Source organism: Falco punctatus (genome assembly GCF_963210335.1).
Source record: "Falco punctatus genome assembly, contig: scaffold_27, whole genome shotgun sequence".
In the NCBI taxonomy this organism is placed as follows: Eukaryota; Metazoa; Chordata; class Aves; order Falconiformes; family Falconidae; genus Falco; species Falco punctatus.
The window spans coordinates 417,192-554,432 of NW_027660117.1; positions in this window are offsets into that span (position 1 = coordinate 417,192).

Genomic DNA, 137,241 nt, shown 5'->3' on the forward strand with positions numbered 1-137,241 from the left:
AAGGTTAACTCTTAGGGTTAAGTTTAGGGTTAAGCCTTAAGGTTACATCTTCAAGTTAAATATTAAGGTTAAGTCTTAGGGTTATTTCTTAAGTTTAAGTCTGAGGGTTATATCTGAGCGTTAATTATTAAGTTGAAGTCTTAGAGTTCATTCTCAGGGTTAAGTCTTCAAGTTACTTCTTAAGGTTGAGGCTTAGGGTTAAGTTTTAAGGTAAAGTCCGAATGTTACATCTTAAAGTTAAGTCTTAGGGTTAAATCTCAGTGTTAAGTCTCAAGGTTAGGTCTCAGGGTAGAAGTCGTAAGGTTGTGTCCTAATGTTCAGTCTTATTGTTAAGTCTTAAAAGTTATATTTTAGGGTTCAGTCTTAGGGTTAAATTTTAAGGTTAAGTCTTCAGGTGAAGTCTTCAGGTGAAGTCTTATGGCTTGAGTCTTAGGGTTAAGTCTAAAGTTTAATTCATAACTTGAAGTCTTAGACTTAAGTCTTGGGGCTAAGTCTTAGGGTTAAGTCTTAAATCTTAGGTTTAAGTCTCAGTGTTGAGTCTTAGGGATAAGTCTTTGAATTAAGTCTTCAGGTTTTGTCTTAAGGTTTAACCTTAAGTTTAAGTCATAGGGTTAAGTCTTAGGGTTAAGTATTGAGTGTAAATCTTAAGGTTACGCTTTAAGGTTAAGTCTTAATGGTACATCTTCAAGTTAAGTCTTAGCATTAAGACTTAGGGTTAAATCCCAGGGTTAAATTTCAAGGTAAAGTCTCAAGGTTAAGTCTCAGGGTTACGTGGTCAAGTTGTGTCTTAGGATTCAGTCTTAGGGTTAAGTTTTGAAGTTAAACTTGAGGTTAAGTCTTAGGGTTAAGTCTCAGGATTATGTCTTAGGGATAAGTCTTAAGTTTAAACCTTAAGCTTAAGTCTTAGGGTTAAGCCTTAAGGTTAAGTGTCAGGGTTAATTCCTAAAGGTTAAGTCTTAAGTTTACATCTCATAGATTGAGTCTTAGGGTTAATTAAGTCTTAAGTTTACATCTCATAGATTGAGTCTTAGGGTTAAGTCTTCATCTTAAGTCTTAGAGTACAATCTTGAGGATAAGTCTTATGGTTAAGTCTCAGGGTTAAGTCTTAATGTTAAGTCTTAAGGTTAAGTCTTAGGGTTAAGCCTTAGAGTTATGTCTTGGGGATAAGTCTTAGGGCTAAGTCTCAGGATTAAGTATCAAGGTTAAAGCTCAAGGATAAGTCTCAGGGCTACGTTTTAGGGTTAAGTCTTCAGGTTAAATCTTAGGTTTAAGTCTCAGTTTTCAGTTTTAGGGATAAGTCTTATGGATAAATTTCACGACTAAGTCTCAGGGCTGAGTCTTAAGGTTAAAACTTAACCTGAAGTCTTAGGGTTAAGTCTTATGGTTAAATCTTAATGTTAAATCGTAATTTTAAGTCTTAGCGTTCAGTCTAAAGTTGAAATCACAAGCTGAAGTCTTAGGGTTAACTCTTTAGAGTTACGTCTTGGGGATAAGTCTTAACGTTTCAGTCCTAAGGTTAACTCTTAGGGTTAAATCTGTAAGGTCAACACTTAAGGTTAACTCTTAGGGTTAAGTTTAGGGTTAAGCCTTAAGGTTACATCTTCAAGTTAAATATTAAGGTTAAGTCTTAGGGTTATTTCTTAAGTTTAAGTCTGAGGGTTATATCTGAGCGTTCATTATTAAGTTGAAGTCTTAGAGTTCATTCTCAGGGTTAAGTCTTCAAGTTACTTCTTAAGGTTGAGGCTTAGGGTTAAGTTTTAAGGTAAAGTCCGAATGTTACATCTTAAAGTTAAGTCTTAGGGTTAAATCTCAGTGTTAAGTCTCAAGGTTAGGTCTCAGGGTAGAAGTCGTAAGGTTGTGTCCTAATGTTCAGTCTTATTGTTAAGTCTTAAAAGTTATATTTTAGGGTTCAGTCTTAGGGTTAAATTTTAAGGTTAAGTCTTCAGGCTAAGTCTTAAGGTGAAGTCTTATGGCTTGAGTCTTAGGGTTAAGTCTAAAGTTTAATTCATAACTTGAAGTCTTAGACTTAAGTCTTGGGGCTAAGTCTTAGGGTTAAGTCTTAAATCTTAGGTTTAAGTCTCAGTGTTGAGTCTTAGGGATAAGTCTTTGAATTAAGTCTTCAGGTTTTGTCTTAAGGTTTAACCTTAAGTTTAAGTCATAGGGTTAAGTCTTAGGGTTAAGTATTGAGTGTAAATCTTAAGGTTACGCTTTAAGGTTAAGTCTTAATGGTACATCTTCAAGTTAAGTCTTAGCATTAAGACTTAGGGTTAAATCCCAGGGTTAAATTTCAAGGTAAAGTCTCAAGGTTAAGTCTCAGGGTTACGTGGTCAAGTTGTGTCTTAGGATTCAGTCTTAGGGTTAAGTTTTGAAGTTAAACTTGAGGTTAAGTCTTAGGGTTAAGTCTCAGGATTATGTCTTAGGGATAAGTCTTAAGTTTAAACCTTAAGCTTAAGTCTTAGGGTTAAGCCTTAAGGTTAAGTGTCAGGGTTAATTCCTAAAGGTTAAGTCTTAAGTTTACATCTCATAGATTGAGTCTTAGGGTTCATTAAGTCTTAAGTTTACATCTCATAGATTGAGTCTTAGGGTTAAGTCTTCATCTTAAGTCTTAGAGTACAATCTTGAGGATAAGTCTTATGGTTAAGTCTCAGGGTTAAGTCTTAATGTTAAGTCTTAAGGTTAAGTCTTAGGGTTAAGCCTTAGAGTTATGTCTTGGGGATAAGTCTTAGGGCTAAGTCTCAGGATTAAGTATCAAGGTTAAAGCTCAAGGATAAGTCTCAGGGCTACGTTTTAGGGTTAAGTCTTCAGGTTAAATCTTAGGTTTAAGTCTCAGTTTTCAGTTTTAGGGATAAGTCTTATGGATAAATTTCACGACTAAGTCTCAGGGCTGAGTCTTAAGGTTAAAACTTAACCTGAAGTCTTAGGGTTAAGTCTTATGGTTAAATCTTAATGTTAAATCGTAATTTTAAGTCTTAGCGTTCAGTCTAAAGTTTAAATCACAAGCTGAAGTCTTAGGGTTAACTCTTTAGAGTTACGTCTTGGGGATAAGTCTTAACGTTTCAGTCCTAAGGTTAACTCTTAGGGTTAAATCTGTAAGGTCAACACTTAAGGTTAACTCTTAGGGTTAAGTTTAGGGTTAAGCCTTAAGGTTACATCTTCAAGTTAAATATTAAGGTTAAGTCTTAGGGTTATTTCTTAAGTTTAAGTCTGAGGGTTATATCTGAGCGTTCATTATTAAGTTGAAGTCTTAGAGTTCATTCTCAGGGTTAAGTCTTCAAGTTACTTCTTAAGGTTGAGGCTTAGGGTTAAGTTTTAAGGTAAAGTCCGAATGTTACATCTTAAAGTTAAGTCTTAGGGTTAAATCTCAGTGTTAAGTCTCAAGGTTAGGTCTCAGGGTAGAAGTCGTAAGGTTGTGTCCTAATGTTCAGTCTTATTGTTAAGTCTTAAAAGTTATATTTTAGGGTTCAGTCTTAGGGTTAAATTTTAAGGTTAAGTCTTCAGGTGAAGTCTTAAGGTGAAGTCTTATGGCTTGAGTCTTAGGGTTAAGTCTAAAGTTTAATTCATAACTTGAAGTCTTAGACTTAAGTCTTGGGGCTAAGTCTTAGGGTTAAGTCTTAAATCTTAGGTTTAAGTCTCAGTGTTGAGTCTTAGGGATAAGTCTTTGAATTAAGTCTTCAGGTTTTGTCTTAAGGTTTAACCTTAAGTTTAAGTCATAGGGTTAAGTCTTAGGGTTAAGTATTGAGTGTAAATCTTAAGGTTACGCTTTAAGGTTAAGTCTTAATGGTACATCTTCAAGTTAAGTCTTAGCATTAAGACTTAGGGTTAAATCCCAGGGTTAAATTTCAAGGTAAAGTCTCAAGGTTAAGTCTCAGGGTTACGTGGTCAAGTTGTGTCTTAGGATTCAGTCTTAGGGTTAAGTTTTGAAGTTAAACTTGAGGTTAAGTCTTAGGGTTAAGTCTCAGGATTATGTCTTAGGGATAAGTCTTAAGTTTAAACCTTAAGCTTAAGTCTTAGGGTTAAGCCTTAAGGTTAAGTGTCAGGGTTAATTCCTAAAGGTTAAGTCTTAAGTTGACATCTCATAGATTGAGTCTTAGGGTTAATTAAGTCTTAAGTTTACATCTCATAGATTGAGTCTTAGGGTTAAGTCTTCATCTTAAGTCTTAGAGTACAATCTTGAGGATAAGTCTTATGGTTAAGTCTCAGGGTTAAGTCTTAATGTTAAGTCTTAAGGTTGAGCCTTAAGGTTAAGTCTTAGGGTTAAGCCTTAGAGTTATGTCTTGGGGATAAGTCTTAGGGCTAAGTCTCAGGATTAAGTATCAAGGTTAAAGCTCAAGGATAAGTCTCAGGGCTACGTTTTAGGGTTAAGTCTTCAGGTTAAATCTTAGGTTTAAGTCTCAGTTTTCAGTTTTAGGGATAAGTCTTATGGATAAATTTCACGACTAAGTCTCAGGGTTGAGTCTTAAGGTTAAAACTTAACCTGAAGTCTTAGGGTTAAGTCTTATGGTTAAATCTTAATGTTAAATCGTAATTTTAAGTCTTAGCGTTCAGTCTAAAGTTTAAATCACAAGCTGAAGTCTTAGGGTTAACTCTTTAGAGTTACGTCTTGGGGATAAGTCTTAACGTTTCAGTCCTAAGGTTAACTCTTAGGGTTAAATCTGTAAGGTCAACACTTAAGGTTAACTCTTAGGGTTAAGTTTAGGGTTAAGCCTTAAGGTTACATCTTCAAGTTAAATATTAAGGTTAAGTCTTAGGGTTATTTCTTAAGTTTAAGTCTGAGGGTTATATCTGAGCGTTCATTATTAAGTTGAAGTCTTAGAGTTCATTCTCAGGGTTAAGTCTTCAAGTTACTTCTTAAGGTTGAGACTCTAGGGTTAAGTTTTAAGGTAAAGTCCGAATGTTACATCTTAAAGTTAAGTCTTAGGGTTAAATCTCAGTGTTAAGTCTCAAGGTTAGGTCTCAGGGTAGAAGTCGTAAGGTTGTGTCTTAATGTTCAGTCTTATTGTTAAGTCTTAAAAGTTATATTTTAGGGTTCAGTCTTAGGGTTAAATTTTAAGGTTAAGTCTTCAGGTTAAGTCTTAAGGTGAAGTCTTATGGCTTGAGTCTTAGGGTTAAGTCTAAAGTTTAATTCATAACTTGAAGTCTTAGACTTAAGTCTTGGGGCTAAGTCTTAGGGTTAAGTCTTAAATCTTAGGTTTAAGTCTCAGTGTTGAGTCCTAGGGATAAGTCTTTGAATTAAGTCTTCAGGTTTTGTCTTAAGGTTTAACCTTAAGTTTAAGTCATAGGGTTAAGTCTTAGGGTTAAGTATTGAGTGTAAATCTTAAGGTTACGCTTTAAGGTTAAGTCTTAATGGTACATCTTCAAGTTAAGTCTTAGCATTAAGACTTAGGGTTAAATCCCAGGGTTAAATTTCAAGGTAAAGTCTCAAGGTTAAGTCTCAGGGTTACGTGGTCAAGTTGTGTCTTAGGATTCAGTCTTAGGGTTAAGTTTTGAAGTTAAACTTGAGGTTAAGTCTTAGGGTTAAGTCTCAGGCTTATGTCTTAGGGATAAGTCTTAAGTTTAAACCTTAAGCTTAAGTCTTAGGGTTAAGCCTTAAGGTTAAGTGTCAGGGTTAATTCCTAAAGGTTAAGTCTTAAGTTTACATCTCATAGATTGAGCCTTAGGGTTCATTAAGTCTTAAGTTTACATCTCATAGATTGAGTCTTAGGGTTAAGTCTTCATCTTAAGTCTTAGGGTTAAGTCTTAGAGTACAATCTTGAGGATAAGTCTTATGGTTAAGTCTCAGGGTTAAGTCTTAATGTTAAGTCTTAAGGTTAAGTCTTAGGGTTAAGCCTTAGAGTTATGTCTTGGGGATAAGTCTTAGGGCTAAGTCTCAGGATTAAGTATCAAGGTTAAAGCTCAAGGATAAGTCTCAGGGCTACGTTTTAGGGTTAAGTCTTCAGGTTAAATCTTAGGTTTAAGTCTCAGTTTTCAGTTTTAGGGATAAGTCTTATGGATAAATTTCACGACTAAGTCTCAGGGCTGAGTCTTAAGGTTAAAACTTAACCTGAAGTCTTAGGGTTAAGTCTTAGGGTTAAATCTTAATGTTAAATCGTAATTTTAAGTCTTAGCGTTCAGTCTAAAGTTTAAATCACAAGCTGAAGTCTTAGGGTTAACTCTTTAGAGTTACGTCTTGGGGATAAGTCTTAGGGTTAAGTCTTAACGTTTCAGTCCTAAGGTTAACTCTTAGGGTTAAATCTGTAAGGTCAACACTTAAGGTTAACTCTTAGGGTTAAGTTTAGGGTTAAGCCTTAAGGTTACATCTTCAAGTTAAATATTAAGGTTAAGTCTTAGGGTTATTTCTTAAGTTTAAGTCTGAGGGTTATATCTGAGCGTTCATTATTAAGTTGAAGTCTTAGAGTTCATTCTCAGGGTTAAGTCTTCAAGTTACTTCTTAAGGTTGAGGCTTAGGGTTAAGTTTTAAGGTAAAGTCCGAATGTTACATCTTAAAGTTAAGTCTTAGGGTTAAATCTCAGTGTTAAGTCTCAAGGTTAGGTCTCAGGGTTAAAGTCGTAAGGTTGTGTCTTAATGTTCAGGCTTATTGTTAAGTCTTAAAAGTTATATTTTAGGGTTCAGTCTTAGGGTTAAATTTTAAGGTTAAGTCTTAAGGTGAAGTCTTATGGCTTGAGTCTTAGGGTTAAGTCTAAAGTTTAATTCATAAGTTTAAGTCTTAGACTTAAGTCTTGGGGCTAAGTCTTAGGGTTAAGTCTTAAATCTTAGGTTTAAGTCTCAGTGTTGAGTCTTAGGGATAAGTCTTTGAATTAAGTCTTCAGGTTTTGTCTTAAGGTTTAACCTTAAATTTAAGTCATAGGGTTAAGTCTTAGGGTTAAGTATTGAGTGTAAATCTTAAGGTTACGCTTTAAGGTTAAGTCTTAATGGTACATCTTCAAGTTAAGTCTTAGCATTAAGACTTAGGGTTAAATCCCAGGGTTAAATTTCAAGGTAAAGTCTCAAGGTTAAGTCTCAGGGTTACGTGGTCAAGTTGTGTCTTAGGATTCAGTCTTAGGGTTAAGTTTTGAAGTTAAACTTGAGGTTAAGTCTTAGGGTTAAGTCTCAGGATTATGTCTTAGGGATAAGTCTTAAGTTTAAACCTTAAGCTTAAGTCTTAGGGTTAAGCCTTAAGGTTAAGTGTCAGGGTTAATTCCTAAAGGTTAAGTCTTAAGTTTACATCTCATAGATTGAGCCTTAGGGTTAATTAAGTCTTAAGTTTACATCTCATAGATTGAGTCTTAGGGTTAAGTCTTCATCTTAAGTCTTAGGGTTAAGTCTTAGAGTACAATCTTGAGGATAAGTCTTATGGTTAAGTCTCAGGGTTAAGTCTTAATGTTAAGTCTTAAGGTTGAGCCTTAGGGTTAAGCCTTAGAGTTATGTCTTGGGGATAAGTCTTAGGGCTAAGTCTCAGGATTAAGTATCAAGGTTAAAGCTCAAGGATAAGTCTCAGGGCTACGTTTTAGGGTTAAGTCTTGAGGTTAAATCTTAGGTTTAAGTCTCAGTTTTCAGTTTTAGGGATAAGTCTTATGGATAAATTTCACGACTAAGTCTCAGGGCTGAGTCTTAAGGTTAAAACTTAACCTGAAGTCTTAGGGTTAAGTCTTAGGGTTAAATCTTAATGTTAAATCGTAATTTTAAGTCTTAGCGTTCAGTCTAAAGTTTAAATCACAAGCTGAAGTCTTAGGGTTAACTCTTTAGAGTTACGTCTTGGGGATAAGTCTTAGGGTTAAGTCTTAACGTTTCAGTCCTAAGGTTAACTCTTAGGGTTAAATCTGTAAGGTCAACACTTAAGGTTAACTCTTAGGGTTAAGTTTAGGGTTAAGCCTTAAGGTTACATCTTCAAGTTAAATATTAAGGTTAAGTCTTAGGGTTATTTCTTAAGTTTAAGTCTGAGGGTTATATCTGAGCGTTCATTATTAAGTTGAAGTCTTAGAGTTCATTCTCAGGGTTAAGTCTTCAAGTTACTTCTTAAGGTTGAGGCTTAGGGTTAAGTTTTAAGGTTAAGTCCGAATGTTACATCTTAAAGTTAAGTCTTAGGGTTAAATCTCAGTGTTAAGTCTCAAGGTTAGGTCTCAGGGTTAAAGTCGTAAGGTTGTGTCTTAATGTTCAGGCTTATTGTTAAGTCTTAAAAGTTATATTTTAGGGTTCAGTCTTAGGGTTAAATTTTAAGGTTAAGTCTTAAGGTGAAGTCTTATGGCTTGAGTCTTAGGGTTAAGTCTAAAGTTTAATTCATAAGTTTAAGTCTTAGACTTAAGTCTTGGGGCTAAGTCTTAGGGTTAAGTCTTAAATCTTAGGTTTAAGTCTCAGTGTTGAGTCTTAGGGATAAGTCTTTGAATTAAGTCTTCAGGTTTTGTCTTAAGGTTTAACCTTAAGTTTAAGTCATAGGGTTAAGTCTTAGGGTTAAGTATTGAGTGTAAATCTTAAGGTTACGCTTTAAGGTTAAGTCTTAATGGTACATCTTCAAGTTAAGTCTTAGCATTAAGACTTAGGGTTAAATCCCAGGGTTAAATTTCAAGGTAAAGTCTCAAGGTTAAGTCTCAGGGTTACGTGGTCAAGTTGTGTCTTAGGATTCAGTCTTAGGGTTAAGTTTTGAAGTTAAACTTGAGGTTAAGTCTTAGGGTTAAGTCTCAGGATTATGTCTTAGGGATAAGTCTTAAGTTTAAACCTTAAGCTTAAGTCTTAGGGTTAAGCCTTAAGGTTAAGTGTCAGGGTTAATTCCTAAAGGTTAAGTCTTAAGTTTACATCTCATAGATTGAGCCTTAGGGTTAATTAAGTCTTAAGTTTACATCTCATAGATTGAGTCTTAGGGTTAAGTCTTCATCTTAAGTCTTAGGGTTAAGTCTTAGAGTACAATCTTGAGGATAAGTCTTATGGTTAAGTCTCAGGGTTAAGTCTTAATGTTAAGTCTTAAGGTTGAGCCTTAGGGTTAAGCCTTAGAGTTATGTCTTGGGGATAAGTCTTAGGGCTAAGTCTCAGGATTAAGTATCAAGGTTAAAGCTCAAGGATAAGTCTCAGGGCTACGTTTTAGGGTTAAGTCTTGAGGTTAAATCTTAGGTTTAAGTCTCAGTTTTCAGTTTTAGGGATAAGTCTTATGGATAAATTTCACGACTAAGTCTCAGGGCTGAGTCTTAAGGTTAAAACTTAACCTGAAGTCTTAGGGTTAAGTCTTATGGTTAAATCTTAATGTTAAATCGTAATTTTAAGTCTTAGCGTTCAGTCTAAAGTTTAAATCACAAGCTGAAGTCTTAGGGTTAACTCTTTAGAGTTACGTCTTGGGGATAAGTCTTAGGGTTAAGTCTTAACGTTTCAGTCCTAAGGTTAACTCTTAGGGTTAAATCTGTAAGGTCAACACTTAAGGTTAACTCTTAGGGTTAAGTTTAGGGTTAAGCCTTAAGGTTACATCTTCAAGTTAAATATTAAGGTTAAGTCTTAGGGTTATTTCTTAAGTTTAAGTCTGAGGGTTATATCTGAGCGTTCATTATTAAGTTGAAGTCTTAGAGTTCATTCTCAGGGTTAAGTCTTCAAGTTACTTCTTAAGGTTGAGGCTTAGGGTTAAGTTTTAAGGTAAAGTCCGAATGTTACATCTTAAAGTTAAGTCTTAGGGTTAAATCTCAGTGTTAAGTCTCAAGGTTAGGTCTCAGGGTAGAAGTCGTAAGGTTGTGTCTTAATGTTCAGTCTTATTGTTAAGTCTTAAAAGTTATATTTTAGGGTTCAGTCTTAGGGTTAAATTTTAAGGTTAAGTCTTCAGGCTAAGTCTTAAGGTGAAGTCTTATGGCTTGAGTCTTAGGGTTAAGTCTAAAGTTTAATTCATAACTTGAAGTCTTAGACTTAAGTCTTGGGGCTAAGTCTTAGGGTTAAGTCTTAAATCTTAGGTTTAAGTCTCAGTGTTGAGTCTTAGGGATAAGTCTTTGAATTAAGTCTTCAGGTTTTGTCTTAAGGTTTAACCTTAAGTTTAAGTCATAGGGTTAAGTCTTAGGGTTAAGTATTGAGTGTAAATCTTAAGGTTACGCTTTAAGGTTAAGTCTTAATGGTACATCTTCAAGTTAAGTCTTAGCATTAAGACTTAGGGTTAAATCCCAGGGTTAAATTTCAAGGTAAAGTCTCAAGGTTAAGTCTCAGGGTTACGTGGTCAAGTTGTGTCTTAGGATTCAGTCTTAGGGTTAAGTTTTGAAGTTAAACTTGAGGTTAAGTCTTAGGGTTAAGTCTCAGGATTATGTCTTAGGGATAAGTCTTAAGTTTAAACCTTAAGCTTAAGTCTTAGGGTTAAGCCTTAAGGTTAAGTGTCAGGGTTAATTCCTAAAGGTTAAGTCTTAAGTTTACATCTCATAGATTGAGCCTTAGGGTTAATTAAGTCTTAAGTTTACATCTCATAGATTGAGTCTTAGGGTTAAGTCTTCATCTTAAGTCTTAGGGTTAAGTCTTAGAGTACAATCTTGAGGATAAGTCTTATGGTTAAGTCTCAGGGTTAAGTCTTAAGGTTGAGCCTTAAGGTTAAGTCTTAGGGTTAAGCCTTAGAGTTATGTCTTGGGGATAAGTCTTAGGGCTAAGTCTCAGGATTAAGTATCAAGGTTAAAGCTCAAGGATAAGTCTCAGGGCTACGTTTTAGGGTTAAGTCTTGAGGTTAAATCTTAGGTTTAAGTCTCAGTTTTCAGTTTTAGGGATAAGTCTTATGGATAAATTTCACGACTAAGTCTCAGGGCTGAGTCTTAAGGTTAAAACTTAACCTGAAGTCTTAGGGTTAAGTCTTAGGGTTAAATCTTAATGTTAAATCGTAATTTTAAGTCTTAGCGTTCAGTCTAAAGTTTAAATCACAAGCTGAAGTCTTAGGGTTAACTCTTTAGAGTTACGTCTTGGGGATAAGTCTTAGGGTTAAGTCTTAACGTTTCAGTCCTAAGGTTAACTCTTAGGGTTAAATCTGTAAGGTCAACACTTAAGGTTAACTCTTAGGGTTAAGTTTAGGGTTAAGCCTTAAGGTTACATCTTCAAGTTAAATATTAAGGTTAAGTCTTAGGGTTATTTCTTAAGTTTAAGTCTGAGGGTTATATCTGAGCGTTCATTATTAAGTTGAAGTCTTAGAGTTCATTCTCAGGGTTAAGTCTTCAAGTTACTTCTTAAGGTTGAGGCTTAGGGTTAAGTTTTAAGGTAAAGTCCGAATGTTACATCTTAAAGTTAAGTCTTAGGGTTAAATCTCAGTGTTAAGTCTCAAGGTTAGGTCTCAGGGTAGAAGTCGTAAGGTTGTGTCCTAATGTTCAGTCTTATTGTTAAGTCTTAAAAGTTATATTTTAGGGTTCAGTCTTAGGGTTAAATTTTAAGGTTAAGTCTTCAGGCTAAGTCTTAAGGTGAAGTCTTATGGCTTGAGTCTTAGGGTTAAGTCTAAAGTTTAATTCATAAGTTTAAGTCTTAGACTTAAGTCTTGGGGCTAAGTCTTAGGGTTAAGTCTTAAATCTTAGGTTTAAGTCTCAGTGTTGAGTCTTAGGGATAAGTCTTTGAATTAAGTCTTCAGGTTTTGTCTTAAGGTTTAACCTTAAGTTTAAGTCATAGGGTTAAGTCTTAGGGTTAAGTATTGAGTGTAAATCTTAAGGTTACGCTTTAAGGTTAAGTCTTAATGGTACATCTTCAAGTTAAGTCTTAGCATTAAGACTTAGGGTTAAATCCCAGGGTTAAATTTCAAGGTAAAGTCTCAAGGTTAAGTCTCAGGGTTACGTGGTCAAGTTGTGTCTTAGGATTCAGTCTTAGGGTTAAGTTTTGAAGTTAAACTTGAGGTTAAGTCTTAGGGTTAAGTCTCAGGATTATGTCTTAGGGATAAGTCTTAAGTTTAAACCTTAAGCTTAAGTCTTAGGGTTAAGCCTTAAGGTTAAGTGTCAGGGTTAATTCCTAAAGGTTAAGTCTTAAGTTTACATCTCATAGATTGAGCCTTAGGGTTAATTAAGTCTTAAGTTTACATCTCATAGATTGAGTCTTAGGGTTAAGTCTTCATCTTAAGTCTTAGGGTTAAGTCTTAGAGTACAATCTTGAGGATAAGTCTTATGGTTAAGTCTCAGGGTTAAGTCTTAATGTTAAGTCTTAAGGTTGAGCCTTAGGGTTAAGCCTTAGAGTTATGTCTTGGGGATAAGTCTTAGGGCTAAGTCTCAGGATTAAGTATCAAGGTTAAAGCTCAAGGATAAGTCTCAGGGCTACGTTTTAGGGTTAAGTCTTGAGGTTAAATCTTAGGTTTAAGTCTCAGTTTTCAGTTTTAGGGATAAGTCTTATGGATAAATTTCACGACTAAGTCTCAGGGCTGAGTCTTAAGGTTAAAACTTAACCTGAAGTCTTAGGGTTAAGTCTTATGGTTAAATCTTAATGTTAAATCGTAATTTTAAGTCTTAGCGTTCAGTCTAAAGTTTAAATCACAAGCTGAAGTCTTAGGGTTAACTCTTTAGAGTTACGTCTTGGGGATAAGTCTTAGGGTTAAGTCTTAACGTTTCAGTCCTAAGGTTAACTCTTAGGGTTAAATCTGTAAGGTCAACACTTAAGGTTAACTCTTAGGGTTAAGTTTAGGGTTAAGCCTTAAGGTTACATCTTCAAGTTAAATATTAAGGTTAAGTCTTAGGGTTATTTCTTAAGTTTAAGTCTGAGGGTTATATCTGAGCGTTCATTATTAAGTTGAAGTCTTAGAGTTCATTCTCAGGGTTAAGTCTTCAAGTTACTTCTTAAGGTTGAGGCTTAGGGTTAAGTTTTAAGGTAAAGTCCGAATGTTACATCTTAAAGTTAAGTCTTAGGGTTAAATCTCAGTGTTAAGTCTCAAGGTTAGGTCTCAGGGTAGAAGTCGTAAGGTTGTGTCTTAATGTTCAGTCTTATTGTTAAGTCTTAAAAGTTATATTTTAGGGTTCAGTCTTAGGGTTAAATTTTAAGGTTAAGTCTTCAGGCTAAGTCTTAAGGTGAAGTCTTATGGCTTGAGTCTTAGGGTTAAGTCTAAAGTTTAATTCATAACTTGAAGTCTTAGACTTAAGTCTTGGGGCTAAGTCTTAGGGTTAAGTCTTAAATCTTAGGTTTAAGTCTCAGTGTTGAGTCTTAGGGATAAGTCTTTGAATTAAGTCTTCAGGTTTTGTCTTAAGGTTTAACCTTAAGTTTAAGTCATAGGGTTAAGTCTTAGGGTTAAGTATTGAGTGTAAATCTTAAGGTTACGCTTTAAGGTTAAGTCTTAATGGTACATCTTCAAGTTAAGTCTTAGCATTAAGACTTAGGGTTAAATCCCAGGGTTAAATTTCAAGGTAAAGTCTCAAGGTTAAGTCTCAGGGTTACGTGGTCAAGTTGTGTCTTAGGATTCAGTCTTAGGGTTAAGTTTTGAAGTTAAACTTGAGGTTAAGTCTTAGGGTTAAGTCTCAGGATTATGTCTTAGGGATAAGTCTTAAGTTTAAACCTTAAGCTTAAGTCTTAGGGTTAAGCCTTAAGGTTAAGTGTCAGGGTTAATTCCTAAAGGTTAAGTCTTAAGTTTACATCTCATAGATTGAGCCTTAGGGTTAATTAAGTCTTAAGTTTACATCTCATAGATTGAGTCTTAGGGTTAAGTCTTCATCTTAAGTCTTAGGGTTAAGTCTTAGAGTACAATCTTGAGGATAAGTCTTATGGTTAAGTCTCAGGGTTAAGTCTTAAGGTTGAGCCTTAAGGTTAAGTCTTAGGGTTAAGCCTTAGAGTTATGTCTTGGGGATAAGTCTTAGGGCTAAGTCTCAGGATTAAGTATCAAGGTTAAAGCTCAAGGATAAGTCTCAGGGCTACGTTTTAGGGTTAAGTCTTCAGGTTAAATCTTAGGTTTAAGTCTCAGTTTTCAGTTTTAGGGATAAGTCTTATGGATAAATTTCACGACTAAGTCTCAGGGCTGAGTCTTAAGGTTAAAACTTAACCTGAAGTCTTAGGGTTAAGTCTTATGGTTAAATCTTAATGTTAAATCGTAATTTTAAGTCTTAGCGTTCAGTCTAAAGTTTAAATCACAAGCTGAAGTCTTAGGGTTAACTCTTTAGAGTTACGTCTTGGGGATAAGTCTTAGGGTTAAGTCTTAACGTTTCAGTCCTAAGGTTAACTCTTAGGGTTAAATCTGTAAGGTCAACACTTAAGGTTAACTCTTAGGGTTAAGTTTAGGGTTAAGCCTTAAGGTTACATCTTCAAGTTAAATATTAAGGTTAAGTCTTAGGGTTATTTCTTAAGTTTAAGTCTGAGGGTTATATCTGAGCGTTCATTATTAAGTTGAAGTCTTAGAGTTCATTCTCAGGGTTAAGTCTTCAAGTTACTTCTTAAGGTTGAGGCTTAGGGTTAAGTTTTAAGGTAAAGTCCGAATGTTACATCTTAAAGTTAAGTCTTAGGGTTAAATCTCAGTGTTAAGTCTCAAGGTTAGGTCTCAGGGTAGAAGTCGTAAGGTTGTGTCTTAATGTTCAGTCTTATTGTTAAGTCTTAAAAGTTATATTTTAGGGTTCAGTCTTAGGGTTAAATTTTAAGGTTAAGTCTTCAGGTGAAGTCTTATGGCTTGAGTCTTAGGGTTAAGTCTAAAGTTTAATTCATAACTTGAAGTCTTAGACTTAAGTCTTGGGGCTAAGTCTTAGGGTTAAGTCTTAAATCTTAGGTTTAAGTCTCAGTGTTGAGTCTTAGGGATAAGTCTTTGAATTAAGTCTTCAGGTTTTGTCTTAAGGTTTAACCTTAAGTTTAAGTCATAGGGTTAAGTCTTAGGGTTAAGTATTGAGTGTAAATCTTAAGGTTACGCTTTAAGGTTAAGTCTTAATGGTACATCTTCAAGTTAAGTCTTAGCATTAAGACTTAGGGTTAAATCCCAGGGTTAAATTTCAAGGTAAAGTCTCAAGGTTAAGTCTCAGGGTTACGTGGTCAAGTTGTGTCTTAGGATTCAGTCTTAGGGTTAAGTTTTGAAGTTAAACTTGAGGTTAAGTCTTAGGGTTAAGTCTCAGGATTATGTCTTAGGGATAAGTCTTAAGTTTAAACCTTAAGCTTAAGTCTTAGGATTAAGCCTTAAGGTTAAGTGTCAGGGTTAATTCCTAAAGGTTAAGTCTTAAGTTTACATCTCATAGATTGAGTCTTAGGGTTCATTAAGTCTTAAGTTTACATCTCATAGATTGAGTCTTAGGGTTAAGTCTTCATCTTAAGTCTTAGGGTTAAGTCTTAGAGTACAATCTTGAGGATAAGTCTTATGGTTAAGTCTCAGGGTTAAGTCTTAAGGTTGAGCCTTAAGGTTAAGTCTTAGGGTTAAGCCTTAGAGTTATGTCTTGGGGATAAGTCTTAGGGCTAAGTCTCAGGATTAAGTATCAAGGTTAAAGCTCAAGGATAAGTCTCAGGGCTACGTTTTAGGGTTAAGTCTTGAGGTTAAATCTTAGGTTTAAGTCTCAGTTTTCAGTTTTAGGGATAAGTCTTATGGATAAATTTCACGACTAAGTCTCAGGGCTGAGTCTTAAGGTTAAAACTTAACCTGAAGTCTTAGGGTTAAGTCTTATGGTTAAATCTTAATGTTAAATCGTAATTTTAAGTCTTAGCGTTCAGTCTAAAGTTGAAATCACAAGCTGAAGTCTTAGGGTTAACTCTTTAGAGTTACGTCTTGGGGATAAGTCTTAGGGTTAAGTCTTAACGTTTCAGTCCTAAGGTTAACTCTTAGGGTTAAATCTGTAAGGTCAACACTTAAGGTTAACTCTTAGGGTTAAGTTTAGGGTTAAGCCTTAAGGTTACATCTTCAAGTTAAATATTAAGGTTAAGTCTTAGGGTTATTTCTTAAGTTTAAGTCTGAGGGTTATATCTGAGCGTTCATTATTAAGTTGAAGTCTTAGAGTTCATTCTCAGGGTTAAGTCTTCAAGTTACTTCTTAAGGTTGAGGCTTAGGGTTAAGTTTTAAGGTAAAGTCCGAATGTTACATCTTAAAGTTAAGTCTTAGGGTTAAATCTCAGTGTTAAGTCTCAAGGTTAGGTCTCAGGGTAGAAGTCGTAAGGTTGTGTCCTAATGTTCAGTCTTATTGTTAAGTCTTAAAAGTTATATTTTAGGGTTCAGTCTTAGGGTTAAATTTTAAGGTTAAGTCTTCAGGCTAAGTCTTAAGGTGAAGTCTTATGGCTTGAGTCTTAGGGTTAAGTCTAAAGTTTAATTCATAACTTGAAGTCTTAGACTTAAGTCTTGGGGCTAAGTCTTAGGGTTAAGTCTTAAATCTTAGGTTTAAGTCTCAGTGTTGAGTCTTAGGGATAAGTCTTTGAATTAAGTCTTCAGGTTTTGTCTTAAGGTTTAACCTTAAGTTTAAGTCATAGGGTTAAGTCTTAGGGTTAAGTATTGAGTGTAAATCTTAAGGTTACGCTTTAAGGTTAAGTCTTAATGGTACATCTTCAAGTTAAGTCTTAGCATTAAGACTTAGGGTTAAATCCCAGGGTTAAATTTCAAGGTAAAGTCTCAAGGTTAAGTCTCAGGGTTACGTGGTCAAGTTGTGTCTTAGGATTCAGTCTTAGGGTTAAGTTTTGAAGTTAAACTTGAGGTTAAGTCTTAGGGTTAAGTCTCAGGATTATGTCTTAGGGATAAGTCTTAAGTTTAAACCTTAAGCTTAAGTCTTAGGGTTAAGCCTTAAGGTTAAGTGTCAGGGTTAATTCCTAAAGGTTAAGTCTTAAGTTTACATCTCATAGATTGAGTCTTAGGGTTCATTAAGTCTTAAGTTTACATCTCATAGATTGAGTCTTAGGGTTAAGTCTTCATCTTAAGTCTTAGAGTACAATCTTGAGGATAAGTCTTATGGTTAAGTCTCAGGGTTAAGTCTTAATGTTAAGTCTTAAGGTTAAGTCTTAGGGTTAAGCCTTAGAGTTATGTCTTGGGGATAAGTCTTAGGGCTAAGTCTCAGGATTAAGTATCAAGGTTAAAGCTCAAGGATAAGTCTCAGGGCTACGTTTTAGGGTTAAGTCTTGAGGTTAAATCTTAGGTTTAAGTCTCAGTTTTCAGTTTTAGGGATAAGTCTTATGGATAAATTTCACGACTAAGTCTCAGGGCTGAGTCTTAAGGTTAAAACTTAACCTGAAGTCTTAGGGTTAAGTCTTATGGTTAAATCTTAATGTTAAATCGTAATTTTAAGTCTTAGCGTTCAGTCTAAAGTTGAAATCACAAGCTGAAGTCTTAGGGTTAACTCTTTAGAGTTACGTCTTGGGGATAAGTCTTAGGGTTAAGTCTTAACGTTTCAGTCCTAAGGTTAACTCTTAGGGTTAAATCTGTAAGGTCAACACTTAAGGTTAACTCTTAGGGTTAAGTTTAGGGTTAAGCCTTAAGGTTACATCTTCAAGTTAAATATTAAGGTTAAGTCTTAGGGTTATTTCTTAAGTTTAAGTCTGAGGGTTATATCTGAGCGTTCATTATTAAGTTGAAGTCTTAGAGTTCATTCTCAGGGTTAAGTCTTCAAGTTACTTCTTAAGGTTGAGGCTTAGGGTTAAGTTTTAAGGTAAAGTCCGAATGTTACATCTTAAAGTTAAGTCTTAGGGTTAAATCTCAGTGTTAAGTCTCAAGGTTAGGTCTCAGGGTAGAAGTCGTAAGGTTGTGTCCTAATGTTCAGTCTTATTGTTAAGTCTTAAAAGTTATATTTTAGGGTTCAGTCTTAGGGTTAAATTTTAAGGTTAAGTCTTCAGGCTAAGTCTTAAGGTGAAGTCTTATGGCTTGAGTCTTAGGGTTAAGTCTAAAGTTTAATTCATAACTTGAAGTCTTAGACTTAAGTCTTGGGGCTAAGTCTTAGGGTTAAGTCTTAAATCTTAGGTTTAAGTCTCAGTGTTGAGTCTTAGGGATAAGTCTTTGAATTAAGTCTTCAGGTTTTGTCTTAAGGTTTAACCTTAAGTTTAAGTCATAGGGTTAAGTCTTAGGGTTAAGTATTGAGTGTAAATCTTAAGGTTACGCTTTAAGGTTAAGTCTTAATGGTACATCTTCAAGTTAAGTCTTAGCATTAAGACTTAGGGTTAAATCCCAGGGTTAAATTTCAAGGTAAAGTCTCAAGGTTAAGTCTCAGGGTTACGTGGTCAAGTTGTGTCTTAGGATTCAGTCTTAGGGTTAAGTTTTGAAGTTAAACTTGAGGTTAAGTCTTAGGGTTAAGTCTCAGGATTATGTCTTAGGGATAAGTCTTAAGTTTAAACCTTAAGCTTAAGTCTTAGGGTTAAGCCTTAAGGTTAAGTGTCAGGGTTAATTCCTAAAGGTTAAGTCTTAAGTTTACATCTCATAGATTGAGTCTTAGGGTTCATTAAGTCTTAAGTTTACATCTCATAGATTGAGTCTTAGGGTTAAGTCTTCATCTTAAGTCTTAGAGTACAATCTTGAGGATAAGTCTTATGGTTAAGTCTCAGGGTTAAGTCTTAAGGTTAAGTCTTAGGGTTAAGCCTTAGAGTTATGTCTTGGGGATAAGTCTTAGGGCTAAGTCTCAGGATTAAGTATCAAGGTTAAAGCTCAAGGATAAGTCTCAGGGCTACGTTTTAGGGTTAAGTCTTCAGGTTAAATCTTAGGTTTAAGTCTCAGTTTTCAGTTTTAGGGATAAGTCTTATGGATAAATTTCACGACTAAGTCTCAGGGCTGAGTCTTAAGGTTAAAACTTAACCTGAAGTCTTAGGGTTAAGTCTTATGGTTAAATCTTAATGTTAAATCGTAATTTTAAGTCTTAGCGTTCAGTCTAAAGTTGAAATCACAAGCTGAAGTCTTAGGGTTAACTCTTTAGAGTTACGTCTTGGGGATAAGTCTTAGGGTTAAGTCTTAACGTTTCAGTCCTAAGGTTAACTCTTAGGGTTAAATCTGTAAGGTCAACACTTAAGGTTAACTCTTAGGGTTAAGTTTAGGGTTAAGCCTTAAGGTTACATCTTCAAGTTAAATATTAAGGTTAAGTCTTAGGGTTATTTCTTAAGTTTAAGTCTGAGGGTTATATCTGAGCGTTCATTATTAAGTTGAAGTCTTAGAGTTCATTCTCAGGGTTAAGTCTTCAAGTTACTTCTTAAGGTTGAGACTTAGGGTTAAGTTTTAAGGTAAAGTCCGAATGTTACATCTTAAAGTTAAGTCTTAGGGTTAAATCTCAGTGTTAAGTCTCAAGGTTAGGTCTCAGGGTAGAAGTCGTAAGGTTGTGTCTTAATGTTCAGTCTTATTGTTAAGTCTTAAAAGTTATATTTTAGGGTTCAGTCTTAGGGTTAAATTTTAAGGTTAAGTCTTAAGGTGAAGTCTTATGGCTTGAGTCTTAGGGTTAAGTCTAAAGTTTAATTCATAAGTTTAAGTCTTAGACTTAAGTCTTGTGGCTAAGTCTTAGGGTTAAGTCTTAAATCTTAGGTTTAAGTCTCAGTGTTGAGTCTTAGGGATAAGTCTTTGAATTAAGTCTTCAGGTTTTGTCTTAAGGTTTAACCTTAAGTTTAAGTCATAGGGTTAAGTCTTAGGGTTATGTATTGAGTGTAAATCTTAAGGTTACGCTTTAAGGTTAAGTCTTAATGGTACATCTTCAAGTTAAGTCTTAGCATTAAGACTTAGGGTTAAATCCCAGGGTTAAATTTCAAGGTAAAGTCTCAAGGTTAAGTCTCAGGGTTACGTGGTCAAGTTGTGTCTTAGGATTCAGTCTTAGGGTTAAGTTTTGAAGTTAAACTTGAGGTTAAGTCTTAGGGTTAAGTCTCAGGATTATGTCTTAGGGATAAGTCTTAAGTTTAAACCTTAAGCTTAAGTCTTAGGGTTAAGTGTCAGGGTTAATTCCTAAAGGTTAAGTCTTAAGTTTACATCTCATAGATTGAGTCTTAGGGTTCATTAAGTCTTAAGTTTACATCTCATAGATTGAGTCTTAGGGTTAAGTCTTCATCTTAAGTCTTAGGGTTAAGTCTTAGAGTACAATCTTGAGGATAAGTCTTATGGTTAAGTCTCAGGGTTAAGTCTTAAGGTTGAGCCTTAAGGTTAAGTCTTAGGGTTAAGCCTTAGAGTTATGTCTTGGGGATAAGTCTTAGGGCTAAGTCTCAGGATTAAGTATCAAGGTTAAAGCTCAAGGATAAGTCTCAGGGCTACGTTTTAGGGTTAAGTCTTGAGGTTAAATCTTAGGTTTAAGTCTCAGTTTTCAGTTTTAGGGATAAGTCTTATGGATAAATTTCACGACTAAGTCTCAGGGCTGAGTCTTAAGGTTAAAACTTAACCTGAAGTCTTAGGGTTAAGTCTTATGGTTAAATCTTAATGTTAAATCGTAATTTTAAGTCTTAGCGTTCAGTCTAAAGTTTAAATCACAAGCTGAAGTCTTAGGGTTAACTCTTTAGAGTTACGTCTTGGGGATAAGTCTTAGGGTTAAGTCTTAACGTTTCAGTCCTAAGGTTAACTCTTAGGGTTAAATCTGTAAGGTCAACACTTAAGGTTAACTCTTAGGGTTAAGTTTAGGGTTAAGCCTTAAGGTTACATCTTCAAGTTAAATATTAAGGTTAAGTCTTAGGGTTATTTCTTAAGTTTAAGTCTGAGGGTTATATCTGAGCGTTCATTATTAAGTTGAAGTCTTAGAGTTCATTCTCAGGGTTAAGTCTTCAAGTTACTTCTTAAGGTTGAGGCTTAGGGTTAAGTTTTAAGGTAAAGTCCGAATGTTACATCTTAAAGTTAAGTCTTAGGGTTAAATCTCAGTGTTAAGTCTCAAGGTTAGGTCTCAGGGTAGAAGTCGTAAGGTTGTGTCCTAATGTTCAGTCTTATTGTTAAGTCTTAAAAGTTATATTTTAGGGTTCAGTCTTAGGGTTAAATTTTAAGGTTAAGTCTTCAGGCTAAGTCTTAAGGTGAAGTCTTATGGCTTGAGTCTTAGGGTTAAGTCTAAAGTTTAATTCATAACTTGAAGTCTTAGACTTAAGTCTTGGGGCTAAGTCTTAGGGTTAAGTCTTAAATCTTAGGTTTAAGTCTCAGTGTTGAGTCTTAGGGATAAGTCTTTGAATTAAGTCTTCAGGTTTTGTCTTAAGGTTTAACCTTAAGTTTAAGTCATAGGGTTAAGTCTTAGGGTTAAGTATTGAGTGTAAATCTTAAGGTTACGCTTTAAGGTTAAGTCTTAATGGTACATCTTCAAGTTAAGTCTTAGCATTAAGACTTAGGGTTAAATCCCAGGGTTAAATTTCAAGGTAAAGTCTCAAGGTTAAGTCTCAGGGTTACGTGGTCAAGTTGTGTCTTAGGATTCAGTCTTAGGGTTAAGTTTTGAAGTTAAACTTGAGGTTAAGTCTTAGGGTTAAGTCTCAGGATTATGTCTTAGGGATAAGTCTTAAGTTTAAACCTTAAGCTTAAGTCTTAGGGTTAAGCCTTAAGGTTAAGTGTCAGGGTTAATTCCTAAAGGTTAAGTCTTAAGTTTACATCTCATAGATTGAGTCTTAGGGTTAAGTCTTCATCTTAAGTCTTAGAGTACAATCTTGAGGATAAGTCTTATGGTTAAGTCTCAGGGTTAAGTCTTAATGTTAAGTCTTAAGGTTAAGTCTTAGGGTTAAGCCTTAGAGTTATGTCTTGGGGATAAGTCTTAGGGCTAAGTCTCAGGATTAAGTATCAAGGTTAAAGCTCAAGGATAAGTCTCAGGGCTACGTTTTAGGGTTAAGTCTTCAGGTTAAATCTTAGGTTTAAGTCTCAGTGTTGAGTCTTAGGGATAAGTCTTTGAATTAAGTCTTCAGGTTTTGTCTTAAGGTTTAACCTTAAGTTTAAGTCATAGGGTTAAGTCTTAGGGTTAAGTATTGAGTGTAAATCTTAAGGTTACGCTTTAAGGTTAAGTCTTAATGGTACATCTTCAAGTTAAGTCTTAGCATTAAGACTTAGGGTTAAATCCCAGGGTTAAATTTCAAGGTAAAGTCTCAAGGTTAAGTCTCAGGGTTACGTGGTCAAGTTGTGTCTTAGGATTCAGTCTTAGGGTTAAGTTTTGAAGTTAAACTTGAGGTTAAGTCTTAGGGTTAAGTCTCAGGATTATGTCTTAGGGATAAGTCTTAAGTTTAAACCTTAAGCTTAAGTCTTAGGGTTAAGTGTCAGGGTTAATTCCTAAAGGTTAAGTCTTAAGTTTACATCTCATAGATTGAGTCTTAGGGTTCATTAAGTCTTAAGTTTACATCTCATAGATTGAGTCTTAGGGTTAAGTCTTCATCTTAAGTCTTAGGGTTAAGTCTTAGAGTACAATCTTGAGGATAAGTCTTATGGTTAAGTCTCAGGGTTAAGTCTTAAGGTTGAGCCTTAAGGTTAAGTCTTAGGGTTAAGCCTTAGAGTTATGTCTTGGGGATAAGTCTTAGGGCTAAGTCTCAGGATTAAGTATCAAGGTTAAAGCTCAAGGATAAGTCTCAGGGCTACGTTTTAGGGTTAAGTCTTGAGGTTAAATCTTAGGTTTAAGTCTCAGTTTTCAGTTTTAGGGATAAGTCTTATGGATAAATTTCACGACTAAGTCTCAGGGCTGAGTCTTAAGGTTAAAACTTAACCTGAAGTCTTAGGGTTAAGTCTTATGGTTAAATCTTAATGTTAAATCGTAATTTTAAGTCTTAGCGTTCAGTCTAAAGTTTAAATCACAAGCTGAAGTCTTAGGGTTAACTCTTTAGAGTTACGTCTTGGGGATAAGTCTTAGGGTTAAGTCTTAACGTTTCAGTCCTAAGGTTAACTCTTAGGGTTAAATCTGTAAGGTCAACACTTAAGGTTAACTCTTAGGGTTAAGTTTAGGGTTAAGCCTTAAGGTTACATCTTCAAGTTAAATATTAAGGTTAAGTCTTAGGGTTATTTCTTAAGTTTAAGTCTGAGGGTTATATCTGAGCGTTCATTATTAAGTTGAAGTCTTAGAGTTCATTCTCAGGGTTAAGTCTTCAAGTTACTTCTTAAGGTTGAGGCTTAGGGTTAAGTTTTAAGGTAAAGTCCGAATGTTACATCTTAAAGTTAAGTCTTAGGGTTAAATCTCAGTGTTAAGTCTCAAGGTTAGGTCTCAGGGTAGAAGTCGTAAGGTTGTGTCCTAATGTTCAGTCTTATTGTTAAGTCTTAAAAGTTATATTTTAGGGTTCAGTCTTAGGGTTAAATTTTAAGGTTAAGTCTTCAGGCTAAGTCTTAAGGTGAAGTCTTATGGCTTGAGTCTTAGGGTTAAGTCTAAAGTTTAATTCATAACTTGAAGTCTTAGACTTAAGTCTTGGGGCTAAGTCTTAGGGTTAAGTCTTAAATCTTAGGTTTAAGTCTCAGTGTTGAGTCTTAGGGATAAGTCTTTGAATTAAGTCTTCAGGTTTTGTCTTAAGGTTTAACCTTAAGTTTAAGTCATAGGGTTAAGTCTTAGGGTTAAGTATTGAGTGTAAATCTTAAGGTTACGCTTTAAGGTTAAGTCTTAATGGTACATCTTCAAGTTAAGTCTTAGCATTAAGACTTAGGGTTAAATCCCAGGGTTAAATTTCAAGGTAAAGTCTCAAGGTTAAGTCTCAGGGTTACGTGGTCAAGTTGTGTCTTAGGATTCAGTCTTAGGGTTAAGTTTTGAAGTTAAACTTGAGGTTAAGTCTTAGGGTTAAGTCTCAGGATTATGTCTTAGGGATAAGTCTTAAGTTTAAACCTTAAGCTTAAGTCTTAGGGTTAAGCCTTAAGGTTAAGTGTCAGGGTTAATTCCTAAAGGTTAAGTCTTAAGTTTACATCTCATAGATTGAGTCTTAGGGTTCATTAAGTCTTAAGTTTACATCTCATAGATTGAGTCTTAGGGTTAAGTCTTCATCTTAAGTCTTAGAGTACAATCTTGAGGATAAGTCTTATGGTTAAGTCTCAGGGTTAAGTCTTAATGTTAAGTCTTAAGGTTGAGCCTTAGGGTTAAGCCTTAGAGTTATGTCTTGGGGATAAGTCTTAGGGCTAAGTCTCAGGATTAAGTATCAAGGTTAAAGCTCAAGGATAAGTCTCAGGGCTACGTTTTAGGGTTAAGTCTTCAGGTTAAATCTTAGGTTTAAGTCTCAGTTTTCAGTTTTAGGGATAAGTCTTATGGATAAATTTCACGACTAAGTCTCAGGGCTGAGTCTTAAGGTTAAAACTTAACCTGAAGTCTTAGGGTTAAGTCTTATGGTTAAATCTTAATGTTAAATCGTAATTTTAAGTCTTAGCGTTCAGTCTAAAGTTGAAATCACAAGCTGAAGTCTTAGGGTTAACTCTTTAGAGTTACGTCTTGGGGATAAGTCTTAGGGTTAAGTCTTAACGTTTCAGTCCTAAGGTTAACTCTTAGGGTTAAATCTGTAAGGTCAACACTTAAGGTTAACTCTTAGGGTTAAGTTTAGGGTTAAGCCTTAAGGTTACATCTTCAAGTTAAATATTAAGGTTAAGTCTTAGGGTTATTTCTTAAGTTTAAGTCTGAGGGTTATATCTGAGCGTTCATTATTAAGTTGAAGTCTTAGAGTTCATTCTCAGGGTTAAGTCTTCAAGTTACTTCTTAAGGTTGAGGCTTAGGGTTAAGTTTTAAGGTAAAGTCCGAATGTTACATCTTAAAGTTAAGTCTTAGGGTTAAATCTCAGTGTTAAGTCTCAAGGTTAGGTCTCAGGGTAGAAGTCGTAAGGTTGTGTCCTAATGTTCAGTCTTATTGTTAAGTCTTAAAAGTTATATTTTAGGGTTCAGTCTTAGGGTTAAATTTTAAGGTTAAGTCTTCAGGCTAAGTCTTAAGGTGAAGTCTTATGGCTTGAGTCTTAGGGTTAAGTCTAAAGTTTAATTCATAACTTGAAGTCTTAGACTTAAGTCTTGGGGCTAAGTCTTAGGGTTAAGTCTTAAATCTTAGGTTTAAGTCTCAGTGTTGAGTCTTAGGGATAAGTCTTTGAATTAAGTCTTCAGGTTTTGTCTTAAGGTTTAACCTTAAGTTTAAGTCATAGGGTTAAGTCTTAGGGTTAAGTATTGAGTGTAAATCTTAAGGTTACGCTTTAAGGTTAAGTCTTAATGGTACATCTTCAAGTTAAGTCTTAGCATTAAGACTTAGGGTTAAATCCCAGGGTTAAATTTCAAGGTAAAGTCTCAAGGTTAAGTCTCAGGGTTACGTGGTCAAGTTGTGTCTTAGGATTCAGTCTTAGGGTTAAGTTTTGAAGTTAAACTTGAGGTTAAGTCTTAGGGTTAAGTCTCAGGATTATGTCTTAGGGATAAGTCTTAAGTTTAAACCTTAAGCTTAAGTCTTAGGGTTAAGCCTTAAGGTTAAGTGTCAGGGTTAATTCCTAAAGGTTAAGTCTTAAGTTTACATCTCATAGATTGAGTCTTAGGGTTCATTAAGTCTTAAGTTTACATCTCATAGATTGAGTCTTAGGGTTAAGTCTTCATCTTAAGTCTTAGGGTTAAGTCTTAGAGTACAATCTTGAGGATAAGTCTTATGGTTAAGTCTCAGGGTTAAGTCTTAAGGTTGAGCCTTAAGGTTAAGTCTTAGGGTTAAGCCTTAGAGTTATGTCTTGGGGATAAGTCTTAGGGCTAAGTCTCAGGATTAAGTATCAAGGTTAAAGCTCAAGGATAAGTCTCAGGGCTACGTTTTAGGGTTAAGTCTTCAGGTTAAATCTTAGGTTTAAGTCTCAGTTTTCAGTTTTAGGGATAAGTCTTATGGATAAATTTCACGACTAAGTCTCAGGGCTGAGTCTTAAGGTTAAAACTTAACCTGAAGTCTTAGGGTTAAGTCTTATGGTTAAATCTTAATGTTAAATCGTAATTTTAAGTCTTAGCGTTCAGTCTAAAGTTTAAATCACAAGCTGAAGTCTTAGGGTTAACTCTTTAGAGTTACGTCTTGGGGATAAGTCTTAGGGTTAAGTCTTAACGTTTCAGTCCTAAGGTTAACTCTTAGGGTTAAATCTGTAAGGTCAACACTTAAGGTTAACTCTTAGGGTTAAGTTTAGGGTTAAGCCTTAAGGTTACATCTTCAAGTTAAATATTAAGGTTAAGTCTTAGGGTTATTTCTTAAGTTTAAGTCTGAGGGTTATATCTGAGCGTTCATTATTAAGTTGAAGTCTTAGAGTTCATTCTCAGGGTTAAGTCTTCAAGTTACTTCTTAAGGTTGAGACTCTAGGGTTAAGTTTTAAGGTTAAGTCCGAATGTTACATCTTAAAGTTAAGTCTTAGGGTTAAATCTCAGTGTTAAGTCTCAAGGTTAGGTCTCGGGGTAGAAGTCGTAAGGTTGTGTCTTAATGTTCAGTCTTATTGTTAAGTCTTAAAAGTTATATTTTAGGGTTCAGTCTTAGGGTTAAATTTTAAGGTTAAGTCTTCAGGTTAAGTCTTAAGGTGAAGTCTTATGGCTTGAGTCTTAGGGTTAAGTCTAAAGTTTAATTCATAACTTGAAGTCTTAGACTTAAGTCTTGGGGCTAAGTCTTAGGGTTAAGTCTTAAATCTTAGGTTTAAGTCTCAGTGTTGAGTCTTAGGGATAAGTCTTTGAATTAAGTCTTCAGGTTTTGTCTTAAGGTTTAACCTTAAGTTTAAGTCATAGGGTTAAGTCTTAGGGTTAAGTATTGAGTGTAAATCTTAAGGTTACGCTTTAAGGTTAAGTCTTAATGGTACATCTTCAAGTTAAGTCTTAGCATTAAGACTTAGGGTTAAATCCCAGGGTTAAATTTCAAGGTAAAGTCTCAAGGTTAAGTCTCAGGGTTACGTGGTCAAGTTGTGTCTTAGGATTCAGTCTTAGGGTTAAGTTTTGAAGTTAAACTTGAGGTTAAGTCTTAGGGTTAAGTCTCAGGATTATGTCTTAGGGATAAGTCTTAAGTTTAAACCTTAAGCTTAAGTCTTAGGGTTAAGCCTTAAGGTTAAGTGTCAGGGTTAATTCCTAAAGGTTAAGTCTTAAGTTTACATCTCATAGATTGAGTCTTAGGGTTCATTAAGTCTTAAGTTTACATCTCATAGATTGAGTCTTAGGGTTAAGTCTTCATCTTAAGTCTTAGGGTTAAGTCTTAGAGTACAATCTTGAGGATAAGTCTTATGGTTAAGTCTCAGGGTTAAGTCTTAAGGTTGAGCCTTAAGGTTAAGTCTTAGGGTTAAGCCTTAGAGTTATGTCTTGGGGATAAGTCTTAGGGCTAAGTCTCAGGATTAAGTATCAAGGTTAAAGCTCAAGGATAAGTCTCAGGGCTACGTTTTAGGGTTAAGTCTTCAGGTTAAATCTTAGGTTTAAGTCTCAGTTTTCAGTTTTAGGGATAAGTCTTATGGATAAATTTCACGACTAAGTCTCAGGGCTGAGTCTTAAGGTTAAAACTTAACCTGAAGTCTTAGGGTTAAGTCTTATGGTTAAATCTTAATGTTAAATCGTAATTTTAAGTCTTAGCGTTCAGTCTAAAGTTTAAATCACAAGCTGAAGTCTTAGGGTTAACTCTTTAGAGTTACGTCTTGGGGATAAGTCTTAGGGTTAAGTCTTAACGTTTCAGTCCTAAGGTTAACTCTTAGGGTTAAATCTGTAAGGTCAACACTTAAGGTTAACTCTTAGGGTTAAGTTTAGGGTTAAGCCTTAAGGTTACATCTTCAAGTTAAATATTAAGGTTAAGTCTTAGGGTTATTTCTTAAGTTTAAGTCTGAGGGTTATATCTGAGCGTTCATTATTAAGTTGAAGTCTTAGAGTTCATTCTCAGGGTTAAGTCTTCAAGTTACTTCTTAAGGTTGAGGCTTAGGGTTAAGTTTTAAGGTAAAGTCCGAATGTTACATCTTAAAGTTAAGTCTTAGGGTTAAATCTCAGTGTTAAGTCTCAAGGTTAGGTCTCAGGGTAGAAGTCGTAAGGTTGTGTCCTAATGTTCAGTCTTATTGTTAAGTCTTAAAAGTTATATTTTAGGGTTCAGTCTTAGGGTTAAATTTTAAGGTTAAGTCTTCAGGCTAAGTCTTAAGGTGAAGTCTTATGGCTTGAGTCTTAGGGTTAAGTCTAAAGTTTAATTCATAACTTGAAGTCTTAGACTTAAGTCTTGGGGCTAAGTCTTAGGGTTAAGTCTTAAATCTTAGGTTTAAGTCTCAGTGTTGAGTCTTAGGGATAAGTCTTTGAATTAAGTCTTCAGGTTTTGTCTTAAGGTTTAACCTTAAGTTTAAGTCATAGGGTTAAGTCTTAGGGTTAAGTATTGAGTGTAAATCTTAAGGTTACGCTTTAAGGTTAAGTCTTAATGGTACATCTTCAAGTTAAGTCTTAGCATTAAGACTTAGGGTTAAATCCCAGGGTTAAATTTCAAGGTAAAGTCTCAAGGTTAAGTCTCAGGGTTACGTGGTCAAGTTGTGTCTTAGGATTCAGTCTTAGGGTTAAGTTTTGAAGTTAAACTTGAGGTTAAGTCTTAGGGTTAAGTCTCAGGATTATGTCTTAGGGATAAGTCTTAAGTTTAAACCTTAAGCTTAAGTCTTAGGGTTAAGCCTTAAGGTTAAGTGTCAGGGTTAATTCCTAAAGGTTAAGTCTTAAGTTTACATCTCATAGATTGAGTCTTAGGGTTCATTAAGTCTTAAGTTTACATCTCATAGATTGAGTCTTAGGGTTAAGTCTTCATCTTAAGTCTTAGGGTTAAGTCTTAGAGTACAATCTTGAGGATAAGTCTTATGGTTAAGTCTCAGGGTTAAGTCTTAATGTTAAGTCTTAAGGTTGAGCCTTAGGGTTAAGCCTTAGAGTTATGTCTTGGGGATAAGTCTTAGGGCTAAGTCTCAGGATTAAGTATCAAGGTTAAAGCTCAAGGATAAGTCTCAGGGCTACGTTTTAGGGTTAAGTCTTCAGGTTAAATCTTAGGTTTAAGTCTCAGTTTTCAGTTTTAGGGATAAGTCTTATGGATAAATTTCACGACTAAGTCTCAGGGCTGAGTCTTAAGGTTAAAACTTAACCTGAAGTCTTAGGGTTAAGTCTTATGGTTAAATCTTAATGTTAAATCGTAATTTTAAGTCTTAGCGTTCAGTCTAAAGTTGAAATCACAAGCTGAAGTCTTAGGGTTAACTCTTTAGAGTTACGTCTTGGGGATAAGTCTTAGGGTTAAGTCTTAACGTTTCAGTCCTAAGGTTAACTCTTAGGGTTAAATCTGTAAGGTCAACACTTAAGGTTAACTCTTAGGGTTAAGTTTAGGGTTAAGCCTTAAGGTTACATCTTCAAGTTAAATATTAAGGTTAAGTCTTAGGGTTATTTCTTAAGTTTAAGTCTGAGGGTTATATCTGAGCGTTCATTATTAAGTTGAAGTCTTAGAGTTCATTCTCAGGGTTAAGTCTTCAAGTTACTTCTTAAGGTTGAGACTCTAGGGTTAAGTTTTAAGGTTAAGTCCGAATGTTACATCTTAAAGTTAAGTCTTAGGGTTAAATCTCAGTGTTAAGTCTCAAGGTTAGGTCTCAGGGTAGAAGTCGTAAGGTTGTGTCTTAATGTTCAGTCTTATTGTTAAGTCTTAAAAGTTATATTTTAGGGTTCAGTCTTAGGGTTAAATTTTAAGGTTAAGTCTTCAGGTTAAGTCTTAAGGTGAAGTCTTATGGCTTGAGTCTTAGGGTTAAGTCTAAAGTTTAATTCATAACTTGAAGTCTTAGACTTAAGTCTTGGGGCTAAGTCTTAGGGTTAAGTCTTAAATCTTAGGTTTAAGTCTCAGTGTTGAGTCTTAGGGATAAGTCTTTGAATTAAGTCTTCAGGTTTTGTCTTAAGGTTTAACCTTAAGTTTAAGTCATAGGGTTAAGTCTTAGGGTTAAGTATTGAGTGTAAATCTTAAGGTTACGCTTTAAGGTTAAGTCTTAATGGTACATCTTCAAGTTAAGTCTTAGCATTAAGACTTAGGGTTAAATCCCAGGGTTAAATTTCAAGGTAAAGTCTCAAGGTTAAGTCTCAGGGTTACGTGGTCAAGTTGTGTCTTAGGATTCAGTCTTAGGGTTAAGTTTTGAAGTTAAACTTGAGGTTAAGTCTTAGGGTTAAGTCTCAGGATTATGTCTTAGGGATAAGTCTTAAGTTTAAACCTTAAGCTTAAGTCTTAGGGTTAAGCCTTAAGGTTAAGTGTCAGGGTTAATTCCTAAAGGTTAAGTCTTAAGTTTACATCTCATAGATTGAGTCTTAGGGTTCATTAAGTCTTAAGTTTACATCTCATAGATTGAGTCTTAGGGTTAAGTCTTCATCTTAAGTCTTAGGGTTAAGTCTTAGAGTACAATCTTGAGGATAAGTCTTATGGTTAAGTCTCAGGGTTAAGTCTTAAGGTTGAGCCTTAAGGTTAAGTCTTAGGGTTAAGCCTTAGAGTTATGTCTTGGGGATAAGTCTTAGGGCTAAGTCTCAGGATTAAGTATCAAGGTTAAAGCTCAAGGATAAGTCTCAGGGCTACGTTTTAGGGTTAAGTCTTCAGGTTAAATCTTAGGTTTAAGTCTCAGTTTTCAGTTTTAGGGATAAGTCTTATGGATAAATTTCACGACTAAGTCTCAGGGCTGAGTCTTAAGGTTAAAACTTAACCTGAAGTCTTAGGGTTAAGTCTTATGGTTAAATCTTAATGTTAAATCGTAATTTTAAGTCTTAGCGTTCAGTCTAAAGTTTAAATCACAAGCTGAAGTCTTAGGGTTAACTCTTTAGAGTTACGTCTTGGGGATAAGTCTTAGGGTTAAGTCTTAACGTTTCAGTCCTAAGGTTAACTCTTAGGGTTAAATCTGTAAGGTCAACACTTAAGGTTAACTCTTAGGGTTAAGTTTAGGGTTAAGCCTTAAGGTTACATCTTCAAGTTAAATATTAAGGTTAAGTCTTAGGGTTATTTCTTAAGTTTAAGTCTGAGGGTTATATCTGAGCGTTCATTATTAAGTTGAAGTCTTAGAGTTCATTCTCAGGGTTAAGTCTTCAAGTTACTTCTTAAGGTTGAGGCTTAGGGTTAAGTTTTAAGGTAAAGTCCGAATGTTACATCTTAAAGTTAAGTCTTAGGGTTAAATCTCAGTGTTAAGTCTCAAGGTTAGGTCTCAGGGTAGAAGTCGTAAGGTTGTGTCCTAATGTTCAGTCTTATTGTTAAGTCTTAAAAGTTATATTTTAGGGTTCAGTCTTAGGGTTAAATTTTAAGGTTAAGTCTTCAGGCTAAGTCTTAAGGTGAAGTCTTATGGCTTGAGTCTTAGGGTTAAGTCTAAAGTTTAATTCATAACTTGAAGTCTTAGACTTAAGTCTTGGGGCTAAGTCTTAGGGTTAAGTCTTAAATCTTAGGTTTAAGTCTCAGTGTTGAGTCTTAGGGATAAGTCTTTGAATTAAGTCTTCAGGTTTTGTCTTAAGGTTTAACCTTAAGTTTAAGTCATAGGGTTAAGTCTTAGGGTTAAGTATTGAGTGTAAATCTTAAGGTTACGCTTTAAGGTTAAGTCTTAATGGTACATCTTCAAGTTAAGTCTTAGCATTAAGACTTAGGGTTAAATCCCAGGGTTAAATTTCAAGGTAAAGTCTCAAGGTTAAGTCTCAGGGTTACGTGGTCAAGTTGTGTCTTAGGATTCAGTCTTAGGGTTAAGTTTTGAAGTTAAACTTGAGGTTAAGTCTTAGGGTTAAGTCTCAGGATTATGTCTTAGGGATAAGTCTTAAGTTTAAACCTTAAGCTTAAGTCTTAGGGTTAAGCCTTAAGGTTAAGTGTCAGGGTTAATTCCTAAAGGTTAAGTCTTAAGTTTACATCTCATAGATTGAGTCTTAGGGTTCATTAAGTCTTAAGTTTACATCTCATAGATTGAGTCTTAGGGTTAAGTCTTCATCTTAAGTCTTAGGGTTAAGTCTTAGAGTACAATCTTGAGGATAAGTCTTATGGTTAAGTCTCAGGGTTAAGTCTTAATGTTAAGTCTTAAGGTTAAGTCTTAGGGTTAAGCCTTAGAGTTATGTCTTGGGGATAAGTCTTAGGGCTAAGTCTCAGGATTAAGTATCAAGGTTAAAGCTCAAGGATAAGTCTCAGGGCTACGTTTTAGGGTTAAGTCTTCAGGTTAAATCTTAGGTTTAAGTCTCAGTTTTCAGTTTTAGGGATAAGTCTTATGGATAAATTTCACGACTAAGTCTCAGGGCTGAGTCTTAAGGTTAAAACTTAACCTGAAGTCTTAGGGTTAAGTCTTATGGTTAAATCTTAATGTTAAATCGTAATTTTAAGTCTTAGCGTTCAGTCTAAAGTTTAAATCACAAGCTGAAGTCTTAGGGTTAACTCTTTAGAGTTACGTCTTGGGGATAAGTCTTAGGGTTAAGTCTTAACGTTTCAGTCCTAAGGTTAACTCTTAGGGTTAAATCTGTAAGGTCAACACTTAAGGTTAACTCTTAGGGTTAAGTTTAGGGTTAAGCCTTAAGGTTACATCTTCAAGTTAAATATTAAGGTTAAGTCTTAGGGTTATTTCTTAAGTTTAAGTCTGAGGGTTATATCTGAGCGTTCATTATTAAGTTGAAGTCTTAGAGTTCATTCTCAGGGTTAAGTCTTCAAGTTACTTCTTAAGGTTGAGGCTTAGGGTTAAGTTTTAAGGTAAAGTCCGAATGTTACATCTTAAAGTTAAGTCTTAGGGTTAAATCTCAGTGTTAAGTCTCAAGGTTAGGTCTCAGGGTAGAAGTCGTAAGGTTGTGTCTTAATGTTCAGTCTTATTGTTAAGTCTTAAAAGTTATATTTTAGGGTTCAGTCTTAGGGTTAAATTTTAAGGTTAAGTCTTCGGGTGAAGTCTTATGGCTTGAGTCTTAGGGTTAAGTCTAAAGTTTAATTCATAAGTTTAAGTCTTAGACTTAAGTCTTGGGGCTAAGTCTTAGGGTTAAGTCTTAAATCTTAGGTTTAAGTCTCAGTGTTGAGTCTTAGGGATAAGTCTTTGAATTAAGTCTTCAGGTTTTGTCTTAAGGTTTAACCTTAAGTTTAAGTCATAGGGTTAAGTCTTAGGGTTATGTATTGAGTGTAAATCTTAAGGTTACGCTTTAAGGTTAAGTCTTAATGGTACATCTTCAAGTTAAGTCTTAGCATTAAGACTTAGGGTTAAATCCCAGGGTTAAATTTCAAGGTAAAGTCTCAAGGTTAAGTCTCAGGGTTACGTGGTCAAGTTGTGTCTTAGGATTCAGTCTTAGGGTTAAGTTTTGAAGTTAAACTTGAGGTTAAGTCTTAGGGTTAAGTCTCAGGATTATGTCTTAGGGATAAGTCTTAAGTTTAAACCTTAAGCTTAAGTCTTAGGGTTAAGTGTCAGGGTTAATTCCTAAAGGTTAAGTCTTAAGTTTACATCTCATAGATTGAGTCTTAGGGTTCATTAAGTCTTAAGTTTACATCTCATAGATTGAGTCTTAGGGTTAAGTCTTCATCTTAAGTCTTAGGGTTAAGTCTTAGAGTACAATCTTGAGGATAAGTCTTATGGTTAAGTCTCAGGGTTAAGTCTTAAGGTTGAGCCTTAAGGTTAAGTCTTAGGGTTAAGCCTTAGAGTTATGTCTTGGGGATAAGTCTTAGGGCTAAGTCTCAGGATTAAGTATCAAGGTTAAAGCTCAAGGATAAGTCTCAGGGCTACGTTTTAGGGTTAAGTCTTGAGGTTAAATCTTAGGTTTAAGTCTCAGTTTTCAGTTTTAGGGATAAGTCTTATGGATAAATTTCACGACTAAGTCTCAGGGCTGAGTCTTAAGGTTAAAACTTAACCTGAAGTCTTAGGGTTAAGTCTTATGGTTAAATCTTAATGTTAAATCGTAATTTTAAGTCTTAGCGTTCAGTCTAAAGTTTAAATCACAAGCTGAAGTCTTAGGGTTAACTCTTTAGAGTTACGTCTTGGGGATAAGTCTTAGGGTTAAGTCTTAACGTTTCAGTCCTAAGGTTAACTCTTAGGGTTAAATCTGTAAGGTCAACACTTAAGGTTAACTCTTAGGGTTAAGTTTAGGGTTAAGCCTTAAGGTTACATCTTCAAGTTAAATATTAAGGTTAAGTCTTAGGGTTATTTCTTAAGTTTAAGTCTGAGGGTTATATCTGAGCGTTCATTATTAAGTTGAAGTCTTAGAGTTCATTCTCAGGGTTAAGTCTTCAAGTTACTTCTTAAGGTTGAGGCTTAGGGTTAAGTTTTAAGGTAAAGTCCGAATGTTACATCTTAAAGTTAAGTCTTAGGGTTAAATCTCAGTGTTAAGTCTCAAGGTTAGGTCTCAGGGTAGAAGTCGTAAGGTTGTGTCCTAATGTTCAGTCTTATTGTTAAGTCTTAAAAGTTATATTTTAGGGTTCAGTCTTAGGGTTAAATTTTAAGGTTAAGTCTTCAGGCTAAGTCTTAAGGTGAAGTCTTATGGCTTGAGTCTTAGGGTTAAGTCTAAAGTTTAATTCATAACTTGAAGTCTTAGACTTAAGTCTTGGGGCTAAGTCTTAGGGTTAAGTCTTAAATCTTAGGTTTAAGTCTCAGTGTTGAGTCTTAGGGATAAGTCTTTGAATTAAGTCTTCAGGTTTTGTCTTAAGGTTTAACCTTAAGTTTAAGTCATAGGGTTAAGTCTTAGGGTTAAGTATTGAGTGTAAATCTTAAGGTTACGCTTTAAGGTTAAGTCTTAATGGTACATCTTCAAGTTAAGTCTTAGCATTAAGACTTAGGGTTAAATCCCAGGGTTAAATTTCAAGGTAAAGTCTCAAGGTTAAGTCTCAGGGTTACGTGGTCAAGTTGTGTCTTAGGATTCAGTCTTAGGGTTAAGTTTTGAAGTTAAACTTGAGGTTAAGTCTTAGGGTTAAGTCTCAGGATTATGTCTTAGGGATAAGTCTTAAGTTTAAACCTTAAGCTTAAGTCTTAGGGTTAAGCCTTAAGGTTAAGTGTCAGGGTTAATTCCTAAAGGTTAAGTCTTAAGTTTACATCTCATAGATTGAGTCTTAGGGTTCATTAAGTCTTAAGTTTACATCTCATAGATTGAGTCTTAGGGTTAAGTCTTCATCTTAAGTCTTAGAGTACAATCTTGAGGATAAGTCTTATGGTTAAGTCTCAGGGTTAAGTCTTAATGTTAAGTCTTAAGGTTAAGTCTTAGGGTTAAGCCTTAGAGTTATGTCTTGGGGATAAGTCTTAGGGCTAAGTCTCAGGATTAAGTATCAAGGTTAAAGCTCAAGGATAAGTCTCAGGGCTACGTTTTAGGGTTAAGTCTTCAGGTTAAATCTTAGGTTTAAGTCTCAGTTTTCAGTTTTAGGGATAAGTCTTATGGATAAATTTCACGACTAAGTCTCAGGGCTGAGTCTTAAGGTTAAAACTTAACCTGAAGTCTTAGGGTTAAGTCTTATGGTTAAATCTTAATGTTAAATCGTAATTTTAAGTCTTAGCGTTCAGTCTAAAGTTTAAATCACAAGCTGAAGTCTTAGGGTTAACTCTTTAGAGTTACGTCTTGGGGATAAGTCTTAGGGTTAAGTCTTAACGTTTCAGTCCTAAGGTTAACTCTTAGGGTTAAATCTGTAAGGTCAACACTTAAGGTTAACTCTTAGGGTTAAGTTTAGGGTTAAGCCTTAAGGTTACATCTTCAAGTTAAATATTAAGGTTAAGTCTTAGGGTTATTTCTTAAGTTTAAGTCTGAGGGTTATATCTGAGCGTTCATTATTAAGTTGAAGTCTTAGAGTTCATTCTCAGGGTTAAGTCTTCAAGTTACTTCTTAAGGTTGAGGCTTAGGGTTAAGTTTTAAGGTAAAGTCCGAATGTTACATCTTAAAGTTAAGTCTTAGGGTTAAATCTCAGTGTTAAGTCTCAAGGTTAGGTCTCAGGGTAGAAGTCGTAAGGTTGTGTCCTAATGTTCAGTCTTATTGTTAAGTCTTAAAAGTTATATTTTAGGGTTCAGTCTTAGGGTTAAATTTTAAGGTTAAGTCTTCAGGTTAAGTCTTAAGGTGAAGTCTTATGGCTTGAGTCTTAGGGTTAAGTCTAAAGTTTAATTCATAACTTGAAGTCTTAGACTTAAGTCTTGGGGCTAAGTCTTAGGGTTAAGTCTTAAATCTTAGGTTTAAGTCTCAGTGTTGAGTCTTAGGGATAAGTCTTTGAATTAAGTCTTCAGGTTTTGTCTTAAGGTTTAACCTTAAGTTTAAGTCATAGGGTTAAGTCTTAGGGTTAAGTATTGAGTGTAAATCTTAAGGTTACGCTTTAAGGTTAAGTCTTAATGGTACATCTTCAAGTTAAGTCTTAGCATTAAGACTTAGGGTTAAATCCCAGGGTTAAATTTCAAGGTAAAGTCTCAAGGTTAAGTCTCAGGGTTACGTGGTCAAGTTGTGTCTTAGGATTCAGTCTTAGGGTTAAGTTTTGAAGTTAAACTTGAGGTTAAGTCTTAGGGTTAAGTCTCAGGATTATGTCTTAGGGATAAGTCTTAAGTTTAAACCTTAAGCTTAAGTCTTAGGGTTAAGCCTTAAGGTTAAGTGTCAGGGTTAATTCCTAAAGGTTAAGTCTTAAGTTTACATCTCATAGATTGAGTCTTAGGGTTCATTAAGTCTTAAGTTTACATCTCATAGATTGAGTCTTAGGGTTAAGTCTTCATCTTAAGTCTTAGGGTTAAGTCTTAGAGTACAATCTTGAGGATAAGTCTTATGGTTAAGTCTCAGGGTTAAGTCTTAATGTTAAGTCTTAAGGTTGAGCCTTAGGGTTAAGCCTTAGAGTTATGTCTTGGGGATAAGTCTTAGGGCTAAGTCTCAGGATTAAGTATCAAGGTTAAAGCTCAAGGATAAGTCTCAGGGCTACGTTTTAGGGTTAAGTCTTCAGGTTAAATCTTAGGTTTAAGTCTCAGTTTTCAGTTTTAGGGATAAGTCTTATGGATAAATTTCACGACTAAGTCTCAGGGCTGAGTCTTAAGGTTAAAACTTAACCTGAAGTCTTAGGGTTAAGTCTTATGGTTAAATCTTAATGTTAAATCGTAATTTTAAGTCTTAGCGTTCAGTCTAAAGTTTAAATCACAAGCTGAAGTCTTAGGGTTAACTCTTTAGAGTTACGTCTTGGGGATAAGTCTTAGGGTTAAGTCTTAACGTTTCAGTCCTAAGGTTAACTCTTAGGGTTAAATCTGTAAGGTCAACACTTAAGGTTAACTCTTAGGGTTAAGTTTAGGGTTAAGCCTTAAGGTTACATCTTCAAGTTAAATATTAAGGTTAAGTCTTAGGGTTATTTCTTAAGTTTAAGTCTGAGGGTTATATCTGAGCGTTCATTATTAAGTTGAAGTCTTAGAGTTCATTCTCAGGGTTAAGTCTTCAAGTTACTTCTTAAGGTTGAGACTCTAGGGTTAAATTTTAAGGTAAAGTCCGAATGTTACATCTTAAAGTTAAGTCTTAGGGTTAAATCTCAGTGTTAAGTCTCAAGGTTAGGTCTCAGGGTAGAAGTCGTAAGGTTGTGTCTTAATGTTCAGTCTTATTGTTAAGTCTTAAAAGTTATATTTTAGGGTTCAGTCTTAGGGTTAAATTTTAAGGTTAAGTCTTCAGGTTAAGTCTTAAGGTGAAGTCTTATGGCTTGAGTCTTAGGGTTAAGTCTAAAGTTTAATTCATAACTTGAAGTCTTAGACTTAAGTCTTGGGGCTAAGTCTTAGGGTTAAGTCTTAAATCTTAGGTTTAAGTCTCAGTGTTGAGTCTTAGGGATAAGTCTTTGAATTAAGTCTTCAGGTTTTGTCTTAAGGTTTAACCTTAAGTTTAAGTCATAGGGTTAAGTCTTAGGGTTAAGTATTGAGTGTAAATCTTAAGGTTACGCTTTAAGGTTAAGTCTTAATGGTACATCTTCAAGTTAAGTCTTAGCATTAAGACTTAGGGTTAAATCCCAGGGTTAAATTTCAAGGTAAAGTCTCAAGGTTAAGTCTCAGGGTTACGTGGTCAAGTTGTGTCTTAGGATTCAGTCTTAGGGTTAAGTTTTGAAGTTAAACTTGAGGTTAAGTCTTAGGGTTAAGTCTCAGGATTATGTCTTAGGGATAAGTCTTAAGTTTAAACCTTAAGCTTAAGTCTTAGGGTTAAGCCTTAAGGTTAAGTGTCAGGGTTAATTCCTAAAGGTTAAGTCTTAAGTTTACATCTCATAGATTGAGTCTTAGGGTTCATTAAGTCTTAAGTTTACATCTCATAGATTGAGTCTTAGGGTTAAGTCTTCATCTTAAGTCTTAGGGTTAAGTCTTAGAGTACAATCTTGAGGATAAGTCTTATGGTTAAGTCTCAGGGTTAAGTCTTAAGGTTGAGCCTTAAGGTTAAGTCTTAGGGTTAAGCCTTAGAGTTATGTCTTGGGGATAAGTCTTAGGGCTAAGTCTCAGGATTAAGTATCAAGGTTAAAGCTCAAGGATAAGTCTCAGGGCTACGTTTTAGGGTTAAGTCTTCAGGTTAAATCTTAGGTTTAAGTCTCAGTTTTCAGTTTTAGGGATAAGTCTTATGGATAAATTTCACGACTAAGTCTCAGGGCTGAGTCTTAAGGTTAAAACTTAACCTGAAGTCTTAGGGTTAAGTCTTATGGTTAAATCTTAATGTTAAATCGTAATTTTAAGTCTTAGCGTTCAGTCTAAAGTTGAAATCACAAGCTGAAGTCTTAGGGTTAACTCTTTAGAGTTACGTCTTGGGGATAAGTCTTAGGGTTAAGTCTTAACGTTTCAGTCCTAAGGTTAACTCTTAGGGTTAAATCTGTAAGGTCAACACTTAAGGTTAACTCTTAGGGTTAAGTTTAGGGTTAAGCCTTAAGGTTACATCTTCAAGTTAAATATTAAGGTTAAGTCTTAGGGTTATTTCTTAAGTTTAAGTCTGAGGGTTATATCTGAGCGTTCATTATTAAGTTGAAGTCTTAGAGTTCATTCTCAGGGTTAAGTCTTCAAGTTACTTCTTAAGGTTGAGGCTTAGGGTTAAGTTTTAAGGTAAAGTCCGAATGTTACATCTTAAAGTTAAGTCTTAGGGTTAAATCTCAGTGTTAAGTCTCAAGGTTAGGTCTCAGGGTAGAAGTCGTAAGGTTGTGTCCTAATGTTCAGTCTTATTGTTAAGTCTTAAAAGTTATATTTTAGGGTTCAGTCTTAGGGTTAAATTTTAAGGTTAAGTCTTCAGGCTAAGTCTTAAGGTGAAGTCTTATGGCTTGAGTCTTAGGGTTAAGTCTAAAGTTTAATTCATAACTTGAAGTCTTAGACTTAAGTCTTGGGGCTAAGTCTTAGGGTTAAGTCTTAAATCTTAGGTTTAAGTCTCAGTGTTGAGTCTTAGGGATAAGTCTTTGAATTAAGTCTTCAGGTTTTGTCTTAAGGTTTAACCTTAAGTTTAAGTCATAGGGTTAAGTCTTAGGGTTAAGTATTGAGTGTAAATCTTAAGGTTACGCTTTAAGGTTAAGTCTTAATGGTACATCTTCAAGTTAAGTCTTAGCATTAAGACTTAGGGTTAAATCCCAGGGTTAAATTTCAAGGTAAAGTCTCAAGGTTAAGTCTCAGGGTTACGTGGTCAAGTTGTGTCTTAGGATTCAGTCTTAGGGTTAAGTTTTGAAGTTAAACTTGAGGTTAAGTCTTAGGGTTAAGTCTCAGGATTATGTCTTAGGGATAAGTCTTAAGTTTAAACCTTAAGCTTAAGTCTTAGGATTAAGCCTTAAGGTTAAGTGTCAGGGTTAATTCCTAAAGGTTAAGTCTTAAGTTTACATCTCATAGATTGAGTCTTAGGGTTAATTAAGTCTTAAGTTTACATCTCATAGATTGAGTCTTAGGGTTAAGTCTTCATCTTAAGTCTTAGGGTTAAGTCTTAGAGTACAATCTTGAGGATAAGTCTTATGGTTAAGTCTCAGGGTTAAGTCTTAATGTTAAGTCTTAAGGTTGAGCCTTAGGGTTAAGCCTTAGAGTTATGTCTTGGGGATAAGTCTTAGGGCTAAGTCTCAGGATTAAGTATCAAGGTTAAAGCTCAAGGATAAGTCTCAGGGCTACGTTTTAGGGTTAAGTCTTCAGGTTAAATCTTAGGTTTAAGTCTCAGTTTTCAGTTTTAGGGATAAGTCTTATGGATAAATTTCACGACTAAGTCTCAGGGCTGAGTCTTAAGGTTAAAACTTAACCTGAAGTCTTAGGGTTAAGTCTTATGGTTAAATCTTAATGTTAAATCGTAATTTTAAGTCTTAGCGTTCAGTCTAAAGTTGAAATCACAAGCTGAAGTCTTAGGGTTAACTCTTTAGAGTTACGTCTTGGGGATAAGTCTTAGGGTTAAGTCTTAACGTTTCAGTCCTAAGGTTAACTCTTAGGGTTAAATCTGTAAGGTCAACACTTAAGGTTAACTCTTAGGGTTAAGTTTAGGGTTAAGCCTTAAGGTTACATCTTCAAGTTAAATATTAAGGTTAAGTCTTAGGGTTATTTCTTAAGTTTAAGTCTGAGGGTTATATCTGAGCGTTCATTATTAAGTTGAAGTCTTAGAGTTCATTCTCAGGGTTAAGTCTTCAAGTTACTTCTTAAGGTTGAGACTCTAGGGTTAAGTTTTAAGGTAAAGTCCGAATGTTACATCTTAAAGTTAAGTCTTAGGGTTAAATCTCAGTGTTAAGTCTCAAGGTTAGGTCTCAGGGTAGAAGTCGTAAGGTTGTGTCTTAATGTTCAGTCTTATTGTTAAGTCTTAAAAGTTATATTTTAGGGTTCAGTCTTAGGGTTAAATTTTAAGGTTAAGTCTTAAGGTGAAGTCTTATGGCTTGAGTCTTAGGGTTAAGTCTAAAGTTTAATTCATAAGTTTAAGTCTTAGACTTAAGTCTTGGGGCTAAGTCTTAGGGTTAAGTCTTAAATCTTAGGTTTAAGTCTCAGTGTTGAGTCTTAGGGATAAGTCTTTGAATTAAGTCTTCAGGTTTTGTCTTAAGGTTTAACCTTAAGTTTAAGTCATAGGGTTAAGTCTTAGGGTTAAGTATTGAGTGTAAATCTTAAGGTTACGCTTTAAGGTTAAGTCTTAATGGTACATCTTCAAGTTAAGTCTTAGCATTAAGACTTAGGGTTAAATCCCAGGGTTAAATTTCAAGGTAAAGTCTCAAGGTTAAGTCTCAGGGTTACGTGGTCAAGTTGTGTCTTAGGATTCAGTCTTAGGGTTAAGTTTTGAAGTTAAACTTGAGGTTAAGTCTTAGGGTTAAGTCTCAGGATTATGTCTTAGGGATAAGTCTTAAGTTTAAACCTTAAGCTTAAGTCTTAGGGTTAAGCCTTAAGGTTAAGTGTCAGGGTTAATTCCTAAAGGTTAAGTCTTAAGTTTACATCTCATAGATTGAGTCTTAGGGTTCATTAAGTCTTAAGTTTACATCTCATAGATTGAGTCTTAGGGTTAAGTCTTCATCTTAAGTCTTAGGGTTAAGTCTTAGAGTACAATCTTGAGGATAAGTCTTATGGTTAAGTCTCAGGGTTAAGTCTTAAGGTTGAGCCTTAAGGTTAAGTCTTAGGGTTAAGCCTTAGAGTTATGTCTTGGGGATAAGTCTTAGGGCTAAGTCTCAGGATTAAGTATCAAGGTTAAAGCTCAAGGATAAGTCTCAGGGCTACGTTTTAGGGTTAAGTCTTCAGGTTAAATCTTAGGTTTAAGTCTCAGTTTTCAGTTTTAGGGATAAGTCTTATGGATAAATTTCACGACTAAGTCTCAGGGCTGAGTCTTAAGGTTAAAACTTAACCTGAAGTCTTAGGGTTAAGTCTTATGGTTAAATCTTAATGTTAAATCGTAATTTTAAGTCTTAGCGTTCAGTCTAAAGTTTAAATCACAAGCTGAAGTCTTAGGGTTAACTCTTTAGAGTTACGTCTTGGGGATAAGTCTTAGGGTTAAGTCTTAACGTTTCAGTCCTAAGGTTAACTCTTAGGGTTAAATCTGTAAGGTCAACACTTAAGGTTAACTCTTAGGGTTAAGTTTAGGGTTAAGCCTTAAGGTTACATCTTCAAGTTAAATATTAAGGTTAAGTCTTAGGGTTATTTCTTAAGTTTAAGTCTGAGGGTTATATCTGAGCGTTCATTATTAAGTTGAAGTCTTAGAGTTCATTCTCAGGGTTAAGTCTTCAAGTTACTTCTTAAGGTTGAGGCTTAGGGTTAAGTTTTAAGGTAAAGTCCGAATGTTACATCTTAAAGTTAAGTCTTAGGGTTAAATCTCAGTGTTAAGTCTCAAGGTTAGGTCTCAGGGTAGAAGTCGTAAGGTTGTGTCCTAATGTTCAGTCTTATTGTTAAGTCTTAAAAGTTATATTTTAGGGTTCAGTCTTAGGGTTAAATTTTAAGGTTAAGTCTTCAGGCTAAGTCTTAAGGTGAAGTCTTATGGCTTGAGTCTTAGGGTTAAGTCTAAAGTTTAATTCATAACTTGAAGTCTTAGACTTAAGTCTTGGGGCTAAGTCTTAGGGTTAAGTCTTAAATCTTAGGTTTAAGTCTCAGTGTTGAGTCTTAGGGATAAGTCTTTGAATTAAGTCTTCAGGTTTTGTCTTAAGGTTTAACCTTAAGTTTAAGTCATAGGGTTAAGTCTTAGGGTTAAGTATTGAGTGTAAATCTTAAGGTTACGCTTTAAGGTTAAGTCTTAATGGTACATCTTCAAGTTAAGTCTTAGCATTAAGACTTAGGGTTAAATCCCAGGGTTAAATTTCAAGGTAAAGTCTCAAGGTTAAGTCTCAGGGTTACGTGGTCAAGTTGTGTCTTAGGATTCAGTCTTAGGGTTAAGTTTTGAAGTTAAACTTGAGGTTAAGTCTTAGGGTTAAGTCTCAGGATTATGTCTTAGGGATAAGTCTTAAGTTTAAACCTTAAGCTTAAGTCTTAGGGTTAAGCCTTAAGGTTAAGTGTCAGGGTTAATTCCTAAAGGTTAAGTCTTAAGTTTACATCTCATAGATTGAGTCTTAGGGTTCATTAAGTCTTAAGTTTACATCTCATAGATTGAGTCTTAGGGTTAAGTCTTCATCTTAAGTCTTAGAGTACAATCTTGAGGATAAGTCTTATGGTTAAGTCTCAGGGTTAAGTCTTAATGTTAAGTCTTAAGGTTGAGCCTTAAGGTTAAGTCTTAGGGTTAAGCCTTAGAGTTATGTCTTGGGGATAAGTCTTAGGGCGAAGTCTCAGGATTAAGTATCAAGGTTAAAGCTCAAGGATAAGTCTCAGGGCTACGTTTTAGGGTTAAGTCTTCAGGTTAAATCTTAGGTTTAAGTCTCAGTTTTCAGTTTTAGGGATAAGTCTTATGGATAAATTTCACGACTAAGTCTCAGGGCTGAGTCTTAAGGTTAAAACTTAACCTGAAGTCTTAGGGTTAAGTCTTATGGTTAAATCTTAATGTTAAATCGTAATTTTAAGTCTTAGCGTTCAGTCTAAAGTTGAAATCACAAGCTGAAGTCTTAGGGTTAACTCTTTAGAGTTACGTCTTGGGGATAAGTCTTAGGGTTAAGTCTTAACGTTTCAGTCCTAAGGTTAACTCTTAGGGTTAAATCTGTAAGGTCAACACTTAAGGTTAACTCTTAGGGTTAAGTTTAGGGTTAAGCCTTAAGGTTACATCTTCAAGTTAAATATTAAGGTTAAGTCTTAGGGTTATTTCTTAAGTTTAAGTCTGAGGGTTATATCTGAGCGTTCATTATTAAGTTGAAGTCTTAGAGTTCATTCTCAGGGTTAAGTCTTCAAGTTACTTCTTAAGGTTGAGGCTTAGGGTTAAGTTTTAAGGTAAAGTCCGAATGTTACATCTTAAAGTTAAGTCTTAGGGTTAAATCTCAGTGTTAAGTCTCAAGGTTAGGTCTCAGGGTAGAAGTCGTAAGGTTGTGTCCTAATGTTCAGTCTTATTGTTAAGTCTTAAAAGTTATATTTTAGGGTTCAGTCTTAGGGTTAAATTTTAAGGTTAAGTCTTCAGGTGAAGTCTTAAGGTGAAGTCTTATGGCTTGAGTCTTAGGGTTAAGTCTAAAGTTTAATTCATAACTTGAAGTCTTAGACTTAAGTCTTGGGGCTAAGTCTTAGGGTTAAGTCTTAAATCTTAGGTTTAAGTCTCAGTGTTGAGTCTTAGGGATAAGTCTTTGAATTAAGTCTTCAGGTTTTGTCTTAAGGTTTAACCTTAAGTTTAAGTCATAGGGTTAAGTCTTAGGGTTAAGTATTGAGTGTAAATCTTAAGGTTACGCTTTAAGGTTAAGTCTTAATGGTACATCTTCAAGTTAAGTCTTAGCATTAAGACTTAGGGTTAAATCCCAGGGTTAAATTTCAAGGTAAAGTCTCAAGGTTAAGTCTCAGGGTTACGTGGTCAAGTTGTGTCTTAGGATTCAGTCTTCGGGTTAAGTTTTGAAGTTAAACTTGAGGTTAAGTCTTAGGGTTAAGTCTCAGGATTATGTCTTAGGGATAAGTCTTAAGTTTAAACCTTAAGCTTAAGTCTTAGGGTTAAGCCTTAAGGTTAAGTGTCAGGGTTAATTCCTAAAGGTTAAGTCTTAAGTTTACATCTCATAGATTGAGTCTTAGGGTTCATTAAGTCTTAAGTTTACATCTCATAGATTGAGTCTTAGGGTTAAGTCTTCATCTTAAGTCTTAGAGTACAATCTTGAGGATAAGTCTTATGGTTAAGTCTCAGGGTTAAGTCTTAATGTTAAGTCTTAAGGTTAAGTCTTAGGGTTAAGCCTTAGAGTTATGTCTTGGGGATAAGTCTTAGGGCTAAGTCTCAGGATTAAGTATCAAGGTTAAAGCTCAAGGATAAGTCTCAGGGCTACGTTTTAGGGTTAAGTCTTCAGGTTAAATCTTAGGTTTAAGTCTCAGTTTTCAGTTTTAGGGATAAGTCTTATGGATAAATTTCACGACTAAGTCTCAGGGCTGAGTCTTAAGGTTAAAACTTAACCTGAAGTCTTAGGGTTAAGTCTTATGGTTAAATCTTAATGTTAAATCGTAATTTTAAGTCTTAGCGTTCAGTCTAAAGTTGAAATCACAAGCTGAAGTCTTAGGGTTAACTCTTTAGAGTTACGTCTTGGGGATAAGTCTTAGGGTTAAGTCTTAACGTTTCAGTCCTAAGGTTAACTCTTAGGGTTAAATCTGTAAGGTCAACACTTAAGGTTAACTCTTAGGGTTAAGTTTAGGGTTAAGCCTTAAGGTTACATCTTCAAGTTAAATATTAAGGTTAAGTCTTAGGGTTATTTCTTAAGTTTAAGTCTGAGGGTTATATCTGAGCGTTCATTATTAAGTTGAAGTCTTAGAGTTCATTCTCAGGGTTAAGTCTTCAAGTTACTTCTTAAGGTTGAGGCTTAGGGTTAAGTTTTAAGGTAAAGTCCGAATGTTACATCTTAAAGTTAAGTCTTAGGGTTAAATCTCAGTGTTAAGTCTCAAGGTTAGGTCTCAGGGTAGAAGTCGTAAGGTTGTGTCCTAATGTTCAGTCTTATTGTTAAGTCTTAAAAGTTATATTTTAGGGTTCAGTCTTAGGGTTAAATTTTAAGGTTAAGTCTTCAGGTTAAGTCTTAAGGTGAAGTCTTATGGCTTGAGTCTTAGGGTTAAGTCTAAAGTTTAATTCATAACTTGAAGTCTTAGACTTAAGTCTTGGGGCTAAGTCTTAGGGTTAAGTCTTAAATCTTAGGTTTAAGTCTCAGTGTTGAGTCTTAGGGATAAGTCTTTGAATTAAGTCTTCAGGTTTTGTCTTAAGGTTTAACCTTAAGTTTAAGTCATAGGGTTAAGTCTTAGGGTTAAGTATTGAGTGTAAATCTTAAGGTTACGCTTTAAGGTTAAGTCTTAATGGTACATCTTCAAGTTAAGTCTTAGCATTAAGACTTAGGGTTAAATCCCAGGGTTAAATTTCAAGGTAAAGTCTCAAGGTTAAGTCTCAGGGTTACGTGGTCAAGTTGTGTCTTAGGATTCAGTCTTAGGGTTAAGTTTTGAAGTTAAACTTGAGGTTAAGTCTTAGGGTTAAGTCTCAGGATTATGTCTTAGGGATAAGTCTTAAGTTTAAACCTTAAGCTTAAGTCTTAGGGTTAAGCCTTAAGGTTAAGTGTCAGGGTTAATTCCTAAAGGTTAAGTCTTAAGTTTACATCTCATAGATTGAGTCTTAGGGTTCATTAAGTCTTAAGTTTACATCTCATAGATTGAGTCTTAGGGTTAAGTCTTCATCTTAAGTCTTAGGGTTAAGTCTTAGAGTACAATCTTGAGGATAAGTCTTATGGTTAAGTCTCAGGGTTAAGTCTTAATGTTAAGTCTTAAGGTTGAGCCTTAGGGTTAAGCCTTAGAGTTATGTCTTGGGGATAAGTCTTAGGGCTAAGTCTCAGGATTAAGTATCAAGGTTAAAGCTCAAGGATAAGTCTCAGGGCTACGTTTTAGGGTTAAGTCTTCAGGTTAAATCTTAGGTTTAAGTCTCAGTTTTCAGTTTTAGGGATAAGTCTTATGGATAAATTTCACGACTAAGTCTCAGGGCTGAGTCTTAAGGTTAAAACTTAACCTGAAGTCTTAGGGTTAAGTCTTATGGTTAAATCTTAATGTTAAATCGTAATTTTAAGTCTTAGCGTTCAGTCTAAAGTTTAAATCACAAGCTGAAGTCTTAGGGTTAACTCTTTAGAGTTACGTCTTGGGGATAAGTCTTAGGGTTAAGTCTTAACGTTTCAGTCCTAAGGTTAACTCTTAGGGTTAAATCTGTAAGGTCAACACTTAAGGTTAACTCTTAGGGTTAAGTTTAGGGTTAAGCCTTAAGGTTACATCTTCAAGTTAAATATTAAGGTTAAGTCTTAGGGTTATTTCTTAAGTTTAAGTCTGAGGGTTATATCTGAGCGTTCATTATTAAGTTGAAGTCTTAGAGTTCATTCTCAGGGTTAAGTCTTCAAGTTACTTCTTAAGGTTGAGACTCTAGGGTTAAATTTTAAGGTAAAGTCCGAATGTTACATCTTAAAGTTAAGTCTTAGGGTTAAATCTCAGTGTTAAGTCTCAAGGTTAGGTCTCAGGGTAGAAGTCGTAAGGTTGTGTCTTAATGTTCAGTCTTATTGTTAAGTCTTAAAAGTTATATTTTAGGGTTCAGTCTTAGGGTTAAATTTTAAGGTTAAGTCTTCAGGTTAAGTCTTAAGGTGAAGTCTTATGGCTTGAGTCTTAGGGTTAAGTCTAAAGTTTAATTCATAACTTGAAGTCTTAGACTTAAGTCTTGGGGCTAAGTCTTAGGGTTAAGTCTTAAATCTTAGGTTTAAGTCTCAGTGTTGAGTCTTAGGGATAAGTCTTTGAATTAAGTCTTCAGGTTTTGTCTTAAGGTTTAACCTTAAGTTTAAGTCATAGGGTTAAGTCTTAGGGTTAAGTATTGAGTGTAAATCTTAAGGTTACGCTTTAAGGTTAAGTCTTAATGGTACATCTTCAAGTTAAGTCTTAGCATTAAGACTTAGGGTTAAATCCCAGGGTTAAATTTCAAGGTAAAGTCTCAAGGTTAAGTCTCAGGGTTACGTGGTCAAGTTGTGTCTTAGGATTCAGTCTTAGGGTTAAGTTTTGAAGTTAAACTTGAGGTTAAGTCTTAGGGTTAAGTCTCAGGATTATGTCTTAGGGATAAGTCTTAAGTTTAAACCTTAAGCTTAAGTCTTAGGGTTAAGCCTTAAGGTTAAGTGTCAGGGTTAATTCCTAAAGGTTAAGTCTTAAGTTTACATCTCATAGATTGAGTCTTAGGGTTCATTAAGTCTTAAGTTTACATCTCATAGATTGAGTCTTAGGGTTAAGTCTTCATCTTAAGTCTTAGGGTTAAGTCTTAGAGTACAATCTTGAGGATAAGTCTTATGGTTAAGTCTCAGGGTTAAGTCTTAAGGTTGAGCCTTAAGGTTAAGTCTTAGGGTTAAGCCTTAGAGTTATGTCTTGGGGATAAGTCTTAGGGCTAAGTCTCAGGATTAAGTATCAAGGTTAAAGCTCAAGGATAAGTCTCAGGGCTACGTTTTAGGGTTAAGTCTTCAGGTTAAATCTTAGGTTTAAGTCTCAGTTTTCAGTTTTAGGGATAAGTCTTATGGATAAATTTCACGACTAAGTCTCAGGGCTGAGTCTTAAGGTTAAAACTTAACCTGAAGTCTTAGGGTTAAGTCTTATGGTTAAATCTTAATGTTAAATCGTAATTTTAAGTCTTAGCGTTCAGTCTAAAGTTTAAATCACAAGCTGAAGTCTTAGGGTTAACTCTTTAGAGTTACGTCTTGGGGATAAGTCTTAGGGTTAAGTCTTAACGTTTCAGTCCTAAGGTTAACTCTTAGGGTTAAATCTGTAAGGTCAACACTTAAGGTTAACTCTTAGGGTTAAGTTTAGGGTTAAGCCTTAAGGTTACATCTTCAAGTTAAATATTAAGGTTAAGTCTTAGGGTTATTTCTTAAGTTTAAGTCTGAGGGTTATATCTGAGCGTTCATTATTAAGTTGAAGTCTTAGAGTTCATTCTCAGGGTTAAGTCTTCAAGTTACTTCTTAAGGTTGAGGCTTAGGGTTAAGTTTTAAGGTAAAGTCCGAATGTTACATCTTAAAGTTAAGTCTTAGGGTTAAATCTCAGTGTTAAGTCTCAAGGTTAGGTCTCAGGGTAGAAGTCGTAAGGTTGTGTCCTAATGTTCAGTCTTATTGTTAAGTCTTAAAAGTTATATTTTAGGGTTCAGTCTTAGGGTTAAATTTTAAGGTTAAGTCTTCAGGTGAAGTCTTAAGGTGAAGTCTTATGGCTTGAGTCTTAGGGTTAAGTCTAAAGTTTAATTCATAACTTGAAGTCTTAGACTTAAGTCTTGGGGCTAAGTCTTAGGGTTAAGTCTTAAATCTTAGGTTTAAGTCTCAGTGTTGAGTCTTAGGGATAAGTCTTTGAATTAAGTCTTCAGGTTTTGTCTTAAGGTTTAACCTTAAGTTTAAGTCATAGGGTTAAGTCTTAGGGTTAAATATTGAGTGTAAATCTTAAGGTTACGCTTTAAGGTTAAGTCTTAATGGTACATCTTAAAGTTAAGTCTTAGCATTAAGACTTAGGGTTAAATCCCAGGGTTAAATTTCAAGGTAAAGTCTCAAGGTTAAGTCTCAGGGTTACGTGGTCAAGTTGTGTCTTAGGATTCAGTCTTAGGGTTAAGTTTTGAAGTTAAACTTGAGGTTAAGTCTTAGGGTTAAGTCTCAGGATTATGTCTTAGGGATAAGTCTTAAGTTTAAACCTTAAGCTTAAGTCTTAGGGTTAAGCCTTAAGGTTAAGTGTCAGGGTTAATTCCTAAAGGTTAAGTCTTAAGTTTACATCTCATAGATTGAGCCTTAGGGTTAATTAAGTCTTAAGTTTACATCTCATAGATTGAGTCTTAGGGTTAAGTCTTCATCTTAAGTCTTAGAGTACAATCTTGAGGATAAGTCTTATGGTTAAGTCTCAGGGTTAAGTCTTAATGTTAAGTCTTATGGTTGAGCCTTAAGGTTAAGTCTTAGGGTTAAGCCTTAGAGTTATGTCTTGGGGATAAGTCTTAGGGCTAAGTCTCAGGATTAAGTATCAAGGTTAAAGCTCAAGGATAAGTCTCAGGGCTACGTTTTAGGGTTAAGTCTTGAGGTTAAATCTTAGGTTTAAGTCTCAGTTTTCAGTTTTAGGGATAAGTCTTATGGATAAATTTCACGACTAAGTCTCAGGGCTGAGTCTTAAGGTTAAAACTTAACCTGAAGTCTTAGGGTTAAGTCTTATGGTTAAATCTTAATGTTAAATCGTAATTTTAAGTCTTAGCGTTCAGTCTAAAGTTTAAATCACAAGCTGAAGTCTTAGGGTTAACTCTTTAGAGTTACGTCTTGGGGATAAGTCTTAACGTTTCAGTCCTAAGGTTAACTCTTAGGGTTAAATCTGTAAGGTCAACACTTAAGGTTAACTCTTAGGGTTAAGTTTAGGGTTAAGCCTTAAGGTTACATCTTCAAGTTAAATATTAAGGTTAAGTCTTAGGGTTATTTCTTAAGTTTAAGTCTGAGGGTTATATCTGAGCGTTCATTATTAAGTTGAAGTCTTAGAGTTCATTCTCAGGGTTAAGTCTTCAAGTTACTTCTTAAGGTTGAGACTCTAGGGTTAAGTTTTAAGGTAAAGTCCGAATGTTACATCTTAAAGTTAAGTCTTAGGGTTAAATCTCAGTGTTAAGTCTCAAGGTTAGGTCTCAGGGTAGAAGTCGTAAGGTTGTGTCTTAATGTTCAGTCTTATTGTTAAGTCTTAAAAGTTATATTTTAGGGTTCAGTCTTAGGGTTAAATTTTAAGGTTAAGTCTTCAGGTGAAGTCTTAAGGTGAAGTCTTATGGCTTGAGTCTTAGGGTTAAGTCTAAAGTTTAATTCATAAGTTGAAGTCTTAGACTTAAGTCTTGGGGCTAAGTCTTAGGGTTAAGTCTTAAATCTTAGGTTTAAGTCTCAGTGTTGAGTCTTAGGGATAAGTCTTTGAATTAAGTCTTCAGGTTTTGTCTTAAGGTTTAACCTTAAGTTTAAGTCATAGGGTTAAGTCTTAGGGTTAAGTATTGAGTGTAAATCTTAAGGTTACGCTTTAAGGTTAAGTCTTAATGGTACATCTTAAAGTTAAGTCTTAGCATTAAGACTTAGGGTTAAATCCCAGGGTTAAATTTCAAGGTAAAGTCTCAAGGTTAAGTCTCAGGGTTACGTGGTCAAGTTGTGTCTTAGGATTCAGTCTTAGGGTTAAGTTTTGAAGTTAAACTTGAGGTTAAGTCTTAGGGTTAAGTCTCAGGATTATGTCTTAGGGATAAGTCTTAAGTTTAAACCTTAAGCTTAAGTCTTAGGGTTAAGCCTTAAGGTTAAGTGTCAGGGTTAATTCCTAAAGGTTAAGTCTTAAGTTTACATCTCATAGATTGAGCCTTAGGGTTAATTAAGTCTTAAGTTTACATCTCATAGATTGAGTCTTAGGGTTAAGTCTTCATCTTAAGTCTTAGAGTACAATCTTGAGGATAAGTCTTATGGTTAAGTCTCAGGGTTAAGTCTTAATGTTAAGTCTTAAGGTTGAGCCTTAAGGTTAAGTCTTAGGGTTAAGCCTTAGAGTTATGTCTTGGGGATAAGTCTTAGGGCTAAGTCTCAGGATTAAGTATCAAGGTTAAAGCTCAAGGATAAGTCTCAGGGCTACGTTTTAGGGTTAAGTCTTCAGGTTAAATCTTAGGTTTAAGTCTCAGTTTTCAGTTTTAGGGATAAGTCTTATGGATAAATTTCACGACTAAGTCTCAGGGCTGAGTCTTAAGGTTAAAACTTAACCTGAAGTCTTAGGGTTAAGTCTTATGGTTAAATCTTAATGTTAAATCGTAATTTTAAGTCTTAGCGTTCAGTCTAAAGTTTAAATCACAAGCTGAAGTCTTAGGGTTAACTCTTTAGAGTTACGTCTTGGGGATAAGTCTTAGGGTTAAGTCTTAACGTTTCAGTCCTAAGGTTAACTCTTAGGGTTAAATCTGTAAGGTCAACACTTAAGGTTAACTCTTAGGGTTAAGTTTAGGGTTAAGCCTTAAGGTTACATCTTCAAGTTAAATATTAAGGTTAAGTCTTAGGGTTATTTCTTAAGTTTAAGTCTGAGGGTTATATCTGAGCGTTCATTATTAAGTTGAAGTCTTAGAGTTCATTCTCAGGGTTAAGTCTTCAAGTTACTTCTTAAGGTTGAGACTTAGGGTTAAGTTTTAAGGTTAAGTCCGAATGTTACATCTTAAAGTTAAGTCTTAGGGTTAAATCTCAGTGTTAAGTCTCAAGGTTAGGTCTCAGGGTAGAAGTCGTAAGGTTGTGTCTTAATGTTCAGTCTTATTGTTAAGTCTTAAAAGTTATATTTTAGGGTTCAGTCTTAGGGTTAAATTTTAAGGTTAAGTCTTCAGGTGAAGTCTTAAGGTGAAGTCTTATGGCTTGAGTCTTAGGGTTAAGTCTAAAGTTTAATTCATAACTTGAAGTCTTAGACTTAAGTCTTGGGGCTAAGTCTTAGGGTTAAGTCTTAAATCTTAGGTTTAAGTCTCAGTGTTGAGTCTTAGGGATAAGTCTTTGAATTAAGTCTTCAGGTTTTGTCTTAAGGTTTAACCTTAAGTTTAAGTCATAGGGTTAAGTCTTAGGGTTAAGTATTGAGTGTAAATCTTAAGGTTACGCTTTAAGGTTAAGTCTTAATGGTACATCTTCAAGTTAAGTCTTAGCATTAAGACTTAGGGTTAAATCCCAGGGTTAAATTTCAAGGTAAAGTCTCAAGGTTAAGTCTCAGGGTTACGTGGTCAAGTTGTGTCTTAGGATTCAGTCTTAGGGTTAAGTTTTGAAGTTAAACTTGAGGTTAAGTCTTAGGGTTAAGTCTCAGGATTATGTCTTAGGGATAAGTCTTAAGTTTAAACCTTAAGCTTAAGTCTTAGGGTTAAGCCTTAAGGTTAAGTGTCAGGGTTAATTCCTAAAGGTTAAGTCTTAAGTTTACATCTCATAGATTGAGCCTTAGGGTTAAGTCTTCATCTTAAGTCTTAGGGTTAAGTCTTAGAGTACAATCTTGAGGATAAGTCTTATGGTTAAGTCTCAGGGTTAAGTCTTAATGTTAAGTCTTAAGGTTGAGCCTTAGGGTTAAGCCTTAGAGTTATGTCTTGGGGATAAGTCTTAGGGCTAAGTCTCAGGATTAAGTATCAAGGTTAAAGCTCAAGGATAAGTCTCAGGGCTACGTTTTAGGGTTAAGTCTTGAGGTTAAATCTTAGGTTTAAGTCTCAGTTTTCAGTTTTAGGGATAAGTCTTATGGATAAATTTCACGACTAAGTCTCAGGGCTGAGTCTTAAGGTTAAAACTTAACCTGAAGTCTTAGGGTTAAGTCTTATGGTTAAATCTTCATGTTAAATCGTAATTTTAAGTCTTAGCGTTCAGTCTAAAGTTTAAATCACAAGCTGAAGTCTTAGGGTTAACTCTTTAGAGTTACGTCTTGGGGATAAGTCTTAGGGTTAAGTCTTAACGTTTCAGTCCTAAGGTTAACTCTCAGGGTTAAATCTGTAAGGTCAACACTTAAGGTTAACTCTTAGGGTTAAGTTTAGGGTTAAGCCTTAAGGTTACATCTTCAAGTTAAATATTAAGGTTAAGTCTTAGGGTTATTTCTTAAGTTTAAGTCTGAGGGTTATATCTGAGCGTTCATTATTAAGTTGAAGTCTTAGAGTTCATTCTCAGGGTTAAGTCTTCAAGTTACTTCTTAAGGTTGAGGCTTAGGGTTAAGTTTTAAGGTTAAGTCCGAATGTTACATCTTAAAGTTAAGTCTTAGGGTTAAATCTCAGTGTTAAGTCTCAAGGTTAGGTCTCAGGGTAGAAGTCGTAAGGTTGTGTCTTAATGTTCAGTCTTATTGTTAAGTCTTAAAAGTTATATTTTAGGGTTCAGTCTTAGGGTTAAATTTTAAGGTTAAGTCTTCAGGTGAAGTCTTAAGGTGAAGTCTTATGGCTTGAGTCTTAGGGTTAAGTCTAAAGTTTAATTCATAAGTTGAAGTCTTAGACTTAAGTCTTGGGGCTAAGTCTTAGGGTTAAATCTTAAATCTTAGGTTTAAGTCTCAGTGTTGAGTCTTAGGGATAAGTCTTTGAATTAAGTCTTCAGGTTTTGTCTTAAGGTTTAACCTTAAGTTTAAGTCATAGGGTTAAGTCTTAGGGTTAAGTATTGAGTGTAAATCTTAAGGTTACGCTTTAAGGTTAAGTCTTAATGGTACATCTTCAAGTTAAGTCTTAGCATTAAGACTTAGGGTTAAATCCCAGGGTTAAATTTCAAGGTAAAGTCTCAAGGTTAAGTCTCAGGGTTACGTGGTCAAGTTGTGTCTTAGGATTCAGTCTTAGGGTTAAGTTTTGAAGTTAAACTTGAGGTTAAGTCTTAGGGTTAAGTCTCAGGATTATGTCTTAGGGATAAGTCTTAAGTTTAAACCTTAAGCTTAAGTCTTAGGGTTAAGCCTTAAGGTTAAGTGTCAGGGTTAATTCCTAAAGGTTAAGTCTTAAGTTTACATCTCATAGATTGAGCCTTAGGGTTAAGTCTTCATCTTAAGTCTTAGGGTTAAGTCTTAGAGTACAATCTTGAGGATAAGTCTTATGGTTAAGTCTCAGGGTTAAGTCTTAATGTTAAGTCTTAAGGTTGAGCCTTAAGGTTAAGTCTTAGGGTTAAGCCTTAGAGTTATGTCTTGGGGATAAGTCTTAGGGCTAAGTCTCAGGATTAAGTATCAAGGTTAAAGCTCAAGGATAAGTCTCAGGGCTACGTTTTAGGGTTAAGTCTTGAGGTTAAATCTTAGGTTTAAGTCTCAGTTTTCAGTTTTAGGGATAAGTCTTATGGATAAATTTCACGACTAAGTCTCAGGGCTGAGTCTTAAGGTTAAAACTTAACCTGAAGTCTTAGGGTTAAGTCTTATGGTTAAATCTTAATGTTAAATCGTAATTTTAAGTCTTAGCGTTCAGTCTAAAGTTGAAATCACAAGCTGAAGTCTTAGGGTTAACTCTTTAGAGTTACGTCTTGGGGATAAGTCTTAGGGTTAAGTCTTAACGTTTCAGTCCTAAGGTTAACTCTCAGGGTTAAATCTGTAAGGTCAACACTTAAGGTTAACTCTTAGGGTTAAGTTTAGGGTTAAGCCTTAAGGTTACATCTTCAAGTTAAATATTAAGGTTAAGTCTTAGGGTTATTTCTTAAGTTTAAGTCTGAGGGTTATATCTGAGCGTTCATTATTAAGTTGAAGTCTTAGAGTTCATTCTCAGGGTTAAGTCTTCAAGTTACTTCTTAAGGTTGAGACTTAGGGTTAAGTTTTAAGGTTAAGTCCGAATGTTACATCTTAAAGTTAAGTCTTAGGGTTAAATCTCAGTGTTAAGTCTCAAGGTTAGGTCTCAGGGTAGAAGTCGTAAGGTTGTGTCTTAATGTTCAGTCTTATTGTTAAGTCTTAAAAGTTATATTTTAGGGTTCAGTCTTAGGGTTAAATTTTAAGGTTAAGTCTTCAGGCTAAGTCTTAAGGTGAAGTCTTATGGCTTGAGTCTTAGGGTTAAGTCTAAAGTTTAATTCATAACTTGAAGTCTTAGACTTAAGTCTTGGGGCTAAGTCTTAGGGTTAAGTCTTAAATCTTAGGTTTAAGTCTCAGTGTTGAGTCTTAGGGATAAGTCTTTGAATTAAGTCTTCAGGTTTTGTCTTAAGGTTTAACCTTAAGTTTAAGTCATAGGGTTAAGTCTTAGGGTTAAGTATTGAGTGTAAATCTTAAGGTTACGCTTTAAGGTTAAGTCTTAATGGTACATCTTCAAGTTAAGTCTTAGCATTAAGACTTAGGGTTAAATCCCAGGGTTAAATTTCAAGGTAAAGTCTCAAGGTTAAGTCTCAGGGTTACGTGGTCAAGTTGTGTCTTAGGATTCAGTCTTAGGGTTAAGTTTTGAAGTTAAACTTGAGGTTAAGTCTTAGGGTTAAGTCTCAGGATTATGTCTTAGGGATAAGTCTTAAGTTTAAACCTTAAGCTTAAGTCTTAGGGTTAAGCCTTAAGGTTAAGTGTCAGGGTTAATTCCTAAAGGTTAAGTCTTAAGTTTACATCTCATAGATTGAGCCTTAGGGTTAAGTCTTCATCTTAAGTCTTAGGGTTAAGTCTTAGAGTACAATCTTGAGGATAAGTCTTATGGTTAAGTCTCAGGGTTAAGTCTTAATGTTAAGTCTTAAGGTTGAGCCTTAAGGTTAAGTCTTAGGGTTAAGCCTTAGAGTTATGTCTTGGGGATAAGTCTTAGGGCTAAGTCTCAGGATTAAGTATCAAGGTTAAAGCTCAAGGATAAGTCTCAGGGCTACGTTTTAGGGTTAAGTCTTGAGGTTAAATCTTAGGTTTAAGTCTCAGTTTTCAGTTTTAGGGATAAGTCTTATGGATAAATTTCACGACTAAGTCTCAGGGCTGAGTCTTAAGGTTAAAACTTAACCTGAAGTCTTAGGGTTAAGTCTTATGGTTAAATCTTAATGTTAAATCGTAATTTTAAGTCTTAGCGTTCAGTCTAAAGTTGAAATCACAAGCTGAAGTCTTAGGGTTAACTCTTTAGAGTTACGTCTTGGGGATAAGTCTTAGGGTTAAGTCTTAACGTTTCAGTCCTAAGGTTAACTCTTAGGGTTAAATCTGTAAGGTCAACACTTAAGGTTAACTCTTAGGGTTAAGTTTAGGGTTAAGCCTTAAGGTTACATCTTCAAGTTAAATATTAAGGTTAAGTCTTAGGGTTATTTCTTAAGTTTAAGTCTGAGGGTTATATCTGAGCGTTCATTATTAAGTTGAAGTCTTAGAGTTCATTCTCAGGGTTAAGTCTTCAAGTTACTTCTTAAGGTTGAGACTTAGGGTTAAGTTTTAAGGTTAAGTCCGAATGTTACATCTTAAAGTTAAGTCTTAGGGTTAAATCTCAGTGTTAAGTCTCAAGGTTAGGTCTCAGGGTAGAAGTCGTAAGGTTGTGTCTTAATGTTCAGTCTTATTGTTAAGTCTTAAAAGTTATATTTTAGGGTTCAGTCTTAGGGTTAAATTTTAAGGTTAAGTCTTCAGGTGAAGTCTTAAGGTGAAGTCTTATGGCTTGAGTCTTAGGGTTAAGTCTAAAGTTTAATTCATAACTTGAAGTCTTAGACTTAAGTCTTGGGGCTAAGTCTTAGGGTTAAGTCTTAAATCTTAGGTTTAAGTCTCAGTGTTGAGTCTTAGGGATAAGTCTTTGAATTAAGTCTTCAGGTTTTGTCTTAAGGTTTAACCTTAAGTTTAAGTCATAGGGTTAAGTCTTAGGGTTAAGTATTGAGTGTAAATCTTAAGGTTACGCTTTAAGGTTAAGTCTTAATGGTACATCTTCAAGTTAAGTCTTAGCATTAAGACTTAGGGTTAAATCCCAGGGTTAAATTTCAAGGTAAAGTCTCAAGGTTAAGTCTCAGGGTTACGTGGTCAAGTTGTGTCTTAGGATTCAGTCTTAGGGTTAAGTTTTGAAGTTAAACTTGAGGTTAAGTCTTAGGGTTAAGTCTCAGGATTATGTCTTAGGGATAAGTCTTAAGTTTAAACCTTAAGCTTAAGTCTTAGGGTTAAGCCTTAAGGTTAAGTGTCAGGGTTAATTCCTAAAGGTTAAGTCTTAAGTTTACATCTCATAGATTGAGCCTTAGGGTTAAGTCTTCATCTTAAGTCTTAGGGTTAAGTCTTAGAGTACAATCTTGAGGATAAGTCTTATGGTTAAGTCTCAGGGTTAAGTCTTAATGTTAAGTCTTAAGGTTGAGCCTTAAGGTTAAGTCTTAGGGTTAAGCCTTAGAGTTATGTCTTGGGGATAAGTCTTAGGGCTAAGTCTCAGGATTAAGTATCAAGGTTAAAGCTCAAGGATAAGTCTCAGGGCTACGTTTTAGGGTTAAGTCTTCAGGTTAAATCTTAGGTTTAAGTCTCAGTTTTCAGTTTTAGGGATAAGTCTTATGGATAAATTTCACGACTAAGTCTCAGGGCTGAGTCTTAAGGTTAAAACTTAACCTGAAGTCTTAGGGTTAAGTCTTATGGTTAAATCTTAATGTTAAATCGTAATTTTAAGTCTTAGCGTTCAGTCTAAAGTTTAAATCACAAGCTGAAGTCTTAGGGTTAACTCTTTAGAGTTACGTCTTGGGGATAAGTCTTAACGTTTCAGTCCTAAGGTTAACTCTTAGGGTTAAATCTGTAAGGTCAACACTTAAGGTTAACTCTTAGGGTTAAGTTTAGGGTTAAGCCTTAAGGTTACATCTTCAAGTTAAATATTAAGGTTAAGTCTTAGGGTTATTTCTTAAGTTTAAGTCTGAGGGTTATATCTGAGCGTTCATTATTAAGTTGAAGTCTTAGAGTTCATTCTCAGGGTTAAGTCTTCAAGTTACTTCTTAAGGTTGAGACTTAGGGTTAAGTTTTAAGGTTAAGTCCGAATGTTACATCTTAAAGTTAAGTCTTAGGGTTAAATCTCAGTGTTAAGTCTCAAGGTTAGGTCTCAGGGTAGAAGTCGTAAGGTTGTGTCTTAATGTTCAGTCTTATTGTTAAGTCTTAAAAGTTATATTTTAGGGTTCAGTCTTAGGGTTAAATTTTAAGGTTAAGTCTTCAGGTGAAGTCTTAAGGTGAAGTCTTATGGCTTGAGTCTTAGGGTTAAGTCTAAAGTTTAATTCATAAGTTGAAGTCTTAGACTTAAGTCTTGGGGCTAAGTCTTAGGGTTAAGTCTTAAATCTTAGGTTTAAGTCTCAGTGTTGAGTCTTAGGGATAAGTCTTTGAATTAAGTCTTCAGGTTTTGTCTTAAGGTTTAACCTTAAGTTTAAGTCATAGGGTTAAGTCTTAGGGTTAAGTATTGAGTGTAAATCTTAAGGTTACGCTTTAAGGTTAAGTCTTAATGGTACATCTTCAAGTTAAGTCTTAGCATTAAGACTTAGGGTTAAATCCCAGGGTTAAATTTCAAGGTAAAGTCTCAAGGTTAAGTCTCAGGGTTACGTGGTCAAGTTGTGTCTTAGGATTCAGTCTTAGGGTTAAGTTTTGAAGTTAAACTTGAGGTTAAGTCTTAGGGTTAAGTCTCAGGATTATGTCTTAGGGATAAGTCTTAAGTTTAAACCTTAAGCTTAAGTCTTAGGGTTAAGCCTTAAGGTTAAGTGTCAGGGTTAATTCCTAAAGGTTAAGTCTTAAGTTTACATCTCATAGATTGAGCCTTAGGGTTAATTAAGTCTTAAGTTTACATCTCATAGATTGAGTCTTAGGGTTAAGTCTGCATCTTAAGTCTTAGGGTTAAGTCTTAGACTACAATCTTGAGGATAAGTCTTATGGTTAAGTCTCAGGGTTAAGTCTTAATGTTAAGTCTTAAGGTTGAGCCTTAAGGTTAAGTCTTAGGGTTAAGCCTTAGAGTTATGTCTTGGGGATAAGTCTTAGGGCTAAGTCTCAGGATTAAGTATCAAGGTTAAAGCTCAAGGATAAGTCTCAGGGCTACGTTTTAGGGTTAAGTCTTCAGGTTAAATCTTAGGTTTAAGTCTCAGTTTTCAGTTTTAGGGATAAGTCTTATGGATAAATTTCACGACTAAGTCTCAGGGCTGAGTCTTAAGGTTAAAACTTAACCTGAAGTCTTAGGGTTAAGTCTTATGGTTAAATCTTAATGTTAAATCGTAATTTTAAGTCTTAGCGTTCAGTCTAAAGTTTAAATCACAAGTTGAAGTCTTAGGGTTAACTCTTTAGAGTTAAGTCTTGGGGATAAGTCTTAGGGTTAAGTCTTAACGTTTCAGTCCTAAGGTTAACTCTTAGGGTTAAATCTGTAAGGTCAACACTTAAGGTTAACTCTTAGGGTTAAGTTTAGGGTTAAGCCTTAAGGTTACATCTTCAAGTTAAATATTAAGGTTAAGTCTTAGGGTTATTTCTTAAGTTTAAGTCTGAGGGTTATATCTGAGCGTTCATTATTAAGTTGAAGTCTTAGAGTTCATTCTCAGGGTTAAGTCTTCAAGTTACTTCTTAAGGTTGAGACTTAGGGTTAAGTTTTAAGGTAAAGTCCGAATGTTACATCTTAAAGTTAAGTCTTAGGGTTAAATCTCAGTGTTAAGTCTCAAGGTTAGGTCTCAGGGTAGAAGTCGTAAGGTTGTGTCTTAATGTTCAGTCTTATTGTTAAGTCTTAAAAGTTATATTTTAGGGTTCAGTCTTAGGGTTAAATTTTAAGGTTAAGTCTTCAGGTGAAGTCTTCAGGTGAAGTCTTATGGCTTGAGTCTTAGGGTTAAGTCTAAAGTTTAATTCATAACTTGAAGTCTTAGACTTAAGTCTTGGGGCTAAGTCTTAGGGTTAAGTCTTAAATCTTAGGTTTAAGTCTCAGTGTTGAGTCTTAGGGATAAGTCTTTGAATTAAGTCTTCAGGTTTTGTCTTAAGGTTTAACCTTAAGTTTAAGTCATAGGGTTAAGTCTTAGGGTTAAGTATTGAGTGTAAATCTTAAGGTTACGCTTTAAGGTTAAGTCTTAATGGTACATCTTCAAGTGAAGTCTTAGCATTAAGACTTAGGGTTAAATCCCAGGGTTAAATTTCAAGGTAAAGTCTCAAGGTTAAGTCTCAGGGTTACGTGGTCAAGTTGTGTCTTAGGATTCAGTCTTAGGGTTAAGTTTTGAAGTTAAACTTGAGGTTAAGTCTTAGGGTTAAGTCTCAGGATTATGTCTTAGGGATAAGTCTTAAGTTTAAACCTTAAGCTTAAGTCTTAGGGTTAAGCCTTAAGGTTAAGTGTCAGGGTTAATTCCTAAAGGTTAAGTCTTAAGTTTACATCTCATAGATTGAGCCTTAGGGTTAAGTCTTCATCTTAAGTCTTAGGGTTAAGTCTTAGAGTACAATCTTGAGGATAAGTCTTATGGTTAAGTCTCAGGGTTAAGTCTTAATGTTAAGTCTTAAGGTTGAGCCTTAAGGTTAAGTCTTAGGGTTAAGCCTTAGAGTTATGTCTTGGGGATAAGTCTTAGGGCTAAGTCTCAGGATTAAGTATCAAGGTTAAAGCTCAAGGATAAGTCTCAGGGCTACGTTTTAGGGTTAAGTCTTGAGGTTAAATCTTAGGTTTAAGTCTCAGTTTTCAGTTTTAGGGATAAGTCTTATGGATAAATTTCACGACTAAGTCTCAGGGCTGAGTCTTAAGGTTAAAACTTAACCTGAAGTCTTAGGGTTAAGTCTTATGGTTAAATCTTCATGTTAAATCGTAATTTTAAGTCTTAGCGTTCAGTCTAAAGTTTAAATCACAAGCTGAAGTCTTAGGGTTAACTCTTTAGAGTTACGTCTTGGGGATAAGTCTTAGGGTTAAGTCTTAACGTTTCAGTCCTAAGGTTAACTCTCAGGGTTAAATCTGTAAGGTCAACACTTAAGGTTAACTCTTAGGGTTAAGTTTAGGGTTAAGCCTTAAGGTTACATCTTCAAGTTAAATATTAAGGTTAAGTCTTAGGGTTATTTCTTAAGTTTAAGTCTGAGGGTTATATCTGAGCGTTCATTATTAAGTTGAAGTCTTAGAGTTCATTCTCAGGGTTAAGTCTTCAAGTTACTTCTTAAGGTTGAGGCTTAGGGTTAAGTTTTAAGGTTAAGTCCGAATGTTACATCTTAAAGTTAAGTCTTAGGGTTAAATCTCAGTGTTAAGTCTCAAGGTTAGGTCTCAGGGTAGAAGTCGTAAGGTTGTGTCTTAATGTTCAGTCTTATTGTTAAGTCTTAAAAGTTATATTTTAGGGTTCAGTCTTAGGGTTAAATTTTAAGGTTAAGTCTTCAGGTGAAGTCTTAAGGTGAAGTCTTATGGCTTGAGTCTTAGGGTTAAGTCTAAAGTTTAATTCATAAGTTGAAGTCTTAGACTTAAGTCTTGGGGCTAAGTCTTAGGGTTAAATCTTAAATCTTAGGTTTAAGTCTCAGTGTTGAGTCTTAGGGATAAGTCTTTGAATTAAGTCTTCAGGTTTTGTCTTAAGGTTTAACCTTAAGTTTAAGTCATAGGGTTAAGTCTTGGCGTTAAGTATTGAGTGTAAATCTTAAGGTTACGCTTTAAGGTTAAGTCTTAATGGTACATCTTCAAGTTAAGTCTTAGCATTAAGACTTAGGGTTAAATCCCAGGGTTAAATTTCAAGGTAAAGTCTCAAGGTTAAGTCTCAGGGTTACGTGGTCAAGTTGTGTCTTAGGATTCAGTCTTAGGGTTAAGTTTTGAAGTTAAACTTGTGGTTAAGTCTTAGGGTTAAGTCTCAGGATTATGTCTTAGGGATAAGTCTTAAGTTTAAACCTTAAGCTTAAGTCTTAGGGTTAAGCCTTAAGGTTAAGTGTCAGGGTTAATTCCTAAAGGTTAAGTCTTAAGTTTACATCTCATAGATTGAGCCTTAGGGTTAATTAAGTCTTAAGTTTACATCTCATAGATTGAGTCTTAGGGTTAAGTCTGCATCTTAAGTCTTAGGGTTAAGTCTTAGACTACAATCTTGAGGATAAGTCTTATGGTTAAGTCTCAGGGTTAAGTCTTAATGTTAAGTCTTAAGGTTGAGCCTTAAGGTTAAGTCTTAGGGTTAAGCCTTAGAGTTATGTCTTGGGGATAAGTCTTAGGGCTAAGTCTCAGGATTAAGTATCAAGGTTAAAGCTCAAGGATAAGTCTCAGGGCTACGTTTTAGGGTTAAGTCTTCAGGTTAAATCTTAGGTTTAAGTCTCAGTTTTCAGTTTTAGGGATAAGTCTTATGGATAAATTTCACGACTAAGTCTCAGGGCTGAGTCTTAAGGTTAAAACTTAACCTGAAGTCTTAGGGTTAAGTCTTATGGTTAAATCTTAATGTTAAATCGTAATTTTAAGTCTTAGCGTTCAGTCTAAAGTTTAAATCACAAGTTGAAGTCTTAGGGTTAACTCTTTAGAGTTAAGTCTTGGGGATAAGTCTTAGGGTTAAGTCTTAACGTTTCAGTCCTAAGGTTAACTCTTAGGGTTAAATCTGTAAGGTCAACACTTAAGGTTAACTCTTAGGGTTAAGTTTAGGGTTAAGCCTTAAGGTTACATCTTCAAGTTAAATATTAAGGTTAAGTCTTAGGGTTATTTCTTAAGTTTAAGTCTGAGGGTTATATCTGAGCGTTCATTATTAAGTTGAAGTCTTAGAGTTCATTCTCAGGGTTAAGTCTTCAAGTTACTTCTTAAGGTTGAGACTTAGGGTTAAGTTTTAAGGTAAAGTCCGAATGTTACATCTTAAAGTTAAGTCTTAGGGTTAAATCTCAGTGTTAAGTCTCAAGGTTAGGTCTCAGGGTAGAAGTCGTAAGGTTGTGTCTTAATGTTCAGTCTTATTGTTAAGTCTTAAAAGTTATATTTTAGGGTTCAGTCTTAGGGTTAAATTTTAAGGTTAAGTCTTCAGGTGAAGTCTTCAGGTGAAGTCTTATGGCTTGAGTCTTAGGGTTAAGTCTAAAGTTTAATTCATAACTTGAAGTCTTAGACTTAAGTCTTGGGGCTAAGTCTTAGGGTTAAGTCTTAAATCTTAGGTTTAAGTCTCAGTGTTGAGTCTTAGGGATAAGTCTTTGAATTAAGTCTTCAGGTTTTGTCTTAAGGTTTAACCTTAAGTTTAAGTCATAGGGTTAAGTCTTAGGGTTAAGTATTGAGTGTAAATCTTAAGGTTACGCTTTAAGGTTAAGTCTTAATGGTACATCTTAAAGTTAAGTCTTAGCATTAAGACTTAGGGTTAAATCCCAGGGTTAAATTTCAAGGTAAAGTCTCAAGGTTAAGTCTCAGGGTTACGTGGTCAAGTTGTGTCTTAGGATTCAGTCTTAGGGTTAAGTTTTGAAGTTAAACTTGTGGTTAAGTCTTAGGGTTAAGTCTCAGGATTATGTCTTAGGGATAAGTCTTAAGTTTAAACCTTAAGCTTAAGTCTTAGGGTTAAGCCTTAAGGTTAAGTGTCAGGGTTAATTCCTAAAGGTTAAGTCTTAAGTTTACATCTCATAGATTGAGCCTTAGGGTTAATTAAGTCTTAAGTTTACATCTCATAGATTGAGTCTTAGGGTTAAGTCTTCATCTTAAGTCTTAGGGTTAAGTCTTAGAGTACAATCTTGAGGATAAGTCTTATGGTTAAGTCTCAGGGTTAAGTCTTAATGTTAAGTCTTATGGTTGAGCCTTAAGGTTAAGTCTTAGGGTTAAGCCTTAGAGTTATGTCTTGGGGATAAGTCTTAGGGCTAAGTCTCAGGATTAAGTATCAAGGTTAAAGCTCAAGGATAAGTCTCAGGGCTACGTTTTAGGGTTAAGTCTTCAGGTTAAATCTTAGGTTTAAGTCTCAGTTTTCAGTTTTAGGGATAAGTCTTATGGATAAATTTCACGACTAAGTCTCAGGGCTGAGTCTTAAGGTTAAAACTTAACCTGAAGTCTTAGGGTTAAGTCTTATGGTTAAATCTTAATGTTAAATCGTAATTTTAAGTCTTAGCGTTCAGTCTAAAGTTTAAATCACAAGCTGAAGTCTTAGGGTTAACTCTTTAGTGTTACGTCTTGGGGATAAGTCTTAGGGTTAAGTCTTAACGTTTCAGTCCTAAGGTTAACTCTCAGGGTTAAATCTGTAAGGTCAACACTTAAGGTTAACTCTTAGGGTTAAGTTTAGGGTTAAGCCTTAAGGTTACATCTTCAAGTTAAATATTAAGGTTAAGTCTTAGGGTTATTTCTTAAGTTTAAGTCTGAGGGTTATATCTGAGCGTTCATTATTAAGTTGAAGTCTTAGAGTTCATTCTCAGGGTTAAGTCTTCAAGTTACTTCTTAAGGTTGAGACTTAGGGTTAAGTTTTAAGGTTAAGTCCGAATGTTACATCTTAAAGTTAAGTCTTAGGGTTAAATCTCAGTGTTAAGTCTCAAGGTTAGGTCTCAGGGTAGAAGTCGTAAGGTTGTGTCTTAATGTTCAGTCTTATTGTTAAGTCTTAAAAGTTATATTTTAGGGTTCAGTCTTAGGGTTAAATTTTAAGGTTAAGTCTTCAGGTGAAGTCTTAAGGTGAAGTCTTATGGCTTGAGTCTTAGGGTTAAGTCTAAAGTTTAATTCATAACTTGAAGTCTTAGACTTAAGTCTTGGGGCTAAGTCTTAGGGTTAAGTCTTAAATCTTAGGTTTAAGTCTCAGTGTTGAGTCTTAGGGATAAGTCTTTGAATTAAGTCTTCAGGTTTTGTCTTAAGGTTTAACCTTAAGTTTAAGTCATAGGGTTAAGTCTTAGGGTTAAGTATTGAGTGTAAATCTTAAGGTTACGCTTTAAGGTTAAGTCTTAATGGTACATCTTCAAGTTAAGTCTTAGCATTAAGACTTAGGGTTAAATCCCAGGGTTAAATTTCAAGGTAAAGTCTCAAGGTTAAGTCTCAGGGTTACGTGGTCAAGTTGTGTCTTAGGATTCAGTCTTAGGGTTAAGTTTTGAAGTTAACCTTGAGGTTAAGTCTTAGGGTTAAGTCTCAGGATTATGTCTTAGGGATAAGTCTTAAGTTTAAACCTTAAGCTTAAGTCTTAGGGTTAAGCCTTAAGGTTAAGTGTCAGGGTTAATTCCTAAAGGTTAAGTCTTAAGTTTACATCTCATAGATTGAGCCTTAGGGTTAATTAAGTCTTAAGTTTACATCTCATAGATTGAGTCTTAGGGTTAAGTCTTCATCTTAAGTCTTAGGGTTAAGTCTTAGAGTACAATCTTGAGGATAAGTCTTATGGTTAAGTCTCAGGGTTAAGTCTTAATGTTAAGTCTTAAGGTTGAGCCTTAAGGTTAAGTCTTAGGGTTAAGCCTTAGAGTTATGTCTTGGGGATAAGTCTTAGGGCTAAGTCTCAGGATTAAGTATCAAGGTTAAAGCTCAAGGATAAGTCTCAGGGCTACGTTTTAGGGTTAAGTCTTGAGGTTAAATCTTAGGTTTAAGTCTCAGTTTTCAGTTTTAGGGATAAGTCTTATGGATAAATTTCACGACTAAGTCTCAGGGCTGAGTCTTAAGGTTAAAACTTAACCTGAAGTCTTAGGGTTAAGTCTTATGGTTAAATCTTAATGTTAAATCGTAATTTTAAGTCTTAGCGTTCAGTCTAAAGTTTAAATCACAAGCTGAAGTCTTAGGGTTAACTCTTTAGAGTTACGTCTTGGGGATAAGTCTTAGGGTTAAGTCTTAACGTTTCAGTCCTAAGGTTAACTCTCAGGGTTAAATCTGTAAGGTCAACACTTAAGGTTAACTCTTAGGGTTAAGTTTAGGGTTAAGCCTTAAGGTTACATCTTCAAGTTAAATATTAAGGTTAAGTCTTAGGGTTATTTCTTAAGTTTAAGTCTGAGGGTTATATCTGAGCGTTCATTATTAAGTTGAAGTCTTAGAGTTCATTCTCAGGGTTAAGTCTTCAAGTTACTTCTTAAGGTTGAGACTTAGGGTTAAGTTTTAAGGTTAAGTCCGAATGTTACATCTTAAAGCTAAGTCTTAGGGTTAAATCTCAGTGTTAAGTCTCAAGGTTAGGTCTCAGGGTAGAAGTCGTAAGGTTGTGTCTTAATGTTCAGTCTTATTGTTAAGTCTTAAAAGTTATATTTTAGGGTTCAGTCTTAGGGTTAAATTTTAAGGTTAAGTCTTCAGGTGAAGTCTTATGGCTTGAGTCTTAGGGTTAAGTGTAAAGTTTAATTCATAAGTTGAAGTCTTAGACTTAAGTCTTGGGGCTAAGTCTTAGGGTTAAATCTTAAATCTTAGGTTTAAGTCTCAGTGTTGAGTCTTAGGGATAAGTCTTTGAATTAAGTCTTCAGGTTTTGTCTTAAGGTTTAACCTTAAGTTTAAGTCATAGGGTTAAGTCTTAGGGTTAAGTATTGAGTGTAAATCTTAAGGTTACGCTTTAAGGTTAAGTCTTAATGGTACATCTTCAAGTTAAGTCTTAGCATTAAGACTTAGGGTTAAATCCCAGGGTTAAATTTCAAGGTAAAGTCTCAAGGTTAAGTCTCAGGGTTACGTGGTCAAGTTGTGTCTTAGGATTCAGTCTTAGGGTTAAGTTTTGAAGTTAAACTTGAGGTTAAGTCTTAGGGTTAAGTCTCAGGATTATGTCTTAGGGATAAGTCTTAAGTTTAAACCTTAAGCTTAAGTCTTAGGGTTAAGCCTTAAGGTTAAGTGTCAGGGTTAATTCCTAAAGGTTAAGTCTTAAGTTTACATCTCATAGATTGAGCCTTAGGGTTAATTAAGTCTTAAGTTTACATCTCATAGATTGAGTCTTAGGGTTAAGTCTTCATCTTAAGTCTTAGGGTTAAGTCTTAGAGTACAATCTTGAGGATAAGTCTTATGGTTAAGTCTCAGGGTTAAGTCTTAATGTTAAGTCTTATGGTTGAGCCTTAAGGTTAAGTCTTAGGGTTAAGCCTTAGAGTTATGTCTTGGGGATAAGTCTTAGGGCTAAGTCTCAGGATTAAGTATCAAGGTTAAAGCTCAAGGATAAGTCTCAGGGCTACGTTTTAGGGTTAAGTCTTCAGGTTAAATCTTAGGTTTAAGTCTCAGTTTTCAGTTTTAGGGATAAGTCTTATGGATAAATTTCACGACTAAGTCTCAGGGCTGAGTCTTAAGGTTAAAACTTAACCTGAAGTCTTAGGGTTAAGTCTTATGGTTAAATCTTAATGTTAAATCGTAATTTTAAGTCTTAGCGTTCAGTCTAAAGTTTAAATCACAAGCTGAAGTCTTAGGGTTAACTCTTTAGTGTTACGTCTTGGGGATAAGTCTTAGGGTTAAGTCTTAACGTTTCAGTCCTAAGGTTAACTCTTAGGGTTAAATCTGTAAGGTCAACACTTAAGGTGAACTCTTAGGGTTAAGTTTAGGGTTAAGCCTTAAGGTTACATCTTCAAGTTAAATATTAAGGTTAAGTCTTAGGGTTATTTCTTAAGTTTAAGTCTGAGGGTTATATCTGAGCGTTCATTATTAAGTTGAAGTCTTAGAGTTCATTCTCAGGGTTAAGTCTTCAAGTTACTTCTTAAGGTTGAGACTTAGGGTTAAGTTTTAAGGTTAAGTCCGAATGTTACATCTTAAAGTTAAGTCTTAGGGTTAAATCTCAGTGTTAAGTCTCAAGGTTAGGTCTCAGGGTAGAAGTCGTAAGGTTGTGTCTTAATGTTCAGTCTTATTGTTAAGTCTTAAAAGTTATATTTTAGGGTTCAGTCTTAGGGTTAAATTTTAAGGTTAAGTCTTCAGGCTAAATCTTAAGGTGAAGTCTTATGGCTTGAGTCTTAGGGTTAAGTCTAAAGTTTAATTCATAAGTTTAAGTCTTAGACTTAAGTCTTGGGGCTAAGTCTTAGGGTTAAGTCTTAAATCTTAGGTTTAAGTCTCAGTGTTGAGTCTTAGGGATAAGTCTTTGAATTAAGTCTTCAGGTTTTGTCTTAAGGTTTAACCTTAAGTTTAAGTCATAGGGTTAAGTCTTAGGGTTAAGTATTGAGTGTAAATCTTAAGGTTACGCTTTAAGGTTAAGTCTTAATGGTACATCTTAAAGTTAAGTCTTAGCATTAAGACTTAGGGTTAAATCCCAGGGTTAAATTTCAAGGTAAAGTCTCAAGGTTAAGTCTCAGGGTTACGTGGTCAAGTTGTGTCTTAGGATTCAGTCTTAGGGTTAAGTTTTGAAGTTAACCTTGAGGTTAAGTCTTAGGGTTAAGTCTCAGGATTATGTCTTAGGGATAAGTCTTAAGTTTAAACCTTAAGCTTAAGTCTTAGGGTTAAGCCTTAAGGTTAAGTGTCAGGGTTAATTCCTAAAGGTTAAGTCTTAAGTTTACATCTCATAGATTGAGCCTTAGGGTTCATTAAGTCTTAAGTTTACATCTCATAGATTGAGTCTTAGGGTTAAGTCTTCATCTTAAGTCTTAGGGTTAAGTCTTAGAGTACAATCTTGAGGATAAGTCTTATGGTTAAGTCTCAGGGTTAAGTCTTAATGTTAAGTCTTAAGGTTGAGCCTTAAGGTTAAGTCTTAGGGTTAAGCCTTAGAGTTATGTCTTGGGGATAAGTCTTAGGGCTAAGTCTCAGGATTAAGTATCAAGGTTAAAGCTCAAGGATAAGTCTCAGGGCTACGTTTTAGGGTTAAGTCTTGAGGTTAAATCTTAGGTTTAAGTCTCAGTTTTCAGTTTTAGGGATAAGTCTTATGGATAAATTTCACGACTAAGTCTCAGGGCTGAGTCTTAAGGTTAAAACTTAACCTGAAGTCTTAGGGTTAAGTCTTATGGTTAAATCTTCATGTTAAATCGTAATTTTAAGTCTTAGCGTTCAGTCTAAAGTTTAAATCACAAGTTGAAGTCTTAGGGTTAACTCTTTAGAGTTACGTCTTGGGGATAAGTCTTAGGGTTAAGTCTTAACGTTTCAGTCCTAAGGTTAACTCTCAGGGTTAAATCTGTAAGGTCAACACTTAAGGTTAACTCTTAGGGTTAAGTTTAGGGTTAAGCCTTAAGGTTACATCTTCAAGTTAAATATTAAGGTTAAGTCTTAGGGTTATTTCTTAAGTTTAAGTCTGAGGGTTATATCTGAGCGTTCATTATTAAGTTGAAGTCTTAGAGTTCATTCTCAGGGTTAAGTCTTCAAGTTACTTCTTAAGGTTGAGACTTAGGGTTAAGTTTTAAGGTTAAGTCCGAATGTTACATCTTAAAGTTAAGTCTTAGGGTTAAATCTCAGTGTTAAGTCTCAAGGTTAGGTCTCAGGGTAGAAGTCGTAAGGTTGTGTCTTAATGTTCAGTCTTATTGTTAAGTCTTAAAAGTTATATTTTAGGGTTCAGTCTTAGGGTTAAATTTTAAGGTTAAGTCTTCAGGTGAAGTCTTATGGCTTGAGTCTTAGGGTTAAGTGTAAAGTTTAATTCATAAGTTGAAGTCTTAGACTTAAGTCTTGGGGCTAAGTCTTAGGGTTAAATCTTAAATCTTAGGTTTAAGTCTCAGTGTTGAGTCTTAGGGATAAGTCTTTGAATTAAGTCTTCAGGTTTTGTCTTAAGGTTTAACCTTAAGTTTAAGTCATAGGGTTAAGTCTTAGGGTTAAGTATTGAGTGTAAATCTTAAGGTTACGCTTTAAGGTTAAGTCTTAATGGTACATCTTCAAGTTAAGTCTTAGCATTAAGACTTAGGGTTAAATCCCAGGGTTAAATTTCAAGGTAAAGTCTCAAGGTTAAGTCTCAGGGTTACGTGGTCAAGTTGTGTCTTAGGATTCAGTCTTAGGGTTAAGTTTTGAAGTTAACCTTGAGGTTAAGTCTTAGGGTTAAGTCTCAGGATTATGTCTTAGGGATAAGTCTTAAGTTTAAACCTTAAGCTTAAGTCTTAGGGTTAAGCCTTAAGGTTAAGTGTCAGGGTTAATTCCTAAAGGTTAAGTCTTAAGTTTACATCTCATAGATTGAGCCTTAGGGTTAATTAAGTCTTAAGTTTACATCTCATAGATTGAGTCTTAGGGTTAAGTCTTCATCTTAAGTCTTAGGGTTAAGTCTTAGAGTACAATCTTGAGGATAAGTCTTATGGTTAAGTCTCAGGGTTAAGTCTTAATGTTAAGTCTTATGGTTGAGCCTTAAGGTTAAGTCTTAGGGTTAAGCCTTAGAGTTATGTCTTGGGGATAAGTCTTAGGGCTAAGTCTCAGGATTAAGTATCAAGGTTAAAGCTCAAGGATAAGTCTCAGGGCTACGTTTTAGGGTTAAGTCTTCAGGTTAAATCTTAGGTTTAAGTCTCAGTTTTCAGTTTTAGGGATAAGTCTTATGGATAAATTTCACGACTAAGTCTCAGGGCTGAGTCTTAAGGTTAAAACTTAACCTGAAGTCTTAGGGTTAAGTCTTATGGTTAAATCTTAATGTTAAATCGTAATTTTAAGTCTTAGCGTTCAGTCTAAAGTTTAAATCACAAGCTGAAGTCTTAGGGTTAACTCTTTAGAGTTACGTCTTGGGGATAAGTCTTAGGGTTAAGTCTTAACGTTTCAGTCCTAAGGTTAACTCTTAGGGTTAAATCTGTAAGGTCAACACTTAAGGTTAACTCTTAGGGTTAAGTTTAGGGTTAAGCCTTAAGGTTACATCTTCAAGTTAAATATTAAGGTTAAGTCTTAGGGTTATTTCTTAAGTTTAAGTCTGAGGGTTATATCTGAGCGTTCATTATGAAGTTGAAGTCTTAGAGTTCATTCTCAGGGTTAAGTCTTCAAGTTACTTCTTAAGGTTGAGACTTAGGGTTAAGTTTTAAGGTAAAGTCCGAATGTTACATCTTAAAGTCAAGTCTTAGGGTTAAATCTCAGTGTTAAGTCTCAAGGTTAGGTCTCAGGGTAGAAGTCGTAAGGTTGTGTCTTAATGTTCAGTCTTATTGTTAAGTCTTAAAAGTTATATTTTAGGGTTCAGTCTTAGGGTTAAATTTTAAGGTTAAGTCTTCAGGTGAAGTCTTCAGGTGAAGTCTTATGGCTTGAGTCTTAGGGTTAAGTCTAAAGTTTAATTCATAACTTGAAGTCTTAGACTTAAGTCTTGGGGCTAAGTCTTAGGGTTAAGTCTTAAATCTTAGGTTTAAGTCTCAGTGTTGAGTCTTAGGGATAAGTCTTTGAATTAAGTCTTCAGGTTTTGTCTTAAGGTTTAACCTTAAGTTTAAGTCATAGGGTTAAGTCTTAGGGTTAAGTATTGAGTGTAAATCTTAAGGTTACGCTTTAAGGTTAAGTCTTAATGGTACATCTTAAAGTTAAGTCTTAGCATTAAGACTTAGGGTTAAATCCCAGGGTTAAATTTCAAGGTAAAGTCTCAAGGTTAAGTCTCAGGGTTACGTGGTCAAGTTGTGTCTTAGGATTCAGTCTTAGGGTTAAGTTTTGAAGTTAACCTTGAGGTTAAGTCTTAGGGTTAAGTCTCAGGATTATGTCTTAGGGATAAGTCTTAAGTTTAAACCTTAAGCTTAAGTCTTAGGGTTAAGCCTTAAGGTTAAGTGTCAGGGTTAATTCCTAAAGGTTAAGTCTTAAGTTTACATCTCATAGATTGAGCCTTAGGGTTCATTAAGTCTTAAGTTTACATCTCATAGATTGAGTCTTAGGGTTAAGTCTTCATCTTAAGTCTTAGGGTTAAGTCTTAGAGTACAATCTTGAGGATAAGTCTTATGGTTAAGTCTCAGGGTTAAGTCTTAATGTTAAGTCTTAAGGTTGAGCCTTAAGGTTAAGTCTTAGGGTTAAGCCTTAGAGTTATGTCTTGGGGATAAGTCTTAGGGCTAAGTCTCAGGATTAAGTATCAAGGTTAAAGCTCAAGGATAAGTCTCAGGGCTACGTTTTAGGGTTAAGTCTTCAGGTTAAATCTTAGGTTTAAGTCTCAGTTTTCAGTTTTAGGGATAAGTCTTATGGATAAATTTCACGACTAAGTCTCAGGGCTGAGTCTTAAGGTTAAAACTTAACCTGAAGTCTTAGGGTTAAGTCTTATGGTTAAATCTTAATGTTAAATCGTAATTTTAAGTCTTAGCGTTCAGTCTAAAGTTTAAATCACAAGCCGAAGTCTTAGGGTTAACTCTTTAGAGTTACGTCTTGGGGATAAGTCTTAGGGTTAAGTCTTAACGTTTCAGTCCTAAGGTTAACTCTTAGGGTTAAATCTGTAAGGTCAACACTTAAGGTTAACTCTTAGGGTTAAGTTTAGGGTTAAGCCTTAAGGTTACATCTTCAAGTTAAATATTAAGGTTAAGTCTTAGGGTTATTTCTTAAGTTTAAGTCTGAGGGTTATATCTGAGCGTTCATTATTAAGTTGAAGTCTTAGAGTTCATTCTCAGGGTTAAGTCTTCAAGTTACTTCTTAAGGTTGAGACTTAGGGTTAAGTTTTAAGGTTAAGTCCGAATGTTACATCTTAAAGTTAAGTCTTAGGGTTAAATCTCAGTGTTAAGTCTCAAGGTTAGGTCTCAGGGTAGAAGTCGTAAGGTTGTGTCTTAATGTTCAGTCTTATTGTTAAGTCTTAAAAGTTATATTTTAGGGTTCAGTCTTAGGGTTAAATTTTAAGGTTAAGTCTTCGGGTTAAGTCTTCAGGTGAAGTCTTATGGCTTGAGTCTTAGGGTTAAGTCTAAAGTTTAATTCATAAGTTTAAGTCTTAGACTTAAGTCTTGGGGCTAAGTCTTAGGGTTAAGTCTTAAATCTTAGGTTTAAGTCTCAGTGTTGAGTCTTAGGGATAAGTCTTTGAATTAAGTCTTCAAGTTTTGTCTTAAGGTTTAACCTTAAGTTTAAATCATAGGGTTAAGTCTTAGGGTTAAGTATTGAGTGTAAATCTTAAGGTTACGCTTTAAGGTTAAGTCTTAATGGTACATCTTAAAGTTAAGTCTTAGCATTAAGACTTAGGGTTAAATCCCAGGGTTAAATTTCAAGGTAAAGTCTCAGGGTTACGTGGTAAGGTTGTGTCTTAGGATTCAGTCTTAGGGTTAAGTTTTGAAGTTAAACTTGAGGTTAAGTCTTAGGGTTAAGTCTCAGGCTTATGTCTTAGGGATAAGTCTTAAGTTTAAACCTTAAGCTTAAGTCTTAGGGTTAAGCCTTAAGGTTAAGTGTCAGGGTTAATTCCTAAAGGTTAAGTCTTAAGTTTACATCTCATAGATTGAGCCTTAGGGTTAATTAAGTCTTAAGTTTACATCTCATAGATTGAGTCTTAGGGTTAAGTCTTCATCTTAAGTCTTAGGGTTAAGTCTTAGAGTACAATCTTGAGGATAAGTCTTATGGTTAAGTCTTAATGTTAAGTCTTAAGGTTGAGCCTTAAGGTTAAGTCTTAGGGTTAAGCCTTAGAGTTATGTCTTGGGGATAAGTCTTAGGGCTAAGTCTCAGGATTAAGTATCAAGGTTAAAGCTCAAGGATAAGTCTCAGGGCTACGTTTTAGGGTTAAGTCTTCAGGTTAAATCTTAGGTTTAGGTCTCAGTTTTCAGTTTTAGGGATAAGTCTTATGGATAAATTTCACGACTAAGTCTCAGGGTTGAGTCTTAAGGTTAAAACTTAACCTGAAGTCTTAGGGTTAAGTCTTATGGTTAAATCTTCATGTTAAATCGTAATTTTAAGTCTTAGCGTTCAGTCTAAAGTTTAAATCACAAGTTGAAGTCTTAGGGTTAACTCTTTAGAGTTACGTCTTGGGGATAAGTCTTAGGGTTAAGTCTTAACGTTTCAGTCCTAAGGTTAACTCTTAGGGTTAAATCTGTAAGGTCAACACTTAAGGTGAACTCTTAGGGTTAAGTTTAGGGTTAAGCCTTAAGGTTACATCTTCAAGTTAAATATTAAGGTTAAGTCTTAGGGTTATTTCTTAAGTTTAAGTCTGAGGGTTATATCTGAGCGTTAATTATTAAGTTGAAGTCTTAGAGTTCATTCTCAGGGTTAATTCTTCAAGTTACTTCTTAAGGTTGAGACTTAGGGTTAAGTTTTAAGGTAAAGTCCGAATGTTACATCTTAAAGTTAAGTCTTAGGGTTAAATCTCAGTGTTAAGTCTCAAGGTTAGGTCTCAGGGTAGAAGTCGTAAGGTTGTGTCTTACTGTTCAGTCTTATTGTTAAGTCTTAAAAGTTATATTTTAGGGTTCAGTCTTAGGGTTAAATTTTAAGGTTAAGTCTTCGGGTTAAGTCTTCAGGTGAAGTCTTATGGCTTGAGTCTTAGGGTTAAGTCTAAAGTTTAATTCATAAGTTTAAGTCTTAGACTTAAGTCTTGGGGCTAAGTCTTAGGGTTAAGTCTTAAATCTTAGGTTTAAGTCTCAGTGTTGAGTCTTAGGGATAAGTCTTTGAATTAAGTCTTCAAGTTTTGTCTTAAGGTGTAACCTTAAGTTTACGTCATAGGGTTAAGTCTTAGGGTTAAGTATTGAGTGTAAATCTTAAGGTTACGCTTTAAGGTTAATCTTAATGGTACATCTTAAAGTTAAGTCTTAGCATTAAGACTTAGGGTTAAATCCCAGGGTTAAATTTCAAGGTAAAGTCTCAGGGTTACGTGGTAAGGTTGTGTCTTAGGATTCAGTCTTAGGGTTAAGTTTTGAAGTTAAACTTGAGGTTAAGTCTTAGGGTTAAGTCTCAGGCTTATGTCTTAGGGATAAGTCTTAAGTTTAAACCTTAAGCTTAAGTCTTAGGGTTAAGCCTTAAGGTTAAGTGTCAGGGTTAATTCCTAAAGGTTAAGTCTTAAGTTTACATCTCATAGATTGAGCCTTAGGGTTCATTAAGTCTTAAGTTTACATCTCATAGATTGAGTCTTAGGGTTAAGTCTTCATCTTAAGTCTTAGGGTTAAGTCTTAGAGTACAATCTTGAGGATAAGTCTTAAGGTTAAGTCTCAGGGTTAAGTCTTAATGTTAAGTCTTAAGGTTGAGCCTTAAGGTTAAGTCTTAGGGTTAAGCCTTAGAGTTATGTCTTGGGGATAAGTCTTAGGGCTAAGTCTCAGGATTAAGTATCAAGGTTAAAGCTCAAGGATAAGTCTCAGGGCTACGTTTTAGGGTTAAGTCTTCAGGTTAAATCTTAGGTTTAAGTCTCAGTTTTCAGTTTTAGGGATAAGTCTTATGGATAAATTTCACGACTAAGTCTCAGGGTTGAGTCTTAAGGTTAAAACTTAACCTGAAGTCTTAGGGTTAAGTCTTATGGTTAAATCTTAATGTTAAATCGTAATTTTAAGTCTTAGCGTTCAGTCTAAAGTTTAAATCACAAGTTGAAGTCTTAGGGTTAACTCTTTAGAGTTACGTCTTGGGGATAAGTCTTAGGGTTAAGTCTTAACGTTTCAGTCCTAAGGTTAACTCTTAGGGTTAAATCTGTAAGGTCAACACTTAAGGTGAACTCTTAGGGTTAAGTTTAGGGTTAAGCCTTAAGGTTACATCTTCAAGTTAAATATTAAGGTTAAGTCTTAGGGCTATTTCTTAAGTTTAAGTCTGAGGGTTATATCTGAGCGTTAATTATTAAGTTGAAGTCTTAGAGTTCATTCTCAGGGTTAAGTCTTCAAGTTACTTCTTAAGGTTGAGACTTAGGGTTAAGTTTTAAGGTTAAGTCCGAATGTTACATCTTAAAGTTAAGTCTTAGGGTTAAATCTCAGTGTTAAGTCTCAAGGTTAGGTCTCAGGGTAGAAGTCGTAAGGTTGTGTCTTAATGTTCAGTCTTATTGTTAAGTCTTAAAAGCTATATTTTAGGGTTCAGTCTTAGGGTTAAATTTTAAGGTTAAGTCTTCGGGTTAAGTCTTAAGGTGAAGTCTTATGGCTTGAGTCTTAGGGTTAAGTCTAAAGTTTAATGCATAACTTGAAGTCTTAGACTTAAGTCTTGGGGCTAAGTCTTAGGGTTAAGTCTTAAATCTTAGGTTTACGTCTCAGTGTTGAGTCTTAGGGATAAGTCTTTGAATTAAGTCTTCAAGTTTTGTCTTAAGGTTTAACCTTAAGTTTACGTCATAGGGTTAAGTCTTAGGGTTAAGTATTGAGTGTAAATCTTAAGGTTACGCTTTAAGGTTAAGTCTTAATGGTACATCTTAAAGTTAAGTCTTAGCATTAAGACTTAGGGTTAAATCCCAGGGTTAAATTTCAAGGTAAAGTCTCAAGGTTAAGTCTCAGGGTTACGTGGTAAGGTTGTGTCTTAGGATTCAGTCTTAGGGTTAAGTTTTGAAGTTAAACTTGAGGTTAAGTCTTAGGGTTAAGTCTCAGGATTATGTCTTAGGGATAAGTCTTAAGTTTAAACCTTAAGCTTAAGTCTTAGGTTTAAGCCTTAAGGTTAAGTGTCAGGGTTAATTCCTAAAGGTTAAGTCTTAAGTTTACATCTCATAGATTGAGCCTTAGGGTTAATTAAGTCTTAAGTTTACATCTCATAGATTGAGTCTTAGGGTTAAGTCTTCATCTTAAGTCTTAGGGTTAAGTCTTAGAGTACAATCTTGAGGATAAGTCTTATGGTTAAGTCTTAATGTTAAGTCTTAAGGTTGAGCCTTAAGGTTAAGTCTTAGGGTTAAGCCTTAGAGTTATGTCTTGGGGATAAGTCTTAGGGCTAAGTCTCAGGATTAAGTATCAAGGTTAAAGCTCAAGGATAAGTCTCAGGGCTACGTTTTAGGGTTAAGTCTTCAGGTTAAATCTTAGGTTTAGGTCTCAGTTTTCAGTTTTAGGGATAAGTCTTATGGATAAATTTCACGACTAAGTCTCAGGGCTGAGTCTTAAGGTTAAAACTTAACCTGAAGTCTTAGGGTTAAGTCTTATGGTTAAATCTTAATGTTAAATCGTAATTTTAAGTCTTAGCGTTCAGTCTAAAGTTTAAATCACAAGCTGAAGTCTTAGGGTTAACTCTTTAGAGTTACGTCTTGGGGATAAGTCTTAGGGTTAAGTCTTAACGTTTCAGTCCTAAGGTTAACTCTTAGGGTTAAATCTGTAAGGTCAACACTTAAGGTTAACTCTTAGGGTTAAGTTTAGGGTTAAGCCTTAAGGTTACATCTTCAAGTTAAATATTAAGGTTAAGTCTTAGGGCTATTTCTTAAGTTTAAGTCTGAGGGTTATATCTGAGCGTTAATTATTAAGTTGAAGTCTTAGAGTTCATTCTCAGGGTTAAGTCTTCAAGTTACTTCTTAAGGTTGAGACTTAGGGTTAAGTTTTAAGGTTAAGTCCGAATGTTACATCTTCAAGTTAAGTCTTAGGGTGAAATCTCAGTGTTAAGTCTCAAGGTTAGGTCTCAGGGTAGAAGTCGTAAGGTTGTGTCTTAATGTTCAGTCTTATTGTTAAGTCTTAAAAGTTATATTTTAGGGTTCAGTCTTAGGGTTAAATTTTAAGGTTAAGTCTTCGGGTTAAGTCTTAAGGTGAAGTCTTATGGCTTGAGTCTTAGGGTTAAGTCTAAAGTTTAATTCATAAGTTTAAGTCTTAGACTTAAGTCTTGGGGCTAAGTCTTAGGGTTAAGTCTTAAATCTTAGGTTTAAGTCTCAGTGTTGAGTCTTAGGGATAAGTCTTTGAATTAAGTCTTCAAGTTTTGTCTTAAGGTTTAACCTTAAGTTTAAATCATAGGGTTAAGTCTTAGGGTTAAGTATTGAGTGTAAATCTTAAGGTTACGCTTTAAGGTTAAGTCTTAATGGTACATCTTAAAGTTAAGTCTTAGCATTAAGACTTAGGGTTAAATCCCAGGGTTAAATTTCAAGGTAAAGTCTCAAGGTTAAGTCTCAGGGTTACGTGGTAAGGTTGTGTCTTAGGATTCAGTCTTAGGGTTAAGTTTTGAAGTTAAACTTGAGGTTAAGTCTTAGGGTTAAGTCTCAGGCTTATGTCTTAGGGATAAGTCTTAAGTTTAAACCTTAAGCTTAAGTCTTAGGGTTAAGCCTTAAGGTTAAGTGTCAGGGTTAATTCCTAAAGGTTAAGTCTTAAGTTTACATCTCATAGATTGAGCCTTAGGGTTAATTAAGTCTTAAGTTTACATCTCATAGATTGAGTCTTAGGGTTAAGTCTTCATCTTAAGTCTTAGGGTTAAGTCTTAGAGTACAATCTTGAGGATAAGTCTTATGGTTAAGTCTCAGGGTTAAGTCTTAATGTTAAGTCTTAAGGTTGAGCCTTAAGGTTAAGTCTTAGGGTTAAGCCTTAGACTTATGCCTTGGGGCTAAGTCTTAGGGCTAAGTCTCAGGATTAAGTATCAAGGTTAAAGCTCAAGGATAAGTCTCAGGGCTACGTTTTAGGGTTAAGTCTTCAGGTTAAATCTTAGGTTTAGGTCTCAGTTTTCAGTTTTAGGGATAAGTCTTATGGATAAATTTCACGACTAAGTCTCAGGGTTGAGTCTTAAGGTTAAAACTTAACCTGAAGTCTTAGGGTTAAGTCTTATGGTTAAATCTTAATGTTAAATCGTAATTTTAAGTCTTAGCGTTCAGTCTAAAGTTTAAATCACAAGTTGAAGTCTTAGGGTTAACTCTTTAGAGTTACGTCTTGGGGATAAGTCTTAGGGTTAAGTCTTAACGTTTCAGTCCTAAGGTTAACTCTTAGGGTTAAATCTGTAAGGTCAACACTTAAGGTTAACTCTTAGGGTTAAGTTTAGGGTTAAGCCTTAAGGTTACATCTTCAAGTTAAATATTAAGGTTAAGTCTTAGGGTTATTTCTTAAGTTTAAGTCTGAGGGTTATATCTGAGCGTTAATTATTAAGTTGAAGTCTTAGAGTTCATTCTCAGGGTTAAGTCTTCAAGTTACTTCTTAAGGTTGAGACTTAGGGTTAAGTTTTAAGGTTAAGTCCGAATGTTACATCTTAAAGTTAAGTCTTAGGGTTAAATCTCAGTGTTAAGTCTCAAGGTTAGGTCTCAGGGTAGAAGTCGTAAGGTTGTGTCTTAATGTTCAGTCTTATTGTTAAGTCTTAAAAGTTATATTTTAGGGTTCAGTCTTAGGGTTAAATTTTAAGGTTAAGTCTTCGGGTTAAGTCTTAAGGTGAAGTCTTATGGCTTGAGTCTTAGGGTTAAGTCTAAAGTTTAATTCATAAGTTTAAGTCTTAGACTTAAGTCTTGGGGCTAAGTCTTAGGGTTAAGTCTTAAATCTTAGGTTTAAGTCTCAGTGTTGAGTCTTAGGGATAAGTCTTTGAATTAAGTCTTCAAGTTTTGTCTTAAGGTTTAACCTTAAGTTTACGTCATAGGGTTAAGTCTTAGGGTTAAGTATTGAGTGTAAATCTTAAGGTTACGCTTTAAGGTTAAGTCTTAATGGTACATCTTAAAGTTAAGTCTTAGCATTAAGACTTAGGGTTAAATCCCAGGGTTAAATTTCAAGGTAAAGTCTCAAGGTTAAGTCTCAGGGTTACGTGGTCAAGTTGTGTCTTAGGATTCAGTCTTAGGGTTAAGTTTTGAAGTTAACCTTGAGGTTAAGTCTTAGGGTTAAGTCTCAGGCTTATGTCTTAGGGATAAGTCTTAAGTTTAAACCTTAAGCTTAAGTCTTAGGGTTAAGCCTTAAGGTTAAGTGTCAGGGTTAATTCCTAAAGGTTAAGTCTTAAGTTTACATCTCATAGATTGAGCCTTAGGGTTAATTAAGTCTTAAGTTTACATCTCATAGATTGAGTCTTAGGGTTAAGTCTTCATCTTAAGTCTTAGGGTTAAGTCTTAGAGTACAATCTTGAGGATAAGTCTTATGGTTAAGTCTCAGGGTTAAGTCTTAATGTTAAGTCTTAAGGTTGAGCCTTAAGGTTAAGTCTTAGGGTTAAGCCTTAGAGTTATGCCTTGGGGATAAGTCTTAGGGCTAAGTCTCAGGATTAAGTATCAAGGTTAAAGCTCAAGGATAAGTCTCAGGGCTACGTTTTAGGGTTAAGTCTTCAGGTTAAATCTTAGGTTTAGGTCTCAGTTTTCAGTTTTAGGGATAAGTCTTATGGATAAATTTCACGACTAAGTCTCAGGGTTGAGTCTTAAGGTTAAAACTTAACCTGAAGTCTTAGGGTTAAGTCTTATGGTTAAATCTTAATGTTAAATCGTAATTTTAAGTCTTAGCGTTCAGTCTAAAGCTTAAATCACAAGTTGAAGTCTTAGGGTTAACTCTTTAGAGTTACGTCTTGGGGATAAGTCTTAGGGTTAAGTCTTAACGTTTCAGTCCTAAGGTTAACTCTTAGGGTTAAATCTGTAAGGTCAACACTTAAGGTGAACTCTTAGGGTTAAGTTTAGGGTTAAGCCTTAAGGTTACATCTTCAAGTGAAATATTAAGGTTAAGTCTTAGGGCTATTTCTTAAGTTTAAGTCTGAGGGTTATATCTGAGCGTTAATTATTAAGTTGAAGTCTTAGAGTTCATTCTCAGGGTTAAGTCTTCAAGTTACTTCTTAAGGTTGAGACTTAGGGTTAAGTTTTAAGGTTAAGTCCGAATGTTACATCTTAAAGTTAAGTCTTAGGGTTAAATCTCAGTGTTAAGTCTCAAGGTTAGGTCTCAGGGTAGAAGTCGTAAGGTTGTGTCTTAATGTTCAGTCTTATTGTTAAGTCTTAAAAGTTATATTTTAGGGTTCAGTCTTAGGGTTAAATTTTAAGGTTAAGTCTTCAGGTTAAGTCTTAAGGTGAAGTCTTATGGCTTGAGTCTTAGGGTTAAGTCTAAAGTTTAATTCATAAGTTTAAGTCTTAGACTTAAGTCTAGGGGCTAAGTCTTAGGGTTAAGTCTTAAATCTTAGGTTTACGTCTCAGTGTTGAGTCTTAGGGATAAGTCTTTGAATTAAGTCTTCAAGTTTTGTCTTAAGGTTTAACCTTAAGTTTACGTCATAGGGTTAAGTCTTAGGGTTAAGTATTGAGTGTAAATCTTAAGGTTACGCTTTAAGGTTAAGTCTTAATGGTACATCTTAAAGTTAAGTCTTAGCATTAAGACTTAGGGTTAAATCCCAGGGTTAAATTTCAAGGTAAAGTCTCAAGGTTAAGTCTCAGGGTTACGTGGTCAAGTTGTGTCTTAGGATTCAGTCTTAGGGTTAAGTTTTGAAGTTAAACTTGAGGTTAAGTCTTAGGGTTAAGTCTCAGGCTTATGTCTTAGGGATAAGTCTTAAGTTTAAACCTTAAGCTTAAGTCTTAGGGTTAAGCCTTAAGGTTAAGTGTCAGGGTTAATTCCTAAAGGTTAAGTCTTAAGTTTACATCTCATAGATTGAGTCTTAGGGTTAAGTCTTCATCTTAAGTCTTAGGGTTAAGTCTTAGAGTACAATCTTGAGGATAAGTCTTATGGTTAAGTCTCAGGGTTAAGTCTTAATGTTAAGTCTTAAGGTTGAGCCTTAAGGTTAAGTCTTAGGGTTAAGCCTTAGAGTTATGCCTTGGGGATAAGTCTTAGGCCTAAGTCTCAGGATTAAGTATCAAGGTTAAAGCTCAAGGATAAGTCTCAGGGCTACGTTTTAGGGTTAAGTCTTCAGGTTAAATCTTAGGTTTAAGTCTCAGTTTTCAGTTTTAGGGATAAGTCTTATGGATAAATTTCACGACTAAGTCTCAGGGTTGAGTCTTAAGGTTAAAACTTAACCTGAAGTCTTAGGGTTAAGTCTTATGGTTAAATCTTAATGTTAAATCGTAATTTTAAGTCTTAGCGTTCAGGCTAAAGTTTAAATCACAAGTTGAAGTCTTAGGGTTAACTCTTTAGAGTTACGTCTTGGGGATAAGTCTTAGGGTTAAGTCTTAACGTTTCAGTCCTAAGGTTAACTCTTAGGGTTAAATCTGTAAGGTCAACACTTAAGGTGAACTCTTAGGGTTAAGTTTAGGGTTAAGCCTTAAGGTTACATCTTCAAGTTAAATATTAAGGTTAAGTCTTAGGGCTATTTCTTAAGTTTAAGTCTGAGGGTTATATCTGAGCGTTAATTATTAAGTTGAAGTCTTAGAGTTCATTCTCAGGGTTAAGTCTTCAAGTTACTTCTTAAGGTTGAGGCTTAGGGTTAAGTTTTAAGGTTAAGTCCGAATGTTACATCTTAAAGTTAAGTCTTAGGGTTAAATCTCAGTGTTAAGTCTCAAGGTTAGGTCTCAGGGTAGAAGTCGTAAGGTTGTGTCTTAATGTTCAGTCTTATTGTTAAGTCTTAAAAGTTATATTTTAGGGTTCAGTCTTAGGGTTAAATTTTAAGGTGAAGTCTTCAGGTTAAGTCTTATGGCTTGAGTCTTAGGGTTAAGTGTAAAGTTTAATTCATAAGTTGAAGTCTTAGACTTAAGTCTTGGGGCTAAGTCTTAGGGTTAAATCTTAAATCTTAGGTTTAAGTCTCAGTGTTGAGTCTTAGGGATAAGTCTTTGAATTAAGTCTTCAGGTTTTGTCTTAAGGTTTAACCTTAAGTTTAAGTCATAGGGTTAAGTCTTAGGGTTAAGTATTGAGTGTAAATCTTAAGGTTACGCTTTAAGGTTAAGTCTTAATGGTACATCTTCAAGTTAAGTCTTAGCATTAAGACTTAGGGTTAAATCCCAGGGTTAAATTTCAAGGTAAAGTCTCAAGGTTAAGTCTCAGGGTTACGTGGTCAAGTTGTGTCTTAGGATTCAGTCTTAGGGTTAAGTTTTGAAGTTAAACTTGAGGTTAAGTCTTAGGGTTAAGTCTCAGGATTATGTCTTAGGGATAAGTCTTAAGTTTAAACCTTAAGCTTAAGTCTTAGGGTTAAGCCTTAAGGTTAAGTGTCAGGGTTAATTCCTAAAGGTTAAGTCTTAAGTTTACATCTCATAGATTGAGTCTTAGGGTTCATTAAGTCTTAAGTTTACATCTCATAGATTGAGTCTTAGGGTTAAGTCTTCATCTTAAGTCTTAGAGTATAATCTTGAGGATAAGTCTTATGGTTAAGTCTCAGGGTTAAGTCTTAATGTTAAGTCTTAAGGTTAAGTCTTAGGGTTAAGCCTTAGATTTATGTCTTGGGGATAAGTCTTAGGGCTAAGTCTCAGGATTAAGTATCAAGGTTAAAGCTCAAGGATAAGTCTCAGGGCTACGTTTTAGGGTTAAGTCTTCAGGTTAAATCTTAGGTTTAAGTCTCAGTTTTCAGTTTTAGGGATAAGTCTTATGGATAAATTTCACGACTAAGTCTCAGGGCTGAGTCTTAAGGTTAAAACTTAACCTGAAGTCTTAGGGTTAAGTCTTATGGTTAAATCTTCATGTTAAATCGTAATTTTAAGTCTTAGCGTTCAGTCTAAAGTTGAAATCACAAGCCGAAGTCTTAGGGTTAACTCTTTAGAGTTACGTCTTGGGGATAAGTCTTAGGGTTAAGTCTTAACGTTTCAGTCCTAAGGTTAACTCTTAGGGTTAAATCTGTAAGGTCAACACTTAAGGTTAACTCTTAGGGTTAAGTTTAGGGTTAAGCCTTAAGGTTACATCTTCAAGTTAAATATTAAGGTTAAGTCTTAGGGTTATTTCTTAAGTTTAAGTCTGAGGGTTATATCTGAGCGTTCATTATGAAGTTGAAGTCTTAGAGTTCATTCTCAGGGTTAAGTCTTCAAGTTACTTCTTAAGGTTGAGACTTAGGGTTAAGTTTTAAGGTAAAGTCCGAATGTTACATCTTAAAGTTAAGTCTTAGGGTTAAATCTCAGTGTTAAGTCTCAAGGTTAGGTCTCAGGGTAGAAGTCGTAAGGTTGTGTCCTAATGTTCAGTCTTATTGTTAAGTCTTAAAAGTTATATTTTAGGGTTCAGTCTTAGGGTTAAATTTTAAGGTTAAGTCTTCAGGTGAAGTCTTAAGGTGAAGTCTTATGGCTTGAGTCTTAGGGTTAAGTCTAAAGTTTAATTCATAACTTGAAGTCTTAGACTTAAGTCTTGGGGCTAAGTCTTAGGGTTAAGTCTTAAATCTTAGGTTTAAGTCTCAGTGTTGAGTCTTAGGGATAAGTCTTTGAATTAAGTCTTCAGGTTTTGTCTTAAGGTTTAACCTTAAGTTTAAGTCATAGGGTTAAGTCTTAGGGTTAAGTATTGAGTGTAAATCTTAAGGTTACGCTTTAAGGTTAAGTCTTAATGGTACATCTTAAAGTTAAGTCTTAGCATTAAGACTTAGGGTTAAATCCCAGGGTTAAATTTCAAGGTAAAGTCTCAAGGTTAAGTCTCAGGGTTACGTGGTCAAGTTGTGTCTTAGGATTCAGTCTTAGGGTTAAGTTTTGAAGTTAAACTTGAGGTTAAGTCTTAGGGTTAAGTCTCAGGATTATGTCTTAGGGATAAGTCTTAAGTTTAAACCTTAAGCTTAAGTCTTAGGGTTAAGCCTTAAGGTTAAGTGTCAGGGTTAATTCCTAAAGGTTAAGTCTTAAGTTTACATCTCATAGATTGAGCCTTAGGGTTCATTAAGTCTTAAGTTTACATCTCATAGATTGAGTCTTAGGGTTAAGTCTTCATCTTAAGTCTTAGAGTACAATCTTGAGGATAAGTCTTATGGTTAAGTCTCAGGGTTAAGTCTTAATGTTAAGTCTTAAGGTTGAGCCTTAAGGTTAAGTCTTAGGGTTAAGCCTTAGAGTTATGTCTTGGGGATAAGTCTTAGGGCTAAGTCTCAGGATTAAGTATCAAGGTTAAAGCTCAAGGATAAGTCTCAGGGCTACGTTTTAGGGTTAAGTCTTCAGGTTAAATCTTAGGTTTAAGTCTCAGTTTTCAGTTTTAGGGATAAGTCTTATGGATAAATTTCACGACTAAGTCTCAGGGCTGAGTCTTAAGGTTAAAACTTAACCTGAAGTCTTAGGGTTAAGTCTTATGGTTAAATCTTAATGTTAAATCGTAATTTTAAGTCTTAGCGTTCAGTCTAAAGTTTAAATCACAAGCTGAAGTCTTAGGGTTAACTCTTTAGAGTTACGTCTTGGGGATAAGTCTTAACGTTTCAGTCCTAAGGTTAACTCTTAGGGTTAAATCTGTAAGGTCAACACTTAAGGTTAACTCTTAGGGTTAAGTTTAGGGTTAAGCCTTAAGGTTACATCTTCAAGTTAAATATTAAGGTTAAGTCTTAGGGTTATTTCTTAAGTTTAAGTCTGAGGGTTATATCTGAGCGTTCATTATTAAGTTGAAGTCTTAGAGTTCATTCTCAGGGTTAAGTCTTCAAGTTACTTCTTAAGGTTGAGACTCTAGGGTTAAGTTTTAAGGTAAAGTCCGAATGTTACATCTTAAAGTTAAGTCTTAGGGTTAAATCTCAGTGTTAAGTCTCAAGGTTAGGTCTCAGGGTAGAAGTCGTAAGGTTGTGTCTTAATGTTCAGTCTTATTGTTAAGTCTTAAAAGTTATATTTTAGGGTTCAGTCTTAGGGTTAAATTTTAAGGTTAAGTCTTCAGGTTAAGTCTTAAGGTGAAGTCTTATGGCTTGAGTCTTAGGGTTAAGTCTAAAGTTTAATTCATAAGTTGAAGTCTTAGACTTAAGTCTTGGGGCTAAGTCTTAGGGTTAAGTCTTAAATCTTAGGTTTAAGTCTCAGTGTTGAGTCTTAGGGATAAGTCTTTGAATTAAGTCTTCAGGTTTTGTCTTAAGGTTTAACCTTAAGTTTAAGTCATAGGGTTAAGTCTTAGGGTTAAGTATTGAGTGTAAATCTTAAGGTTACGCTTTAAGGTTAAGTCTTAATGGTACATCTTCAAGTTAAGTCTTAGCATTAAGACTTAGGGTTAAATCCCAGGGTTAAATTTCAAGGTAAAGTCTCAAGGTTAAGTCTCAGGGTTACGTGGTCAAGTTGTGTCTTAGGATTCAGTCTTAGGGTTAAGTTTTGAAGTTAAACTTGAGGTTAAGTCTTAGGGTTAAGTCTCAGGATTATGTCTTAGGGATAAGTCTTAAGTTTAAACCTTAAGCTTAAGTCTTAGGGTTAAGCCTTAAGGTTAAGTGTCAGGGTTAATTCCTAAAGGTTAAGTCTTAAGTTTACATCTCATAGATTGAGCCTTAGGGTTAATTAAGTCTTAAGTTTACATCTCATAGATTGAGTCTTAGGGTTAAGTCTTCATCTTAAGTCTTAGAGTACAATCTTGAGGATAAGTCTTATGGTTAAGTCTCAGGGTTAAGTCTTAATGTTAAGTCTTAAGGTTGAGCCTTAAGGTTAAGTCTTAGGGTTAAGCCTTAGAGTTATGTCTTGGGGATAAGTCTTAGGGCTAAGTCTCAGGATTAAGTATCAAGGTTAAAGCTCAAGGATAAGTCTCAGGGCTACGTTTTAGGGTTAAGTCTTCAGGTTAAATCTTAGGTTTAAGTCTCAGTTTTCAGTTTTAGGGATAAGTCTTATGGATAAATTTCACGACTAAGTCTCAGGGCTGAGTCTTAAGGTTAAAACTTAACCTGAAGTCTTAGGGTTAAGTCTTATGGTTAAATCTTAATGTTAAATCGTAATTTTAAGTCTTAGCGTTCAGTCTAAAGTTTAAATCACAAGCTGAAGTCTTAGGGTTAACTCTTTAGAGTTACGTCTTGGGGATAAGTCTTAGGGTTAAGTCTTAACGTTTCAGTCCTAAGGTTAACTCTCAGGGTTAAATCTGTAAGGTCAACACTTAAGGTTAACTCTTAGGGTTAAGTTTAGGGTTAAGCCTTAAGGTTACATCTTCAAGTTAAATATTAAGGTTAAGTCTTAGGGTTATTTCTTAAGTTTAAGTCTGAGGGTTATATCTGAGCGTTCATTATTAAGTTGAAGTCTTAGAGTTCATTCTCAGGGTTAAGTCTTCAAGTTACTTCTTAAGGTTGAGACTCTAGGGTTAAGTTTTAAGGTAAAGTCCGAATGTTACATCTTAAAGTTAAGTCTTAGGGTTAAATCTCAGTGTTAAGTCTCAAGGTTAGGTCTCAGGGTAGAAGTCGTAAGGTTGTGTCTTAATGTTCAGTCTTATTGTTAAGTCTTAAAAGTTATATTTTAGGGTTCAGTCTTAGGGTTAAATTTTAAGGTTAAGTCTTCAGGTTAAGTCTTAAGGTGAAGTCTTATGGCTTGAGTCTTAGGGTTAAGTCTAAAGTTTAATTCATAACTTGAAGTCTTAGACTTAAGTCTTGGGGCTAAGTCTTAGGGTTAAGTCTTAAATCTTAGGTTTAAGTCTCAGTGTTGAGTCTTAGGGATAAGTCTTTGAATTAAGTCTTCAGGTTTTGTCTTAAGGTTTAACCTTAAGTTTAAGTCATAGGGTTAAGTCTTAGGGTTAAGTATTGAGTGTAAATCTTAAGGTTACGCTTTAAGGTTAAGTCTTAATGGTACATCTTCAAGTGAAGTCTTAGCATTAAGACTTAGGGTTAAATCCCAGGGTTAAATTTCAAGGTAAAGTCTCAAGGTTAAGTCTCAGGGTTACGTGGTCAAGTTGTGTCTTAGGATTCAGTCTTAGGGTTAAGTTTTGAAGTTAACCTTGAGGTTAAGTCTTAGGGTTAAGTCTCAGGATTATGTCTTAGGGATAAGTCTTAAGTTTAAACCTTAAGCTTAAGTCTTAGGGTTAAGCCTTAAGGTTAAGTGTCAGGGTTAATTCCTAAAGGTTAAGTCTTAAGTTTACATCTCATAGATTGAGCCTTAGGGTTAATTAAGTCTTAAGTTTACATCTCATAGATTGAGTCTTAGGGTTAAGTCTTCATCTTAAGTCTTAGAGTACAATCTTGAGGATAAGTCTTATGGTTAAGTCTCAGGGTTAAGTCTTAATGTTAAGTCTTAAGGTTGAGCCTTAAGGTTAAGTCTTAGGGTTAAGCCTTAGAGTTATGTCTTGGGGATAAGTCTTAGGGCTAAGTCTCAGGATTAAGTATCAAGGTTAAAGCTCAAGGATAAGTCTCAGGGCTACGTTTTAGGGTTAAGTCTTGAGGTTAAATCTTAGGTTTAAGTCTCAGTTTTCAGTTTTAGGGATAAGTCTTATGGATAAATTTCACGACTAAGTCTCAGGGCTGAGTCTTAAGGTTAAAACTTAACCTGAAGTCTTAGGGTTAAGTCTTATGGTTAAATCTTAATGTTAAATCGTAATTTTAAGTCTTAGCGTTCAGTCTAAAGTTTAAATCACAAGCTGAAGTCTTAGGGTTAACTCTTTAGAGTTACGTCTTGGGGATAAGTCTTAGGGTTAAGTCTTAACGTTTCAGTCCTAAGGTTAACTCTCAGGGTTAAATCTGTAAGGTCAACACTTAAGGTTAACTCTTAGGGTTAAGTTTAGGGTTAAGCCTTAAGGTTACATCTTCAAGTTAAATATTAAGGTTAAGTCTTAGGGTTATTTCTTAAGTTTAAGTCTGAGGGTTATATCTGAGCGTTCATTATTAAGTTGAAGTCTTAGAGTTCATTCTCAGGGTTAAGTCTTCAAGTTACTTCTTAAGGTTGAGACTTAGGGTTAAGTTTTAAGGTTAAGTCCGAATGTTACATCTTAAAGTTAAGTCTTAGGGTTAAATCTCAGTGTTAAGTCTCAAGGTTAGGTCTCAGGGTAGAAGTCGTAAGGTTGTGTCTTAATGTTCAGTCTTATTGTTAAGTCTTAAAAGTTATATTTTAGGGTTCAGTCTTAGGGTTAAATTTTAAGGTTAAGTCTTCAGGTGAAGTCTTAAGGTGAAGTCTTATGGCTTGAGTCTTAGGGTTAAGTCTAAAGTTTAATTCATAAGTTGAAGTCTTAGACTTAAGTCTTGGGGCTAAGTCTTAGGGTTAAATCTTAAATCTTAGGTTTAAGTCTCAGTGTTGAGTCTTAGGGATAAGTCTTTGAATTAAGTCTTCAGGTTTTGTCTTAAGGTTTAACCTTAAGTTTAAGTCATAGGGTTAAGTCTTAGGGTTAAGTATTGAGTGTAAATCTTAAGGTTACGCTTTAAGGTTAAGTCTTAATGGTACATCTTCAAGTTAAGTCTTAGCATTAAGACTTAGGGTTAAATCCCAGGGTTAAATTTCAAGGTAAAGTCTCAAGGTTAAGTCTCAGGGTTACGTGGTCAAGTTGTGTCTTAGGATTCAGTCTTAGGGTTAAGTTTTGAAGTTAAACTTGAGGTTAAGTCTTAGGGTTAAGTCTCAGGATTATGTCTTAGGGATAAGTCTTAAGTTTAAACCTTAAGCTTAAGTCTTAGGGTTAAGCCTTAAGGTTAAGTGTCAGGGTTAATTCCTAAAGGTTAAGTCTTAAGTTTACATCTCATAGATTGAGCCTTAGGGTTAAGTCTTCATCTTAAGTTTTAGGGTTAAGTCTTAGAGTACAATCTTGAGGATAAGTCTTATGGTTAAGTCTCAGGGTTAAGTCTTAATGTTAAGTCTTAAGGTTGAGCCTTAGGGTTAAGCCTTAGAGTTATGTCTTGGGGATAAGTCTTAGGGCTAAGTCTCAGGATTAAGTATCAAGGTTAAAGCTCAAGGATAAGTCTCAGGGCTACGTTTTAGGGTTAAGTCTTGAGGTTAAATCTTAGGTTTAAGTCTCAGTTTTCAGTTTTAGGGATAAGTCTTATGGATAAATTTCACGACTAAGTCTCAGGGCTGAGTCTTAAGGTTAAAACTTAACCTGAAGTCTTAGGGTTAAGTCTTATGGTTAAATCTTCATGTTAAATCGTAATTTTAAGTCTTAGCGTTCAGTCTAAAGTTTAAATCACAAGCTGAAGTCTTAGGGTTAACTCTTTAGAGTTACGTCTTGGGGATAAGTCTTAGGGTTAAGTCTTAACGTTTCAGTCCTAAGGTTAACTCTCAGGGTTAAATCTGTAAGGTCAACACTTAAGGTTAACTCTTAGGGTTAAGTTTAGGGTTAAGCCTTAAGGTTACATCTTCAAGTTAAATATTAAGGTTAAGTCTTAGGGTTATTTCTTAAGTTTAAGTCTGAGGGTTATATCTGAGCGTTCATTATTAAGTTGAAGTCTTAGAGTTCATTCTCAGGGTTAAGTCTTCAAGTTACTTCTTAAGGTTGAGACTTAGGGTTAAGTTTTAAGGTTAAGTCCGAATGTTACATCTTAAAGTTAAGTCTTAGGGTTAAATCTCAGTGTTAAGTCTCAAGGTTAGGTCTCAGGGTAGAAGTCGTAAGGTTGTGTCTTAATGTTCAGTCTTATTGTTAAGTCTTAAAAGTTATATTTTAGGGTTCAGTCTTAGGGTTAAATTTTAAGGTTAAGTCTTCAGGTGAAGTCTTAAGGTGAAGTCTTATGGCTTGAGTCTTAGGGTTAAGTCTAAAGTTTAATTCATAAGTTGAAGTCTTAGACTTAAGTCTTGGGGCTAAGTCTTAGGGTTAAATCTTAAATCTTAGGTTTAAGTCTCAGTGTTGAGTCTTAGGGATAAGTCTTTGAATTAAGTCTTCAGGTTTTGTCTTAAGGTTTAACCTTAAGTTTAAGTCATAGGGTTAAGTCTTAGGGTTAAGTATTGAGTGTAAATCTTAAGGTTACGCTTTAAGGTTAAGTCTTAATGGTACATCTTCAAGTTAAGTCTTAGCATTAAGACTTAGGGTTAAATCCCAGGGTTAAATTTCAAGGTAAAGTCTCAAGGTTAAGTCTCAGGGTTACGTGGTCAAGTTGTGTCTTAGGATTCAGTCTTAGGGTTAAGTTTTGAAGTTAAACTTGAGGTTAAGTCTTAGGGTTAAGTCTCAGGATTATGTCTTAGGGATAAGTCTTAAGTTTAAACCTTAAGCTTAAGTCTTAGGGTTAAGCCTTAAGGTTAAGTATCAGGGTTAATTCCTAAAGGTTAAGTCTTAAGTTTACATCTCATAGATTGAGCCTTAGGGTTAAGTCTTCATCTTAAGTCTTAGGGTTAAGTCTTAGAGTACAATCTTGAGGATAAGTCTTATGGTTAAGTCTCAGGGTTAAGTCTTAATGTTAAGTCTTAAGGTTGAGCCTTAAGGTTAAGTCTTAGGGTTAAGCCTTAGAGTTATGTCTTGGGGATAAGTCTTAGGGCTAAGTCTCAGGATTAAGTATCAAGGTTAAAGCTCAAGGATAAGTCTCAGGGCTACGTTTTAGGGTTAAGTCTTGAGGTTAAATCTTAGGTTTAAGTCTCAGTTTTCAGTTTTAGGGATAAGTCTTATGGATAAATTTCACGACTAAGTCTCAGGGCTGAGTCTTAAGGTTAAAACTTAACCTGAAGTCTTAGGGTTAAGTCTTATGGTTAAATCTTCATGTTAAATCGTAATTTTAAGTCTTAGCGTTCAGTCTAAAGTTTAAATCACAAGCTGAAGTCTTAGGGTTAACTCTTTAGAGTTACGTCTTGGGGATAAGTCTTAGGGTTAAGTCTTAACGTTTCAGTCCTAAGGTTAACTCTCAGGGTTAAATCTGTAAGGTCAACACTTAAGGTTAACTCTTAGGGTTAAGTTTAGGGTTAAGCCTTAAGGTTACATCTTCAAGTTAAATATTAAGGTTAAGTCTTAGGGTTATTTCTTAAGTTTAAGTCTGAGGGTTATATCTGAGCGTTCATTATTAAGTTGAAGTCTTAGAGTTCATTCTCAGGGTTAAGTCTTCAAGTTACTTTTTAAGGTTGAGACTTAGGGTTAAGTTTTAAGGTTAAGTCCGAATGTTACATCTTAAAGTTAAGTCTTAGGGTTAAATCTCAGTGTTAAGTCTCAAGGTTAGGTCTCAGGGTAGAAGTCGTAAGGTTGTGTCTTAATGTTCAGTCTTATTGTTAAGTCTTAAAAGTTATATTTTAGGGTTCAGTCTTAGGGTTAAATTTTAAGGTTAAGTCTTCAGGTGAAGTCTTAAGGTGAAGTCTTATGGCTTGAGTCTTAGGGTTAAGTCTAAAGTTTAATTCATAACTTGAAGTCTTAGACTTAAGTCTTGGGGCTAAGTCTTAGGGTTAAGTCTTAAATCTTAGGTTTAAGTCTCAGTGTTGAGTCTTAGGGATAAGTCTTTGAATTAAGTCTTCAGGTTTTGTCTTAAGGTTTAACCTTAAGTTTAAGTCATAGGGTTAAGTCTTAGGGTTAAGTATTGAGTGTAAATCTTAAGGTTACGCTTTAAGGTTAAGTCTTAATGGTACATCTTCAAGTTAAGTCTTAGCATTAAGACTTAGGGTTAAATCCCAGGGTTAAATTTCAAGGTAAAGTCTCAAGGTTAAGTCTCAGGGTTACGTGGTCAAGTTGTGTCTTAGGATTCAGTCTTAGGGTTAAGTTTTGAAGTTAAACTTGAGGTTAAGTCTTAGGGTTAAGTCTCAGGATTATGTCTTAGGGATAAGTCTTAAGTTTAAACCTTAAGCTTAAGTCTTAGGGTTAAGCCTTAAGGTTAAGTGTCAGGGTTAATTCCTAAAGGTTAAGTCTTAAGTTTACATCTCATAGATTGAGCCTTAGGGTTAAGTCTTCATCTTAAGTCTTAGGGTTAAGTCTTAGAGTACAATCTTGAGGATAAGTCTTATGGTTAAGTCTCAGGGTTAAGTCTTAATGTTAAGTCTTAAGGTTGAGCCTTAAGGTTAAGTCTTAGGGTTAAGCCTTAGAGTTATGTCTTGGGGATAAGTCTTAGGGCTAAGTCTCAGGATTAAGTATCAAGGTTAAAGCTCAAGGATAAGTCTCAGGGCTACGTTTTAGGGTTAAGTCTTCAGGTTAAATCTTAGGTTTAAGTCTCAGTTTTCAGTTTTAGGGATAAGTCTTATGGATAAATTTCACGACTAAGTCTCAGGGCTGAGTCTTAAGGTTAAAACTTAACCTGAAGTCTTAGGGTTAAGTCTTATGGTTAAATCTTAATGTTAAATCGTAATTTTAAGTCTTAGCGTTCAGTCTAAAGTTTAAATCACAAGCTGAAGTCTTAGGGTTAACTCTTTAGAGTTACGTCTTGGGGATAAGTCTTAGGGTTAAGTCTTAACGTTTCAGTCCTAAGGTTAACTCTTAGGGTTAAATCTGTAAGGTCAACACTTAAGGTTAACTCTTAGGGTTAAGTTTAGGGTTAAGCCTTAAGGTTACATCTTCAAGTTAAATATTAAGGTTAAGTCTTAGGGTTATTTCTTAAGTTTAAGTCTGAGGGTTATATCTGAGCGTTCATTATTAAGTTGAAGTCTTAGAGTTCATTCTCAGGGTTAAGTCTTCAAGTTACTTCTTAAGGTTGAGACTTAGGGTTAAGTTTTAAGGTTAAGTCCGAATGTTACATCTTAAAGTTAAGTCTTAGGGTTAAATCTCAGTGTTAAGTCTCAAGGTTAGGTCTCAGGGTAGAAGTCGTAAGGTTGTGTCTTAATGTTCAGTCTTATTGTTAAGTCTTAAAAGTTATATTTTAGGGTTCAGTCTTAGGGTTAAATTTTAAGCTTAAGTCTTCAGGTGAAGTCTTAAGGTGAAGTCTTATGGCTTGAGTCTTAGGGTTAAGTCTAAAGTTTAATTCATAACTTGAAGTCTTAGACTTAAGTCTTGGGGCTAAGTCTTAGGGTTAAGTCTTAAATCTTAGGTTTAAGTCTCAGTGTTGAGTCTTAGGGATAAGTCTTTGAATTAAGTCTTCAGGTTTTGTCTTAAGGTTTAACCTTAAGTTTAAGTCATAGGGTTAAGTCTTAGGGTTAAGTATTGAGTGTAAATCTTAAGGTTACGCTTTAAGGTTAAGTCTTAATGGTACATCTTCAAGTGAAGTCTTAGCATTAAGACTTAGGGTTAAATCCCAGGGTTAAATTTCAAGGTAAAGTCTCAAGGTTAAGTCTCAGGGTTACGTGGTCAAGTTGTGTCTTAGGATTCAGTCTTAGGGTTAAGTTTTGAAGTTAAACTTGAGGTTAAGTCTTAGGGTTAAGTCTCAGGATTATGTCTTAGGGATAAGTCTTAAGTTTAAACCTTAAGCTTAAGTCTTAGGGTTAAGCCTTAAGGTTAAGTGTCAGGGTTAATTCCTAAAGGTTAAGTCTTAAGTTTACATCTCATAGATTGAGCCTTAGGGTTAATTAAGTCTTAAGTTTACATCTCATAGATTGAGTCTTAGGGTTAAGTCTTCATCTTAAGTCTTAGGGTTAAGTCTTAGAGTACAATCTTGAGGATAAGTCTTATGGTTAAGTCTCAGGGTTAAGTCTTAATGTTAAGTCTTAAGGTTGAGCCTTAAGGTTAAGTCTTAGGGTTAAGCCTTAGAGTTATGTCTTGGGGATAAGTCTTAGGGCTAAGTCTCAGGATTAAGTATCAAGGTTAAAGCTCAAGGATAAGTCTCAGGGCTACGTTTTAGGGTTAAGTCTTCAGGTTAAATCTTAGGTTTAAGTCTCAGTTTTCAATTTTAGGGATAAGTCTTATGGATAAATTTCACGACTAAGTCTCAGGGCTGAGTCTTAAGGTTAAAACTTAACCTGAAGTCTTAGGGTTAAGTCTTATGGTTAAATCTTCATGTTAAATCGTAATTTTAAGTCTTAGCGTTCAGTCTAAAGTTTAAATCACAAGCTGAAGTCTTAGGGTTAACTCTTTAGAGTTACGTCTTGGGGATAAGTCTTAGGGTTAAGTCTTAACGTTTCAGTCCTAAGGTTAACTCTCAGGGTTAAATCTGTAAGGTCAACACTTAAGGTTAACTCTTAGGGTTAAGTTTAGGGTTAAGCCTTAAGGTTACATCTTCAAGTTAAATATTAAGGTTAAGTCTTAGGGTTATTTCTTAAGTTTAAGTCTGAGGGTTATATCTGAGCGTTCGTTATTAAGTTGAAGTCTTAGAGTTCATTCTCAGGGTTAAGTCTTCAAGTTACTTCTTAAGGTTGAGACTTAGGGTTAAGTTTTAAGGTTAAGTCCGAATGTTACATCTTAAAGTTAAGTCTTAGGGTTAAATCTCAGTGTTAAGTCTCAAGGTTAGGTCTCAGGGTAGAAGTCGTAAGGTTGTGTCTTAATGTTCAGTCTTATTGTTAAGTCTTAAAAGTTATATTTTAGGGTTCAGTCTTAGGGTTAAATTTTAAGGTTAAGTCTTCAGGTGAAGTCTTAAGGTGAAGTCTTATGGCTTGAGTCTTAGGGTTAAGTCTAAAGTTTAATTCATAAGTTGAAGTCTTAGACTTAAGTCTTGGGGCTAAGTCTTAGGGTTAAATCTTAAATCTTAGGTTTAAGTCTCAGTGTTGAGTCTTAGGGATAAGTCTTTGAATTAAGTCTTCAGGTTTTGTCTTAAGGTTTAACCTTAAGTTTAAGTCATAGGGTTAAGTCTTAGGGTTAAGTATTGAGTGTAAATCTTAAGGTTACGCTTTAAGGTTAAGTCTTAATGGTACATCTTCAAGTTAAGTCTTAGCATTAAGACTTAGGGTTAAATCCCAGGGTTAAATTTCAAGGTAAAGTCTCAAGGTTAAGTCTCAGGGTTACGTGGTCAAGTTGTGTCTTAGGATTCAGTCTTAGGGTTAAGTTTTGAAGTTAAACTTGAGGTTAAGTCTTAGGGTTAAGTCTCAGGATTATGTCTTAGGGATAAGTCTTAAGTTTAAACCTTAAGCTTAAGTCTTAGGGTTAAGCCTTAAGGTTAAGTGTCAGGGTTAATTCCTAAAGGTTAAGTCTTAAGTTTACATCTCATAGATTGAGCCTTAGGGTTAAGTCTTCATCTTAAGTCTTAGGGTTAAGTCTTAGAGTACAATCTTGAGGATAAGTCTTATGGTTAAGTCTCAGGGTTAAGTCTTAATGTTAAGTCTTAAGGTTGAGCCTTAAGGTTAAGTCTTAGGGTTAAGCCTTAGAGTTATGTCTTGGGGATAAGTCTTAGGGCTAAGTCTCAGGATTAAGTATCAAGGTTAAAGCTCAAGGATAAGTCTCAGGGCTACGTTTTAGGGTTAAGTCTTCAGGTTAAATCTTAGGTTTAAGTCTCAGTTTTCAGTTTTAGGGATAAGTCTTATGGATAAATTTCACGACTAAGTCTCAGGGCTGAGTCTTAAGGTTAAAACTTAACCTGAAGTCTTAGGGTTAAGTCTTATGGTTAAATCTTCATGTTAAATCGTAATTTTAAGTCTTAGCGTTCAGTCTAAAGTTTAAATCACAAGCTGAAGTCTTAGGGTTAACTCTTTAGAGTTACGTCTTGGGGATAAGTCTTAGGGTTAAGTCTTAACGTTTCAGTCCTAAGGTTAACTCTCAGGGTTAAATCTGTAAGGTCAACACTTAAGGTTAACTCTTAGGGTTAAGTTTAGGGTTAAGCCTTAAGGTTACATCTTCAAGTTAAATATTAAGGTTAAGTCTTAGGGTTATTTCTTAAGTTTAAGTCTGAGGGTTATATCTGAGCGTTCATTATTAAGTTGAAGTCTTAGAGTTCATTCTCAGGGTTAAGTCTTCAAGTTACTTCTTAAGGTTGAGACTTAGGGTTAAGTTTTAAGGTTAAGTCCGAATGTTACATCTTAAAGTTAAGTCTTAGGGTTAAATCTCAGTGTTAAGTCTCAAGGTTAGGTCTCAGGGTAGAAGTCGTAAGGTTGTGTCTTAATGTTCAGTCTTATTGTTAAGTCTTAAAAGTTATATTTTAGGGTTCAGTCTTAGGGTTAAATTTTAAGGTTAAGTCTTCAGGTGAAGTCTTAAGGTGAAGTCTTATGGCTTGAGTCTTAGGGTTAAGTCTAAAGTTTAATTCATAACTTGAAGTCTTAGACTTAAGTCTTGGGGCTAAGTCTTAGGGTTAAATCTTAAATCTTAGGTTTAAGTCTCAGTGTTGAGTCTTAGGGATAAGTCTTTGAATTAAGTCTTCAGGTTTTGTCTTAAGGTTTAACCTTAAGTTTAAGTCATAGGGTTAAGTCTTAGGGTTAAGTATTGAGTGTAAATCTTAAGGTTACGCTTTAAGGTTAAGTCTTAATGGTACATCTTCAAGTTAAGTCTTAGCATTAAGACTTAGGGTTAAATCCCAGGGTTAAATTTCAAGGTAAAGTCTCAAGGTTAAGTCTCAGGGTTACGTGGTCAAGTTGTGTCTTAGGATTCAGTCTTAGGGTTAAGTTTTGAAGTTAAACTTGAGGTTAAGTCTTAGGGTTAAGTCTCAGGATTATGTCTTAGGGATAAGTCTTAAGTTTAAACCTTAAGCTTAAGTCTTAGGGTTAAGCCTTAAGGTTAAGTATCAGGGTTAATTCCTAAAGGTTAAGTCTTAAGTTTACATCTCATAGATTGAGCCTTAGGGTTAAGTCTTCATCTTAAGTCTTAGGGTTAAGTCTTAGAGTACAATCTTGAGGATAAGTCTTATGGTTAAGTCTCAGGGTTAAGTCTTAATGTTAAGTCTTAAGGTTGAGCCTTAAGGTTAAGTCTTAGGGTTAAGCCTTAGAGTTATGTCTTGGGGATAAGTCTTAGGGCTAAGTCTCAGGATTAAGTATCAAGGTTAAAGCTCAAGGATAAGTCTCAGGGCTACGTTTTAGGGTTAAGTCTTGAGGTTAAATCTTAGGTTTAAGTCTCAGTTTTCAGTTTTAGGGATAAGTCTTATGGATAAATTTCACGACTAAGTCTCAGGGCTGAGTCTTAAGGTTAAAACTTAACCTGAAGTCTTAGGGTTAAGTCTTATGGTTAAATCTTAATGTTAAATCGTAATTTTAAGTCTTAGCGTTCAGTCTAAAGTTTAAATCACAAGCTGAAGTCTTAGGGTTAACTCTTTAGAGTTACGTCTTGGGGATAAGTCTTAGGGTTAAGTCTTAACGTTTCAGTCCTAAGGTTAACTCTCAGGGTTAAATCTGTAAGGTCAACACTTAAGGTTAACTCTTAGGGTTAAGTTTAGGGTTAAGCCTTAAGGTTACATCTTCAAGTTAAATATTAAGGTTAAGTCTTAGGGTTATTTCTTAAGTTTAAGTCTGAGGGTTATATCTGAGCGTTCATTATTAAGTTGAAGTCTTAGAGTTCATTCTCAGGGTTAAGTCTTCAAGTTACTTCTTAAGGTTGAGGCTTAGGGTTAAGTTTTAAGGTTAAGTCCGAATGTTACATCTTAAAGTTAAGTCTTAGGGTTAAATCTCAGTGTTAAGTCTCAAGGTTAGGTCTCAGGGTAGAAGTCGTAAGGTTGTGTCTTAATGTTCAGTCTTATTGTTAAGTCTTAAAAGTTATATTTTAGGGTTCAGTCTTAGGGTTAAATTTTAAGGTTAAGTCTTCAGGTGAAGTCTTAAGGTGAAGTCTTATGGCTTGAGTCTTAGGGTTAAGTCTAAAGTTTAATTCATAAGTTGAAGTCTTAGACTTAAGTCTTGGGGCTAAGTCTTAGGGTTAAGTCTTAAATCTTAGGTTTAAGTCTCAGTGTTGAGTCTTAGGGATAAGTCTTTGAATTAAGTCTTCAGGTTTTGTCTTAAGGTTTAACCTTAAGTTTAAGTCATAGGGTTAAGTCTTAGCGTTAAGTATTGAGTGTAAATCTTAAGGTTACGCTTTAAGGTTAAGTCTTAATGGTACATCTTCAAGTGAAGTCTTAGCATTAAGACTTAGGGTTAAATCCCAGGGTTAAATTTCAAGGTAAAGTCTCAAGGTTAAGTCTCAGGGTTACGTGGTCAAGTTGTGTCTTAGGATTCAGTCTTAGGGTTAAGTTTTGAAGTTAAACTTGTGGTTAAGTCTTAGGGTTAAGTCTCAGGATTATGTCTTAGGGATAAGTCTTAAGTTTAAACCTTAAGCTTAAGTCTTAGGGTTAAGCCTTAAGGTTAAGTGTCAGGGTTAATTCCTAAAGGTTAAGTCTTAAGTTTACATCTCATAGATTGAGCCTTAGGGTTAATTAAGTCTTAAGTTTACATCTCATAGATTGAGTCTTAGGGTTAAGTCTGCATCTTAAGTCTTAGGGTTAAGTCTTAGACTACAATCTTGAGGATAAGTCTTATGGTTAAGTCTCAGGGTTAAGTCTTAATGTTAAGTCTTAAGGTTGAGCCTTAAGGTTAAGTCTTAGGGTTAAGCCTTAGAGTTATGTCTTGGGGATAAGTCTTAGGGCTAAGTCTCAGGATTAAGTATCAAGGTTAAAGCTCAAGGATAAGTCTCAGGGCTACGTTTTAGGGTTAAGTCTTCAGGTTAAATCTTAGGTTTAAGTCTCAGTTTTCAGTTTTAGGGATAAGTCTTATGGATAAATTTCACGACTAAGTCTCAGGGCTGAGTCTTAAGGTTAAAACTTAACCTGAAGTCTTAGGGTTAAGTCTTATGGTTAAATCTTAATGTTAAATCGTAATTTTAAGTCTTAGCGTTCAGTCTAAAGTTTAAATCACAAGTTGAAGTCTTAGGGTTAACTCTTTAGAGTTAAGTCTTGGGGATAAGTCTTAGGGTTAAGTCTTAACGTTTCAGTCCTAAGGTTAACTCTTAGGGTTAAATCTGTAAGGTCAACACTTAAGGTTAACTCTTAGGGTTAAGTTTAGGGTTAAGCCTTAAGGTTACATCTTCAAGTTAAATATTAAGGTTAAGTCTTAGGGTTATTTCTTAAGTTTAAGTCTGAGGGTTATATCTGAGCGTTCATTATTAAGTTGAAGTCTTAGAGTTCATTCTCAGGGTTAAGTCTTCAAGTTACTTCTTAAGGTTGAGACTTAGGGTTAAGTTTTAAGGTAAAGTCCGAATGTTACATCTTAAAGTTAAGTCTTAGGGTTAAATCTCAGTGTTAAGTCTCAAGGTTAGGTCTCAGGGTAGAAGTCGTAAGGTTGTGTCTTAATGTTCAGTCTTATTGTTAAGTCTTAAAAGTTATATTTTAGGGTTCAGTCTTAGGGTTAAATTTTAAGGTTAAGTCTTCAGGTGAAGTCTTCAGGTGAAGTCTTATGGCTTGAGTCTTAGGGTTAAGTCTAAAGTTTAATTCATAACTTGAAGTCTTAGACTTAAGTCTTGGGGCTAAGTCTTAGGGTTAAGTCTTAAATCTTAGGTTTAAGTCTCAGTGTTGAGTCTTAGGGATAAGTCTTTGAATTAAGTCTTCAGGTTTTGTCTTAAGGTTTAACCTTAAGTTTAAGTCATAGGGTTAAGTCTTAGGGTTAAGTATTGAGTGTAAATCTTAAGGTTACGCTTTAAGGTTAAGTCTTAATGGTACATCTTCAAGTTAAGTCTTAGCATTAAGACTTAGGGTTAAATCCCAGGGTTAAATTTCAAGGTAAAGTCTCAAGGTTAAGTCTCAGGGTTACGTGGTCAAGTTGTGTCTTAGGATTCAGTCTTAGGGTTAAGTTTTGAAGTTAAACTTGTGGTTAAGTCTTAGGGTTAAGTCTCAGGATTATGTCTTAGGGATAAGTCTTAAGTTTAAACCTTAAGCTTAAGTCTTAGGGTTAAGCCTTAAGGTTAAGTGTCAGGGTTAATTCCTAAAGGTTAAGTCTTAAGTTTACATCTCATAGATTGAGCCTTAGGGTTCATTAAGTCTTAAGTTTACATCTCATAGATTGAGTCTTAGGGTTAAGTCTTCATCTTAAGTCTTAGGGTTAAGTCTTAGAGTACAATCTTGAGGATAAGTCTTATGGTTAAGTCTCAGGGTTAAGTCTTAATGTTAAGTCTTATGGTTGAGCCTTAAGGTTAAGTCTTAGGGTTAAGCCTTAGAGTTATGTCTTGGGGATAAGTCTTAGGGCTAAGTCTCAGGATTAAGTATCAAGGTTAAAGCTCAAGGATAAGTCTCAGGGCTACGTTTTAGGGTTAAGTCTTCAGGTTAAATCTTAGGTTTAAGTCTCAGTTTTCAGTTTTAGGGATAAGTCTTATGGATAAATTTCACGACTAAGTCTCAGGGCTGAGTCTTAAGGTTAAAACTTAACCTGAAGTCTTAGGGTTAAGTCTTATGGTTAAATCTTAATGTTAAATCGTAATTTTAAGTCTTAGCGTTCAGTCTAAAGTTTAAATCACAAGCTGAAGTCTTAGGGTTAACTCTTTAGTGTTACGTCTTGGGGATAAGTCTTAGGGTTAAGTCTTAACGTTTCAGTCCTAAGGTTAACTCTCAGGGTTAAATCTGTAAGGTCAACACTTAAGGTTAACTCTTAGGGTTAAGTTTAGGGTTAAGCCTTAAGGTTACATCTTCAAGTTATATATTAAGGTTAAGTCTTAGGGTTATTTCTTAAGTTTAAGTCTGAGGGTTATATCTGAGCGTTCATTATTAAGTTGAAGTCTTAGAGTTCATTCTCAGGGTTAAGTCTTCAAGTTACTTCTTAAGGTTGAGACTTAGGGTTAAGTTTTAAGGTTAAGTCCGAATGTTACATCTTAAAGTTAAGTCTTAGGGTTAAATCTCAGTGTTAAGTCTCAAGGTTAGGTCTCAGGGTAGAAGTCGTAAGGTTGTGTCTTAATGTTCAGTCTTATTGTTAAGTCTTAAAAGTTATATTTTAGGGTTCAGTCTTAGGGTTAAATTTTAAGGTTAAGTCTTCAGGTGAAGTCTTAAGGTGAAGTCTTATGGCTTGAGTCTTAGGGTTAAGTCTAAAGTTTAATTCATAACTTGAAGTCTTAGACTTAAGTCTTGGGGCTAAGTCTTAGGGTTAAGTCTTAAATCTTAGGTTTAAGTCTCAGTGTTGAGTCTTAGGGATAAGTCTTTGAATTAAGTCTTCAGGTTTTGTCTTAAGGTTTAACCTTAAGTTTAAGTCATAGGGTTAAGTCTTAGGGTTAAGTATTGAGTGTAAATCTTAAGGTTACGCTTTAAGGTTAAGTCTTAATGGTACATCTTCAAGTTAAGTCTTAGCATTAAGACTTAGGGTTAAATCCCAGGGTTAAATTTCAAGGTAAAGTCTCAAGGTTAAGTCTCAGGGTTACGTGGTCAAGTTGTGTCTTAGGATTCAGTCTTAGGGTTAAGTTTTGAAGTTAACCTTGAGGTTAAGTCTTAGGGTTAAGTCTCAGGATTATGTCTTAGGGATAAGTCTTAAGTTTAAACCTTAAGCTTAAGTCTTAGGGTTAAGCCTTAAGGTTAAGTGTCAGGGTTAATTCCTAAAGGTTAAGTCTTAAGTTTACATCTCATAGATTGAGCCTTAGGGTTAATTAAGTCTTAAGTTTACATCTCATAGATTGAGTCTTAGGGTTAAGTCTTCATCTTAAGTCTTAGGGTTAAGTCTTAGAGTACAATCTTGAGGATAAGTCTTATGGTTAAGTCTCAGGGTTAAGTCTTAATGTTAAGTCTTAAGGTTGAGCCTTAAGGTTAAGTCTTAGGGTTAAGCCTTAGAGTTATGTCTTGGGGATAAGTCTTAGGGCTAAGTCTCAGGATTAAGTATCAAGGTTAAAGCTCAAGGATAAGTCTCAGGGCTACGTTTTAGGGTTAAGTCTTCAGGTTAAATCTTAGGTTTAAGTCTCAGTTTTCAGTTTTAGGGATAAGTCTTATGGATAAATTTCACGACTAAGTCTCAGGGCTGAGTCTTAAGGTTAAAACTTAACCTGAAGTCTTAGGGTTAAGTCTTATGGTTAAATCTTAATGTTAAATCGTAATTTTAAGTCTTAGCGTTCAGTCTAAAGTTTAAATCACAAGCTGAAGTCTTAGGGTTAACTCTTTAGTGTTACGTCTTGGGGATAAGTCTTAGGGTTAAGTCTTAACGTTTCAGTCCTAAGGTTAACTCTCAGGGTTAAATCTGTAAGGTCAACACTTAAGGTTAACTCTTAGGGTTAAGTTTAGGGTTAAGCCTTAAGGTTACATCTTCAAGTTAAATATTAAGGTTAAGTCTTAGGGTTATTTCTTAAGTTTAAGTCTGAGGGTTATATCTGAGCGTTCATTATTAAGTTGAAGTCTTAGAGTTCATTCTCAGGGTTAAGTCTTCAAGTTACTTCTTAAGGTTGAGACTTAGGGTTAAGTTTTAAGGTTAAGTCCGAATGTTACATCTTAAAGTTAAGTCTTAGGGTTAAATCTCAGTGTTAAGTCTCAAGGTTAGGTCTCAGGGTAGAAGTCGTAAGGTTGTGTCTTAATGTTCAGTCTTATTGTTAAGTCTTAAAAGTTATATTTTAGGGTTCAGTCTTAGGGTTAAATTTTAAGGTTAAGTCTTCAGGTGAAGTCTTAAGGTGAAGTCTTATGGCTTGAGTCTTAGGGTTAAGTCTAAAGTTTAATTCATAACTTGAAGTCTTAGACTTAAGTCTTGGGGCTAAGTCTTAGGGTTAAGTCTTAAATCTTAGGTTTAAGTCTCAGTGTTGAGTCTTAGGGATAAGTCTTTGAATTAAGTCTTCAGGTTTTGTCTTAAGGTTTAACCTTAAGTTTAAGTCATAGGGTTAAGTCTTAGGGTTAAGTATTGAGTGTAAATCTTAAGGTTACGCTTTAAGGTTAAGTCTTAATGGTACATCTTCAAGTTAAGTCTTAGCATTAAGACTTAGGGTTAAATCCCAGGGTTAAATTTCAAGGTAAAGTCTCAAGGTTAAGTCTCAGGGTTACGTGGTCAAGTTGTGTCTTAGGATTCAGTCTTAGGGTTAAGTTTTGAAGTTAACCTTGAGGTTAAGTCTTAGGGTTAAGTCTCAGGATTATGTCTTAGGGATAAGTCTTAAGTTTAAACCTTAAGCTTAAGTCTTAGGGTTAAGCCTTAAGGTTAAGTGTCAGGGTTAATTCCTAAAGGTTAAGTCTTAAGTTTACATCTCATAGATTGAGCCTTAGGGTTAATTAAGTCTTAAGTTTACATCTCATAGATTGAGTCTTAGGGTTAAGTCTTCATCTTAAGTCTTAGGGTTAAGTCTTAGAGTACAATCTTGAGGATAAGTCTTATGGTTAAGTCTCAGGGTTAAGTCTTAATGTTAAGTCTTAAGGTTGAGCCTTAAGGTTAAGTCTTAGGGTTAAGCCTTAGAGTTATGTCTTGGGGATAAGTCTTAGGGCTAAGTCTCAGGATTAAGTATCAAGGTTAAAGCTCAAGGATAAGTCTCAGGGCTACGTTTTAGGGTTAAGTCTTCAGGTTAAATCTTAGGTTTAAGTCTCAGTTTTCAGTTTTAGGGATAAGTCTTATGGATAAATTTCACGACTAAGTCTCAGGGCTGAGTCTTAAGGTTAAAACTTAACCTGAAGTCTTAGGGTTAAGTCTTATGGTTAAATCTTAATGTTAAATCGTAATTTTAAGTCTTAGCGTTCAGTCTAAAGTTTAAATCACAAGCTGAAGTCTTAGGGTTAACTCTTTAGAGTTACGTCTTGGGGATAAGTCTTAGGGTTAAGTCTTAACGTTTCAGTCCTAAGGTTAACTCTCAGGGTTAAATCTGTAAGGTCAACACTTAAGGTTAACTCTTAGGGTTAAGTTTAGGGTTAAGCCTTAAGGTTACATCTTCAAGTTAAATATTAAGGTTAAGTCTTAGGGTTATTTCTTAAGTTTAAGTCTGAGGGTTATATCTGAGCGTTCATTATTAAGTTGAAGTCTTAGAGTTCATTCTCAGGGTTAAGTCTTCAAGTTACTTCTTAAGGTTGAGACTTAGGGTTAAGTTTTAAGGTAAAGTCCGAATGTTACATCTTAAAGTTAAGTCTTAGGGTTAAATCTCAGTGTTAAGTCTCAAGGTTAGGTCTCAGGGTAGAAGTCGTAAGGTTGTGTCTTAATGTTCAGTCTTATTGTTAAGTCTTAAAAGTTATATTTTAGGGTTCAGTCTTAGGGTTAAATTTTAAGGTTAAGTCTTCAGGTGAAGTCTTAAGGTGAAGTCTTATGGCTTGAGTCTTAGGGTTAAGTCTAAAGTTTAATTCATAAGTTGAAGTCTTAGACTTAAGTCTTGGGGCTAAGTCTTAGGGTTAAGTCTTAAATCTTAGGTTTAAGTCTCAGTGTTGAGTCTTAGGGATAAGTCTTTGAATTAAGTCTTCAGGTTTTGTCTTAAGGTTTAACCTTAAGTTTAAGTCATAGGGTTAAGTCTTAGGGTTAAGTATTGAGTGTAAATCTTAAGGTTACGCTTTAAGGTTAAGTCTTAATGGTACATCTTCAAGTTAAGTCTTAGCATTAAGACTTAGGGTTAAATCCCAGGGTTAAATTTCAAGGTAAAGTCTCAAGGTTAAGTCTCAGGGTTACGTGGTCAAGTTGTGTCTTAGGATTCAGTCTTAGGGTTAAGTTTTGAAGTTAAACTTGAGGTTAAGTCTTAGGGTTAAGTCTCAGGATTATGTCTTAGGGATAAGTCTTAAGTTTAAACCTTAAGCTTAAGTCTTAGGGTTAAGCCTTAAGGTTAAGTGTCAGGGTTAATTCCTAAAGGTTAAGTCTTAAGTTTACATCTCATAGATTGAGCCTTAGGGTTAATTAAGTCTTAAGTTTACATCTCATAGATTGAGTCTTAGGGTTAAGTCTTCATCTTAAGTCTTAGGGTTAAGTCTTAGAGTACAATCTTGAGGATAAGTCTTATGGTTAAGTCTCAGGGTTAAGTCTTAATGTTAAGTCTTAAGGTTGAGCCTTAAGGTTAAGTCTTAGGGTTAAGCCTTAGAGTTATGTCTTGGGGATAAGTCTTAGGGCTAAGTCTCAGGATTAAGTATCAAGGTTAAAGCTCAAGGATAAGTCTCAGGGCTACGTTTTAGGGTTAAGTCTTCAGGTTAAATCTTAGGTTTAAGTCTCAGTTTTCAGTTTTAGGGATAAGTCTTATGGATAAATTTCACGACTAAGTCTCAGGGCTGAGTCTTAAGGTTAAAACTTAACCTGAAGTCTTAGGGTTAAGTCTTATGGTTAAATCTTAATGTTAAATCGTAATTTTAAGTCTTAGCGTTCAGTCTAAAGTTTAAATCACAAGCTGAAGTCTTAGGGTTAACTCTTTAGAGTTACGTCTTGGGGATAAGTCTTAGGGTTAAGTCTTAACGTTTCAGTCCTAAGGTTAACTCTCAGGGTTAAATCTGTAAGGTCAACACTTAAGGTTAACTCTTAGGGTTAAGTTTAGGGTTAAGCCTTAAGGTTACATCTTCAAGTTAAATATTAAGGTTAAGTCTTAGGGTTATTTCTTAAGTTTAAGTCTGAGGGTTATATCTGAGCGTTCATTATTAAGTTGAAGTCTTAGAGTTCATTCTCAGGGTTAAGTCTTCAAGTTACTTCTTAAGGTTGAGACTTAGGGTTAAGTTTTAAGGTAAAGTCCGAATGTTACATCTTAAAGTTAAGTCTTAGGGTTAAATCTCAGTGTTAAGTCTCAAGGTTAGGTCTCAGGGTAGAAGTCGTAAGGTTGTGTCTTAATGTTCAGTCTTATTGTTAAGTCTTAAAAGTTATATTTTAGGGTTCAGTCTTAGGGTTAAATTTTAAGGTTAAGTCTTCAGGTGAAGTCTTAAGGTGAAGTCTTATGGCTTGAGTCTTAGGGTTAAGTCTAAAGTTTAATTCATAAGTTGAAGTCTTAGACTTAAGTCTTGGGGCTAAGTCTTAGGGTTAAGTCTTAAATCTTAGGTTTAAGTCTCAGTGTTGAGTCTTAGGGATAAGTCTTTGAATTAAGTCTTCAGGTTTTGTCTTAAGGTTTAACCTTAAGTTTAAGTCATAGGGTTAAGTCTTAGGGTTAAGTATTGAGTGTAAATCTTAAGGTTACGCTTTAAGGTTAAGTCTTAATGGTACATCTTCAAGTTAAGTCTTAGCATTAAGACTTAGGGTTAAATCCCAGGGTTAAATTTCAAGGTAAAGTCTCAAGGTTAAGTCTCAGGGTTACGTGGTCAAGTTGTGTCTTAGGATTCAGTCTTAGGGTTAAGTTTTGAAGTTAAACTTGAGGTTAAGTCTTAGGGTTAAGTCTCAGGATTATGTCTTAGGGATAAGTCTTAAGTTTAAACCTTAAGCTTAAGTCTTAGGGTTAAGCCTTAAGGTTAAGTGTCAGGGTTAATTCCTAAAGGTTAAGTCTTAAGTTTACATCTCATAGATTGAGCCTTAGGGTTAATTAAGTCTTAAGTTTACATCTCATAGATTGAGTCTTAGGGTTAAGTCTTCATCTTAAGTCTTAGGGTTAAGTCTTAGAGTACAATCTTGAGGATAAGTCTTATGGTTAAGTCTCAGGGTTAAGTCTTAATGTTAAGTCTTAAGGTTGAGCCTTAAGGTTAAGTCTTAGGGTTAAGCCTTAGAGTTATGTCTTGGGGATAAGTCTTAGGGCTAAGTCTCAGGATTAAGTATCAAGGTTAAAGCTCAAGGATAAGTCTCAGGGCTACGTTTTAGGGTTAAGTCTTGAGGTTAAATCTTAGGTTTAAGTCTCAGTTTTCAGTTTTAGGGATAAGTCTTATGGATAAATTTCACGACTAAGTCTCAGGGCTGAGTCTTAAGGTTAAAACTTAACCTGAAGTCTTAGGGTTAAGTCTTATGGTTAAATCTTAATGTTAAATCGTAATTTTAAGTCTTAGCGTTCAGTCTAAAGTTTAAATCACAAGCTGAAGTCTTAGGGTTAACTCTTTAGAGTTACGTCTTGGGGATAAGTCTTAGGGTTAAGTCTTAACGTTTCAGTCCTAAGGTTAACTCTCAGGGTTAAATCTGTAAGGTCAACACTTAAGGTTAACTCTTAGGGTTAAGTTTAGGGTTAAGCCTTAAGGTTACATCTTCAAGTTAAATATTAAGGTTAAGTCTTAGGGTTATTTCTTAAGTTTAAGTCTGAGGGTTATATCTGAGCGTTCATTATTAAGTTGAAGTCTTAGAGTTCATTCTCAGGGTTAAGTCTTCAAGTTACTTCTTAAGGTTGAGACTTAGGGTTAAGTTTTAAGGTTAAGTCCGAATGTTACATCTTAAAGTTAAGTCTTAGGGTTAAATCTCAGTGTTAAGTCTCAAGGTTAGGTCTCAGGGTAGAAGTCGTAAGGTTGTGTCTTAATGTTCAGTCTTATTGTTAAGTCTTAAAAGTTATATTTTAGGGTTCAGTCTTAGGGTTAAATTTTAAGGTTAAGTCTTCAGGTGAAGTCTTATGGCTTGAGTCTTAGGGTTAAGTGTAAAGTTTAATTCATAAGTTGAAGTCTTAGACTTAAGTCTTGGGGCTAAGTCTTAGGGTTAAATCTTAAATCTTAGGTTTAAGTCTCAGTGTTGAGTCTTAGGGATAAGTCTTTGAATTAAGTCTTCAGGTTTTGTCTTAAGGTTTAACCTTAAGTTTAAGTCATAGGGTTAAGTCTTAGGGTTAAGTATTGAGTGTAAATCTTAAGGTTACGCTTTAAGGTTAAGTCTTAATGGTACATCTTCAAGTTAAGTCTTAGCATTAAGACTTAGGGTTAAATCCCAGGGTTAAATTTCAAGGTAAAGTCTCAAGGTTAAGTCTCAGGGTTACGTGGTCAAGTTGTGTCTTAGGATTCAGTCTTAGGGTTAAGTTTTGAAGTTAAACTTGAGGTTAAGTCTTAGGGTTAAGTCTCAGGATTATGTCTTAGGGATAAGTCTTAAGTTTAAACCTTAAGCTTAAGTCTTAGGGTTAAGCCTTAAGGTTAAGTGTCAGGGTTAATTCCTAAAGGTTAAGTCTTAAGTTTACATCTCATAGATTGAGCCTTAGGGTTAATTAAGTCTTAAGTTTACATCTCATAGATTGAGTCTTAGGGTTAAGTCTTCATCTTAAGTCTTAGGGTTAAGTCTTAGAGTACAATCTTGAGGATAAGTCTTATGGTTAAGTCTCAGGGTTAAGTCTTAATGTTAAGTCTTAAGGTTGAGCCTTAAGGTTAAGTCTTAGGGTTAAGCCTTAGAGTTATGTCTTGGGGATAAGTCTTAGGGCTAAGTCTCAGGATTAAGTATCAAGGTTAAAGCTCAAGGATAAGTATCAGGGCTACGTTTTAGGGTTAAGTCTTGAGGTTAAATCTTAGGTTTAAGTCTCAGTTTTCAGTTTTAGGGATAAGTCTTATGGATAAATTTCACGACTAAGTCTCAGGGCTGAGTCTTAAGGTTAAAACTTAACCTGAAGTCTTAGGGTTAAGTCTTATGGTTAAATCTTAATGTTAAATCGTAATTTTAAGTCTTAGCGTTCAGTCTAAAGTTTAAATCACAAGCTGAAGTCTTAGGGTTAACTCTTTAGAGTTACGTCTTGGGGATAAGTCTTAGGGTTAAGTCTTAACGTTTCAGTCCTAAGGTTAACTCTCAGGGTTAAATCTGTAAGGTCAACACTTAAGGTTAACTCTTAGGGTTAAGTTTAGGGTTAAGCCTTAAGGTTACATCTTCAAGTTAAATATTAAGGTTAAGTCTTAGGGTTATTTCTTAAGTTTAAGTCTGAGGGTTATATCTGAGCGTTCATTATTAAGTTGAAGTCTTAGAGTTCATTCTCAGGGTTAAGTCTTCAAGTTACTTCTTAAGGTTGAGACTTAGGGTTAAGTTTTAAGGTTAAGTCCGAATGTTACATCTTAAAGTTAAGTCTTAGGGTTAAATCTCAGTGTTAAGTCTCAAGGTTAGGTCTCAGGGTAGAAGTCGTAAGGTTGTGTCTTAATGTTCAGTCTTATTGTTAAGTCTTAAAAGTTATATTTTAGGGTTCAGTCTTAGGGTTAAATTTTAAGGTTAAGTCTTCAGGTGAAGTCTTATGGCTTGAGTCTTAGGGTTAAGTGTAAAGTTTAATTCATAAGTTGAAGTCTTAGACTTAAGTCTTGGGGCTAAGTCTTAGGGTTAAATCTTAAATCTTAGGTTTAAGTCTCAGTGTTGAGTCTTAGGGATAAGTCTTTGAATTAAGTCTTCAGGTTTTGTCTTAAGGTTTAACCTTAAGTTTAAGTCATAGGGTTAAGTCTTAGGGTTAAGTATTGAGTGTAAATCTTAAGGTTACGCTTTAAGGTTAAGTCTTAATGGTACATCTTCAAGTTAAGTCTTAGCATTAAGACTTAGGGTTAAATCCCAGGGTTAAATTTCAAGGTAAAGTCTCAAGGTTAAGTCTCAGGGTTACGTGGTCAAGTTGTGTCTTAGGATTCAGTCTTAGGGTTAAGTTTTGAAGTTAAACTTGAGGTTAAGTCTTAGGGTTAAGTCTCAGGATTATGTCTTAGGGATAAGTCTTAAGTTTAAACCTTAAGCTTAAGTCTTAGGGTTAAGCCTTAAGGTTAAGTGTCAGGGTTAATTCCTAAAGGTTAAGTCTTAAGTTTACATCTCATAGATTGAGCCTTAGGGTTAATTAAGTCTTAAGTTTACATCTCATAGATTGAGTCTTAGGGTTAAGTCTTCATCTTAAGTCTTAGGGTTAAGTCTTAGAGTACAATCTTGAGGATAAGTCTTATGGTTAAGTCTCAGGGTTAAGTCTTAATGTTAAGTCTTATGGTTGAGCCTTAAGGTTAAGTCTTAGGGTTAAGCCTTAGAGTTATGTCTTGGGGATAAGTCTTAGGGCTAAGTCTCAGGATTAAGTATCAAGGTTAAAGCTCAAGGATAAGTCTCAGGGCTACGTTTTAGGGTTAAGTCTTCAGGTTAAATCTTAGGTTTAAGTCTCAGTTTTCAGTTTTAGGGATAAGTCTTATGGATAAATTTCACGACTAAGTCTCAGGGCTGAGTCTTAAGGTTAAAACTTAACCTGAAGTCTTAGGGTTAAGTCTTATGGTTAAATCTTAATGTTAAATCGTAATTTTAAGTCTTAGCGTTCAGTCTAAAGTTTAAATCACAAGCTGAAGTCTTAGGGTTAACTCTTTAGTGTTACGTCTTGGGGATAAGTCTTAGGGTTAAGTCTTAACGTTTCAGTCCTAAGGTTAACTCTTAGGGTTAAATCTGTAAGGTCAACACTTAAGGTGAACTCTTAGGGTAAAGCCTTAAGGTTACATCTTCAAGTTAAATATTAAGGTTAAGTCTTAGGGTTATTTCTTAAGTTTAAGTCTGAGGGTTATATCTGAGCGTTCATTATTAAGTTGAAGTCTTAGAGTTCATTCTCAGGGTTAAGTCTTCAAGTTACTTCTTAAGGTTGAGACTTAGGGTTAAGTTTTAAGGTTAAGTCCGAATGTTACATCTTAAAGTTAAGTCTTAGGGTTAAATCTCAGTGTTAAGTCTCAAGGTTAGGTCTCAGGGTAGAAGTCGTAAGGTTGTGTCTTAATGTTCAGTCTTATTGTTAAGTCTTAAAAGTTATATTTTAGGGTTCAGTCTTAGGGTTAAATTTTAAGGTTAAGTCTTCAGGCTAAGTCTTAAGGTGAAGTCTTATGGCTTGAGTCTTAGGGTTAAGTCTAAAGTTTAATTCATAACTTGAAGTCTTAGACTTAAGTCTTGGGGCTAAGTCTTAGGGTTAAGTCTTAAATCTTAGGTTTAAGTCTCAGTGTTGAGTCTTAGGGATAAGTCTTTGAATTAAGTCTTCAGGTTTTGTCTTAAGGTTTAACCTTAAGTTTAAGTCATAGGGTTAAGTCTTAGGGTTAAGTATTGAGTGTAAATCTTAAGGTTACGCTTTAAGGTTAAGTCTTAATGGTACATCTTAAAGTTAAGTCTTAGCATTAAGACTTAGGGTTAAATCCCAGGGTTAAATTTCAAGGTAAAGTCTCAAGGTTAAGTCTCAGGGTTACGTGGTCAAGTTGTGTCTTAGGATTCAGTCTTAGGGTTAAGTTTTGAAGTTAACCTTGAGGTTAAGTCTTAGGGTTAAGTCTCAGGATTATGTCTTAGGGATAAGTCTTAAGTTTAAACCTTAAGCTTAAGTCTTAGGGTTAAGCCTTAAGGTTAAGTGTCAGGGTTAATTCCTAAAGGTTAAGTCTTAAGTTTACATCTCATAGATTGAGCCTTAGGGTTCATTAAGTCTTAAGTTTACATCTCATAGATTGAGTCTTAGGGTTAAGTCTTCATCTTAAGTCTTAGGGTTAAGTCTTAGAGTACAATCTTGAGGATAAGTCTTATGGTTAAGTCTCAGGGTTAAGTCTTAATGTTAAGTCTTAAGGTTGAGCCTTAAGGTTAAGTCTTAGGGTTAAGCCTTAGAGTTATGTCTTGGGGATAAGTCTTAGGGCTAAGTCTCAGGATTAAGTATCAAGGTTAAAGCTCAAGGATAAGTCTCAGGGCTACGTTTTAGGGTTAAGTCTTCAGGTTAAATCTTAGGTTTAAGTCTCAGTTTTCAGTTTTAGGGATAAGTCTTATGGATAAATTTCACGACTAAGTCTCAGGGCTGAGTCTTAAGGTTAAAACTTAACCTGAAGTCTTAGGGTTAAGTCTTATGGTTAAATCTTCATGTTAAATCGTAATTTTAAGTCTTAGCGTTCAGTCTAAAGTTTAAATCACAAGTTGAAGTCTTAGGGTTAACTCTTTAGAGTTACGTCTTGGGGATAAGTCTTAGGGTTAAGTCTTAACGTTTCAGTCCTAAGGTTAACTCTCAGGGTTAAATCTGTAAGGTCAACACTTAAGGTTAACTCTTAGGGTTAAGTTTAGGGTTAAGCCTTAAGGTTACATCTTCAAGTTAAATATTAAGGTTAAGTCTTAGGGTTATTTCTTAAGTTTAAGTCTGAGGGTTATATCTGAGCGTTCATTATTAAGTTGAAGTCTTAGAGTTCATTCTCAGGGTTAAGTCTTCAAGTTACTTCTTAAGGTTGAGACTTAGGGTTAAGTTTTAAGGTTAAGTCCGAATGTTACATCTTAAAGTTAAGTCTTAGGGTTAAATCTCAGTGTTAAGTCTCAAGGTTAGGTCTCAGGGTAGAAGTCGTAAGGTTGTGTCTTAATGTTCAGTCTTATTGTTAAGTCTTAAAAGTTATATTTTAGGGTTCAGTCTTAGGGTTAAATTTTAAGGTTAAGTCTTCAGGCTAAGTCTTAAGGTGAAGTCTTATGGCTTGAGTCTTAGGGTTAAGTCTAAAGTTTAATTCATAACTTGAAGTCTTAGACTTAAGTCTTGGGGCTAAGTCTTAGGGTTAAGTCTTAAATCTTAGGTTTAAGTCTCAGTGTTGAGTCTTAGGGATAAGTCTTTGAATTAAGTCTTCAAGTTTTGTCTTAAGGTTTAACCTTAAGTTTAAGTCATAGGGTTAAGTCTTAGGGTTAAGTATTGAGTGTAAATCTTAAGGTTACGCTTTAAGGTTAAGTCTTAATGGTACATCTTCAAGTTAAGTCTTAGCATTAAGACTTAGGGTTAAATCCCAGGGTTAAATTTCAAGGTAAAGTCTCAAGGTTAAGTCTCAGGGTTACGTGGTCAAGTTGTGTCTTAGGATTCAGTCTTAGGGTTAAGTTTTGAAGTTAAACTTGAGGTTAAGTCTTAGGGTTAAGTCTCAGGATTATGTCTTAGGGATAAGTCTTAAGTTTAAACCTTAAGCTTAAGTCTTAGGGTTAAGCCTTAAGGTTAAGTGTCAGGGTTAATTCCTAAAGGTTAAGTCTTAAGTTTACATCTCATAGATTGAGCCTTAGGGTTAATTAAGTCTTAAGTTTACATCTCATAGATTGAGTCTTAGGGTTAAGTCTTCATCTTAAGTCTTAGAGTACAATCTTGAGGATAAGTCTTATGGTTAAGTCTCAGGGTTAAGTCTTAATGTTAAGTCTTAAGGTTGAGCCTTAAGGTTAAGTCTTAGGGTTAAGCCTTAGAGTTATGTCTTGGGGATAAGTCTTAGGGCTAAGTCTCAGGATTAAGTATCAAGGTTAAAGCTCAAGGATAAGTCTCAGGGCTACGTTTTAGGGTTAAGTCTTGAGGTTAAATCTTAGGTTTAAGTCTCAGTTTTCAGTTTTAGGGATAAGTCTTATGGATAAATTTCACGACTAAGTCTCAGGGCTGAGTCTTAAGGTTAAAACTTAACCTGAAGTCTTAGGGTTAAGTCTTATGGTTAAATCTTAATGTTAAATCGTAATTTTAAGTCTTAGCGTTCAGTCTAAAGTTTAAATCACAAGCTGAAGTCTTAGGGTTAACTCTTTAGAGTTACGTCTTGGGGATAAGTCTTAGGGTTAAGTCTTAACGTTTCAGTCCTAAGGTTAACTATCAGGGTTAAATCTGTAAGGTCAACACTTAAGGTTAACTCTTAGGGTTAAGTTTAGGGTTAAGCCTTAAGGTTACATCTTCAAGTTATATATTAAGGTTAAGTCTTAGGGTTATTTCTTAAGTTTAAGTCTGAGGGTTATATCTGAGCGTTCATTATTAAGTTGAAGTCTTAGAGTTCATTCTCAGGGTTAAGTCTTCAAGTTACTTCTTAAGGTTGAGACTTAGGGTTAAGTTTTAAGGTTAAGTCCGAATGTTACATCTTAAAGTTAAGTCTTAGGGTTAAATCTCAGTGTTAAGTCTCAAGGTTAGGTCTCAGGGTAGAAGTCGTAAGGTTGTGTCTTAATGTTCAGTCTTATTGTTAAGTCTTAAAAGTTATATTTTAGGGTTCAGTCTTAGGGTTAAATTTTAAGGTTAAGTCTTCAGGCTAAGTCTTAAGGTGAAGTCTTATGGCTTGAGTCTTAGGGTTAAGTCTAAAGTTTAATTCATAACTTGAAGTCTTAGACTTAAGTCTTGGGGCTAAGTCTTAGGGTTAAGTCTTAAATCTTAGGTTTAAGTCTCAGTGTTGAGTCTTAGGGATAAGTCTTTGAATTAAGTCTTCAGGTTTTGTCTTAAGGTTTAACCTTAAGTTTAAGTCATAGGGTTAAGTCTTAGGGTTAAGTATTGAGTGTAAATCTTAAGGTTACGCTTTAAGGTTAAGTCTTAATGGTACATCTTAAAGTTAAGTCTTAGCATTAAGACTTAGGGTTAAATCCCAGGGTTAAATTTCAAGGTAAAGTCTCAAGGTTAAGTCTCAGGGTTACGTGGTCAAGTTGTGTCTTAGGATTCAGTCTTAGGGTTAAGTTTTGAAGTTAACCTTGAGGTTAAGTCTTAGGGTTAAGTCTCAGGATTATGTCTTAGGGATAAGTCTTAAGTTTAAACCTTAAGCTTAAGTCTTAGGGTTAAGCCTTAAGGTTAAGTGTCAGGGTTAATTCCTAAAGGTTAAGTCTTAAGTTTACATCTCATAGATTGAGCCTTAGGGTTCATTAAGTCTTAAGTTTACATCTCATAGATTGAGTCTTAGGGTTAAGTCTTCATCTTAAGTCTTAGGGTTAAGTCTTAGAGTACAATCTTGAGGATAAGTCTTATGGTTAAGTCTCAGGGTTAAGTCTTAATGTTAAGTCTTAAGGTTGAGCCTTAAGGTTAAGTCTTAGGGTTAAGCCTTAGAGTTATGTCTTGGGGATAAGTCTTAGGGCTAAGTCTCAGGATTAAGTATCAAGGTTAAAGCTCAAGGATAAGTCTCAGGGCTACGTTTTAGGGTTAAGTCTTCAGGTTAAATCTTAGGTTTAAGTCTCAGTTTTCAGTTTTAGGGATAAGTCTTATGGATAAATTTCACGACTAAGTCTCAGGGCTGAGTCTTAAGGTTAAAACTTAACCTGAAGTCTTAGGGTTAAGTCTTATGGTTAAATCTTCATGTTAAATCGTAATTTTAAGTCTTAGCGTTCAGTCTAAAGTTTAAATCACAAGTTGAAGTCTTAGGGTTAACTCTTTAGAGTTACGTCTTGGGGATAAGTCTTAGGGTTAAGTCTTAACGTTTCAGTCCTAAGGTTAACTCTCAGGGTTAAATCTGTAAGGTCAACACTTAAGGTTAACTCTTAGGGTTAAGTTTAGGGTTAAGCCTTAAGGTTACATCTTCAAGTTAAATATTAAGGTTAAGTCTTAGGGTTATTTCTTAAGTTTAAGTCTGAGGGTTATATCTGAGCGTTCATTATTAAGTTGAAGTCTTAGAGTTCATTCTCAGGGTTAAGTCTTCAAGTTACTTCTTAAGGTTGAGACTTAGGGTTAAGTTTTAAGGTTAAGTCCGAATGTTACATCTTAAAGTTAAGTCTTAGGGTTAAATCTCAGTGTTAAGTCTCAAGGTTAGGTCTCAGGGTAGAAGTCGTAAGGTTGTGTCTTAATGTTCAGTCTTATTGTTAAGTCTTAAAAGTTATATTTTAGGGTTCAGTCTTAGGGTTAAATTTTAAGGTTAAGTCTTCAGGCTAAGTCTTAAGGTGAAGTCTTATGGCTTGAGTCTTAGGGTTAAGTCTAAAGTTTAATTCATAACTTGAAGTCTTAGACTTAAGTCTTGGGGCTAAGTCTTAGGGTTAAGTCTTAAATCTTAGGTTTAAGTCTCAGTGTTGAGTCTTAGGGATAAGTCTTTGAATTAAGTCTTCAAGTTTTGTCTTAAGGTTTAACCTTAAGTTTAAGTCATAGGGTTAAGTCTTAGGGTTAAGTATTGAGTGTAAATCTTAAGGTTACGCTTTAAGGTTAAGTCTTAATGGTACATCTTCAAGTTAAGTCTTAGCATTAAGACTTAGGGTTAAATCCCAGGGTTAAATTTCAAGGTAAAGTCTCAAGGTTAAGTCTCAGGGTTACGTGGTCAAGTTGTGTCTTAGGATTCAGTCTTAGGGTTAAGTTTTGAAGTTAAACTTGAGGTTAAGTCTTAGGGTTAAGTCTCAGGATTATGTCTTAGGGATAAGTCTTAAGTTTAAACCTTAAGCTTAAGTCTTAGGGTTAAGCCTTAAGGTTAAGTGTCAGGGTTAATTCCTAAAGGTTAAGTCTTAAGTTTACATCTCATAGATTGAGCCTTAGGGTTAATTAAGTCTTAAGTTTACATCTCATAGATTGAGTCTTAGGGTTAAGTCTTCATCTTAAGTCTTAGAGTACAATCTTGAGGATAAGTCTTATGGTTAAGTCTCAGGGTTAAGTCTTAATGTTAAGTCTTAAGGTTGAGCCTTAAGGTTAAGTCTTAGGGTTAAGCCTTAGAGTTATGTCTTGGGGATAAGTCTTAGGGCTAAGTCTCAGGATTAAGTATCAAGGTTAAAGCTCAAGGATAAGTCTCAGGGCTACGTTTTAGGGTTAAGTCTTGAGGTTAAATCTTAGGTTTAAGTCTCAGTTTTCAGTTTTAGGGATAAGTCTTATGGATAAATTTCACGACTAAGTCTCAGGGCTGAGTCTTAAGGTTAAAACTTAACCTGAAGTCTTAGGGTTAAGTCTTATGGTTAAATCTTAATGTTAAATCGTAATTTTAAGTCTTAGCGTTCAGTCTAAAGTTTAAATCACAAGCTGAAGTCTTAGGGTTAACTCTTTAGAGTTACGTCTTGGGGATAAGTCTTAGGGTTAAGTCTTAACGTTTCAGTCCTAAGGTTAACTATCAGGGTTAAATCTGTAAGGTCAACACTTAAGGTTAACTCTTAGGGTTAAGTTTAGGGTTAAGCCTTAAGGTTACATCTTCAAGTTATATATTAAGGTTAAGTCTTAGGGTTATTTCTTAAGTTTAAGTCTGAGGGTTATATCTGAGCGTTCATTATTAAGTTGAAGTCTTAGAGTTCATTCTCAGGGTTAAGTCTTCAAGTTACTTCTTAAGGTTGAGACTTAGGGTTAAGTTTTAAGGTTAAGTCCGAATGTTACATCTTAAAGTTAAGTCTTAGGGTTAAATCTCAGTGTTAAGTCTCAAGGTTAGGTCTCAGGGTAGAAGTCGTAAGGTTGTGTCTTAATGTTCAGTCTTATTGTTAAGTCTTAAAAGTTATATTTTAGGGTTCAGTCTTAGGGTTAAATTTTAAGGTTAAGTCTTCGGGTTAAGTCTTAAGGTGAAGTCTTATGGCTTGAGTCTTAGGGTTAAGTCTAAAGTTTAATTCATAAGTTGAAGTCTTAGACTTAAGTCTTGGGGCTAAGTCTTAGGGTTAAGTCTTAAATCTTAGGTTTAAGTCTCAGTGTTGAGTCTTAGGGATAAGTCTTTGAATTAAGTCTTCAGGTTTTGTCTTAAGGTTTAACCTTAAGTTTAAGTCATAGGGTTAAGTCTTAGGGTTAAGTATTGAGTGTAAATCTTAAGGTTACGCTTTAAGGTTAAGTCTTAATGGTACATCTTAAAGTTAAGTCTTAGCATTAAGACTTAGGGTTAAATCCCAGGGTTAAATTTCAAGGTAAAGTCTCAAGGTTAAGTCTCAGGGTTACGTGGTCAAGTTGTGTCTTAGGATTCAGTCTTAGGCTTAAGTTTTGAAGTTAAACTTGAGGTTAAGTCTTAGGGTTAAGTCTCAGGATTATGTCTTAGGGATAAGTCTTAAGTTTAAACCTTAAGCTTAAGTCTTAGGGTTAAGCCTTAAGGTTAAGTGTCAGGGTTAATTCCTAAAGGTTAAGTCTTAAGTTTACATCTCATAGATTGAGTCTTAGGGTTAAGTCTTCATCTTAAGTCTTAGGGTTAAGTCTTAGAGTACAATCTTGAGGATAAGTCTTATGGTTAAGTCTCAGGGTTAAGTCTTAATGTTAAGTCTTAAGGTTGAGCCTTAAGGTTAAGTCTTAGGGTTAAGCCTTAGAGTTATGTCTTGGGGATAAGTCTTAGGGCTAAGTCTCAGGATTAAGTATCAAGGTTAAAGCTCAAGGATAAGTCTCAGGGCTACGTTTTAGGGTTAAGTCTTCAGGTTAAATCTTAGGTTTAAGTCTCAGTTTTCAGTTTTAGGGATAAGTCTTATGGATAAATTTCACGACTAAGTCTCAGGGCTGAGTCTTAAGGTTAAAACTTAACCTGAAGTCTTAGGGTTAAGTCTTATGGTTAAATCTTCATGTTAAATCGTAATTTTAAGTCTTAGCGTTCAGTCTAAAGTTTAAATCACAAGCCGAAGTCTTAGGGTTAACTCTTTAGAGTTACGTCTTGGGGATAAGTCTTAGGGTTAAGTCTTAACGTTTCAGTCCTAAGGTTAACTCTTAGGGTTAAATCTGTAAGGTCAACACTTAAGGTTAACTCTTAGGGTTAAGTTTAGGGTTAAGCCTTAAGGTTACATCTTAAAGTTAAATATTAAGGTTAAGTCTTAGGGTTATTTCTTAAGTTTAAGTCTGAGGGTTATATCTGAGCGTTCATTATTAAGTTGAAGTCTTAGAGTTCATTCTCAGGGTTAAGTCTTCAAGTTACTTCTTAAGGTTGAGACTTAGGGTTAAGTTTTAAGGTTAAGTCCGAATGTTACATCTTAAAGTTAAGTCTTAGGGTTAAATCTCAGTGTTAAGTCTCAAGGTTAGGTCTCAGGGTAGAAGTCGTAAGGTTGTGTCTTAATGTTCAGTCTTATTGTTAAGTCTTAAAAGTTATATTTTAGGGTTCAGTCTTAGGGTTAAATTTTAAGGTTAAGTCTTCAGGCTAAGTCTTAAGGTGAAGTCTTATGGCTTGAGTCTTAGGGTTAAGTCTAAAGTTTAATTCATAACTTGAAGTCTTAGACTTAAGTCTTGGGGCTAAGTCTTAGGGTTAAGTCTTAAATCTTAGGTTTAAGTCTCAGTGTTGAGTCTTAGGGATAAGTCTTTGAATTAAGTCTTCAAGTTTTGTCTTAAGGTTTAACCTTAAGTTTAAGTCATAGGGTTAAGTCTTAGGGTTAAGTATTGAGTGTAAATCTTAAGGTTACGCTTTAAGGTTAAGTCTTAATGGTACATCTTCAAGTTAAGTCTTAGCATTAAGACTTAGGGTTAAATCCCAGGGTTAAATTTCAAGGTAAAGTCTCAAGGTTAAGTCTCAGGGTTACGTGGTCAAGTTGTGTCTTAGGATTCAGTCTTAGGGTTAAGTTTTGAAGTTAAACTTGAGGTTAAGTCTTAGGGTTAAGTCTCAGGATTATGTCTTAGGGATAAGTCTTAAGTTTAAACCTTAAGCTTAAGTCTTAGGGTTAAGCCTTAAGGTTAAGTGTCAGGGTTAATTCCTAAAGGTTAAGTCTTAAGTTTACATCTCATAGATTGAGCCTTAGGGTTAATTAAGTCTTAAGTTTACATCTCATAGATTGAGTCTTAGGGTTAAGTCTTCATCTTAAGTCTTAGAGTACAATCTTGAGGATAAGTCTTATGGTTAAGTCTCAGGGTTAAGTCTTAATGTTAAGTCTTAAGGTTGAGCCTTAAGGTTAAGTCTTAGGGTTAAGCCTTAGAGTTATGTCTTGGGGATAAGTCTTAGGGCTAAGTCTCAGGATTAAGTATCAAGGTTAAAGCTCAAGGATAAGTCTCAGGGCTACGTTTTAGGGTTAAGTCTTGAGGTTAAATCTTAGGTTTAAGTCTCAGTTTTCAGTTTTAGGGATAAGTCTTATGGATAAATTTCACGACTAAGTCTCAGGGCTGAGTCTTAAGGTTAAAACTTAACCTGAAGTCTTAGGGTTAAGTCTTATGGTTAAATCTTAATGTTAAATCGTAATTTTAAGTCTTAGCGTTCAGTCTAAAGTTTAAATCACAAGCCGAAGTCTTAGGGTTAACTCTTTAGAGTTACGTCTTGGGGATAAGTCTTAGGGTTAAGTCTTAACGTTTCAGTCCTAAGGTTAACTCTCAGGGTTAAATCTGTAAGGTCAACACTTAAGGTTAACTCTTAGGGTTAAGTTTAGGGTTAAGCCTTAAGGTTACATCTTCAAGTTAAATATTAAGGTTAAGTCTTAGGGTTATTTCTTAAGTTTAAGTCTGAGGGTTATATCTGAGCGTTCATTATTAAGTTGAAGTCTTAGAGTTCATTCTCAGGGTTAAGTCTTCAAGTTACTTCTTAAGGTTGAGGCTTAGGGTTAAGTTTTAAGGTTAAGTCCGAATGTTACATCTTAAAGTTAAGTCTTAGGGTTAAATCTCAGTGTTAAGTCTCAAGGTTAGGTCTCAGGGTAGAAGTCGTAAGGTTGTGTCTTAATGTTCAGTCTTATTGTTAAGTCTTAAAAGTTATATTTTAGGGTTCAGTCTTAGGGTTAAATTTTAAGGTTAAGTCTTCAGGTTAAGTCTTAAGGTGAAGTCTTATGGCTTGAGTCTTAGGGTTAAGTCTAAAGTTTAATTCATAACTTGAAGTCTTAGACTTAAGTCTTGGGGCTAAGTCTTAGGGTTAAGTCTTAAATCTTAGGTTTAAGTCTCAGTGTTGAGTCTTAGGGATAAGTCTTTGAATTAAGTCTTCAAGTTTTGTCTTAAGGTTTAACCTTAAGTTTAAATCTTAGGGTTAAGTCTTAGGGTTAAGTATTGAGTGTAAATCTTAAGGTTACGCTTTAAGGTTAAGTCTTAATGGTACATCTTCAAGTTAAGTCTTAGCATTAAGACTTAGGGTTAAATCCCAGGGTTAAATTTCAAGGTAAAGTCTCAAGGTTAAGTCTCAGGGTTACGTGGTCAAGTTGTGTCTTAGGATTCAGTCTTAGGGTTAAGTTTTGAAGTTAAACTTGTGGTTAAGTCTTAGGGTTAAGTCTCAGGATTATGTCTTAGGGATAAGTCTTAAGTTTAAACCTTAAGCTTAAGTCTTAGGGTTAAGCCTTAAGGTTAAGTGTCAGGGTTAATTCCTAAAGGTTAAGTCTTAAGTTTACATCTCATAGATTGAGCCTTAGGGTTCATTAAGTCTTAAGTTTACATCTCATAGATTGAGTCTTAGGGTTAAGTCTTCATCTTAAGTCTTAGGGTTAAGTCTTAGAGTACAATCTTGAGGATAAGTCTTATGGTTAAGTCTCAGGGTTAAGTCTTAATGTTAAGTCTTAAGGTTGAGCCTTAAGGTTAAGTCTTAGGGTTAAGCCTTAGAGTTATGTCTTGGGGATAAGTCTTAGGGCTAAGTCTCAGGATTAAGTATCAAGGTTAAAGCTCAAGGATAAGTCTCAGGGCTACGTTTTAGGGTTAAGTCTTCAGGTTAAATCTTAGGTTTAAGTCTCAGTTTTCAGTTTTAGGGATAAGTCTTATGGATAAATTTCACGACTAAGTCTCAGGGCTGAGTCTTAAGGTTAAAACTTAACCTGAAGTCTTAGGGTTAAGTCTTATGGTTAAATCTTAATGTTAAATCGTAATTTTAAGTCTTAGCGTTCAGTCTAAAGTTTAAATCACAAGCCGAAGTCTTAGGGTTAACTCTTTAGAGTTACGTCTTGGGGATAAGTCTTAGGGTTAAGTCTTAACGTTTCAGTCCTAAGGTTAACTCTTAGGGTTAAATCTGTAAGGTCAACACTTAAGGTTAACTCTTAGGGTTAAGTTTAGGGTTAAGCCTTAAGGTTACATCTTCAAGTTAAATATTAAGGTTAAGTCTTAGGGTTATTTCTTAAGTTTAAGTCTGAGGGTTATATCTGAGCGTTCATTATGAAGTTGAAGTCTTAGAGTTCATTCTCAGGGTTAAGTCTTCAAGTTACTTCTTAAGGTTGAGACTTAGGGTTAAGTTTTAAGGTAAAGTCCGAATGTTACATCTTAAAGTCAAGTCTTAGGGTTAAATCTCAGTGTTAAGTCTCAAGGTTAGGTCTCAGGGTAGAAGTCGTAAGGTTGTGTCTTAATGTTCAGTCTTATTGTTAAGTCTTAAAAGTTATATTTTAGGGTTCAGTCTTAGGGTTAAATTTTAAGGTTAAGTCTTCGGGTGAAGTCTTAAGGTGAAGTCTTATGGCTTGAGTCTTAGGGTTAAGTCTAAAGTTTAATTCATAAGTTGAAGTCTTAGACTTAAGTCTTGGGGCTAAGTCTTAGGGTTAAGTCTTAAATCTTAGGTTTAAGTCTCAGTGTTGAGTCTTAGGGATAAGTCTTTGAATTAAGTCTTCAGGTTTTGTCTTAAGGTTTAACCTTAAGTTTAAGTCATAGGGTTAAGTCTTAGGGTTAAGTATTGAGTGTAAATCTTAAGGTTACGCTTTAAGGTTAAGTCTTAATGGTACATCTTAAAGTTAAGTCTTAGCATTAAGACTTAGGGTTAAATCCCAGGGTTAAATTTCAAGGTAAAGTCTCAAGGTTAAGTCTCAGGGTTACGTGGTCAAGTTGTGTCTTAGGATTCAGTCTTAGGCTTAAGTTTTGAAGTTAAACTTGAGGTTAAGTCTTAGGGTTAAGTCTCAGGATTATGTCTTAGGGATAAGTCTTAAGTTTAAACCTTAAGCTTAAGTCTTAGGGTTAAGCCTTAAGGTTAAGTGTCAGGGTTAATTCCTAAAGGTTAAGTCTTAAGTTTACATCTCATAGATTGAGTCTTAGGGTTAAGTCTTCATCTTAAGTCTTAGGGTTAAGTCTTAGAGTACAATCTTGAGGATAAGTCTTATGGTTAAGTCTCAGGGTTAAGTCTTAATGTTAAGTCTTAAGGTTGAGCCTTAAGGTTAAGTCTTAGGGTTAAGCCTTAGAGTTATGTCTTGGGGATAAGTCTTAGGGCTAAGTCTCAGGATTAAGTATCAAGGTTAAAGCTCAAGGATAAGTCTCAGGGCTACGTTTTAGGGTTAAGTCTTCAGGTTAAATCTTAGGTTTAAGTCTCAGTTTTCAGTTTTAGGGATAAGTCTTATGGATAAATTTCACGACTAAGTCTCAGGGCTGAGTCTTAAGGTTAAAACTTAACCTGAAGTCTTAGGGTTAAGTCTTATGGTTAAATCTTCATGTTAAATCGTAATTTTAAGTCTTAGCGTTCAGTCTAAAGTTTAAATCACAAGCCGAAGTCTTAGGGTTAACTCTTTAGAGTTACGTCTTGGGGATAAGTCTTAGGGTTAAGTCTTAACGTTTCAGTCCTAAGGTTAACTCTTAGGGTTAAATCTGTAAGGTCAACACTTAAGGTTAACTCTTAGGGTTAAGTTTAGGGTTAAGCCTTAAGGTTACATCTTAAAGTTAAATATTAAGGTTAAGTCTTAGGGTTATTTCTTAAGTTTAAGTCTGAGGGTTATATCTGAGCGTTCATTATTAAGTTGAAGTCTTAGAGTTCATTCTCAGGGTTAAGTCTTCAAGTTACTTCTTAAGGTTGAGACTTAGGGTTAAGTTTTAAGGTTAAGTCCGAATGTTACATCTTAAAGTTAAGTCTTAGGGTTAAATCTCAGTGTTAAGTCTCAAGGTTAGGTCTCAGGGTAGAAGTCGTAAGGTTGTGTCTTAATGTTCAGTCTTATTGTTAAGTCTTAAAAGTTATATTTTAGGGTTCAGTCTTAGGGTTAAATTTTAAGGTTAAGTCTTCAGGCTAAGTCTTAAGGTGAAGTCTTATGGCTTGAGTCTTAGGGTTAAGTCTAAAGTTTAATTCATAACTTGAAGTCTTAGACTTAAGTCTTGGGGCTAAGTCTTAGGGTTAAGTCTTAAATCTTAGGTTTAAGTCTCAGTGTTGAGTCTTAGGGATAAGTCTTTGAATTAAGTCTTCAAGTTTTGTCTTAAGGTTTAACCTTAAGTTTAAGTCATAGGGTTAAGTCTTAGGGTTAAGTATTGAGTGTAAATCTTAAGGTTACGCTTTAAGGTTAAGTCTTAATGGTACATCTTCAAGTTAAGTCTTAGCATTAAGACTTAGGGTTAAATCCCAGGGTTAAATTTCAAGGTAAAGTCTCAAGGTTAAGTCTCAGGGTTACGTGGTCAAGTTGTGTCTTAGGATTCAGTCTTAGGGTTAAGTTTTGAAGTTAAACTTGAGGTTAAGTCTTAGGGTTAAGTCTCAGGATTATGTCTTAGGGATAAGTCTTAAGTTTAAACCTTAAGCTTAAGTCTTAGGGTTAAGCCTTAAGGTTAAGTGTCAGGGTTAATTCCTAAAGGTTAAGTCTTAAGTTTACATCTCATAGATTGAGCCTTAGGGTTAATTAAGTCTTAAGTTTACATCTCATAGATTGAGTCTTAGGGTTAAGTCTTCATCTTAAGTCTTAGAGTACAATCTTGAGGATAAGTCTTATGGTTAAGTCTCAGGGTTAAGTCTTAATGTTAAGTCTTAAGGTTGAGCCTTAAGGTTAAGTCTTAGGGTTAAGCCTTAGAGTTATGTCTTGGGGATAAGTCTTAGGGCTAAGTCTCAGGATTAAGTATCAAGGTTAAAGCTCAAGGATAAGTCTCAGGGCTACGTTTTAGGGTTAAGTCTTGAGGTTAAATCTTAGGTTTAAGTCTCAGTTTTCAGTTTTAGGGATAAGTCTTATGGATAAATTTCACGACTAAGTCTCAGGGCTGAGTCTTAAGGTTAAAACTTAACCTGAAGTCTTAGGGTTAAGTCTTATGGTTAAATCTTAATGTTAAATCGTAATTTTAAGTCTTAGCGTTCAGTCTAAAGTTTAAATCACAAGCCGAAGTCTTAGGGTTAACTCTTTAGAGTTACGTCTTGGGGATAAGTCTTAGGGTTAAGTCTTAACGTTTCAGTCCTAAGGTTAACTCTCAGGGTTAAATCTGTAAGGTCAACACTTAAGGTTAACTCTTAGGGTTAAGTTTAGGGTTAAGCCTTAAGGTTACATCTTCAAGTTAAATATTAAGGTTAAGTCTTAGGGTTATTTCTTAAGTTTAAGTCTGAGGGTTATATCTGAGCGTTCATTATTAAGTTGAAGTCTTAGAGTTCATTCTCAGGGTTAAGTCTTCAAGTTACTTCTTAAGGTTGAGGCTTAGGGTTAAGTTTTAAGGTTAAGTCCGAATGTTACATCTTAAAGTTAAGTCTTAGGGTTAAATCTCAGTGTTAAGTCTCAAGGTTAGGTCTCAGGGTAGAAGTCGTAAGGTTGTGTCTTAATGTTCAGTCTTATTGTTAAGTCTTAAAAGTTATATTTTAGGGTTCAGTCTTAGGGTTAAATTTTAAGGTTAAGTCTTCAGGTTAAGTCTTAAGGTGAAGTCTTATGGCTTGAGTCTTAGGGTTAAGTCTAAAGTTTAATTCATAACTTGAAGTCTTAGACTTAAGTCTTGGGGCTAAGTCTTAGGGTTAAGTCTTAAATCTTAGGTTTAAGTCTCAGTGTTGAGTCTTAGGGATAAGTCTTTGAATTAAGTCTTCAAGTTTTGTCTTAAGGTTTAACCTTAAGTTTAAATCTTAGGGTTAAGTCTTAGGGTTAAGTATTGAGTGTAAATCTTAAGGTTACGCTTTAAGGTTAAGTCTTAATGGTACATCTTCAAGTTAAGTCTTAGCATTAAGACTTAGGGTTAAATCCCAGGGTTAAATTTCAAGGTAAAGTCTCAAGGTTAAGTCTCAGGGTTACGTGGTCAAGTTGTGTCTTAGGATTCAGTCTTAGGGTTAAGTTTTGAAGTTAAACTTGAGGTTAAGTCTTAGGGTTAAGTCTCAGGATTATGTCTTAGGGATAAGTCTTAAGTTTAAACCTTAAGCTTAAGTCTTAGGGTTAAGCCTTAAGGTTAAGTGTCAGGGTTAATTCCTAAAGGTTAAGTCTTAAGTTTACATCTCATAGATTGAGTCTTAGGGTTCATTAAGTCTTAAGTTTACATCTCATAGATTGAGTCTTAGGGTTAAGTCTTCATCTTAAGTCTTAGAGTACAATCTTGAGGATAAGTCTTATGGTTAAGTCTCAGGGTTAAGTCTTAATGTTAAGTCTTAAGGTTGAGCCTTAAGGTTAAGTCTTAGGGTTAAGCCTTAGAGTTATGTCTTGGGGATAAGTCTTAGGGCTAAGTCTCAGGATTAAGTATCAAGGTTAAAGCTCAAGGATAAGTCTCAGGGCTACGTTTTAGGGTTAAGTCTTGAGGTTAAATCTTAGGTTTAAGTCTCAGTTTTCAGTTTTAGGGATAAGTCTTATGGATAAATTTCACGACTAAGTCTCAGGGCTGAGTCTTAAGGTTAAAACTTAACCTGAAGTCTTAGGGTTAAGTCTTATGGTTAAATCTTAATGTTAAATCGTAATTTTAAGTCTTAGCGTTCAGTCTAAAGTTTAAATCACAAGCCGAAGTCTTAGGGTTAACTCTTTAGAGTTACGTCTTGGGGATAAGTCTTAGGGTTAAGTCTTAACGTTTCAGTCCTAAGGTTAACTCTTAGGGTTAAATCTGTAAGGTCAACACTTAAGGTTAACTCTTAGGGTTAAGTTTAGGGTTAAGCCTTAAGGTTACATCCTCAAGTTAAATATTAAGGTTAAGTCTTAGGGTTATTTCTTAAGTTTAAGTCTGAGGGTTATATCTGAGCGTTCATTATGAAGTTGAAGTCTTAGAGTTCATTCTCAGGGTTAAGTCTTCAAGTTACTTCTTAAGGTTGAGACTTAGGGTTAAGTTTTAAGGTAAAGTCCGAATGTTACATCTTAAAGTCAAGTCTTAGGGTTAAATCTCAGTGTTAAGTCTCAAGGTTAGGTCTCAGGGTAGAAGTCGTAAGGTTGTGTCTTAATGTTCAGTCTTATTGTTAAGTCTTAAAAGTTATATTTTAGGGTTCAGTCTTAGGGTTAAATTTTAAGGTTAAGTCTTCAGGTGAAGTCTTCAGGTGAAGTCTTATGGCTTGAGTCTTAGGGTTAAGTCTAAAGTTTAATTCATAACTTGAAGTCTTAGACTTAAGTCTTGGGGCTAAGTCTTAGGGTTAAGTCTTAAATCTTAGGTTTAAGTCTCAGTGTTGAGTCTTAGGGATAAGTCTTTGAATTAAGTCTTCAGGTTTTGTCTTAAGGTTTAACCTTAAGTTTAAGTCATAGGGTTAAGTCTTAGGGTTAAGTATTGAGTGTAAATCTTAAGGTTACGCTTTAAGGTTAAGTCTTAATGGTACATCTTAAAGTTAAGTCTTAGCATTAAGACTTAGGGTTAAATCCCAGGGTTAAATTTCAAGGTAAAGTCTCAAGGTTAAGTCTCAGGGTTACGTGGTCAAGTTGTGTCTTAGGATTCAGTCTTAGGGTTAAGTTTTGAAGTTAACCTTGAGGTTAAGTCTTAGGGTTAAGTCTCAGGATTATGTCTTAGGGATAAGTCTTAAGTTTAAACCTTAAGCTTAAGTCTTAGGGTTAAGCCTTAAGGTTAAGTGTCAGGGTTAATTCCTAAAGGTTAAGTCTTAAGTTTACATCTCATAGATTGAGCCTTAGGGTTCATTAAGTCTTAAGTTTACATCTCATAGATTGAGTCTTAGGGTTAAGTCTTCATCTTAAGTCTTAGGGTTAAGTCTTAGAGTACAATCTTGAGGATAAGTCTTATGGTTAAGTCTCAGGGTTAAGTCTTAATGTTAAGTCTTAAGGTTGAGCCTTAAGGTTAAGTCTTAGGGTTAAGCCTTAGAGTTATGTCTTGGGGATAAGTCTTAGGGCTAAGTCTCAGGATTAAGTATCAAGGTTAAAGCTCAAGGATAAGTCTCAGGGCTACGTTTTAGGGTTAAGTCTTCAGGTTAAATCTTAGGTTTAAGTCTCAGTTTTCAGTTTTAGGGATAAGTCTTATGGATAAATTTCACGACTAAGTCTCAGGGCTGAGTCTTAAGGTTAAAACTTAACCTGAAGTCTTAGGGTTAAGTCTTATGGTTAAATCTTAATGTTAAATCGTAATTTTAAGTCTTAGCGTTCAGTCTAAAGTTTAAATCACAAGCCGAAGTCTTAGGGTTAACTCTTTAGAGTTACGTCTTGGGGATAAGTCTTAGGGTTAAGTCTTAACGTTTCAGTCCTAAGGTTAACTCTTAGGGTTAAATCTGTAAGGTCAACACTTAAGGTTAACTCTTAGGGTTAAGTTTAGGGTTAAGCCTTAAGGTTACATCTTCAAGTTAAATATTAAGGTTAAGTCTTAGGGTTATTTCTTAAGTTTAAGTCTGAGGGTTATATCTGAGCGTTCATTATGAAGTTGAAGTCTTAGAGTTCATTCTCAGGGTTAAGTCTTCAAGTTACTTCTTAAGGTTGAGACTTAGGGTTAAGTTTTAAGGTAAAGTCCGAATGTTACATCTTAAAGTCAAGTCTTAGGGTTAAATCTCAGTGTTAAGTCTCAAGGTTAGGTCTCAGGGTAGAAGTCGTAAGGTTGTGTCTTAATGTTCAGTCTTATTGTTAAGTCTTAAAAGTTATATTTTAGGGTTCAGTCTTAGGGTTAAATTTTAAGGTTAAGTCTTCAGGTGAAGTCTTCAGGTGAAGTCTTATGGCTTGAGTCTTAGGGTTAAGTCTAAAGTTTAATTCATAACTTGAAGTCTTAGACTTAAGTCTTGGGGCTAAGTCTTAGGGTTAAGTCTTAAATCTTAGGTTTAAGTCTCAGTGTTGAGTCTTAGGGATAAGTCTTTGAATTAAGTCTTCAGGTTTTGTCTTAAGGTTTAACCTTAAGTTTAAGTCATAGGGTTAAGTCTTAGGGTTAAGTATTGAGTGTAAATCTTAAGGTTACGCTTTAAGGTTAAGTCTTAATGGTACATCTTAAAGTTAAGTCTTAGCATTAAGACTTAGGGTTAAATCCCAGGGTTAAATTTCAAGGTAAAGTCTCAAGGTTAAGTCTCAGGGTTACGTGGTCAAGTTGTGTCTTAGGATTCAGTCTTAGGGTTAAGTTTTGAAGTTAACCTTGAGGTTAAGTCTTAGGGTTAAGTCTCAGGATTATGTCTTAGGGATAAGTCTTAAGTTTAAACCTTAAGCTTAAGTCTTAGGGTTAAGCCTTAAGGTTAAGTGTCAGGGTTAATTCCTAAAGGTTAAGTCTTAAGTTTACATCTCATAGATTGAGCCTTAGGGTTCATTAAGTCTTAAGTTTACATCTCATAGATTGAGTCTTAGGGTTAAGTCTTCATCTTAAGTCTTAGGGTTAAGTCTTAGAGTACAATCTTGAGGATAAGTCTTATGGTTAAGTCTCAGGGTTAAGTCTTAATGTTAAGTCTTAAGGTTGAGCCTTAAGGTTAAGTCTTAGGGTTAAGCCTTAGAGTTATGTCTTGGGGATAAGTCTTAGGGCTAAGTCTCAGGATTAAGTATCAAGGTTAAAGCTCAAGGATAAGTCTCAGGGCTACGTTTTAGGGTTAAGTCTTGAGGTTAAATCTTAGGTTTAAGTCTCAGTTTTCAGTTTTAGGGATAAGTCTTATGGATAAATTTCACGACTAAGTCTCAGGGTTGAGTCTTAAGGTTAAAACTTAACCTGAAGTCTTAGGGTTAAGTCTTATGGTTAAATCTTAATGTTAAATCGTAATTTTAAGTCTTAGCGTTCAGTCTAAAGTTTAAATCACAAGCCGAAGTCTTAGGGTTAACTCTTTAGAGTTACGTCTTGGGGATAAGTCTTAGGGTTAAGTCTTAACGTTTCAGTCCTAAGGTTAACTCTTAGGGTTAAATCTGTAAGGTCAACACTTAAGGTTAACTCTTAGGGTTAAGTTTAGGGTTAAGCCTTAAGGTTACATCTTCAAGTTAAATATTAAGGTTAAGTCTTAGGGCTATTTCTTAAGTTTAAGTCTGAGGGTTATATCTGAGCGTTCATTATTAAGTTGAAGTCTTAGAGTTCATTCTCAGGGTTAAGTCTTCAAGTTACTTCTTAAGGTTGAGACTTAGGGTTAAGTTTTAAGGTTAAGTCCGAATGTTACATCTTAAAGTTAAGTCTTAGGGTTAAATCTCAGTGTTAAGTCTCAAGGTTAGGTCTCAGGGTAGAAGTCGTAAGGTTGTGTCTTAATGTTCAGTCTTATTGTTAAGTCTTAAAAGCTATATTTTAGGGTTCAGTCTTAGGGTTAAATTTTAAGGTTAAGTCTTCGGGTTAAGTCTTAAGGTGAAGTCTTATGGCTTGAGTCTTAGGGTTAAGTCTAAAGTTTAATTCATAACTTGAAGTCTTAGACTTAAGTCTTGGGGCTAAGTCTTAGGGTTAAGTCTTAAATCTTAGGTTTACGTCTCAGTGTTGAGTCTTAGGGATAAGTCTTTGAATTAAGTCTTCAAGTTTTGTCTTAAGGTTTAACCTTAAGTTTACGTCATAGGGTTAAGTCTTAGGGTTAAGTATTGAGTGTAAATCTTAAGGTTACGCTTTAAGGTTAAGTCTTAATGGTACATCTTCAAGTTAAGTCTTAGCATTAAGACTTAGGGTTAAATCCCAGGGTTAAATTTCAAGGTAAAGTCTCAAGGTTAAGTCTCAGGGTTACGTGGTAAGGTTGTGTCTTAGGATTCAGTCTTAGGGTTAAGTTTTGAAGTTAAACTTGAGGTTAAGTCTTAGGGTTAAGTCTCAGGATTATGTCTTAGGGATAAGTCTTAAGTTTAAACCTTAAGCTTAAGTCTTAGGTTTAAGCCTTAAGGTTAAGTGTCAGGGTTAATTCCTAAAGGTTAAGTCTTAAGTTTACATCTCATAGATTGAGCCTTAGGGTTAATTAAGTCTTAAGTTTACATCTCATAGATTGAGTCTTAGGGTTAAGTCTTCATCTTAAGTCTTAGGGTTAAGTCTTAGAGTACAATCTTGAGGATAAGTCTTATGGTTAAGTCTTAATGTTAAGTCTTAAGGTTGAGCCTTAAGGTTAAGTCTTAGGGTTAAGCCTTAGAGTTATGTCTTGGGGATAAGTCTTAGGGCTAAGTCTCAGGATTAAGTATCAAGGTTAAAGCTCAAGGATAAGTCTCAGGGCTACGTTTTAGGGTTAAGTCTTCAGGTTAAATCTTAGGTTTAGGTCTCAGTTTTCAGTTTTAGGGATAAGTCTTATGGATAAATTTCACGACTAAGTCTCAGGGCTGAGTCTTAAGGTTAAAACTTAACCTGAAGTCTTAGGGTTAAGTCTTATGGTTAAATCTTAATGTTAAATCGTAATTTTAAGTCTTAGCGTTCAGTCTAAAGTTTAAATCACAAGCTGAAGTCTTAGGGTTAACTCTTTAGAGTTACGTCTTGGGGATAAGTCTTAGGGTTAAGTCTTAACGTTTCAGTCCTAAGGTTAACTCTTAGGGTTAAATCTGTAAGGTCAACACTTAAGGTTAACTCTTAGGGTTAAGTTTAGGGTTAAGCCTTAAGGTTACATCTTCAAGTTAAATATTAAGGTTAAGTCTTAGGGCTATTTCTTAAGTTTAAGTCTGAGGGTTATATCTGAGCGTTAATTATTAAGTTGAAGTCTTAGAGTTCATTCTCAGGGTTAAGTCTTCAAGTTACTTCTTAAGGTTGAGACTTAGGGTTAAGTTTTAAGGTTAAGTCCGAATGTTACATCTTCAAGTTAAGTCTTAGGGTGAAATCTCAGTGTTAAGTCTCAAGGTTAGGTCTCAGGGTAGAAGTCGTAAGGTTGTGTCTTAATGTTCAGTCTTATTGTTAAGTCTTAAAAGTTATATTTTAGGGTTCAGTCTTAGGGTTAAATTTTAAGGTTAAGTCTTCGGGTTAAGTCTTAAGGTGAAGTCTTATGGCTTGAGTCTTAGGGTTAAGTCTAAAGTTTAATTCATAAGTTTAAGTCTTAGACTTAAGTCTTGGGGCTAAGTCTTAGGGTTAAGTCTTAAATCTTAGGTTTAAGTCTCAGTGTTGAGTCTTAGGGATAAGTCTTTGAATTAAGTCTTCAAGTTTTGTCTTAAGGTTTAACCTTAAGTTTACGTCATAGGGTTAAGTCTTAGGGTTAAGTATTGAGTGTAAATCTTAAGGTTACGCTTTAAGGTTAAGTCTTAATGGTACATCTTCAAGTTAAGTCTTAGCATTAAGACTTAGGGTTAAATCCCAGGGTTAAATTTCAAGGTAAAGTCTCAAGGTTAAGTCTCAGGGTTACGTGGTCAAGTTGTGTCTTAGGATTCAGTCTTAGGGTTAAGTTTTGAAGTTAAACTTGAGGTTAAGTCTTAGGGTTAAGTCTCAGGCTTATGTCTTAGGGATAAGTCTTAAGTTTAAACCTTAAGCTTAAGTCTTAGGGTTAAGCCTTAAGGTTAAGTGTCAGGGTTAATTCCTAAAGGTTAAGTCTTAAGTTTACATCTCATAGATTGAGCCTTAGGGTTAATTAAGTCTTAAGTTTACATCTCATAGATTGAGTCTTAGGGTTAAGTCTTCATCTTAAGTCTTAGGGTTAAGTCTTAGAGTACAATCTTGAGGATAAGTCTTATGGTTAAGTCTCAGGGTTAAGTCTTAATGTTAAGTCTTAAGGTTGAGCCTTAAGGTTAAGTCTTAGGGTTAAGCCTTAGAGTTATGCCTTGGGGATAAGTCTTAGGGCTAAGTCTCAGGATTAAGTATCAAGGTTAAAGCTCAAGGATAAGTCTCAGGGCTACGTTTTAGGGTTAAGTCTTCAGGTTAAATCTTAGGTTTAGGTCTCAGTTTTCAGTTTTAGGGATAAGTCTTATGGATAAATTTCACGACTAAGTCTCAGGGTTGAGTCTTAAGGTTAAAACTTAACCTGAAGTCTTAGGGTTAAGTCTTATGGTTAAATCTTAATGTTAAATCGTAATTTTAAGTCTTAGCGTTCAGTCTAAAGCTTAAATCACAAGTTGAAGTCTTAGGGTTAACTCTTTAGAGTTACGTCTTGGGGATAAGTCTTAGGGTTAAGTCTTAACGTTTCAGTCCTAAGGTTAACTCTTAGGGTTAAATCTGTAAGGTCAACACTTAAGGTGAACTCTTAGGGTTAAGTTTAGGGTTAAGCCTTAAGGTTACATCTTCAAGTGAAATATTAAGGTTAAGTCTTAGGGCTATTTCTTAAGTTTAAGTCTGAGGGTTATATCTGAGCGTTAATTATTAAGTTGAAGTCTTAGAGTTCATTCTCAGGGTTAAGTCTTCAAGTTACTTCTTAAGGTTGAGACTTAGGGTTAAGTTTTAAGGTTAAGTCCGAATGTTACATCTTAAAGTTAAGTCTTAGGGTTAAATCTCAGTGTTAAGTCTCAAGGTTAGGTCTCAGGGTAGAAGTCGTAAGGTTGTGTCTTAATGTTCAGTCTTATTGTTAAGTCTTAAAAGTTATATTTTAGGGTTCAGTCTTAGGGTTAAATTTTAAGGTTAAGTCTTCAGGTTAAGTCTTAAGGTGAAGTCTTATGGCTTGAGTCTTAGGGTTAAGTCTAAAGTTTAATTCATAAGTTTAAGTCTTAGACTTAAGTCTAGGGGCTAAGTCTTAGGGTTAAGTCTTAAATCTTAGGTTTACGTCTCAGTGTTGAGTCTTAGGGATAAGTCTTTGAATTAAGTCTTCAAGTTTTGTCTTAAGGTTTAACCTTAAGTTTACGTCATAGGGTTAAGTCTTAGGGTTAAGTATTGAGTGTAAATCTTAAGGTTACGCTTTAAGGTTAAGTCTTAATGGTACATCTTAAAGTTAAGTCTTAGCATTAAGACTTAGGGTTAAATCCCAGGGTTAAATTTCAAGGTAAAGTCTCAAGGTTAAGTCTCAGGGTTACGTGGTCAAGTTGTGTCTTAGGATTCAGTCTTAGGGTTAAGTTTTGAAGTTAAACTTGAGGTTAAGTCTTAGGGTTAAGTCTCAGGCTTATGTCTTAGGGATAAGTCTTAAGTTTAAACCTTAAGCTTAAGTCTTAGGGTTAAGCCTTAAGGTTAAGTGTCAGGGTTAATTCCTAAAGGTTAAGTCTTAAGTTTACATCTCATAGATTGAGTCTTAGGGTTAAGTCTTCATCTTAAGTCTTAGGGTTAAGTCTTAGAGTACAATCTTGAGGATAAGTCTTATGGTTAAGTCTCAGGGTTAAGTCTTAATGTTAAGTCTTAAGGTTGAGCCTTAAGGTTAAGTCTTAGGGTTAAGCCTTAGAGTTATGCCTTGGGGATAAGTCTTAGGCCTAAGTCTCAGGATTAAGTATCAAGGTTAAAGCTCAAGGATAAGTCTCAGGGCTACGTTTTAGGGTTAAGTCTTCAGGTTAAATCTTAGGTTTAAGTCTCAGTTTTCAGTTTTAGGGATAAGTCTTATGGATAAATTTCACGACTAAGTCTCAGGGTTGAGTCTTAAGGTTAAAACTTAACCTGAAGTCTTAGGGTTAAGTCTTATGGTTAAATCTTAATGTTAAATCGTAATTTTAAGTCTTAGCGTTCAGGCTAAAGTTTAAATCACAAGTTGAAGTCTTAGGGTTAACTCTTTAGTGTTACGTCTTGGGGATAAGTCTTAGGGTTAAGTCTTAACGTTTCAGTCCTAAGGTTAACTCTTAGGGTTAAATCTGTAAGGTCAACACTTAAGGTGAACTCTTAGGGTTAAGTTTAGGGTTAAGCCTTAAGGTTACATCTTCAAGTTAAATATTAAGGTTAAGTCTTAGGGCTATTTCTTAAGTTTAAGTCTGAGGGTTATATCTGAGCGTTAATTATTAAGTTGAAGTCTTAGAGTTCATTCTCAGGGTTAAGTCTTCAAGTTACTTCTTAAGGTTGAGACTTAGGGTTAAGTTTTAAGGTTAAGTCCGAATGTTACATCTTAAAGTTAAGTCTTAGGGTTAAATCTCAGTGTTAAGTCTCAAGGTTAGGTCTCAGGGTAGAAGTCGTAAGGTTGTGTCTTAATGTTCAGTCTTATTGTTAAGTCTTAAAAGCTATATTTTAGGGTTCAGTCTTAGGGTTAAATTTTAAGGTTAAGTCTTCGGGTTAAGTCTTAAGGTGAAGTCTTATGGCTTGAGTCTTAGGGTTAAGTCTAAAGTTTAATTCATAACTTGAAGTCTTAGACTTAAGTCTTGGGGCTAAGTCTTAGGGTTAAGTCTTAAATCTTAGGTTTACGTCTCAGTGTTGAGTCTTAGGGATAAGTCTTTGAATTAAGTCTTCAAGTTTTGTCTTAAGGTTTAACCTTAAGTTTACGTCATAGGGTTAAGTCTTAGGGTTAAGTATTGAGTGTAAATCTTAAGGTTACGCTTTAAGGTTAAGTCTTAATGGTACATCTTCAAGTTAAGTCTTAGCATTAAGACTTAGGGTTAAATCCCAGGGTTAAATTTCAAGGTAAAGTCTCAAGGTTAAGTCTCAGGGTTACGTGGTAAGGTTGTGTCTTAGGATTCAGTCTTAGGGTTAAGTTTTGAAGTTAAACTTGAGGTTAAGTCTTAGGGTTAAGTCTCAGGATTATGTCTTAGGGATAAGTCTTAAGTTTAAACCTTAAGCTTAAGTCTTAGGTTTAAGCCTTAAGGTTAAGTGTCAGGGTTAATTCCTAAAGGTTAAGTCTTAAGTTTACATCTCATAGATTGAGCCTTAGGGTTAATTAAGTCTTAAGTTTACATCTCATAGATTGAGTCTTAGGGTTAAGTCTTCATCTTAAGTCTTAGGGTTAAGTCTTAGAGTACAATCTTGAGGATAAGTCTTATGGTTAAGTCTTAATGTTAAGTCTTAAGGTTGAGCCTTAAGGTTAAGTCTTAGGGTTAAGCCTTAGAGTTATGTCTTGGGGATAAGTCTTAGGGCTAAGTCTCAGGATTAAGTATCAAGGTTAAAGCTCAAGGATAAGTCTCAGGGCTACGTTTTAGGGTTAAGTCTTCAGGTTAAATCTTAGGTTTAGGTCTCAGTTTTCAGTTTTAGGGATAAGTCTTATGGATAAATTTCACGACTAAGTCTCAGGGCTGAGTCTTAAGGTTAAAACTTAACCTGAAGTCTTAGGGTTAAGTCTTATGGTTAAATCTTAATGTTAAATCGTAATTTTAAGTCTTAGCGTTCAGTCTAAAGTTTAAATCACAAGCTGAAGTCTTAGGGTTAACTCTTTAGAGTTACGTCTTGGGGATAAGTCTTAGGGTTAAGTCTTAACGTTTCAGTCCTAAGGTTAACTCTTAGGGTTAAATCTGTAAGGTCAACACTTAAGGTTAACTCTTAGGGTTAAGTTTAGGGTTAAGCCTTAAGGTTACATCTTCAAGTTAAATATTAAGGTTAAGTCTTAGGGCTATTTCTTAAGTTTAAGTCTGAGGGTTATATCTGAGCGTTAATTATTAAGTTGAAGTCTTAGAGTTCATTCTCAGGGTTAAGTCTTCAAGTTACTTCTTAAGGTTGAGACTTAGGGTTAAGTTTTAAGGTTAAGTCCGAATGTTACATCTTCAAGTTAAGTCTTAGGGTGAAATCTCAGTGTTAAGTCTCAAGGTTAGGTCTCAGGGTAGAAGTCGTAAGGTTGTGTCTTAATGTTCAGTCTTATTGTTAAGTCTTAAAAGTTATATTTTAGGGTTCAGTCTTAGGGTTAAATTTTAAGGTTAAGTCTTCGGGTTAAGTCTTAAGGTGAAGTCTTATGGCTTGAGTCTTAGGGTTAAGTCTAAAGTTTAATTCATAAGTTTAAGTCTTAGACTTAAGTCTTGGGGCTAAGTCTTAGGGTTAAGTCTTAAATCTTAGGTTTAAGTCTCAGTGTTGAGTCTTAGGGATAAGTCTTTGAATTAAGTCTTCAAGTTTTGTCTTAAGGTTTAACCTTAAGTTTACGTCATAGGGTTAAGTCTTAGGGTTAAGTATTGAGTGTAAATCTTAAGGTTACGCTTTAAGGTTAAGTCTTAATGGTACATCTTCAAGTTAAGTCTTAGCATTAAGACTTAGGGTTAAATCCCAGGGTTAAATTTCAAGGTAAAGTCTCAAGGTTAAGTCTCAGGGTTACGTGGTCAAGTTGTGTCTTAGGATTCAGTCTTAGGGTTAAGTTTTGAAGTTAAACTTGAGGTTAAGTCTTAGGGTTAAGTCTCAGGCTTATGTCTTAGGGATAAGTCTTAAGTTTAAACCTTAAGCTTAAGTCTTAGGGTTAAGCCTTAAGGTTAAGTGTCAGGGTTAATTCCTAAAGGTTAAGTCTTAAGTTTACATCTCATAGATTGAGCCTTAGGGTTAATTAAGTCTTAAGTTTACATCTCATAGATTGAGTCTTAGGGTTAAGTCTTCATCTTAAGTCTTAGGGTTAAGTCTTAGAGTACAATCTTGAGGATAAGTCTTATGGTTAAGTCTCAGGGTTAAGTCTTAATGTTAAGTCTTAAGGTTGAGCCTTAAGGTTAAGTCTTAGGGTTAAGCCTTAGAGTTATGCCTTGGGGATAAGTCTTAGGGCTAAGTCTCAGGATTAAGTATCAAGGTTAAAGCTCAAGGATAAGTCTCAGGGCTACGTTTTAGGGTTAAGTCTTCAGGTTAAATCTTAGGTTTAGGTCTCAGTTTTCAGTTTTAGGGATAAGTCTTATGGATAAATTTCACGACTAAGTCTCAGGGTTGAGTCTTAAGGTTAAAACTTAACCTGAAGTCTTAGGGTTAAGTCTTATGGTTAAATCTTAATGTTAAATCGTAATTTTAAGTCTTAGCGTTCAGTCTAAAGCTTAAATCACAAGTTGAAGTCTTAGGGTTAACTCTTTAGAGTTACGTCTTGGGGATAAGTCTTAGGGTTAAGTCTTAACGTTTCAGTCCTAAGGTTAACTCTTAGGGTTAAATCTGTAAGGTCAACACTTAAGGTGAACTCTTAGGGTTAAGTTTAGGGTTAAGCCTTAAGGTTACATCTTCAAGTGAAATATTAAGGTTAAGTCTTAGGGCTATTTCTTAAGTTTAAGTCTGAGGGTTATATCTGAGCGTTAATTATTAAGTTGAAGTCTTAGAGTTCATTCTCAGGGTTAAGTCTTCAAGTTACTTCTTAAGGTTGAGACTTAGGGTTAAGTTTTAAGGTTAAGTCCGAATGTTACATCTTAAAGTTAAGTCTTAGGGTTAAATCTCAGTGTTAAGTCTCAAGGTTAGGTCTCAGGGTAGAAGTCGTAAGGTTGTGTCTTAATGTTCAGTCTTATTGTTAAGTCTTAAAAGTTATATTTTAGGGTTCAGTCTTAGGGTTAAATTTTAAGGTTAAGTCTTCAGGTTAAGTCTTAAGGTGAAGTCTTATGGCTTGAGTCTTAGGGTTAAGTCTAAAGTTTAATTCATAAGTTTAAGTCTTAGACTTAAGTCTAGGGGCTAAGTCTTAGGGTTAAGTCTTAAATCTTAGGTTTACGTCTCAGTGTTGAGTCTTAGGGATAAGTCTTTGAATTAAGTCTTCAAGTTTTGTCTTAAGGTTTAACCTTAAGTTTACGTCATAGGGTTAAGTCTTAGGGTTAAGTATTGAGTGTAAATCTTAAGGTTACGCTTTAAGGTTAAGTCTTAATGGTACATCTTAAAGTTAAGTCTTAGCATTAAGACTTAGGGTTAAATCCCAGGGTTAAATTTCAAGGTAAAGTCTCAAGGTTAAGTCTCAGGGTTACGTGGTCAAGTTGTGTCTTAGGATTCAGTCTTAGGGTTAAGTTTTGAAGTTAAACTTGAGGTTAAGTCTTAGGGTTAAGTCTCAGGCTTATGTCTTAGGGATAAGTCTTAAGTTTAAACCTTAAGCTTAAGTCTTAGGGTTAAGCCTTAAGGTTAAGTGTCAGGGTTAATTCCTAAAGGTTAAGTCTTAAGTTTACATCTCATAGATTGAGTCTTAGGGTTAAGTCTTCATCTTAAGTCTTAGGGTTAAGTCTTAGAGTACAATCTTGAGGATAAGTCTTATGGTTAAGTCTCAGGGTTAAGTCTTAATGTTAAGTCTTAAGGTTGAGCCTTAAGGTTAAGTCTTAGGGTTAAGCCTTAGAGTTATGCCTTGGGGATAAGTCTTAGGCCTAAGTCTCAGGATTAAGTATCAAGGTTAAAGCTCAAGGATAAGTCTCAGGGCTACGTTTTAGGGTTAAGTCTTCAGGTTAAATCTTAGGTTTAAGTCTCAGTTTTCAGTTTTAGGGATAAGTCTTATGGATAAATTTCACGACTAAGTCTCAGGGTTGAGTCTTAAGGTTAAAACTTAACCTGAAGT